Source organism: Peromyscus californicus, unplaced genomic scaffold (genome assembly GCF_007827085.1).
Source record: "Peromyscus californicus insignis strain IS unplaced genomic scaffold, ASM782708v3 Scaffold_8__1_contigs__length_139910024, whole genome shotgun sequence".
In the NCBI taxonomy this organism is placed as follows: Eukaryota; Metazoa; Chordata; class Mammalia; order Rodentia; family Cricetidae; genus Peromyscus; species Peromyscus californicus.
In genome coordinates, this window is record NW_026294606.1 from 10,176,593 (window position 1) to 10,320,771 (window position 144,179).

The 144,179-nt window shown below is 46.6% G+C and overlaps 1 protein-coding gene and 1 long non-coding RNA gene across 4 annotated transcripts; one reads left to right on the top strand and one right to left on the bottom strand.

Annotated features, from left to right (window-relative positions):
• The first annotated feature begins 6,828 nt into the window (after window positions 1-6,828).
• LOC128104480 (uncharacterized) lies at window positions 6,829-9,684 on the top strand. Its single transcript, XR_008216019.1, has 2 exons — window positions 6,829-7,355; window positions 9,157-9,684. It is a non-coding gene; the product is annotated as an uncharacterized LOC128104480 (long non-coding RNA).
• A 23,108-nt stretch (window positions 9,685-32,792) lies between these two features.
• Window positions 32,793-93,034, bottom strand: Hrh2 (histamine receptor H2). 3 transcript variants are annotated; one of them, XR_008215749.1, is made up of 4 exons: window positions 92,881-93,034; window positions 68,243-69,767; window positions 54,770-54,914; window positions 35,765-35,877 (listed from the first exon to the last, which is right to left on the bottom strand). XR_008215749.1 is itself a non-coding variant. In XM_052728217.1 (3 exons), the coding sequence occupies exons 2-3, from the start codon at window positions 69,313-69,315 to the stop codon at window positions 35,685-35,687; spliced, it is 1,266 nt and encodes a 421-aa protein (XP_052584177.1). In that variant the 5' UTR covers window positions 69,316-69,767; window positions 92,886-93,031; the 3' UTR covers window positions 32,793-35,684. The 3 variants fall into 3 exon arrangements, 2 of the variants coding, with proteins under 2 accessions (XP_052584177.1, XP_052584176.1); XM_052728217.1 differs by lacking the exon at window positions 54,770-54,914 and having other exon boundaries at window positions 32,793-35,877; window positions 92,886-93,031; XM_052728216.1 differs by lacking the exon at window positions 54,770-54,914 and having other exon boundaries at window positions 32,793-35,877; window positions 92,881-93,031.
• Window positions 93,035-144,179: the final 51,145 nt, after the last annotated feature.

Sequence of the window (144,179 nt, forward strand, 5' to 3'; positions counted from 1 at the left end):
ATTGACCCTTGCATTTAGGAAGGCATTTGCACCATTTAATCCATAAAGACCATGGCTAGGGATTCCCCAAAGAAAATCAGGGTTTGGCTATCAAATATGTTGAGGAACAGCAGCTGGGAACTAAGACAGCAGATGCTCCCCCGCCCCGCCCCCCGCCCCCAGCTCTCGAGGGTTCCTGTGTCTGAAATGCCACTTTCTCTATATAGAAACGCCCCACTCCATCTCTTGGTCCCACCTCTAGAATCACTCCATTTTACTGACCCCACATGACACCCCACAGTAAGTTCCTCCTTTCTCTGTGGCTCTACCCATCACACCAGACTCCGCTGAAGTTGCCTGTTGGGGCATTTGCCTTTGGAAGATGGTGATAAACTTGACTAACCTCCCCAGGTCCAGAGCTTATGCACTCAGCTTTCAGGGCTTTCTCCAAGTTCCACAGGGTCTAGAGCTGCCTCCTCTGGAGGATCAGTTCCTGTGTCTTGCTTGTTGCCTGGGGTGGTCTCCTGACTATGGGTGTGCTCACCGTGGAACCTCAGGGCTCACAGTGGGCTTTTTCACCATTAGGATCATCCCCATTGTCCTTCACCCATCTAGAGACCATCCGGGTCTTCTTATCGGACCCAGTCTTGGGGAAATGCTCATCTCTCTCCCTCTTTTGGCTCCCTCTCTTTGCAAAGCCCAGAATTGCCTGGCCTGTCTATACTCACCCACCCCCTTCTCCCCTAGTACTCCCCTCCTCCCGTCTGCTGGTAACTGTGGTGGGTGAATAATTTACAGGATAGCAACTCTAATTCATTCTCTCTCCCTCTCGCTAACTCTCCGTCTCCCTCTCCTTTCATCTCCTCCCCCCTCTCCATCTCCATCTCCTTTCCCTACCCCCTTCTCTCCTGAGTAAGGAACTACCAGGTCGTCCCTGGGTCTCCACTGCCTAAAACAGTTTGTGTCACCAAGTACACGCTCAGTGGATGCTAAATTCAAACACTAGCTTCAATAAAAGGCTGCATTACTAAAAAAAATTCGTCAAGAAATTTCTTTGGCTGTGCAGGCAGCACAGGGTGTGTGGGTGAGTGATGACTTCAGCAGAAATGCCACAGAACGCACGGGTTCTCCATTATTTATGGCACCGAGGAGCCTGTTCCTACAGCATGGTGATATATTCTGAGGGTGCCAGGGAAGAGCATGAGCAGCTTGGTTCCTTAGAGTCCCTGTTGACCCTTTCTGTGCATCTGGGAAGGGGGGTTTGTTTCTCTTTTTTTTGCAGCAATAAGACAACAACAACACAAACAAACAAACAAAAACAAACAAAAACTGGTTTGGAGCTCAGCTCTGCTCCTGCCTGTAAATGCCAGTGTGTTGGCAAAGGTGGGGGTGAAGTCTCCAGGCCTCTGGAGGTTCAGGAGTCTGGGTTAATGTTCTCCTTTGCTCTCTCTGTGTCTTCTCTGAGTACCATTTCTCCTCTGTTTGATGGATCCCAGCATTACTGCCCTCATAGGGACCAGGGGACATCCAAGAGGGTAGGACTCAACCCTGATATATACACAGTGACTGCCCTACACTCTGCTCTAGCTAAGCTGGGTGCAGTTGGCTCTACGTGATTTTGAGTTCTTTGTACTTCCAATCAAGAGCCAGGTTTCTGGATGGCACTGTCGTCGTGCCTTACAAAGGGTTTGTTTGTTTTCACTTGAACCAGTGGGTAGAGGCTGAATAATTATCTGCAAGGGTTTCCTTCTTTGTTTAGTAAGAAAGAGTGGGAGGGTTTTCAGGCAGCACTTGGGCTTGTTGCAAGAGCAGAGATGGTGTCAATCCTAAGTGCAAGAGCTGTGCTCATATTAGGTGAGAGGTGTGCTGGTCCTGGGGATGCCAGATGTGCTGGTCCTGGGGATGTCGGGTGTGCTGGTCCTGGGGATGTCAGGTGTGCTGGTCCTGGGGATGTCAGGTGTGCTGGTCCTGGGGATGTCAGGTGTGCTGGTCCTGGGGATGTCAGGTGTGCTGGTCCTGGGGATGTCAGGTGTGCTGGTCCTGGGGATGTCAGGTGTGCTGGTCCTGGGGATGTCAGGTGTGCTGGTCCTGGGGATGTCAGGTGTGCTGGTCCTGGGGATGTTGGGAGTGCTGGTCCTGGGGATGTTGGGAGTGCTGGTCCTGGGGATATCAGGTGTGCTGGTCCTGGGGATATCAGGTGTGCTGGTCCTGGGGATGTTGGGAGTGCTGGTCCTGGGGATATCATGTGTGCTGGTCCTGGGGATTTTGGGAGTGCTGGTCCTGGGGCTGCCAGGTGTGCTGGTCCTGGGGATGTTGGGAGTGCTGGTCCTGGGGCTGCCAGGTGTGCTGGTCCTGGGGATGTTGGGAGTGCTGGTCCTGGGGATGTTGGGTGTGCTGGTCCTGGGGATGTTGGGAGTGCTGGTTCTATGGGTGCAGCATGTGTTTGTCCAGAGTTGGGGCAGAGGCTGTCCATCACTCAAGGACAGAGAGAAGATGCACTTGTGCTGTACACAGAGGATATGTTATGGATCTTAGGTACAGAGGGTATGCTGACCTTTGAATCAGAAAGAATGGGTGGTTCTATGGGCAGAGAATATTTGGGCCCTGGAGACAGAAGTTTCCCTGAACTTATAGGCTATTTACAGACTCTACAGCCTTGTGTTCTCACCTTTGGTTTGGACACCCTAGAATAGTTGAGGATGGGATGGCCTTTTGTGTTTCTGCCTTTAGGTGCAGAATGATTTCTCATCTGACATGCCCCCCATGATGCTCTATGCTGATTATGGGGCCTTGTGGTCACAGATGCTTAACAAACAGTTGTGGAATTAATGATGTGATGAGAAAATGACCTCACATTTGGCATGAGTGGTGTGAACTGTGTGTGTGCTTGGCTAAGGGTCTATTCCCTCTGAACAACAATTTCCTCCCTAGTGTAACTGGGTGTCACACCCCTGCATGTGTGAATGTTTGAGGGTTAAACATAAACATCGTAGGAGGCATCTTGCACATAGGCCTCAACCCCCAGTGGCTGTTCCCTGCACAGAATCAACCCTCAAGCCAGAGTGGGTGCTACCTCTTGGGACCCAGCCACTTCAGAAGACTCCACCATCTTCTTCCTTATCCTCTGGAACAGTCTATCCATTATTTTCAGTTTCTTTAAAGATTTGTAACTTTTTTGTGGTAAGAGCACAATATGAAGCTTACCGCATGAACAGAATTTTAAGTGTGGACTACCATGTGGTTACCTGTGGTCTCCACGGGGCACAGCAGATCACTAGAACCTGTTCACCTGTTTAAAAAGTCATGGTGCTGGATATAGAAGGCCAGACCTCAAGCGCAGTAGACAAGCACTCTGTCACCGAGTTACCCCAGTTTCGTTCCTCTCGCTTTTATAGCTATTGATGAGTAGCTCAGTGTCTCCTCTCCCCCAGCCCCTGGTGGCCACCAGTCTCCTCTTTGCATTTGAGTTTGGCTGTTTTAACTTGAGTAAATAATTTTCTCCTTAAACACTGCCTTCTAGATAAGGAAAATGTTCTTATTTAATTTGACTGTTTTCCTGTTTGTTTAATTACTACCATTAAAATGCTAATAACTGTCTCCAAGTCTTTTGTGGCATGTGATAGTTTGGCTCCATTTTGGGTTCCTGTGTTTGTCAAGGCTGTAGCAAGTATCAGAGTTCCAGTTCAAGCTGGCCCAAGGCAAAGGGGACACTAACTTATTTCTCTAAGTGTTCTGCCGGGTTGCCTTGGGCAAAGCCGAGGTTGCTCCAGGGAATCAAAGGATGGCACAGGGCTTCCGATCCCCACCCCCACCTCTCTGCGCTGTCCTCACTCGGGGTCACAGCTGACTTTTGCTTCAGCCTCATCCTCTTCATAGTCCCACTAAAGAAGATGCCAAGAGTTTGGGATTTGGTCCCAAATCCCACAGAGGCAGAGTGTGGCATCCTCACCATCCCTCTGAGCTATGTACCTGGAGCTGGGGAGTGAGGAAGATCCCCGAGTGAATCAGCAGGAAGCTGTGCTATCCAAGGAAGAGGACCAGAAGAAGGACGTGAGATGTTTGTTGTACAGGTGACAAAACCACCTGTGTCCACTGCTTTTCAGTCAGCAGATCACACGACCCTTTCTCACAAGTGCTTCCTTTGGACAATGGAGCCCAGGTATCACATTGACCAAGAAGCCCTCTGGAACAAGGTATCTTGTGTTGACTTCTGGACCTGTCTAGATGCACATGAAGACTGGCATTAGCACTTGGGCCAGAATGGTGGGTTCTTCACCTGCAAGGCGAGGTAGGTAATTCCATGGACATGTTTGAAGAGTTTGATGGATGATGACCATGAAGAAAGTGCTTAGCAGATCCCTGTATGGTCTTGACAAAGTCTTGTCTGGTCTTTGGAACCTGGTATCTTGGTATGTAATGAGATACCGACTTTGCACCCATGGCGAGGCATGCAACGGGCACCCATAGTGGGACATTCAGGGACACTCAGTAAATGTAGTTAAAGAAGACAGACATTCTTATTTCACCAGGGCCTCTTCCCTTCTCACTTTTACCAAGTTCAGAGCTGTTTAGAAAAGTCAGGCACCCTGAGAAGCAAACTCGCTCCTCCATGACCACACCGCTAAGGGCAGAGACTGGCTCTGAGCTCACAAGCTCCCAGTGACAGTTGCTTTCAGGTACCATCCAGCTGCTTGCTGCACACCCTTTGTCCTTTAAGTTGTCTTAGTCTGTTTTATGTTACTGGCACAAAATATCTGAGACTGGGTGATCTGTAGAAGACAGAAGTTTATTTGGCGCAGTGTCCTGGATTCCAGGGTGTCCCTGAGCTTGTGGTCAGCATCTGGTGAGGGCCTTGTGCCGCCTCACGGCATGGTGGAGGTTTGGGGGTGGTGAGACAGTAAAGGTGCGCTAGGTAGCTCAGGTCTGCTCCCTCTGCTTAAAGAGATGCCAGTGCAGCCGGGCGGTGGTGGCACACGCCTTTAATCCCAGCACTCGGGAGGCAGAGGCAGGCGGATCTCTGAGTTTGAGGCCAGCCTGTTCTACAGAGAGTTCCAGGACAGCCAAGGCTAAGCAGAGAAACTCTGTCTCAAACAAAACAAAACAAAACAAAACAACAACAACAACATCATCATCATCATCATCATCAACAACAACAACAACAACAAAAAACACCAAACCAAACCAAACAAAAACAAAACAAAACAAAAAAAGCCGATAATGCTATCTTGGAGGCCCTACCTCTTGACCTTATTTCACCCTAATTATTTCCCAAATGCCCCATCTCCAAACACATTGACATTTGAATTTGGGGATAAGGTTTCCAACACTGAATTTTGGGGAGCACACATGCAAGCCACAGCAAAGCCCCATTTGTCCATCCCCAGTCTTCTAGATGGCCCTCAGCACCTGGAGTCACAGTTCTGTGTCAGTGCCTGCCTTCCCTCCCTGGCCTGGGACTTAGGCTGATGTGACTCCTTGTCCTTGGTCCTGATGTACTGGGAGTGAAGATGGTTCTCCCTGATGCTGTGTCCTGGAGCGATGAGGAGGCATTTGCTCTTACCAAGTTTTCACTCTGGACCTTGGACAGGGTCCTGAAGCTCCTTCACCTCAGTTTTGAATTCTGTGAAATGAGACTAGCAGTACCTTCTCCCATGTGTTGCTGGCGGGATTGCAGTCGGTTAATAACAACAGTGGAGCGTTATTTGACAAATGAGGGCTTACTCATCTGCAGCTATCCCTTAAGGCCAACACTAGAATCATCAGTTGATGCATATGGAACTGAGACTCCTGGTTGCCAGAAGTTATACTGCTGGGATCTACACCATGCACAGTGGGAACCTGTAAGCGGTGATCACAGTATCAACAGCTATGCGGAAGGGCCCCCTGGCCTCAGCACAGTCCTGGCTGCCAGTATAGCCCCTGTCCTTGTTTGGCAAACTCAGAAGAGCTGTGGCCCTGTAGGTTACTGAGACCTGAGTGTCCATGAGGGACTCTGGACACCCAGGCTAGGTGTGGCTTCTGGATCAGAGCAGGGTAGGAGCCTTGATCCACTGGTTCCAAGCAGCAGGCTCATAGAGTCTGGAGAAAGGAATGCACTCTGCCTTTCACCCCGAGTTTCCCTCTCAGGCCCCTCTTTGCAGCACCTCGTCTTTCCTGTGGAAGAGGCTGTGGTGACCAGGTCTGCCCGCTTCAGAAACGTGACAGTGCTTAGAAGAAAGGCCTGAGAGATGCAAAGCCCGGTGGCCTGGGCTGCGATCCCTGCTGTGGTGGTTAGACCCTGTCCAAGCCATCTTCCTTGGGAAAGGGCCTGGTACCCAGTAGGTGTTCAGAAGTTCATCTCCTTCTTTCTGTCACCCCTTTTAACCTCAGACATTTATGGAGGACCACTCTCCTTGCAGCCACTCATTAGAACCCACTGGAGACTGCAGGCCCTCAAAGGTCCCCTGTGGCCCTGGAGAACTGGAGAACTCAAAGCTGGAATAAGGACTGACACTGGCTCCAGTAGGCTGCCTGCTCCAGGGCCAGTGTTCTGGGCCAGCTATACCTGCCTGTCCCTATGGTGAGGACATAGCCTCCAACAGCCAGAGGTCCCAGCATAGGTGACCCAATGGGAGAGAGATGGACACCTGGCCTGACCACTGTGCCCACATGTACCTTACCTCCTGCCAGTCCCACCCACCCCCAGCAGGTCTGAAAGAGGCTCTCTGTTTCTTCCCTCTTTGGCCTTGACTGGGGGTCATGGTACTCAGTGAGAGCTCTGGAGGCCCTGGAATCCTGGCTTTGCCTTCAGAACACAGTGTGCCTGTTGAGGGCTCCTCAGAAAACAGCTGGTATACTCAGGGTTAAGGGCTCCATAGAAATGTAGGTGGGGGCAGTAGGTTGGGGACCCATGAATGTCCGGGAGGAGCAGTACCCAGCCAAGATTTCTGGGAGGATGGAGAAAAGGCAAGTTTATGTGGTAGACTGGGTCCCACCGTCATCAGGAGAGGGATCGGCCAGATGGGAGGTGCGCACCTTGTCTCTTGACATGAGTATGAGGCAGAGATGGTAAGGGATCAGGCACTGGGCCCCTCGAGGATGCTTCCTGACTGCCTGTGTCTGGGGACAAATCTCAGGGACCCAGCCTCTTCTCTGGGGGATGGCCATGACCTTGCAGAGATTTCAGAATGAGGAGCCCCGCCTGGCTTTTTGTGCCCTGTGAAGACTAGGTCGTGGTAACCTCTGGCAAGGGGCCAATGGCACTTCTCTTCTCCTGCTCAGACAGCAGCTGCTGGCCTTCCTGCAGTTTCAGATCTGGTTCTGACAGACTCATGGAAGGCCGTGTTCTCGCTGGAGATGAGCAATCAGAGAGAAGACCGACCACCGGGGTGACAGAGGTGAGAAAGGGTCCATGAGTCAAGGGCGCTGAAGGCAGTACCATAGAGGAGGTGGCTGTCTTAGGAGGTCTGGGTCCCTTAGGACAATTGGGATGCAATTGTCACCAGAAAAAGTGACGAGGATTCAGGACTAGATGCACAGCTGTCCTCAGCAGGGGCCAGGACCGGCTGCCAGACTCCATGCTGATGTTTTTCCTTCTGATTGAGAACTGAGGGCTCTCCTGTCCTTGAGTGTGGCCATCTGCACAGATGCCCCTGTTCCTGTCTGAGCGCCCTTGGTGCCTGTTGACAGAGTTGAAGAGTTTCAGGAGGCTGAATAACGACCCCTGGAGATGTTCATCTCCTTATCCCTGGGTCAATGAACATGCTGCCTTCCACTGTGAAGGGGAACGGCCAAGGTAAGTTAGGGGTTTGAAGAAGGGAGGTTACCCTGGCTTGTCTGTGTAAGCCAGGCATGTGCTGCACAATGGCCGTGTTTTGGTCAATGACTAGTCACAGGATAAAAGCAAGCTGAAAAGCCCATCACTTTGTGCCTCTTTAGCTGTCCTAACATCATGGCATAATGCTTCACTCATAGGGTGAGCCTGAGACAGATAAACCATTGCACTGCTGGTCATTGCCAAGTGCAGCATCTGTGACAATGGACAGGGCCGAGAACTTGATAGTAACAATCAATACCCAGGGGACCCAGTTTGTATATTTCCTATACTATAACATTGGTTATTATTTTAGGGTATACTCTGTGTACTTATGAGAAGGTAGAATTTACAACTCTACAGTATTCACACTGTAGTGCCATGACATCCTGGCACCGTTCTGAGAGGGTGTCCTTACTGCAAAGGTACCATGTAGATGTAAACCGGAGGGAAAAGATGTAGGGATAGAAGAGGGTGGAGGGATGCTGTTATTATGGCCGGAAGCAAGGATGTAGACAGCCTCCAGATGTTGAAAAGGCCAGGAGCCTCTCAAGGGGCACACCACTTGAGGAGGAGAGGAGAAGGCATATGCCTGTACAATAATTTAACTCTTTGGGTCCCCACCAGGCCTCCTGGCTGAAGTGGCATCTGTGTTGTTTTAAGTCCTTAAGTCTGTGGTCATTTGTTAAAGCAGCAGAAGAAATGGAAGAAACACCGTAGTAGCAGACATATCGCTTTGTGGATGCCTTGCTTCATAACGACCTCCCCCTTCATCAGCCAAAGATAGAACCATCTCCCAAGGGCTTTCCACTAATGGTCTCCTTCCTCACCATCAGCCCCACCCCACTGGGCAGGTTAGCTATGAGGTGACATCTGTGACTACCTGAGATTTACCTTTGACCATCTCCTCTGTGAAGACATTCCTCACATCTTATAGACCTCAGCATCAGGGCATCTCCTCTGAGAAGTCTGACACACACCCCTTTGATACTTTATCAGCTCCTTTTCTGCACATTTCCTACTGGCATGAATCACACTGGGGTGTAAGTCAGTGCTCCTTTGGTGTCTGTGGTGACTGGAAGCCAAATGCACAAGGATTGTGTCAATTTGGTATGAGACCAGCACAAAGCACACAGTAAGCAAACACTTGCCAGATGAATGCACGGATGACAACAGGTGGACCACTAGAAATGTGGGGGTCAGGCAGAAACTCCTAAAGATAGCTGTCGGGAATCCCTCTTGGCGGCTGTTTGTTTTTCTCTGAGTTCCTGCCTTCCTTGGCATTAATGTGGCTGCAGCTGTGTTCTGAGCTCTGCCCTGGTGGATGGAAGTGGTAGACATTGAGACATTGAAGCAAATCCCTCCTCATTTTCTCTTCCCCACAGCCAGAAGAAAGGGCCCTTTTCTTCAAGGGGAGCTGGCTGCTGTGATGGAAGCCTGACCAGGATCATCATGAAGAACCTCCATTTATCAGGACTACAGGGCCCAGGGACTTCCATGTGAAGAAGGAACCAAGTTCAGATGTTCTGAGCACTTTGGGTCCACTTATCTCAGCATCTTGCATTACTATAATTAATGCAAACAGCATCTGGGAGTGAGAATGTTGCCATAACAACAAACCTAAATCACGTGGGACTGGCCCAGGGGATGGGCAGTGGGAGGAGAGGGCATAGAGATCTCAGGTAGGGAAGCAGGGACTCACTGTGTGGTTGCAGAATATTTAACGATCTGTCTCTTCAAGTAATTTGGAAGATCAAGGGCTATGGCCCTGGGGAGGTGAGAAGCCTAAAATCTCCTGTGTACCTGTCCACCTGTGCTGTGCTGTCCATAGTGTACTATTCTAAAATCATCCTGAGGCCAGGGGAGAACTGTCCAGGATGTGAGCAGGAACGGAAGAACATCATCAAAAATGAGTCCTCTCTGGGCCATTTTTTTTTGGATGCTTATGTTTGCAAATCAGAGATTTCTATAGGGCTTGAATACCCATAAGTCCCTGGGTCTAATTTCACAACAGCTCTCTCTGTACTAACGTATGATTTTGGTAAATATCACCTTTGGATATAAATAGGATTCTGGACCCACACGTTGGCTGAGTCTCCAGTGGTAGGCATGGGCTGCACTGAGTCACATTCTCTCTAAATGTCTCATCCTGGAATCTACGGCCTGGGTCTGCAGGTGGAGAGCTGGGTCTGAGGGAAGCAGATGCCTATGAGCTTTAACATTTATGATTTGCCAGGACCACACAGCTATTGAATGAGGGAATCAGCTCCTGGGAAGTCAGCCCTCCTGGTTCTAGGAACTTGTCATTTAATGGCCAGTGGTGCATCGGACCCCTGTTTCACCAGAGCCTGGTGATTGAGAGAGAGGGCATGCACATGTGTGACTGTGCTCACGATTGCTGTATGGTAGTGTTATGATGACTGAGTCTATATCCCTGTTCTTTGTAAGGGAAGCACTGCTGGACAGGGGGCCAACTGAGGGCATGTGAGCTTGTCCAGCAATCTTTACTGGTGATACAGCTGGACTCAGATTAGCCAAGGACCTGCCAGTGTCCACACAGGAACAGCTGTCAAGCCATGTGTTTCCACACAAAGGGCTCTCTCTTCCACTCGGGCATTTGCTCACTCTACTTGGTTTTCCACAAGCCTTGCCTTTCAGTCAGCTCTGCACACGCCCAAGGAAGAACATTGCCTGTTTCTTCCCCATGCCCACCTTTCCATACTTTCTGATACAGAGTCTGACCTAGTGATCAAAGAGGGTGTGTGTGTGTGTGTGTGTGTGTGTGTGTGTGTGTGTGTGTGTGTGATGGGAGGCTTGATTTTCAACCCAGACTGGCTGTATTGGCTTGTGGCATGAAGCTTGCCTGGCCTTGAGCTACCCAGATCCCTTCCCCCACTCCCTGGGGGAACTTACCCTTTCTCCATTACATATGGCATTGTCCTGGGGTTGCTCATCAGGATGCCTTGTGTTCTTCAGGCTAGCCAGCAGGGGTTGGGTGTGACCTGTCACCAGGGATTTTGACTCCCAGCCTATCACAGATCATTCATCACAGAAGTGGTTACCCTGGCTAAGAGAAGAAGCCCCAGCCCCAGGCTGCCTCAGCACGTACTGAATTCAACCCTCCAGCCTCTGCTCATTTTTCTCAGCTTCTGGACATCTTTCTGATAGATGAACTTCACTCAAGTCAGCGTGTAGGGCTGTGTAGCAGCCCGTTTCCTGATGATGCAGAGGGAAGCTCAGGCAGATGGTAGGACAGTGTTTCACAAAGCCTTCCTCTAAGCACCACAGTGTGGGGACACACTTTCTGATCACTGACTGCGAGGGCCCCCATGGGGGGTCCTGGGGCTGCTGGGAGGCAGTGGAGAGACCTCCCCTCAGCCAGTCTGTGCTATGCTGTTCTTATGTGAGAAACTCCTAACTGCTAATTCACTTGGCATCCAGAAGGCTTTGCTCTAGTATCCTCTCATTTTCCTTTGCTATAAAATTGAGAAACGGCCCAGGCTGCCATTTCTGATTGAAGTTCAAGCCACTGTTAAGAGGCAATAAACCAGAGCTGTTCTTAACAGAATTTTGGGGTTGGCATTTTCAGCTCCCCTCTCCTCAGTTTAAGTTGGGTTAATGTGGCATCTTTTAGAAATGGAACAGCAAATTAGCCAGTTACAAACTTGTGTTTGGCAGATGAATGGCTGCTGAAAACTCTGAAGGGCACAAAAACAATCTTGCATGGAGAAGTCAGGACTTGAAGGGGAAAGAATTTACCTAAATTCCCACAGCGTGAATGGAAATGGTAGAGATGCCATGGTGGTAGATGCTGCATCTACCTGGCTCCTCTGCCTTGGTTTCCTTCCATTTAACCTAGTAGCTAAGATTCTGTAAGACTCACAGGGGATGGGTTTCTGCCTGGTTTAGGCGATGCAGGCACTTGCCAGGTGGGCACCATGGTCCAGCACTGCCCTCTGGTGGATGCTTATGCCCTGACACATAGAGTGCTGGCAGTTAAGCGGTATTTTCAGGATGGTTAGATGTAGGCATGTTGGAGACTATCCTGGTGGCATAGCCTCTGGGTTTGGAAGAAATGACTGTTTCAGCCTGCACTATAGCTGCTGCAGTTCTTGGTTACTCGTGGGACACATACTCATTATTAATTCATTTACTGTTGTCTACAGAGACACCTGCATTTTCCTGGCTGAAATGATGAAGAATGGACCTTGATCTAGCCTCATAGGAGGATTAGACCCACAGACAGATAGCCACTATGTAAAGAGATTGTACACCTTTAGCCAATCCATGCCCTTAGTTGGGGCATGATGGGAGCCCCAGATAGGATTGGAGCAGTGCTATAATTGGCATGTAGAATGTCCCCTAAAGATCCATGTGAAAAGGCATGGTCCCCAAGTCCATGGCACCATTGACCAATCAGTACTTATTCTGACACTAGGCATGCCCAGGCCTTTCCTTGGCCCTGGTGTCTGTAAGGTGACCAGGCTGGCAGGCCCAGGAGAGCTCCTTTAGAGGGGCAGGACCTCCTGAGAGTAGTTAGCAGGTGGAGCTGTCGTCAGGCAGGAAGTCCACTGACTCTAGGCCACCCTTAGCTAACTCTCATGTTCCCAGTTATTTATCAACACTGTCTCTGGGCTTCCTGTGAGCTGAGCTCACTCAGGGCGAGGCCAGGCTGGGTGTCTTAAACCAGGTGGGCCATGAGGTACCAGTCCTCAGGACAGTCGGGGAGTCCATACAGCATGGAGGGGCATTCTGAGACAGGGCCCCAGCAGTGACAGCACTCAGTGTTCAGAGGGAAGGTGTAGGGCAAGAGCTGGCCAAGTGTGGGTGTTGGGCCTGAAGAGCCTGCTGCTCATAATTCCTGGATCTCAGTGGCCCAGGAGTGGGCTAGTTGGTGCAAGGTTTGGACAGAAAGCCAAAGGGAGAGCCCCCCCCCCCCCCATGGCTGGGGTAGCCTTATGGGAATAGGAAGGAATCTGGCTTCACCTTATCAGTCTGGCCCTTGGGATACAGGCCAGGCTTCCATTCTCTCAGGAAGGGGTTTCCACCCGTCTCAGCCCCCAGGAGGCAGCAGGCCGGGTACTCAGAGGTGGGAGGGAGGAAACGCTTCTCTGGCCCAGCCTTGTAATTAGACCCTTCAATTGCAATTACTTTTGCAATTAGCCCAGCTGGTAATTGGAACTGGAGGTGGTAATTTCTGTCCTTCACAGAAGCTCCCTTTGAATTGGGCTTTACTTATCTGTCCAGGATGTTTGGTAGTGCTCTAGGGAGCACTCAATTCTTGGGAGCAGCTCTGAGAGCACAGCCTTGGGCTTGGCACAGTAGAAAGCACAAGGATTCTCCTGAGTCCCCAAAGCTAGGGCCTAGGTCATGGTGAGCAGGTGCTTTATGGGCTTCTCAGCAAAGGGTAAGTCTGTTCTTGAGCTTTGGAAAGGCAACATCCCAACTACCTCAATAACCGAAAGTCATGAACCAAGCCAATGCAGGTAGGCAGCCTCTAAGATAACCTATGCTTCCAGTATTTGTGTCCTGGTATCATCTTCTCTGAGTGTAGGGTGGTGCAGTGGCTTGCTTTGAATCACTAGAACATGACAAAGGTTGCTATGATATTTGTCTCTAGGGTTTATGTGTTAGAAGCTTAATGTTCAAGTTCATGTGTCAATGGTATTTGGAGGCAGGACATTTGGGAGGCAATAAAGGTTGAGTGAAGTAGGAGCCTGGGCAGGAGGGTGGGCCTCCATGTTCTTATTACAGCTTTCTAAGGAGAGGAGGGCTGAGCTAGGAGGTTCCCTTGGTCTTGCCATGTGATACGCTGTGATATCATGTTAGGATGCGGCCAAGGTCCTCACTGTTGACTAGTGTCTTGCTTCTTAGACTTCCCAGTCTTTTGTACATGACCAAACATACTTCTTCATGAATTGCCTATTTGTGCAGCAGTAAATGACTAAGTTAAAGGTTATAGAGGAGAAAAGAGCTCCCTGCCATTTTATTCCACTTTTAGAAACACTGAAAACTTCTGTGACTCTAGTTAATAGAAATGTGGGGATTTCCCTTTTCTGAGCAAGCAGTCCTGTTGTGGAATATTATTTTAAGGTGTGTTACATTTGCTTACACTATGGAACATTTGTTTAATGATGCAAAGATGTGCTGCATTCTTTTATGTTGCATTTGTTTAACTCTATGAAGCTGTGATACTGTGCCTGTTTAAAATACCTGATTGGTCTAATAAAGAGCTGAATGGCCAATAGCAAGGCAGGAGAAAGGATAGACAGAGCTGGCAGGTAGAGAGAATAAATAGGAGAAATTTGGGAAGAGATATGAAGGATTAGGAAAAGAAGGGGCCATCCACCCAGCAACACAGCCAGTCATGGAGTAAGAAGTAAAGAAAGGTATACAGAAATAGAGAAAGATAAAAATCCAGAGGCAAAAGGTAGTTGGGTTCATTTAAGTTAAGAAAAGCTGGCTAGAAACAAGCCAAGTGAAGGCTGGGCATTTACAAGAAAGAATAAGCCTCTATGTGATTTATTTGGGAGCTGGGTGGTGGGCCCCTAAAGAGCTAAGAGTCAAAAAACAACCAACTACACAGTCCTGTAGATTCTGCAGCAGGCACGAGTGCCTTTCATTCAGTACTGACACCTTTTTTGGAGGGAGCAGTAGCTACTGCAGACTGAGCTCTCAGCCCCAATACCGACCCCCCAACTTCAGACGCCAGCCTCGGGCACAGGCTGAAGCCTGAGCTCCTGACAGACTGGCTGCAGATTGGGTTTTCATGGTCACCTCCCTGCGTTTGATGACTTTGTTAATGGGGCTTACATAATTCAGGAAAACATGTTTACTAGCTTATTACCTGCTGATGAGCAGCAGATGGAGAGATGGGCAGGGCAAGGCCTGAGGAGAGGGACTCGGAGCTTCGGGTGTCCCCTCCATGGCATCTGCACAGACTCAGGGATCTGGAAACTCTACAAATATGCCTTTTTTGTTTTTGGAGAGTCCATCGCTCAGACATAATTGCATACATCATGAACCATCAGTGAAAAAACATAACCTTCAGTCTCTCCCTTCTCCAGAGGTTGGGGGAAGGGACTGAAAGTCATGCCCTGGTCTTTTTTTAGTGACTAGTACCCATCCTGAAGCCATGTCATGGCCTCTAGAGACCAGTAATTTATTAGAATACAAAAGATATCCTTATTAATCCCCAACTCCAAGGGTTTTAGGCGCTCTGTGTCAGGACACAGGTGAAAGTTGAATGCATACTTCGCCATGTCCTGGTATACCTCATGGTAGCTTACAGTCAGGGTTCTCTAGTGGAGCAGGACCTGTAGAATGAAAATGCAGTACAAAGGGGCTTAGTTGATTGGCTCACACAATATAATCCGGGCAGGTCAACAAAGGCTGTCTGTATACTGAAGAAGCTGAGAACATGAGAGGAGCTCACTCCACAAGGCTGGATACCTCAGCATTCCCAATCCAGTACCAAAGGCCTGGAGGATCCTGGAGAGCTATTGGTCTTTCAGTTTGTGTTGGAAGCCCAAAGAAGTGAACTTCTGATGTCATCAAAGATAGCAGCAGCAGCAGCAGCAGCAGCAGCAGCAGCAGCAGCAGCAGCAGCAGCACAGATGAACTCAACTAGCAAGACACCAAGACAGGCAGGCAAAGAACAACATTTTTTTTAAAACTCCAAAAAAAGTGGCTCTTCCCAGTTCAGTAATTTCAACAGACCTAGTCAAGTATCCCTCACAGGTGTGCCCAGAGGATTGAGCCATGGGTAATTCTAGACCTTGTCAAGTTGACAGTCAATAGTAACTATCACAGTCACAAAGTTTGTAGCTTTCATTTTTCTATCAATCCCTTCATGACCTCTTTGCTTTCCCCCTCTGATAAAGCAAGCTGCCATGTGGAGGGATCTTTTGCAAGGAAATGAGGATGGTCTCTGAGTGAGAAATACTGAGATGCAGAGGCCCTCAGTCATAGCCTTTGAGAAGGAGACCAACAACCACTGACTGAGCTTGACAGCCAACCAGCCCCTTCTCACCAAGCCGTGAGATGGGACTATAGCCCGAGCTGAGGTTGGCTATAGCCCCCCTGAGAGATCAGGGACACAAAAGCCACCTGAGCAGTTGCAAGACTCCTGACCACTGTGTTGTTTTAAGCTACTGTGTTTTAGTGACTAATCTGTTGATTAAACAGCATTGTATAACTGATACAAAATTATTGAATATGCTCTATTCTCTGACCTCACAAACATACAGTTGTCCTTCGACATCATGGAAGTTTAGTTTTATAATCTCCCTAAACAAAAATTCAAATTACTTGTATAAAATGGTGTCCTGTTTGCATATAGTCTCTTCAATCCTTCCATAGACTTTAGGGAGTCTCTATGTTATTTATAATCTGTTATACAATGTAGGTGCATGCAAATAGCTGTTACACTGTCTTGCTTAGGGAGCAGTGATGATAAAAATGTCTGTATGTTTTCAGTACAAATCATACTTTTTTTCAGATGTTTTTCAAATGGCTTTGATCATTGGTTGGTTGAATTCATGGATGTAGAATCTAAGGATATGGAGTCCCCTTTTTTGTACTGTCAAAACTAACCTGGAAATTCAGGTTTATATTTAATATCTTTGGACTTCTTGAGGTTCTGCACCAGAACATAGAAGATGAGGGAGCTGGACTCGGCATGAAGCTGTCTCCTGTCTCTTCCTAACTTGGATTCATTCAATAGACCTCATTACATGTCTAAGTCTTATACATGTCTAAGGGCTAAAATCCTTCCACCTGTCCCTTGGGTCTAATCATGTGTACACCATCAGTATGGCTCACCCTTGGGAGCTGGATCAGAGGGAAAGGCCTGGATAGCCCTAGAGTTGGGTTTTAGTACTGCTCTAGTTTGAATCTTGAATTCAAGGGCTCTGGTTTTGGAAGCTTGGTTCCCAGGTAATGTCACTGGGAAGCGATGACAACTTAGAGAGGTAGAGTTTAGTTAGAGGAAGTCAAGTCATTAGAAGCAACTGGTGAAGGAGAGATTGGGGCATTGACTGTTCCCTTTTGCTTCCTGGCCATGAGATGGTTGGTTTTGCTTAGTCATGAGCTTGGCACTGGGACCACCCAACTGTGAACTGGAATGTCCAAAATTGTGAGCCTAAACAGACCTTTTTCTTACTAAGTTGATTGTCTCAGATATTTTGTTATTAGATAGAATGATAACTAATAAATACCATTTGATTTAGCAAATCTTATGCCCCATTTCCTTCAAGTGTGGTTTAGAAAGGGGTAGAATGGATATATCATCTGAAGCCCAAGGACACTTGACCTATGAGGGGCAGCTGGAGGCCAGCTTGAAAAGCAAGGTCCTTCTTACCTGGGTCTGAGGATGGTCATGGAGGGCCCCTTGTTCTAACCATCTAAGGCAGAGATGAGGTACCCCCAGTGACACACCAGAACAAAAACCTCAGAGAGACTGTTGTTATTGCAACAGATACCTAAGAGACACGATCTTAAGGATAAAGGGTTAATTTTCACTCATGGTTTTTAGGCTAAAGTCAGCTAGGTCCATGGCTTTGGGCCAGGAGTCAGGGAAGTATCATGGAAGCGGGATGAGTAGGAAGATGCTGCTGACCTCATAGCATCCAGGGATCAGAGCCACAAGGAGGGGTCTGTGATGAAAGTGCCTTCCTTGTATGAGTTTTAAGGACACACGTCCTCCAATAGGCCCCACATCCCAATAATGCTACCATATTATGAATACCCAAAGGGTTAATCCATTGGTTAGTTCAGCATCCTCCTGACACAGTCATCTCTCAATGGTTGGATCCACCTACTGGGGACCAACACATAAACATTTGGGGAGGACACCCTAATATCTGAACCACATACTTTGTGACTTCTCCTGGAGTGACATGAACAGACATCTATTTACCCAAAGTTGAGCACAAATGACAGACAAAAGCAATGATTCTACCCAAGTCTAGCTTGTGTACTAGTGAATCTGTTGGGGTTACTGATAGAGGCATTAATGAGGAATTGCTTTCAAGGGCATGGGTAGCTCAAAGGCATCACTGGAAAGCCCACCTAGGCATGGGTGGCATCTCATTAAAACTACATTATTATTAAGCTTTCTGCTCATCTTGCAGGCAGCCACCACCAAAGAATCACCACCTTCCTAGCAGTTGTTTACTGCTTATATAAACCCTCCAGAGAAGTCCATGAACCTTTGAGCTTTCTGAACTTCCAGAGTTGGTGTGGAATAATCCTTTCACACATTGTGAAAATAGGTTGCTCTAATTGTTAATAAAAGCTAATTGGCTGATAGCTAGGTAGGATTTTCAGGGCAGAGGTAATGCTGGGAAGAAGGGCGGAGTCTGAGGAGCTGTGAGCTGTTACCTTATGTAATATGATTTATTATTTATTCTTTGATAATTTCATACATGCTTGCAATATATTTCAGTCATATTTACCTCTCACCCCCTCCAACTCCTTCTTGATCACCCTCATTCATATCTCTTCTCCCAACTTCTTGTGAGTCCCATTAGTGTCCACATAGCCCTGGGCATGGGGCCGTCCACTAGAGCAATCTACTAGGATTCACTCTCCTAAAGACAAGTGGCCCTCCTTATTCTAGTGGCCATAAACTGTTGACAGCTACTCAAGGGACTCTTGTGCTCCTCCACTGTCCATTCTGAAATGGTGACAGGTTTGAATTGTGCTGGCAACCCTAACTGCTGTTAAGTTAGTGAGTGCAACAGTCTTGTCATGTCCAGAAGACTGAAGGAAAAAGAAGAATAGTAGGGGGGATTAAGTATAGAGGGAAATGGAGGGTAGAGAAGAGGAAGAAGTGTGGAGAGGGATAACCAACACTAAAGATATTTAGAAAAATGATATGAAAGCATACTATTTTATATATTTCCATATATATATATATATATATATATGCATATATTTTACATGGAGGTTAACACTCCTCTCAGAAGCTTTGGGTTGCCAAATAAAAAGTTCAGTGTCTGGTGTGGGATACCTCCCCTCCAGTTTTTGGTTGATGGAGGAGGTCCCACAGACTCCCCAGATAATACAAGCTATTGCCATTTTCTGTAAGTTGCCCACCAGAACTTGGTGGTTAAGATCCTACTACTGAAGACACTACACCTGTAGTGGGTAGCCATTCCAGCTTTGATCTGGAAGTTCCAAGCCCCATTGAGGCTTCGGTAACTGTCACGCCTACAAGGCAGGGCCTAGAGAGGACCCTGAAGACCTGAGATCTGGATGCGCGGCTGCTCTTGGTTCCTGGACCCTGGACACTGGAGGTAGACAGAGCAGAGTTCTCCAGAGAACAACGCTGGACTGCGCTGCATCTTTCCCAGACACTGCAACCTATCTATCCCTTCGTTTGTAAGTTACCCCACAAAATAAACCTCCCTTTTAACTACATGGAGTGGCCTTAATAATTATACCAATATGCACCCTTTGGTCACAAGACTTGGAGAAATCAAGCTGGACATGACCTGGAAGCTTCCTCCCTGATGGATAACTTTCATAGTACTGAATGTGCTGTGCAGACTGCGAGAAAAGTCCAATGTCTTATCCAGATGTGAACTCTTCAAGCTGCCATAATGACTGGCCTGTCAAGATGCCCCCATGGGTGTAATAGTGGCATGAATGTTATGGGGCAACCAATTGTCTTCTGATGGTATGTAAGGACATCTCCATGGATGAAGTTCATGCCTGCTGTAAATCTGGCCCAGAACCCTGATTAGGGAGCTGATAAGCCCTAGGAGCAAACCTATTATTACTATTTATTGTTATTATTACAAATGGACATAGTGTCAAACTGCCTTCTAAATACATATCTCCGCACTTATAGATTAATGCAGCTCTCAGACCTCATCAGAGAGGCTTCTCTGTACAGTGTTAACACAGAGACTCCCAACTGGTCAAAGTACAGAGAACAATTGCCTGCGAAGGTCTGAAGGAGGACACATCTCAAAGGAGAGCCTGTCCTTCCCTCCAGCATGTTTCTTCCATTAGACGCCATCCAATACTTCATTTGCTAGGTGTGGGATTTCAGCAGAGAGGGAGCACTTAATACAGGGATTATTAAAAGTTCACAGAATTGTGGGCAGAGCTGTGGCTGCCCTTGGAGGTCCATACCTTGCACCAGAAAGAGCCATACTGCTCCTTAAGCCTCTACCTTCTGCATAGAGGAGGCTCAGTCATTCTGAGTTGCAGGTGGAGCAATGTTAAGTCACATGTCTGCAGCTCAGGTGTACAGGAGACCCGGAGGCCCATGTAGGTATTTGATATTTGTATCTGATTTGGGCAAGAGGGCTTTACAGGAGAGGATAGGGTTAAAATGTGAGACAGAGCTCACCAGTTGGGCAGTCCTGACTGGAAACTGGCTGCCAGGGCAGAAAAAGAACAGAACAATAACTAATACACCCTGCAGTCTCAACCCAACGTGAACATTGGCTTTTCCCCACTAACAACATGCCAATTTTGTTTTCTGACAATGCTGGTCTGGAGGAAGAAGGATGGATGGGTTGAATCTTGAGAGATCCAGGATTTTCAATTTCTCCCATGGGGGGAGGGGTTCACATTTTATTTAAATTGGGGTAAACATTTAGACAACCTTGAGAGTGATTGCTTTGACTTTGCAGTTTCTAATCTCCAGCTCAGCACTTCCTCCTGCTACTCACAGGGTTTTCGCCTTCCCCTCTGGGTTTTAATTTCAGTTTTTCAAGAAAGAACACAAAAAGTTGATACAGAATTTTTTTGAAAAAAGGCCACAAAATTGCAAAATCAAACTCAATCGATGTTTGTATTCAAACGTGCTCTGCAAGCACCAATATTTTACCAGCTGGTGATGTTCAACTGAATTCAAAACTGAGAAGGTCATTTCAGATGAGTTAGGAAACATTATCCTGTGTTGATAAGATAAAGCAAGCTCTCTCAAGCTAGGGAGTGCCTGAAGAAAGGATCCTTGCCAAATGTCCAGCCCCAGGATTCTTTAAACCTGGAAACATACTATGTTGGACGACATATGAAACTGTTATTGACTTTAACATGATGTGATTTTGAAAGTAAATATTTCCTAGCAAAGCTTTACCAGGTAGACTCTGGGTGCATTGCCTATTTTATTCTTTCTTTGATCTTGGTAATAATGGTCACTCCTGTTTTCTAGATGGGGAAACTGAGGTACATAGGAATAAGTAACAGGTCTCCAAGGCTCTCTTAGAACCTAGACTGGAGTCAGAACACATGTTTTGAGGTATAGAGAGGTGTGTGATTCTCTTTGGCCATGGTTCCAACCCTGGGGCTTGCGTATTTTATTTTGGGTCAACATGGAAATTGACTTTGTAGACCATACTGAGCCTGATAGAAGCTGGACCAGTCGGGAGGGTATTCTCAACTCCTACCCTGTAGCTCTGAAAGTGCTTTTGAGGTGGTTCTGGTCAAGGACAAGAAACTGGTTACACTTTCTTGTATTACATCTGCTTTCCATAACTGACCAAACTGGCAGTTCTAAATGATCAAAATAAAAGTTAGGATGTAAAGAAAAGTAGGAGTTTTGAGAAATCATGGCCTTGTGGATGTGGAGACAGGAAATTTCTCTCAGAACCTGTTTCTTGCTCCTTGGAATGACTACAGATACTGACTGGTGAAGGAATTTCTCAGGGCACAGCCAAAACCCCGCACAAATGAGGACCTTCAGCTCTTAAGCATTTCCTCTGTTAGGTCCTCAGAGCCTGTTGCCTCTATGATGGTAGAAGGGGGTCTATGGGCTGGGTGTCTGTCAGATGCCATGGCCCACAGCCATAGGAAAGGGGTCACGGGGGATGCCACAGATTGTGGTGGCATAGGGACTTGGGGGAGGGCAGGGAGTGCTCTCATTCCCATCCTTAAGATTTTAGGATATCAAGATGGGGTTGCTGGGGACCAGGGTTTGGCCGCATCTTAGAAATAGGGCTAGAGAATGGCCCTAAGTACATGACTACCTTTATGTCCATTTTATATCCCATAAAAATGGCTCATGGAACATGCCTTCCCCGCTGTCCTGAGAGATTCCTTATATCAGAAGTTGTGGCAGTGGGGGTAAGGTTCAGTATTAAACCTGTGTCTAGTATATGTGAGGTGCTGGGTTCAATCCACAGCCCCGTGAGAAAGAGAAACGGTGACTACTGAAAATATCTCGTATTAGAAAGAGTTCTAGGGGCTGGTGAGGTGGCTCAGCAGGTAAAGGCACCTGCCACCCTGGCTGGCAACATGAGTTCAGTTTCTGGGATCCACATGGTAGGAGAGAACCAACGGCCGCAAACTGTCTTCTGACCTCCACATGAGCTCTGTGGAATTCTCCCCTGTACATTTTAAAAGGTAAAAGTGATTTTTATGTAACTGAACTGAGCCATGTTTGACAAGTTATGTTTTGTAGATATTAAAATCCTGTACTTTGGAGAGTTTTAAAGAAGTATTTTTTGGTTTTTAGAATTTTTTTTTCATACTTTGGAAGCTCTGAAATATTCCCCTAGGCCCCAAAGTTTTGCAGACTTATGGTGTCTAATGAATAAATGGCCTGGCCACCAGGGGGCACCCCATCCACCAGCTGTTCCTAGAATCCAAGATTGCTGTCCAAGCTCTAACCTGCGACTCATACAAATGTGAAGTTCACACGTGACACTTTTAACTTGTTCTGCTGGGGACAGCAGGGAGCAGGCTGGTTCACAGTAGGCTAGCAGGCACAGACTCTCATGAAACGTTATTTAGAGATCCTGTTTGCTAAGTTAGATACAAACTTCCCAGCGTGGCATAGACAACAAACTATCACCTTGTGTGTTATCCTTCTCCCTGGATGATAACTGATCATCATCTTTCTTGCACCGGAGGGAAACTGCTTAGTTAGGATTTCTATTGCTGTGAAGAGACACGGTGACCATGGCAACTCTTATAAAGGAAAACGTTTCATTGAGAAAGCAGCTTATAGTTTCAGAGGTTCAGTCCATTATCATCATAGTGGGAAATGGTGGCACGCAGGCAGACATGGTGCTGGAGAGGTGGCTGAGAGTCCTACATCTTGCAGGTAACAAGAAATGATCTCTTTCACTGGGTGTGGCTTACACACAGGACACCTCTAGAGAGGCCATTGTGTGAAGCTGTGAAGGTGAAGCCTGGATTGCCTTGCAGAACTAAAGATGTTAGAGATGCCAGAGCCATGGGATACCTGCTGAGGAGAACTTCCAAGAGAGAATGAAACCAGCCCAAGAGAGAGGTGTGTTTCAGTCAACAAAGCTGAATGGAGTTGGAGATCTGAAGAGAATTTTGACATCAGACATGGAGATGCAGAGTTTGAAGTCTGCCCACCTGGTGTTTGGCCTTGCTTTGGTCCAGTATTTTCTCACTATGTTCTCTTCCCTACATTTTAGAATGGTAATGTATATCCTGTGCCATTATATGTTGAAAGTATGTGATCTGTTTTTTGATTTTGATTTTATAGGGGATTACAGTTAAGAGATTGCATGAATCTCAAAAGAGACTTTGAACTTTAGACTTAAATAAATTTGAGACTGTTATAGACTGTGGGGACTTTTGAATTTGGACTGAATGTGTTGTGATATGGTTACAAGCCTTTGGGGGCCAGAGAGTGGAATGCAGTGGTTTGAAGAAAAATGGCCCTCAAAGGGAGTGGCTTTATTAGGAGGTGTGGTCTTGTTGGAGTAGGTGTGGTCTTGTTGGAGGAAGTTTGTCACTGTGGGGGTGGACTTTGAGGTTTCCTATGCTCAAGCTACTTCCAGTGAGACAGACCACTTTCTGTTGCCTACAAGATGTAGGACTCTCAGCTACCTGTCCAGCACCATGTCTGCCTGCATGCTGCCATGTCCTGCCATAATAATGGACTGAACCTCTGAAAATGTAAGCCACTACACCAATTAAATGTTTTCCTTTATAAGAGTTGCTGTGGTAACTCTTCATAGATATGTGATGTCTCTTCATAGCAATAGAAACCCTAAGATGGAAACATTGTAACTTATCAGTGTTTTACACATTGACACTTAACTCCAAAGTCTGGGACTTTGTGAACAGCAAAGGGACAGTGCCCTTGAGAATTAGTTAACTGTCCTCACACATGCCAGCCATGGTCTCATACTCAAAGGACATGTCGCCTCCTTTGAATAGATCTTAGCAACAGAGAAGCAGGGAGAAAGGGGATTTCCTGGCTCAGTCTCTGGCTGGATCAGATCTGAATCCAAAAGCATTTGCGCTCTGGGCAGGTGAATGGTTTGATATTCAGCACATCTATGCCATTCAATCTTTGTATAAATTCACTTAAATTGCAGGGTCATGGAAAACTTGATATTTTTCTTAATAAAAACTATGCAGTTGGCTCTTAGTATTATCAGATTCTGTGTCTGTGTATTCCAAAATGCGTTTAAAATTGTGTTGTGTTGATCATGTAGAATTTTTTCCTCATCATCATTGCCTAAACAATATAGTGTGGTAATTGTTTTCTCAACTTAGGAGTTTGATTAGTATATGGAAGATGTACAGACAAGTTGAATAAAATACAATACCATCTCTGAAAGGGACTTGTGCATCTTCAGGGGATAGGTGTGGTGGTGGACCCAGAACCAGTCACCTGGGTACAGAGGACAACTGCACAGAGACAAAGTCACTTACTCATTTGTTTCCATGGTCACAGCGGAGTCAGCAGTCTAAAATACTGAGGAAAAGGTTTTCCCCTTTTGGTTGCTATTATTCACCTCTTAAGGTTTCCTTTGGGAAGTATTCAAATTAAATGACTTAGTGGGATGCACGGAAGAGAGTTTTAATTTTAGAGAACACTGTATTTTGTTGTTGTTGTTGTTAAGCATGGTGGTACAAATTACTGAGTCTCTCTCTCTCTCTCTCTCTCTCTCTCTCTCTCTCTCTCTCTCTTTTCTCCAATTGTCCAGAATGAGTAAAGGTATAGAGAATGGGAGTTATCAGGGGCTGGGACATGTGGCCACAAATGTGTATGGTGGTTCTTTGGAGGGTGATGAAAATATCTTTGAATTGGTGATGGGTACATGACTTTGTGAATATGTAGTATACACTGAACTGTATTCCTTAAAGGCTGAATTTCATTGTATATGAATTATATAACTACTTTAAAAGCTCTCCAGTGAAGGATTGGCCAAGAGATTTTTAAAATCCCTCAATAGGGCCCTCTGTGCTTTGTGTGCAAGGTGGGGATCCATGCCCTTCTCCACTCTGAGGAGAGTACAGGTATGGAGACTAAGTTGGCATATTCACAGCTTCTGTTCATGCTCTCCCAGGCTCCCTACTCTGCCTGGCTGGCTTCAGCCACTATTCAGCTTATGCTCAGCCTGTCTTTAGTGTCATGTTTCAGAAGTGACAGGCTTTAAGAATGGAGGGAATCTGTTTCATTTTCCTTCTCATACATAGTGTGAATCTAAAGGGTCACAACTCATCCTACATGCTTGCCACGATCCACCTGGGACTTTTGTACTTTATGTGACAGGAGACTTGATTTCTTCACATTGGTAACTTCTGTTGGTTGTTTCTCATGTTGGCAGGGAGTCCTTGCAGGATGTAGCCAAAGGAAGAGTTCGTATCACATTGTGATGAGCACTCCCGTTCCTTGAGTGTCCTGGGTGCAGCAGCAGATGTCTTCACTCTTCAGCTGCTTAGATGGCATCCTATTCTCATGTCCTGGCCTGAGCTCTGGGGACGGTAGTGGAGAGGGCTAGTCCCAAGTGCAGGATTGTGTTATTTATAAGACTTGGGACTGGGGAAGCAGGAATGTCCCACTCAGTGTGGGGTGTGTCTCCTGTGCCTGATTCTTAGCACATGTGGGAGCCTGGAGGATGACATGGGGCCATCAGAAAGGGGTGTGAATGCCAATCTAAGGAGCCTGCCTTGAGTCCACAGGTATTTAGACAGAAAAGCACTTAGTGAACCTAAGAGAGAAAATGTTTATTTAGGCTCATAGTTCTTGTCCACAATAACCATGGTTCTGTTGTTTGGGGCATGAGGTGGGGCAGAGCATCTGGATGGGAAGGGTGTAGTGGCAGAGATGTTTACTGTACAGTATATTCATTCCCTGATGGAGTTAGCATTCTCATGATCAAATAACTTCTCAAAAGTCCATTAGCTAGTGGCCAAATGCTGGTGGCTATATGAGCCCTTAGGGGACATTTTTAGATTCAAACCCTAACAAATACTACGTAGGCCCTTCTGTTGGGTTGTTGTTCTAAGCAGGCACAGTCTCATTTGAATTCTGAGGATTCTTTGACAGACTGTAACTATCCTTATCTTACACTGGAGGAACCTGATGTGCCAAGCTGTTGAGGATCTGGAGTTTGAGGCCAGCCAGGCACTTACGGCATCGAATTTGAGATGTTTTGGGAGACACAGTGAGGAGAAAATGGGGATTGGGAGCTAGTTAGTTAGGAGTCTATGGACGCCTTGGTGAGGTGGTCTAAATGGGATTGCCCCTCCCACAGAATCAGACATTTGAATACTTGGACCCAGTTGATGGTACTGTTTGGGTAAGTTTAAGAGGTGTGGCTTTGTTGGAGGAAGTATGCTACTGGGGTCGGTTTTGAAGTTTCAAAGTCTTGTGTCTTTTCCAGTTGGTTCTCTTTGATTTACGTTTGCAGTTCAAGATGTGAGCTCTCAGCTCTGGGCTTCCAGCCTTAGCCACAGGTCTGCACCTGCGGCCATGTTATCTCCACCTTACGGACCCACCCTCTGAAACTGTGGGCCCAAACAAACGCTTCTTCTATAAGTTGCCTTGGTCATGGTGTTTTATCACAGGAGTAGAAAAGTGGTTAAGACACATGACCAAGTCTAACCTAGGGCCCTGGCCGTAGAGGTTGGATGGTCTGGAGGCTCTGTGGCTTGCACTTGAACTCCAGAGAAAGCATTCTCAGGATGGAAGCATTCCCATTCTCTGTGTGCTCACGCTTTCTCCAGCGCACTGAGAGCGTACCAGGCAGCAGGCACACACACAGTGCAGAGAAGCATAGGGGGCTCCTCTTTGAACACCCACCCCCATTTCCTCCTAGAGGTGCTCCCGGTAGTGGATAGCAGGACAGTAGAGAATCTCAAGCCAAGAGTCAGGAAAAATCTGGCCAGATGTGGCTTGGGGAAGAGCTTAGTGTTGTTGTATAGTTTTATTTCCAAATTGCCAATTTCTGAGATCTCTCTCTTTCTCTCTCACTTGCCATCTGTCTCTCTTAGCCAGCCTTCATATACCCCTCCTCCACTCACTTTCCCTTCCCTTCTTCCTCCACCCAATTGTGCAGCATTTACTCTACAGTTGATATCATGCTGATAGCTTTACAAATATTAACTCTTTTAGCGCTGTTAATAAAAACCCAGATTTGTATATCCTCCTGAAAAAAATCAGGATCCACCATTCCACATAGGGGTCTTGCTCCACTATTCGGCAGTTTCTGCAGTATCTCCGGCAGCAGTGACAGTATTGCTAATGTATTTGTGGGGGCAGGGCAGGGGCACAGATGGATAACAGGGATATTGATCATAAATTGTTGATGTCATCCTTTTTCTCAGTCTTATGCCAGTGAACGTGGGTGGTCCCCATAGGCTTCTGAGTCTGCTAGGGGTGTGTCTGATATGTCCTTGTGAAGGAGCAATGCAGAAGGATGGGAAGTGATGAGCTATTTTGGTTTGATTGTTCATCACTCCATCTCAGTGCCACATGAAGAATGGATTTGTTTGCTCAGTCTGTGGACTGCCTGTGGACTTGCTTTTGTTATTAATGTATTTGCTCAGAACCTTGAGATGTGTACCTGCCTCTGGGGTTGTTTTTTGTGTCCTGCCATTTTCATATCAATATGTTTGGATGGACCCGAAGAGACTGAGAGACACATGGAGGGAAGTCAGACTACGCCTTTTCAGTTAGTCAAGCCTTCAGACTCAGGGACTAATTCAGTGTTTACTGTCATATGCTGCAAATTTGAGGATGCTTGTTACACAGCATTGCTGGGGCACCACTAGCTGCTATAACCTGTCATGGCTGTGTGCCTCTGGTGGGGCCAGCTTCCTTTCAAGAGATCTGGGAGGAAGGCAGGACTTAGAGGTCATGACAAGCCCAGGGTAAGTCCAAGGAGGCCTGTGAGAATTTCTTTTCTCTAAATTTCCTCTACTGTTCTGGTAATTGACTTGTTCTACCTTCTAGGGAATAAGGAAGGTGGAGGGCCTTCCCTTAAACACAGGTGCTCTGGGCAGCTGGGGCAGCTCAGGCCTCTCTGCTGGTGCTGGCACAACTGAGAAGGAACCACACCTCTTTGGCGGTACCGTGACAACATGTGACTGCCTACCCAGAATCCACATGTACGTACAGATACTCCAGAGTTTGAAAACAACTGAGGCCTGCTGCACTGAGTCCATCTCACTCAGAAATATCCTCCTCACCTGACCAGCCAGTGTGCTGCAGAGTGCTGCCTGCCCACCCTGGTGATCCAGTGTGCTGCAGAGTGCTGCCTGCCTGCTCTGGCGATCCAGTGTGCTGCAGAGTGCTGTCTGCCCGCCCTGGTGATCCGATGACTGAGTAGGAATTGCAGCCTGCTGCTGCCACCCAGTATCACCAGAAGGGATCCCATTGCATCTGTCTAACCTGGGAAAAGATGGCAGTTCCATCTACGCCATATGTGTCACCCTCACATCAACACAAAGAAAGAATCCTATGTGGAGCCATCGTAAGCCAGGGGCTGTCTGTGTCTTCTGGCGAAGGTGCATTGCAGCTGCAACAAGGAAACACTGACAGATTATCAGCATCCCACTGCTTAAACATAAAAAGCATTACCAGTGACTCAATGTCCGTGACTAGGGAGACAGACTCATAAACTAGGGGACAAGCTCCCGTGGCTAAAAATAATGAGGGAGCCCTTTGTGACACTGTTATGATTGAAACTTGAAGATGTAGTGTTGAATTCATGTCCTTACAGATGCTGCAACTTTAGTACTAAAAAAGAAAAAAATCAAATTTAATTAAACTCTGTGCAGCCATCTGAGACTATCACTTCATCAAAAATTATCAGGGAAAAAGGTGAGGTGGGGTGTGCCAAATGAACTCCATTTTTCTTTATAATACTATAATGTTTTAGTTTACATGTCCTTTTTATTTTTTAATGTTTGTAATTGAAATAGAATAACTTTACTTCCACCTCCCTTTCTTCCTTCCAACCTCAAGTCTCCCCCAACTCTCAAGTTAACAGCATCTTTTACTTTGATTACTATTATTACCTAATATATGAATATATGTATGTATGTGTATGCACATGTAGACATAAATACAGCCTGCTGAGTCTGTTTTTGGTGGTGGTGTGTCTATAGTTTTAACCAATAAGGGTGTTCATCCTTGGAAGAGGCTAATTCTTTTTTTCCCAGAAGCCATTAATTTCCTATAATTCTTTGTCTAGGAGTAGGACACTATGAAAGTTTGCTGTGAGTGGGACTCTGAGATGTTTCCCATCCCATGATGATATGTCCATTGATATTGCCATTTCCCCATCTTGTTTATATAGCCATTTCTGTTTTTAAAAGACTATCTCTGTAATTACTTATGACTTGAAAATAAATTCAAATTATAAATCAGAAAAGACATAGACTGCTGACAAGCAGGCCTGAGCTGTGACCTTAGCTGTGCCGTTCACTGGGGTTGTTCACTGGGTCATGTTTCCCTCTTCTGGCCCCATTTCGTGGGCGCTAACTGACTGATGTCTCATAGAGATTGCCACTGGAAGAATAAGCCTGGGTGTGGGAAAGGGCTTGAGGATGTCAGCTGAAAATGATGGATAGGTTCATCTGGAAGCCACAGAACCCAGAAGGCAAGTACTTTGGGGACACTGTTTCTTTGGGAGTCATGCCAGGTGTATGGTGCACATGAGAGTTTCAGCAAAGCCCCAGGGAGCGAGGCCCTGGTGTAGCCAGACCAGCTTCTGAGGACAGTAGCATGGCCGGATGTGAGAAGCTCACTGTGTCCCGTGACCTTGAACAGGGAGATTGAGGACATGGTGTTGACATCTGCAATGGCCTCTAAAATTGAATTACAAGTCCCTTAGGGCTGGCAATGGGGAGAAGGGAGCTCTTTCCAGCCACCCAGCAAGTGACCAGTGAGGGCTGATGAATTCTTACTGGAACCCTTGAAATGCTGGTAGGAGATGTGTGTCTATGGCGGTCATTTCCTGCTTGAATGACCTACGCAAACCACCCAAGCACATTAAGCTCCCGTTCTTCATCTGTGTGCTGATTAGCCGTCTCCAGTACTGGTCCTGAGGACCACAGCCAGCTGGGTGAGTGAAAATGGACTTCTGGGTACTCTGAAAGGTTTGCATTGCCTACCAGCTCAGTTGAGGTAGGATTCTAAACTGATTCCCTGGGTCTGGGCTCCTCAGTGGTTCCCTAACATCCATCGTGTACTTGAAATCCAGACTGGGCTTTGATAGTACCTGGTTCTGTTGGGCCAGGAGCATTACCCTTAAGAACGTCTCAGTGGCTGGGTTCACATCCTCCCACCTGCTGTATGCCTAGCACCTGCCTCCTGGTCTTGATGTGCCTGCTAGTCCCTACTCCTGCATGCCTTATTCCTTCCCTAATTCCTCTGTTTCCCTGGAGGGTGGCGAGTGCATGCCCAAATGCATTCTCATCTTTGTGTTCCAGCACATAGCTGGAGGTCAAAAGAGACTGGGCATTGTAAAGTGTTACAGTCAGCTGAGGTTGAGTCAGGGAGAGCTGGAGTTGAGGGTCAGCTTGGGCTACAAAGTGAGTTCTAGACCAGCCTGGGCTATATAGCAATACCTCATTTCTATTTAAAACAAAAACATGTTACTCTTCATCTTGATGGACTGTGGGATCCCCCGGTTCCCTGCCTCTGTGCCAAGGCCCCTGATCTGGTTTCCCAACTGAAATATCAATGCTCCGTTCCTAAGTCAGGCCTTAACTATTTCAGCCCTTTCTTGCTTAATAGTTTTCAAAGGCTTCTCATTAGGTATAGGGTGAGGTAGAGCCCTAAGGCAGCGAGGCAGAGGCTCAGCCCCAGCTGCCCATGAGGGCAGCTCAAGAGCCGATCCCCACATTGCTTCAGCAAGCCTGGGGGATTTGCTGCTTTCCTGTCTCCCACCTTGGTTTACTTGCCAGTCTTTGCTTGTCATCCAGTTCCTGCTGGTGGAATCCAAGCCCAAGCCTACAGACCATGACCCCGAAACAGGGGCTCCGGGGCTCCGGCCGTGGCTGGTTGTCTATCCAGTGCCCTGGTATTTACCACACTCATGGCTTTAATGGAGGAGAGAGCAACTCCCTCAAGAACTGACCAACACCAGCTACAGACTCACCTTCCTGCATTTGCCGTTCCAGGCCTTTAGCACGGCTTTGACCTTCTCTCCTGACATACCAAAGGTTGTTTCTGTAAGCTTTGAGTTACCAGCTTTTCTCTGGTTCTTCGGAAAGTTCATCAAGGTGTGTCTCCGTGGTTTCTTCTGGGGGGCCCAAAGTTCAGAATTCTACGACCTCCAGCTTCTTGCCTCCTATCCCAGGGCCCCTTCCCCAGCTGATGCTCAACTACCCAATCATGTCCTCCACTCCAACTCCCTCCCCTTCCTTCTTCCCTCCCTCCCTTCCTTCTCTGAAGCCTTCCATCGGGTCTTCTGGTATTGAGCTTTGCACAACATTTACAAATTTTCTCTTGCCCTTATCCCTTGCCTGCACTTACACTCACTGTGGGCCTCTCCCCTTGACTGACACACATTTCCACTCTGAAGATGTCTTCTTCTCCTGCATAATGAATCTCAGCCTCTGACAAGTTTGAAAATCTCCTTCACAAACACACTGGTCAAGCGCCTGCTGCACACTTGGACCACCAGGTGGGAAGGAAATGGTGACCTTCCACAAGTTAGCAACAAATGGAGATTGCAGATCATGGAGTGATTGGATGGTGTCTCCCCAGGCTTTTACCAGAATCTTAGCATGTAGCCTTAAAGCAGTTCCCTCATCCATGGTTTGGCTTTCCATGGCTTCTGACATATAGAGGAAGTACAGCTATTTGGAGAAATGTCCTTGTTTTTGTTTTGTTTTTACTCATTTAGTGTGTGTGTGTGTGTGTGTGTGTGTGTGTGTGTTGCGTGCATGTGCATGTGTGTGGGTCTGTGTCTTTGTGTGTGTGTGTGAGTGTGCAGGTATGTGTGTGTGCATGTGTGTGAGTGTATAGGTGTGTGTGTGTGTGTGTGTGTGTGTGTGTGTGTGTGTGTGTGTGAGTGTGCATGTGTGCATACTCATGCAGCCAGAGCAGGCTATCAGGTATCTTCCTTTATTGTTTTCAACTTATCTTAAGTCAGGGTTTTTCTTTTCTTTCTTCCTTTTTTTGAAATTGTTTATTTATTTTATGTGCATTGGCATTTTACCAGCTTGTATGTCTGTGTGAGGGTGTCGGATTCTTTGGAATTTGGAGTTACAGACAGTTATGGACTGCTCTGTGGGTGCTGGGAATTGAACCTGGGTCCTCTGGAAGAGCAGTCAGTGCTCTTAACTGCTGAGTCATCTCTCCAGCCCTGAGTCAGGCTTTTTCACTGAACCTGAAGCTCGTTTTTGGCTTAGGTGGTCAATGAGCCTTCAGGATCTTTCTGTCTCTTCCCTGTAATGCCGGAACTATAGGCATATTCAGCTGTGCCTATCCCTTTAAGATTGGTGCCAAAGACTTGAAATCAGACCCTCATATGTGGAGGGTAAGTGTTCTCCCATCTCCTCGGCCCCAACTCAACTTTTAAAGGCAATTTCCAATTTATCTTTTCCCCCAGTATTTTATCATGACTTTCCCCCTTCTAAATCAAGATATCACATGAGAAAGTCTGGGAGTATTTCCTTGTCAGGGAGGGAGGGAGGGTGCAATGGGTATTCAGTCCACCCATGCCCTAGGGGCTGGTACCCCAAGGCCATAGGTGGAACAAATAGAGGGGGGAGAAGGGAGAGGGGGAGAGGGAGAGAGGGTGGAGGGAGGGAGATATCAAGGCAGCTATTGCTTTGACAGCTTTATTGGAACATGGTAACACAGAGCATGGATTTGAAGTCCCACCGCAGCTGTTCCTCTCTAGGCATCACGCACCCCATTTCTGCTTCCCCCGAGAGGCTGCAGAAAGCTCCCATTTGCAGGAATCCTGTGAAGTGGCAGGCTGTCCCTGGGCACTGTGGTCTTGAGCCCTGATTGATTGCCTCTGTGATTGGGCAGGTCCATTTGCACCGGAGGTCTCACGTCTCCAGTTACTCAGGCTGTGACTTAAGAGACTCACCTGCCATAGACTCCTGAGAAGACATCTGGATGGGTTTCTTGGATTTTCAGAGGGAATTTGACAGAGACTCAGTGGTCATCTCTGGGGGTCATCGGGCCAAATGATGGCTTGAAGTTTATTGTCAGGCTAGCTCTTAAAAGAGCAGTGTGAACCATTCTTTGGACAGTCATCTGACAAGCTTTTCATTAAGCTTCTGGGTATGAACACTCTTCCAGGGGCCCAGCAGGAAAACATCAACAGAAGGAACTTATGTGTAGGGAGTAAGATGACATCTAAGAAACCACAGTCAACTGTTGCATTATAACCTCTACAGCCTCTAAACAAAGCACCACAGTGTGTGGCAAGGGCCTGGTGTAGGATGGGTCAGAAGGGACAAGGAAGAATCCCTCAAGGAAACGGTATTCTAGATGAGATCTCATGATGTTGACTTGTCCAGAAGGCAAAAGAGCATTTCGGGTCATGGAACTAGCACTCTGTGTGCCTTGGTTGCTAGAAATAGTAGATCTAAACAAAACGATAAAGCAAATGGGGGAGGAATTAAGAGAGGTGGAGGACGGTGCAGGGGGAGCTGGAGGGACGTGGAAGCTGACAAAGCCGGGCCAGTGGGCCAGCCTCAAGAAGGCTCTATCCTGTAGGTGACACGGTAGGGCATGCATTTGCACAGCCTGCCAAGGCTATTGTGTGGAGAGCTGACTGGGGGAAGGGTGGGGTGGTGGCAGAGAGTGCAGGAAAGAGATCTAAGCAGCTTGTCCAGCTGTCTTGTTGGAGACCAGCAGCTGGGGCAGGTGAACCAGGGAAGATGAAGATTACCAGTTGAATGGTGGATAAATGTTGGGTCAAGGAATGTCTACCATGAAAAGCAAGGCGAAAGGAGAGGCCGAGGCTGACCTTAGCTTTTGAAGCTCAGGATGTGTCCTTTGCCTGAGAAGCGGGACTTTAGAGAAGCAGGTGAGGGAGACATTGGAGAGTGTGGTTGTGGACGTGTTAAAGGTAAGGTACCTTTGAAGTATCCAGGTGGAGGTGAAGCATGGCCTGATGCCGTACCTACAGCTGTAAATCAGTAAATCCTTATGTCTTGTGACTAAATGTAGATGAGGTCCCAAAGGGAGGGCCAGAGTGAGAAGTCTCAGCACTGAGTCCTAGAGAGCAGCCACATCTGATGGTTGTGTGGAGGATAATGAGTCACAAAGAGGGATAAAAAGTTAAGGGTGGATTTGATGAGGTATAGGAGAGGGTCTTGGAAACCAAGGAAGCATGGGTATCAGGAGAGGTTGAGGTTAAGGAAGGGCAACACCACTGAGAAGCCCTAGGGGGAGAGAAGCCCACAGACATCCTCATCTCTCCGGAGCTCTCGCCAACTCCACCTCCTTGAGTCTCTTCAGTAGTTCTTGAACTACAGAAAGGGAGCTTGTCTATTTGCACAGAGGAGTAAAGAGCAGCCCGGAATGCCCAGGCCATGTAGCCAGCAGAAGGCAGCGCTGGGTCAGCCCACACATTTGCACCCTTTGCATTTTCCCAACTTTCACCTGTCCTTCCCTGGGGCCCAATAGACACACTTGTCCTGCAAGTCCACTGCACACCACTTCTTGTTTATAACAAGCACCATCAATGGCTGTATCTCAGCATGGAGGGCTTCCTGGAGTGCTATGATTTTCTAGAGGAGGGTTAGCTGAGTTGAGAAACTATCTTGACTTTTCTTCTGAGTGGCAGTGTAGTATAGTTTTAAGAACATGAACATAAGCCTGGATTTTCATCCATCCATCCATCCATCACTCATACATCATCGATCTGTCTACCCATCATCCATCATCTATCCATCCATTCATCTATCCATCCATCCATCCATCACTCACACATCATCCATCCATCTACCCATCATCCATCATCCATCCATTCATCCATCCATCCATCCATCCATCACTCACACATCATCCATCCATCTACCCATCATCCATCATCCATCCATCCATCCATCTATCCATCCATTTTTTCACACATCCACTCACTCACCAAGTACTTTCTGAGTACCTCTATCCCAGGCACGTTTTCTAGCTGAGTGGCCTTAGGTACACTTCACACTTCTCTGACTCTCAGTTTCTATCTCTGTAACGTCTGGACAGTAATGCTTATCCTAAGCACATATGTATAAATTATGAGAGCCCGTGTAGGCAAAGTACTTAGCACCTACTTAGGTGTTCATGGAGGTCAATTTCTTTCCTCTTCCTTCCCCCCCCATTCCGTTCTCTTCTTTTCTGCTCATAATGAGATCCCATAAGGGAGTGATACCAGTGATTTATAGTAACATCCTTTGCCCTGCTCAGCAGATGTACATGTTTTCTACAGAAGCACATCCATACATGCATGTGTGTACACCTATGTCCGCTGCCTCTGCTCATGACTCCTAGGGCCAGCACCAATGTGAGCTTTGAAACCAAGGAATTCAGCATAAATAAGCCAAAGCACCTGTCTGGAGTCTGCTCACAGGGAAGCTGGTTGTGTGTTCGGTGAGCCCCCAGGCTCAGGCTGAACTTTGTCCTCAGTGGTCTGGGGGCTTGGTCCACAGTGGCTCCAGAAAGGAGTTCCAGGTAATATGGGCAGGATCTTGGTGTTCTGGGCAGGATCTAGACAGCCTCACAGGGCAATGCCCTCATTCCTTCCTGTGATGGTGTCCTTTCTGTCTTCTCAGACAGTGGCTCTCCTGATTGCTCCTCCGAGGGGCCTTCTGGGTGTTGCTGGAGAAAATGAAGCCCCCATAGGCTCTTACAGCAGCTTAGAAGGTTACTGGAGCATGTGGTGTAGGACAGCGCTGGTTTCCTGCAGAGACACAAGCACAGGTTAGAGCTGGCTGGGGTGGTGTCATGGCTAATCTTGGTTGTCAACTTGACACACATGGGAAGGGGAACCCTCAGTTGAGGAAATGCCTCCATCAGATTGGCCTGTGAGCATGTCAGTGGGGATTTTCCTTGATTGCTGTTTGCTGTAAGAGGATGCAGCCCACCGTGGGTGGTACCATCCCTAGGCAGGAGGGCATGGGCTTTGTTAGAAAGCTAGCTGAGCAAGCCAGAGTGAGCAAGCCACTTAGCAGCTGTCTTCCGTTGGTTTCTGCTTCAAGCTCCTGTCTTGAGTTCCTGCCTTGGCTTCCACCATGATGGACTGTCACCTGTAAGATAAAATGAACCATTTTCTCCCCAAGTTGCTTTTGGTTATAGATACCCGCCCCCCAGCAACAGAAAGCAGGCTAGTAGAGCAGGTAGTCAATGAGACAAGCCCGTGGGGCCAAGGATGAGCCTCTCTGCTGTACTTCCACTAAGCTTGGACCTGGAATAAGTGGTGTGGGATGGCAGAGATTCTCTTCCTTCCTAGAGCAGTTCACAGGCAGCAGCAAGGAGGATCATTTAGGAGCCTTGCTATCAAATCCTAGCTCTGCTTCTGCATGCTGCATTGACACGGTCAGTTCTGATCCTCTGAATCTCATATGGAGCTACTCATAGCTACATTCCCCAACTCTGGTAAGAACTCGTTGTTATAAAACACACCTGAACAAATGCCTTATGCAGGAGGGGCCCAGGTAAGGTGTGCTATGTTTGTATCTTTTCAAAAGTCTTGCAGTGCTGGGGATGGAGCCCAGAGATGTCCCATGCCTCTTTTGCATGAGCTGGGGAAGTCTGGGAAAACACCAAAGTTTTGCTGCCATCCAGTGGGGTAATCAGGCTCACTGCTCCTCCTTCCAAACAGAGGGGAGGGAAGAACACTGTACTTCCTGCACACTTCCGCCTGTCACAGGGTGGCTGGGGCTATGGATGCCTGACTTTGCAAGGCCCTGTGAACAAAGACACAGCTGGTTCCCAGCCTCCTCCTAAGTGTGGCACTCTGGCCGAGCTCCTGCTGGGAACCCCCAGGTGGCCCTGTCTCTCTCTCCTAGCACACTGCACCTCTAACTGGACAGCAAGGTCATGCCTGTGGCATTTTGGAGGTTATTGTTACCACGTGAGCAATGTACATATTTGGTCAAGCTAGCAGGGAGGTATCTGCCCTTGGAAGAACATTCCAGGCGTTCTGAGAAAGCACTTCTTGCTGAAATTACTAGAGAAGCTACCTCGAGCTGAGGGTAACTAGCTTTTGTCCTCTATGGAGCCTTGTAATTAATTACCCAAGAAATGCTGCTTGGGAAACATTACATGTTCACAGTAAAATGCCAAAACATAGAGGACAAAAAGACACAAATAAACAACTCAAATAAACCCCTCCTCCAGCAAGTCTTTCTGTTACACAGTTCAGTTAGATATTTTTGAATGAAATACATCAATCATCCAAACAGATTCTATTTAAAGTGCCTATACCTGATTTAAAGAATGTTTAAATTAAGAACTCTAACTTCACCAGCACCTGATTCACTTCAGCAAATATTTCTATTTTCCTCTGCCTACATTTTTTTATGTAGATGTATTATGTTTTATGGTTGTTTTTCTCTGTGGCTGACATTTTTGCTCTTGGCTCGTTACCCTGAGACAGGTCTCTCACAGAACTTGAAGTGCAACCTTTTGGGTAGGCTGGCTGGCTCGCAAGCTCTGGAGGCCCACTTGTCTCCACCTCTCCATGTTGGGGTTATAAGCACATGTGACCATGCCTGGCTTTTTAATGAGGGTTCTGAGGATTTGAACTGAGGTACAGCAAGAGGTCGTACCCACTGAGCAAATCTCTTAGCTCCTGTTTTCCTTAATTTTAATAGCCACACTTATCTATTTCCCCTTCTGGGTTTGTTTATGAAATCCTTGACATCTCAAGGTCATCAAAGTATTCCATATCTGGAATTGGCTTTTGTGTGTCACATGACATCCAATATTATTTTCCCATTTTCCTTCCTGACCCCTCCCATTCCCATTTTTAAAGCAAATAATTTTCTTATCTATCTGTGTGGGTTTCTTCACTTGGTCCTCGTTTCCCTTCTGGTGGACATGGAATTGATTCCAATGTTACTATCGTTCTTAATTTCAGCAAAATCTGTGAAAATGTCCTTCTCCATTTTTCAGCCATTGACTTGTTTTGATAAGTTTTGCCTGAATTCTCCCAAAGAACTACTTTTGGGTTTGCTGTTCTTCTTTTGATTAAGGCTTTGTCTTTTGTTTTACCCATGTCTACTCTGTTGTTATTTGCTTTATTGTGTTGATCTTCTTAACTTTCTAAATTGGACATTTAGTTTCTAAACTCAAACTCATGTTTTAGGCTCTAAGCGTTTACATCTGCATCTCCCTTTGAGGGCTCCCCTCAGGAACACCGTATGCTTTGTCATGTTTTCACTGTTGGACAGCTTAAAGGTTTTTTTTCTCTTCATCCCACAATCTACTAAGGAATGTGCTTGCAGGCTGGTAAAGTTTTCTTTTGCTGTTATTTCATTTTGTCATAGTTAGAGGAATGCTCTATGAGCTGGAGCCCTGGCTAGCCTGGATCTTGCTATACAGCACTGGCTGGCCTTGAACTCACAGAGATCTACCTGCCTCTGCCTCTGGGACTAAGGGTGTGTGCCACCACACCCAGCTCTAGTCAATGATTAGTGTTCCTCATATGTTTGAGAGGAATATGTTCTGTCTTGGTTGGGAAGAAGCATTTATTAGTTTATTATACTTTCTATTGTGTTTATAAAATATTACATGCTGACTTTCAAATGTGGATAATACATTATACATTTTATATTCTATTTTAATTATTTGTTCATTTCTTTGTATTTCTCACAACCTTACATGTTTTTAAAGAGAGGCCCTTTAGTACATCTAAGTTTAAAATTATCTTTCTGGGAGATAAACTCTCATCAAAATATGATGGTCATATTTATCTTTAATAATATCTTCCACTCAGTTTATTTATATGATATTAATAAAGCTAGCTAGATTTCTTTTTGTTAGTATTAGCATATGGTATCTGAAATATATGTTCTTCCTTATACTATCAATATTTTTGTTTCATATATGTTAAATCTGTTTATTATAAAAATATTTGTTTTAAAAAATCAAATTTGATGATCTTCTTACCTTTTTTTTTTTTTTTTTTTTTTTGGTTTTTCAAGACAGGGTTTCTCTGTGTAGCTTTGGAGCCTATCCTGGAACTCACTCTGTAGACCAGGCTGGTCTTGAACTCATAGAGATTCACCTGGCTCTGTCTCCCGAGTGCTGGGATTAAAGGTGTGTGCCATCACCGCCTGGCTTCCTTCCTTCTTTTAAAAAGTTATTATTATTATTATTATTATTATTATTATTGTATGTGTGTGTGATGTGTGGTGTGTACAAATGCCATGGCATGCTTGTAGCAGTCAGAGGACAACTTCATGAAGTCAGTTCCCTCCTTCCACCTTTACATGGTGTCTTAGTTAGGGTTTCTGTTGCTGTGAAGAGACACCATGACCATGGCAACTCTTATAAAGGAAAACATTTAATTGGGTGGCTTACAGTTTCAGAGCTTTAGTCCATTATCATCACAGCTGGGAGCATGATGGTGTGCAGGCAGACATGGTGCTGCCTACATCTTGATCAGAAGGCATCAAGAAATGGACTGTCTCACTGGATGTGGCTTGAGCATAGGGGACCTCAAAGCTCACTCTCACAGTGACACACTTCCTCCAACAAGGCCACACCTCCTAGTAGTGCCACTCCCTTTGGGGGCATTTTCCTTCACACCCCCACACGTGGCTTCTGGGGATTGTACAGCAGCCTCAGTTGAGCCATCTCACATGCACTTCTGCTGAGACAGTGTCTTACCACATAGCCCAGGCAGGCATCGAATCCACACTCCCCTGTCTCAAGCTCCCCAGCGCTGGGGCTGTAGGTGTGTGAGGCCATGCCTGGCTCTTCATATTTTTTAATGGTTAATTTACCCTATTGGCCAACGAGAAACATTTTCTGTTTCTCTCATCTTGCTTCATATTTTACATTTGTTCTGCCCTGTTTATATGTCCCCCATCTTTTCCTGCTTTGTTTTAAATTGCCCTTTTTCTTCATTCCCTTACCATGTGTCATGTGGATTTCTACCTTCTATTTTAAAATAAGGCTTTCCAAGCATTTTGACAAGCATATGTAACTGAGAAGTCCAGCGGCCTGGGCCATCATCCACACCAAGCCATGCTGGGATTCTCACAGCATGTGCAGACGAGATCCTCCGTTTGCAGACACTAGCAGGCTTTGCATTCTCAACCCCTTTCACAGCCCCATGGCCCATCTCTGCTTTGAGCCCCAACACTTGGAGCAAAAGGATGTTAATGGGCTCCAGGAGAGAACAGCGAGGGAGGGTGTCATCGTGACACCTGCCTTCCACCTTCTCGTTGTCTCCTCCGGAAAGGGCACTTCAGCTCTTCCTGGAGGTCCCCACTGCTGCCTGTGTGGAAGAGGTGGAGCTGATCTCTCCCCTTTGCTCTGGCTTCTTCCCTGCGTTCATGACAATTGGTTTCAAGGCAGCAGAACCAAGACCCAGTTCAGTCAGTGAAACGTACGTAATCCTGAACTTTTCGCTGGAGCAGTCGGGGGGTGGTGAGGGGGTGGGGGGAGCCCCTTTTCTATTGGGCCCGAAAAGACAGTAAGACAGGAGCTCGGGCGTGCTGCAGGTCACGTGGGGAGAGGGTGAGAATGAAACCAGTTGACAGCGGGAAGCTGAGCTGAGAACTGATGAAAAACCAGCTCCTGATGACCTTCAACAGTGGTTCGAGCCATGCTCAAGCTACCCTTGACCTCACAGTTCTGTGAGTCAGTTACCACCCCAAATCCACCCCTTTTCACTGAATTTCTGCTACCAGTGCTTACCAGTGTCCAGACTAAGAATATTCCCAAATAAATGTTATTTGAATCAGCATCTTTCAATTGAAGGCGTTAGAATATATTCAGCACCAGCGGTCAGAACCCAGCATCAACCTCCCTCGTGAGATGCCTCCCTCACTTCCTCTCCAGGCCCCAGATTTCCCTCTGTGATAATACTAATAGCAACATCCCAGGACACCAGCATAGGGTCCTCTTCCACCGCCCTCTGCTGCCTGCAGGACAGATGGCCAGGCAGACCCACTGACCACTCATCCTGTGTCTGTAACTCTGCGTATGTTTTCCCTAACACTTGACATGCCCTTCTCTCTTTTCCACCTCCGTGGTGATGGGGCTGGAAGCAGGGCCGCTGAGCACTGTTCCTGGCCCATCATTTCCTCTTTGATGACGGTTTCTATTCCTGTTTCAAGGCTGTCCAGCTGTCACCTCCTTGCTGTCTCTGAGTTCTCCTGGAGTTATTGACTCCCTCATGCTTCTGCATTTGTTTCCCTGAGCTAGGCAATGGATTGCTTCCCGATCTCCCAGACTAAGCTGAGAATGGCATAATAACCCATGCCGGATTTTCCTTTCTTTTTACATTTGAAAAATGATGTGTATTTATTTATCTGCGTGTGTGTGTGTGTGTGTGTGTGTGTGTGTGTGTGTGTGTGTGTGTGTGTGTTGCGTGTGCCACACTGCCAATGTGGAAGTCGGGGACAGCGGTATCAGTTGGTTTGCTCCTTCTACGATGTGGGACCCAGGGATCAAACTCAGATTGTCAGCTTGGCAGCAAGCACCTTGTTTCTCCGAGCCATCTCCCCTGGCCTGTTATTTCATCTTCTATTCCTTGTCTGTCGTCAGAGTGGGTGCTCATGTGTGTGAACCGACGAATGAATGTTTCAGTCAATCTCACATAGACAGTGACCCACCTGTCTTCTGACCTGCCCAGTTTAGACAGGCAGGTGTTGTAACGCCCCATCTGGTTGACTCTGGAGTCCTCACCTGCTCGCTGCCTACGTCACCTCTCACAGCTTGTCTACAAGAGCCTCGTGAGCAGAAACCCCAGCTGACAGTGGCAGGCGAGGCTTATGTATGCACGAGTGTGCTCTTGTGTGTGTGTGTTCGTGTGCACGGGTGGGTATATGTGTTTGTGGGGTGTGGAGTGGTGCTGCTGCTGCCATTTCAGCAGATATCTGAGCAATAGCTCTGTCCTTGGGTGGAAATGGAAGAACCGGAAGTAGGGTTCCAGGGTTCTCTTTGATCAGTGCTTGAGTTTGATCCCTGGGACTCACATGGTAGAAGGAGAGAACTGACTCCCACAGGCTGTTCTCTGACCTCCACATGTGTGCCATGGTACACACACACACAGACACATAGACACACACACAGAGACACACACACACACACAGACATACACAGAGACACACACAGATACAGACACACACACAGACACAGACATACACACACACAGACACACATACACAAACACACAGACACAGACACATACACAGACACACATACACATACACAGACACACACACACAGACACATAGACACACACACAGACATACACACACACAGACACACACACACAGACACACACACACAGACACATAGACAGATACACACAGATACACACACAGACACACACAGACACACACACAGAGACAGACACAGACATACACACACAGAGACACACACAGAGACACAGACATACACACACAGACACACATACACAGACACACAGACACACATACACAGACACACAGACACACACACACACACACAAACACACACACACACACACACAAAGTTAATGTGATTTTAAAAACTCACAGAAAATGATTGACAAGAAACAGCGCTGTCTGAGTCTGTCGCTGGCTGTTGCACCCTTTTCTATATCACTACCACAGTGGCAGACACTACAAGGCAAGGGTCGAGTTTTCACAGACCATGAAACTGAGGCTCTGGGTAGGTGGAGATGCCCCAAGTATTCTCATCAGAGGTCAGTTTGAGCCCATGCCGTCTGACTCCAAACATACCTCTTTTCTGTGAGGACATGTTGCTCCCTGGGAGGCAGACTACACGCATGTGATAGAATGGTACGCAGAGACAGCCCCAGAGACAACAAGATGGTTTGGGCTGGGTAACCAACCTCCAGTTATGGTGATATTTTATTTGTATTAAAATGTTATTTGTATGTTAATAAATAAAGTTGCCCGGGGGTCAGAGCTATTAGCAAGCCATAGGAAAGCAGGGCAGTGGTAGCGTATGCTTGTAATTCCAGCACTTAGTAGGCAGAGCTGGGTAAGTCTCTGTGTGTTCAGGGATACAGCCATTATTGGATACACATGCCTTTAATCTTAATACCAATCATGGAAAACCTGGAGGCCTATACAGACAGGCTGTGAGGAGGCGGTCATGTGGTTGGGTTTACAACCAATGAGAAGGCAGGACAGGAACTCTATATAAAGACTTTAACACAGGGGTAGCTCTGGTTCGGAGAGGTAGGACCACTGCAGGAGGAAGGGTAAGGTTTTGGCTCTTGGCTCTGACCTCTTGGCTTTCTTCTTTGCATTGGTTCTGTGTTTATTGTTTGATGGGAAGGTTGGATACATCTACATTTGGCGCCCAACGTGACAAGAATTCATTAAAAACCGATTGGCTTGGCTTGGCAGCAGGTCCGGTTTCCAGCCTGGGCGGCCCGGCTGCCTAGCTTGGGCCCAGGCCTGACTGACCCACAGCTGGAACTGCTACAAACAACTCAGACCTGCCCTGCTGAACAGGGCCCCTGCCTGTAAAGCCAAGGCTTGACTCGGCTCAAGCGGCTACACTTTCTCTCTCTCTCTCTCTCTCTCTCTCTCTCTCTCTCTCTCTCTCTCTGTCTCTCTCTCTCTCTCTCTCGCTGGATTCACACCTCGAACACCAGGTGGCTGTGAAATTCCCTGGGATTCTACTGTTCTACCCAGACTTGGTAAGTCAATTAACATATCTATTTAAAAGAGAATTTTTTTCTACATTAAAAAAAAAATGGGCTTTATGTGTACATTGGAAGAAAATTGGGCTTTGTTTGAAATTTTAGGCACTCTGACAATGGAACAACTATATGAAAAGATTAATATTGATCGAATTATTCAGTTTATTACTTTTCTTATCCTCATTTTACTATTTAAAAAGATCGTCAACTTAAGTGCCAGGATAACAGTCTTAGAAAAACTTGTTAAACCGGTAAAAATGAATTATAGAGAAATTCAAATTCAGACAGAAGAAATAAATAGTGAAGTTGTTTCAAAATTGGATCGTAAGGTTACAGAAAGAAAGCCAGTTTTCACACAATCACCCTTAATTTATCCAGTAGCCGTACAGCAGCTACCTGATGAAGAGAATGAACAAAATACTTGGGTTCCAGTTGAAATGTTAGACTTACGAAGATTTAAGGAGGCAATAGCATCTTATGGCATGCACTCCCCATATGTAAAGCAAATGTTAAACACCTGGTCAACTTGTAATAGGATTCTACCAAAGGACTGGCGGGAATTGGCACAGGCTGTTCTTGAACCTGGACAAAATCTCCAGTGGAAAATGTGGTTCAGTAATGAGGCTAAAAATATAGAAAGACAATGGAGGGATAGCGGAATACAAGTCTGCCAGGATCAGCTTATTGGCGAAGGCCAATATGCTTCAGTACAAACACAATGTTCATATGATGTCCAAACCCTACTTCTATGTAAAACGGCAGCTTTGAATGCATGGGACAGAGTTGAAGAACCAGGAAAAAAAACTGAGTCATTTACAAAGGTTATACAGGGCCCCAAAGAATCTTTCACAGACTTCTTACAAAGACTGACTTCAGCAGTACAAAAAATGGTCCCGAATTCAGAGGCTAGTCAGATAATAATTGAATCTTTGGCCTTTGAGAATGCAAATGCAGCGTGCAAAAGAATAATTAGGCCGTTAAAGGCAAGATCTGCACCTTTGGAAGATTGGATTAGAGATACAGTTAATGTAGAGGCTTATGATCATGATGATATGTGGGTAGGAAAAGCAATTTCAAAAGGTTTGAGCAATGTTAGATGTTTTGGATGTGGAAAGCAAGGACATTTGAAAAGGGATTGTAAACAGGTCATTCCTAGAAATAATGTTTATTCAAGGAACACTGGCAACAGAATGCCCCTTCCTTCTGGAGTATGCAGAAGGTGTGGTAAGGGAAAACACTGGACTAACGAATGTAGATCAACAAGGGACAGACAGGGTAACCCTCTGCCTCGACCTTCGGGAAACTCCCAGAGGGGCCTCAGGCAGGCCCCCACAGTAAATCCAGTTCAAACCTTTCCTGCAGTTGTAGAGGAAACCCCTACTCAAAGCAACTAAATAACCAAATGTCTATTGGAATAAATCATGTTAGTCGAGATGATGAAACAGAGAAAATAGGAAATACAGGAAAAACATAAAGAAAATTTTTTGGCAAACTTCTATTAATGAACAAAGACCAAAACTAACAATAAAAATAAATGGTGTTTTGTTGTCTGGTCTGGTAGACACAGGTGCTGACATTACCATAATTGCACCAGAATTTTGGCATCCAACTTGGCCTCTTCAGGAGGTAAACATTCAACTCTTAGGAATTGGGACATTATCTAGAGTGAAACAAAGTGTAAGATGGCTTGAATGTATAGGTCCAGAAGGACAGAAAGGAAAATTAAAACCATATATGGCTAACATAGCTATGAACCTGTGGGGTCGAGACTTGTTACAACAGTGGAATACTCAGATTAATATCCCTCCAATCTCAGAAACAAATCATAAATTAGTACATGTTTCTGAGAGAAATATTAAAAGATATTATTCTAATGAGTGCTCACCAGCCATCCATGTCATACAAGAACAGGGCACAACAACTGATAATCTTCCAAAAACATTAACAGCTCTACCTTTAAAATGGTCAACAAACAAGCCTGTATGGGTTCAGCAATGGCCTTTAACAACAGAGAAACTCCAGGCTTTACAAGAGCTGGTGGAAGAACAGTTAAATGCTCATCATATTGAAGAATCAACCAGCCCTTGGAATTCTCCTGTATTTGTTATTAAAAAAAAATCTGGTAAATGGAGAATGGTAACAGACCTTAGAGCAATTAACAAAGTAATTCAGCCAATGGGCTCTTTACAATCTGGAATTCCTTTACCTACTCTGTTACCAAAAGGCTGGCCTCTCATAGTTATTGATTTAAAAGACTGTTTCTTTTCAATACCCTTACAAGAAAAAGACAGAGAAAGATTTGCTTTCACAGTGCCTACTTATAATAATTCTCAACCGGTTAAAAGATTTCAATGGAGGGTTCTCCCACAGGGAATGTTGAATAGCCCAACTTTGTGCCAATATTTTGTAAAACAGCCATTAGAAGTGGTACGTAAAAAATTTCCTAAATCTATAATTTATCATTATATGGATGACATTTTATTAGCTGATTCAAATGCAGATACTTTAGAAAGAATGTTTGAAAAAGTAAAGAAAATTTTGCCTTGCTGGGGATTACAAATTGCTTTAGAAAAGGTACAAAGAGGAGATTCTATTAATTATTTAGGATATAAAATAGAACTTCAAAAAATTAGACCTCAAAAAGTGCAAATTAGGAGAGATCGACTACAGACTCTTAATGACTTTCAAAGATTATTTGGAGACATTTCTCATCTAAGAACTATTGTTGGGGTAAAAAATGATGAACTGAATAATTTGTTTAAAACCTTAGAAGGTGATAAGGACTTAAATAGTCCAAGAGAATTATCACCTGAAGCTGAGAAAGAATTGGCCTTGGTAGAAAAGAAAGTACATGAAGGGCACGTAGATCGTATTGATCCAAAGCTGGATTGCATTTTGGTTATTTTACCTTCTAGGCATTCCCCAACAGGAATATTAATGCAAAGGGAAGATATTATATTGGAATGGATATTTTTACCAAATAAACCAAATAAAAAATTAAAAACTTATGTGGAAAAAATCTCTGACTTGATTTGGAAAGGAAAATTGAGACTTCGTCAATTAGCAGGAATAGACCCAGCAGAAATTGTCGTACCTTTAACTAAGGAGGACATTGAAAAATTATGGATAGAAAATGAAGCTTGGCAAAAAGCTTGTAGTAATTTTTTGGGAGAAATTAACAGCAAATATCCCAAAAGCAATAGAATTGATCTTATAAAGAGAGCTGATTGGATCTTGCCTCAAATTGTGAGGAAAAAACCCATATCTGGAGTTCGTACATTTTATACAGATGCCAACAAACAAGGAAAGGCAGGTTACAAATCAGAAAATTTAAGTAAAGTGGTTCAAAGTCCTTATAATTCAGTTCAAAAATCAGAATTGTATGCTATTCTGTTGGTATTAATGGATTTTTCAGAACCTCTCAATATAGTAACTGACTCTCAGTATGCTGAAAGAGTAGTATTACATATTGAGACTGCAGAATTTATCCACGATGCTTCAGAATTAACTTCATTATTTATTCAATTACAAGATACAATCAGAAAACGGAGTCATCCTTTATATATAACTCACATCCGATCCCATACTGGTCTGCCAGGCCCTCTAGCACAAGGCAATGATGAGATTGATAAATTATTGATAGGAAATGTGCTGGAGGCCTCAGAATTTCATAAAAAACATCATGTAAATAGTAAAGGTTTAAAAAAGGATTTTTCCATAACCTGGCAACAAGCCAAAGAAATAGTAAAGAAATGTCCTACTTGTTCCTTCTACAATCAAACACCATTACCAGCAGGATGTAACCCAAAGGGTACTCAGAGGAATGAAATCTGGCAGATGGACGTGTTTCACTTTGCAGAATTTGGAAAACTGAAATATGTACACCACACTATCGATACTTATTCAGGATTTCAATGGGCAACTGCTTTGAGTTCTGAAAAAGCTGATTCTGTAATCACTCATTTGCTAGAAGTTATGGCCATTATGGGTATACCTGCACAAATCAAAACTGATAATGCTCCATCATATGTCTCTGTTAAAATGAAACAGTTTTTTGCTTATTATAATATAAACCATGTTACAGGTATACCACATAATCCTACAGGTCAAGCAGTTATAGAAAGATCAAACAGAACTCTAAAGGATATGCTAAATAAACAAAAAGGAGTAACAAAACCCCCCAGAAATAGACTACATAATGCTCTATTAACTTTGAATTTTCTCAATGCCAATGAGAAAGGAACAACAGCTGCAGAGAGACATTGGATAATAGAAAAAACTACAGAATTAAATCAACCTATATACTTTAAGGATGTGCTGACCTCAGAATGGAAACCAGGGTATGTGTTACGTTGGGGACGAGGTTTTGCTTTTATTTCTACAGGAGAAGATAAGCTGTGGGTACCATCAAAATTGATAAAGGTTCGATTTGAACAAGAGAGACCTCTTAATTAGAGGAGGTGATAGTTCATCAACTATCGTAAACATCCAATTTAAACTAACTTACACCAGTAACACATGCCTTTTCATTTAATCAGATAACTTGTCAAAAAGGAACATCCCCAAAAAACCTTGGGGAAAGGTTTTTGTTTTTGTCTTTTAGGAGAATGAAGGTTAACGAATTTGAAGAACACTGGACAAATGAGACAACTGAAGAAAAGGAACAAATCATCTATCCTAAGAAACAGAGTGAAATGGCGTATGGGTATGTTATCTAAAAAAATTTTATGTCTTCCTAAATGTTTGTTTCTGCTTTTCTTTAAAGATTTAACACTATTTAACTTCTAATAGTCCCAGTTCAATTAAAATTTAAAGCTGACTTTGGAGTTGGAGAATGGCTCTCTCCTTCTTTAAACTCAAGCATGTTGTTAAAAGGAAAATGCAAACTCCCTGTATCATGCCAGAGGAAAAGAGCCATCTTCTGCTATGGGACAGGAGAAAAGCCAAATCAATTAAGGGACTATTCTATTACGAATCTCAACTCTTTGATTCTATTCTGATTCTTTAAACTTTTCTTAAAGTATGAATTTTATATCAAAATTTACAAGATCAATATATATAGATATATATACATTTTAAACTTTGTTAAGATATAAATGGTCATATAGAGTACTAACTAATTCTAAAAAGTCGCATATATAGTCTTTGTGTTCGAGTCTCTTATCAGTTTTTTGCAGGAAATCACGGTTAGGCCTAACATCAACTGAAGTCTCCAGGAAGAAGATGGGGCCCCACAACAACAACAATTCCACGTGGACAATAATAACATCACTAAGCTGACAAACATCATCTACAGATCAGCTTTGAACTACAAAGTGCTCAGAGCAATTTTGAGAAGAGCTAGCTGAGATGATCCAGTCTCAAAGACTACTTGAATAAGGATTTGAGATAAACCCTGAATTTTGGCATTATACACAGACTGGATAACGAAGGATATATTTACCTTTCCTAGAATTTGACAATTAACCTAAAATTTTTCTTTCAGGATAAAGATACCTTCGCCCATACCCAGCAGGAAGCAATTTCAAGAATACGACGCCCACATTCCCAAAGAGGTGGTGTGGGGCGGTTGGTTTTTTTGGTCTTTTAATGGGTTTTGGGTCTGGGATAATTTTCATTGATTAGGGGGGTTGGTTACAAGTTGTTGTCAAGGGTTAGGAAAAAGGCTAAGCAAAGGAGATTAGATTTAAGGTTCTTATTAAAAAAAAAAAGAAAGAAAGAAAAGAAAAATGTAAATACTTTACATTGGATTGGATTGTTTTATATTGTATATAAATTATATATATTGAAATTGATATTGTTAGAAAATGTTATATATATTTTTCTAATTGTACCGTTCATCTAACAATGTAATGCAATTTTCTGATCCTTGAATGTTATTACCAACTATTAGGATATAAAGAAATGAAAGTTAGTAGTTAGATATTATAATAGAACTTGTAGTTATATTAGGTATGTTTTCAAGATTGAGTAGATATATTTTAGATAGACAGGTTATCTTCAAACCCTTCAGAGATCTACAGAATATGGCATTTAAAATGTTTTAATAACTTAGAAAATTTTTCTTTTTTGTTATGACTATGAGACATGTCGACTCCTGGCAGTACCAATCTACTTCAGAGAAAATATGGGCATTGAAGAAACTGCATATGGAGTTAACTTTCATTGTGGCAAAAGTTAGCCACTGGACAACAAAGTATCCTCGAATCAACAGGACAAAATGGACAAACAGGACATAAAACAAAGGATTACTGATTCTTGCCAAAACAAGTGTGGTTATGGCTTTATCAAAAGGCATCTTCAGAGGCCAGGACAATATGGCACCATCCCTGAAGTGGCCTTCGCAATTCGAAAAAGGTACAGTGCCCTTTTCTTCGAAGGCAGCTGAACAGGCAGTGGGCCGATGGCCTCTGATGTGCAATGGAACAGCAGCTGAAACAGTTATTCTTGAAGAGTAACTAAGCTCACGCCTCTCAATAGTAGACTGGCATTTGATGGAGGGATATGGAGAAGAATGGGATGCTGAGATGAAGCCATATATACACAGCCAGGAAGAATGGACAGCTGAGTTGGAAAACCATCAGCAATTTCCAGAATTTGAAATCCTGAATCATGACATGACACTGGTGGAATTCAGGTGTTTCTGGTACATGGACTACTCTCACTCAATGTGAGGTTGAACTGTTGACCTTGTGTACATCCTGCTTCACAAATGAGTCTGTCGGATATGCTGGGCCTATAGGCTGAAGATGATGCCCCAGCACTTCGGAGAAACCTCAGGTGACTGTCCAGACAGCTGTCTGTTTCTGTCAACTCACAAATTTTTTGGAGGTTGCTTATGTGCACTTCCTGTTTTTATTTTTGTTAGCTAATATTATTTCCTTCTTGGGTCTCTGAGGGAGTTGAAGATTAGTTAGTTATAGTTGAAGGTTAGTTAGTTATAGTTGAAGATTAATTAGGATACATTTTGAACTTACCAAAATAGGATAGATAATGAAATTATTTTCTCTGAATTTGTCAAATACAAATGGACTAGACATTGTTTAGGTATTTATTACTTGTATATATTGTATATAGTTATTATCCTTTTGTATATAGTTTTTCTTATATTAGTTATAAGCTTTTTCTTTTTTTTCCTTTTTATTAAAATAGAAAAGGGGAAATATGGTGATATTTTATTTGTATTAAAATGTTATTTGTATGTTAATAAATAAAGTTGCCCGGGGGTCAGAGCTATTAGCAAGCCATAGGAAAGCAGGGCAGTGGTAGCGTATGCTTGTAATTCCAGCACTTAGTAGGCAGAGCTGGGTAAGTCTCTGTGTGTTCAGGGATACAGCCATTATTGGATACACATGCCTTTAATCTTAATACCAATCATGGAAAACCTGGAGGCCTATACAGACAGGCTGTGAGGAGGCGGTCATGTGGTTGGGTTTACAACCAATGAGAAGGCAGGACAGGAACTCTATATAAAGACTTTAACACAGGGGTAGCTCTGGTTCGGAGAGGTAGGACCACTGCAGGAGGAAGGGTAAGGTTTTGGCTCTTGGCTCTGACCTCTTGGCTTTCTTCTTTGCATTGGTTCTGTGTTTATTGTTTGATGGGAAGGTTGGATACATCTACATCCAGTAACTCATGAGTGACAGCATACACAGATTGACAGCTGTGTATAGAGCGAGAACAACATGCGGACCTTCGAGTGAGCAGAAAGCAAGAGGGCATGAGCTTAGGCGTGTGCATTCCTGTGTGGTTGGGTATGCACATACACATGTGCATGTCCAGAGCCTGGGGGTGTGTGCCTGTGAGTGAGAAGCAGGTCTGTCATAGCCATTTCTTTCTCTGAAGTGTGAGGAGAGAGTGGCATTGGGTTTTGCCTGGTACAATAGATGGGAATGCAGCAGCACCCCCAAATGTTTGGGGGTGTGGGGCTGAGGGAACAGCATGAGCTGGGGCTTGTGCTTTGAGGACTGGAGAGGGGGAAAATCTGCTGGAGAAGAAGCGGGAAGATGCAGAGGAGACAAAGAACCAGGAAGATGCAGAGGATACAATGGCATCCTTTGCCACAGTGGGATGGTCCTGACTGAGGTATGATCTACAGGCACTGGGAGCTGCTAAGGCATTGGAGCAGAGGGGTTAGTTAATTGTTTAACATTCCTGGGGTGCTCACTGGCCATATTACCCAGGCAAGTTCCCTGTGGCCTAGTCTGGCCTTCCCCCAGGACTCCGTGTGGGGGCTGTGAGTGTCTCAGAGGATGGGGGGAGGGAACTTGCCCCTCTGTTGTCTGCGTTTTGACTGTCCCCCAAATGTCCATGGCTCGATGGTCAGCCAGGTATACTAGTGGGGTATATGTATCAGGGTGGGGTGGGGTGGGGAGTGAGCCTTTGAAAGGAAGGGCTTAGTGGAGGGAAGTTTGGCCATTGGTAGCAAACTCTTGAAAAGGAAATTTAGCCCAGCTACCTCCTCTCTCTCTCTGCCTCGCAGCCATGATGAGGTGAGCTGTTTGCTCTCCAACCTTCTCTGATAGACTGGCTACCTCAGCCAGCTTACCTCACATTGAGGCATGTGAACCCAAGAAGAACCTCTCTTCTGAAGTTGCTATCTCAGCTACTGTCAGTGAAAGAAGGCTGACTAATATTCCCCCTGTCAAGAGATAGTCCCCCACCACTGGAAGGATGCAGGGAAGAGGGTCTAGACAGCTTTCATAGCTGTCCTCTCTAAAGGTGAAGTGTATGATCCCACACTCACATTGAGTCTGTGCTGGGTGTCTGGGCCGGGACTTTCTCAGCAGCCTGTTGGGTGAGTGCCTGCATGGGTATCTAGAGATGGAGGTCTAGCCAAGGACATGGAGCTGCTGAGTACAGAGATGGAGGTGCAACACACCTCTAGATCCAAACTCTGGGCACTGAGCAGACGGGAACCACTTACTGAGCCGTTACACACCCCAGTCCTTGCTCTGGGCACTTTGTGTACTCGCTCAGTCACTTCTCACACTAATGCTGGAGATGGATTACTGTGGTTTTCTTACAGAGGTGCTACAAAGGTCCAGACAAGTCGGGACACTTGCCTAAGGTGTCGCAGTCAGCAGGTTGGTGCTGGGTACGCTATAATAGCACATGAGACAGTGCTTGAAGGACAGACGCAGGTATGGAGAGCCCCGCTCCACTTTCGCCCTTCCCGTCTCTTTGTCGCCCTGGTGTTGGACTGCTGAGCAAAAGCCTGTGAGAATCTCCAAGACCTTCCTTCACTTTTCAACTTCCAGGTGGGGAAGAGGACATGTTGATCACATTATTTGGAAGATGAGGGCCTGGAACCCAAGGACTCAAAGCAAATAAAGGATGCAGCCCCGGGGAGCCCAGCCGTGCCACACTCCATGCCAGGCTCTCCTCAGGATGCATGAAGCAGAGCTGGGGGCCAGGAGCTACACGGTTTCATTCTCTCTGGAATGTGGGTCTCACTCAGGCCTCTCTAGTCCTAGCCTTTTGTTCTCCTTGTCTAGTTGTTCAAACTAATCTTCTCCTGAAATTGGATTTTAAAAAATTAGTGTGTGTGTGCTTGTATGTGTGTGCATGAGAGAGCATGCACATGTGTATGCCATGGTGCACATGTGGAGACCAGAGGACAACTTGCAAGAGTCAGCTGTCTGTACCATGTGGATCCTGGGGGTTAAATCAGGTCATCTGCCTTGGTGGGATATGGCTTTACTCACTGAGCCATGCCACCAGCCCCAGGATTGCTTATCTAAGATAAAGGAGATCTGGAACGCCCCCCCCCCCCTTATGAAAAAGACCCGAGTATCTGATGTAGTTCTGGAAGTTCACGTACTTGGATCGTCTTACCCTGAGGAGGCAGGAAAGCGGCATACTGCTGTGGGATGTTCTGTATGTCAAATGTGTTGCTCTGATTGGTTAATAAATAAAACACTGATTGGCCAGTAGCCAGGCAGGAAGTATAGGCAGGACAAGGAGAGAGGAGAATTCTGGGAAGTGGAAGGCTGAGTCAGAGAGACACTGCCAGCTGCCACCATGGAAAGTGATATATAAGGTACCAGTAAGCCACAAGCCACGTGGCAACTTATAGATTAATAGAAATGGATTAATTTAAGATATAAGAACTAGATAACAAGCCTGCTGTGGCCATACAGTTTGTAAGCAATAAAAGTCTCTGAGTTTACTTGGTTGGGTCTGAGTGGCTGTGGGACGGGCGGGGTGACAGAGATTTGTCCTGACCGTGGGCCAGGCAGGACCAGGAAAACTCCAGCTACAGCATGCCTGCTCCATCAATGGGGAACTAAAGCTTGGTGAAGTCCTCCATGTGACTCAGCTCTGGGGCTGTGAAGCCTGGGCCCAGCTTTGTTCTGAGACCCCAATTTGCTCTTTAGTGTCTCAATGGCGTCAGCCTTAAAGTTAGGACAGAGGTTTTCCTTTACATGGCTCCTCCTCAGCTCCCTCAGAGAATTCTTTCTCCTTCCCCTGTTCCCATCTTTATAGGCCAGTGGTCTTTGTTCTTGTTTGGTCTTTACACTCTGCTCTGGTCAGCTGACCACACAGTCACAGGACATTTCCAGGATCCTGCTGCAGATGTGGCTTTGAGGAAGTGACACCCTCAGATGTGGCTAGTGTCAGGGAGGCCCACATCGCCTGTCCCGAAGACAAGGAAAGTGGAACAAAGTGCCTGAAATATCCCTTCCTTCCGGCCCAGAACTCTGTTTCTAGAAACTCAGTTTCTAGGAAAAGTCTGAAAGGAATCTGGGTGTTCTCTGTTTGAGGATATTCGTCACGGAGTTGCTTACAACATCAAACAGACACCAGGGCCTGTGGATAGGACTGATTCTTGACATGTCCAGAAGAGCTTAGCAGCTGGCCAGCTGTGACCCAGGCTAGACATTCCACTTGTACCTGCTTAGAGGTGTCACAGGACAGGTCTAGAAGGGCCCAGACAGCATGGGGAACTTACCCCAGAGGCTGGAGGTGGGGTGAGTCCTGTAGTGACTGCCTTCATCGTCCAGAGTCACTGGGGTCACAGATGGACGTGACAGAGTTGTCTGACACTGGACACTTAAGGTTTTCCTTCATCTGTGAAATCGTGGTCTGTCTGCTCCCTGTGCAGAAGGAGAGGAAGACTCTTATCCCAGGGACTACCCAGGCATGTGCTGACACCCAGTGGGAGGTGCTGACATGGTCAGCCCACTTTTCAGATGGAGGCAGTTGTAGAGAAAGTAAGTGATGCCCAGGTCAGCTGACCGCCCCCTGAGAGGCAGCTTCTGCAAGATGCTGGGCCTCGGATGGCCAGCTTCATAGATAGGGATTGGGAGTGAGCTTGCCAAAGTGAGAATCAGAGCAAGCATCATCAGCCATGAGAGAGGGGATGGGGGAAGAGAGAGAGAGAGAGAGAGAGAGAGAGAGAGAGAGAGAGAGAGAGAGAGAGAGCGAGAGAGCTGCTTGAGGCTAATCCTCACAGGGCAGTGCAAAAAGACTCATCTTCCCCCTGTGATTTTGGGACCACACCTGGACATGGAGAGGAAGGCTGTGCCGGGTTGCCACTTCCGGAGTCCATGGCACTAAGAATGAGGGTTCTCTGACTTTCAGCTGTAGATTCTATTTGGACAAAAATGAACATTCCCTCCGAGAGGGGAAGGGTGGCTCAGAAGGTCATAAAACTTGCAAGGAGCTTTTCCCCTGAGCTTATGCAACAGTGAGCAATCCCTTTGGAGAAGGAGGTCCTTGGGTTGCAGCCACTTGCAAGTTGTACCAGGAGCTGCAATGGATTAGAGTCTGAGTGCTCTCACTCAAGCTGGGATATGCTTTTCAGGGATGCAGCTGTCTGAATTGCACATGCTCCTGTGACCCCAAGAAATTCATCAGCCTGCCTGGCAGGACCTGGGTGGACTTGTCTCTGGCCTGTTTTTGCCCTTCATCTGGGACAAATTGGAACTAATATAGTCAGGGACTTCCCTGCCACCTATCTGGAATGCCAGCCAGTGGGTGAAGATGGCGAGTGGATGGCCCTCCAACACAGGACTGCATCTTATGTGGGCTGTAATGTGGTTTGCTTTGTGCCCTGCGGCTTTGGCGTGGGTCACATTAGGACAAGAAGACCTACTGGTGGTTATGTGGCAATATTTGCTACTCCAGTGCTCTCTACAGGCCCCCATTCACTCCTTATCTCTAGGCAGGGAGGACACCCCCCACCCCCGCCAGTGAGGGGATTCTCAGATGTAGACACCCTGCAATGTTATCCTGTCCTGGCTCCCAACTCTGCTATAAACAGCTTCTGTGTTACATAAATACCAGTGTCACCCCAAGGCCAAGACCCCTGGGGCTCCCTGCTTTTCTGCAGGGGCAGAACCAGCTCTTTCACAGGTGAGGAAATTGAGCCTTAGAGAAGGAAGTGACCTTCTCAGGGTCACAGTCAGCAGACACTCCTACAGAGAAGGCAGAGGCACCAGGAAGCCAGGCAGTCTGTTCCTAAGGCTGGGGATCTTGCTGCAGAGCCACCTCGTGCCTAGCCGATGCCCTCACCTGGCCCTGCTCTGGCACTTGTAGCTAATCATGACAAGAACAAATTTTGCTGCACTCCCTCTACACGCTAAGTGATTCATTAGTATGAAAACCGTACTCTTCATTGTCGCTGCCAGAGATTCTTGACACATCACAGTTGGGGTTGTGGGCATAATTTCACTCCCTGGTTAAGCATTTATATGTCGTTATTGTTGGAAGAGTCCCCTGTGACTAATCCAAGTTCCCAGCTTTCAGATGAAGAAGGGACGTGAGGCTCAGGCTCAGGAGCCCACTTGAGTAACTCATCAGTGGCCCAAACTTTTCAGCTTCTCTTAGGTGCAAAAAGGCCCCAGGGGAATCAAACCTACTGCCTCCAGGTGCCAGCACAGTGTGCCAGGCACTGTGTGTGAACTGGTGACAACTCTCATCCCAACCACTTTAGGAAGATGATTTTAATTCCCATTTTTCAGATGGGCAAACTGGGGCTCCGAGAGGGCAAAGCACGTGCCTAAAGTCACAGAGTGTGTAGCTGGGAGTTAGTATTCACGTCTTACCCCTATACCAGCATTGGTAAATTATAGTCCATGGGTCCAATCTCACCTACTGCTTGTTCTAATAAAAAAGGCTATAAAAATGTAAAGTAGCACTTCATGACCCATGAAAATGTTATGCAACTGACATTTTAGTGTTCATAAACAACACTTTACTGGGACACTGCCTCCTTCATGCATTTATTTGTTGTTCATGGCTGCCTTTGAGCTATGACGGCAGACCGAGCACAGCCGTGTGTTATTTAGCAATTGACACAATCTGAGAAACTCATCGTTAGGAGATAGACCACTGTGCAGACGTCACATTGTGTACTCTTCTACTCTGAGCTGCCCTGGCCTTGCATATGCCTCATCTGTATGACATAGCCTATCATTCCTAGGCTAAGAAGCTGTGCAGGGCGACTCTGTGCTGAGTGGGGAGGAAATTCCAGCATAGTGCTAAGTATTTGTGCATCTTCACATTGACACAGTGCTGCAAAGGCACAGGGAACAGGATCTTTTCCTTCTCTGTTCTAATTTTAGATATGGAGCCTGACACTCTGAAGAAAAGCTTTCCCCATCTGCTTCCTGCTGGGATGTCTTCTGTGGGGCTGGGAAGGCGTGCAACTTCTAGACAGGACACACTGGCTGGTTTAGCCCAGATCATCAGGTCCCAGGGGTAGGGGACTTCCTCTGTGCCGCCAAGCTTCATGCTGCCCTGGAGCTGGGTCCCACAGGGAAAGGGCCTTTGGGTTTTTTTCCTTGCCTGCTCAGCTGAGTAAAGTCTTTTGTCTTAAATGTGAAAAGGTAACAATGTAGTGGTCCTTTCCTCTCCTCCCAGTCCCTAGAAAGGCAGTGCCTGCTGACCTGCCTTGGAGAGAAACCAGGGGAGAGGCCTAGTCTCAGGAAGAAGGTGAAGCAGGTTCAACCTCCATCTGGCTTCAAAGGCACCATGCCCAGATGCACTGTTTCCAGTGAGTAACTCTTCTGGGGCCATGATCGATCCTCTGGACTTTTGAGGCTGTGACAGGGATCCCCACTCCTCTTTCTGTTCTCCTTCCTCTGACTTCCTTTGAGGTTAGGAGGGGCTTCCACACTCTCTCCAGAGAAAGAAGGTGAAGCCGTGGCTGTCTGCTCACAGAGCAACTTTGCAGCACCTAGGCATTTGAGGCTGCCTGGGACGTGAGAAGAAGAGGGTAGGATCTGGGTCAGTTAGGTCCCAGACACGGCCTTATACTGGGTCTTCAGCCAAGCCCATGGAGGACTGTCTGTGTCCAAAGGCCCACAGAGCCTCTCTGAGCCCATCATACTGTCACCTTTCCTCGTGAAAGGGAACAGGGCTAGGAAGGAAGGAAGGAAGGAAGGAAGGAAGGAAGGAAGGAAGGAAGGAAGGAAGGAAGGAAGGAAGAAGGAAAACAAAGACAAAAAGAATGGTTAGAGGAAGACCAGTCACAGGGAAAATCGATTTTTGAAGGCATCATGGTAAATGAAAGAAGCAAGGCATAAAATGTCCAGGATCAGAAAATCTACAGAGACAGGGGACTTCCCTTGAGTTAGAGGATTCAGAAATGAGCTGCAGGAATTGGGAGGTGTTAACAAAAGGGAACAGGGTTCCCTTGTGGGGAAGATAAGTGCTCCAAAATTGGCTAGGACAGTGGCCACCCCCTTCCATGGAGAGAGTCTAGAAGGAACCACTAGTGTGTGCCCTTTCAGTGGGTGGGTTGATAGTATCTGAACTGACGTGGAAAAAATGGGAAAGAAGATGAAATACAGACAGAAAAGAGGAAGGGATGGATGACAAGGTAAAGAAACACCTTTGTTCACAAGCCTGCCATATGCCAAGGATGCTAAGGGCCTGCATCTTTACTCTCAAAGACAGAGTTGTCACTACTTTATAGACTGGAAAGTGGACCTCAGACTGTCAAGTGTCACCAACCAGCAAGTTAGAGGCACCATAACACACACTGAGTCTGCCCAGCCTCCAGACAGCTGACATCAGGGCAGAGAGGGAGGCCTGTCCTATACAAGGCAGCCAATAGGACTCCAGAGACAGGGCAGCCACTGTCCTTTACTATGTGGAGAAGAGCAGTTAAGAAATGATGAATTGAGAGGTGAGCAACTGTTCTCCCAGCTAAACTGCCCCAATCTCTAGCCCATGCCCGCCCCCTCTCAGCAGCGGACCAGCAGGAAAGAGACCTGCAGGCAGGTCGCTCCACCACCACCGCCACCCATTTGACTTGGTAACTTACAAGACCCACTCTGCCGCCCAAACCCACCAAACCCATTATCCTCCGCCTGTCCAACCATCCCCGCAACATCAGCAGCCCTAGAGGCACGAGCACTACCTGCACCAATTGACAGGAAACAATCTAACTGAGGGCTGAAATCAATAAAATAGAAACAAAGAGAACAATACAAAGAATCAATGAAACAAAGAGTTGGTTCTTTGAGAAAATCAACGAGATAGACAAACCCTTATCCAAACTAACCAAAAGGCAGAGGGAGAATATCCAAATTAACAACATCAGAAATGAAAAGGGGGACATAACAACAGACACTAAGGAAATCCAGAGAATCATTAGGTCATACTTTAAAAACTTGTACTCTAAAAAATTGGAAAATCTAAAAGAAATGGATATTTTCTGGACAGGTAACATGTACTAAAGTTAAATCATGACCAATGACCCCTAAGGAAATAGAAGCAGTCATTAAAAGTCCCTCAACCAAAAAAAAAAAAAAAGAAAAAAAAAAAAAGAGAAAAAAAAAAAAAGAAAAAAAAGCCCAGGGCCAGATGGTTTCAGTGCAGAATTCTACCAGAATTTCAAAGAAGAGCCCATACCAATACTCCTCAAATTGTTCCACACAATAGAAACAGAAGGAACATTGCCAAACTCTTTTATGAGGCTACAGTTACCCTGATACTCAGATCACACAAAGATGCAACCAAGAAAGAGAATTACAGACCAATCTCCCTCATGAACATTGATGCAAAAATACTCAATAAAATACTGGCAAACCAAATCCAAGAACACAGCAAAAAAAAAAAAAAAAATCATCCACCATGATCAACTAGGCTTTTTCCCAGAGATGCAGGAAGGGTTCAACATACAAAAATCTGTCAATGTAATCCACCATATAAACAAACTGAAAGAAAAAAAACCCACATGATCATCTCATTAGATGCTGAAAAAGCCTTTGACAAAATCCAATACTCCTTCATGATAAAGGTATTGGAAAGCTCAGGGATACAAGGAACATACCTAAATATAATAAAAGCAATATACAGTAAGCCAACAGCCAACATCAAATTAAATGGGGAGAAATTCAGCGATTCCACTAAAATCAGGAACAAGACAAGGCTATCCACTCTCTCCATATCTATTCAATATAGTACTTGAAGTTCTAGATAAAACAGTAAGACAACTAAAGGAGGTCAAGGGGATACAAATTGGAAAGGAAGAAGTCAAACTTTTGCTATTTGCAGATGATATGGTAGTATACATAAGTGACACCAAAAATTCTACCAGGGAACTCCTACAGATGACAAACACCTCCAGTAATGTGGTGAGATATGAGATTAACTAAAAAAAAAATCAGTAGCCCTCCTATATACAAATAATAAATGGGCTGAGAAAGAAATCAGAGAAACAATACCCTTTACAATAGCCACAAATAATATAAAATATCTTGAGGTAACTCTAACCAAACAAGTGAAAGACCTGTTTGGCAAAGACTTTAAGTCTTTGAAGAAAGAAATTGAAGAAGATATCAGAAGATTGAAAGATCTCCCATGTTCTTGGATAGGTAGGATTAACATAGTAAAAATGGCAATCTTAATAAAAGCAATCAATAGATTAAATGCAATCCCCATCAAAATCCCAACATAATTCTTCAGAGACCTCAAAAAAAAAAATACTCATCTTCATATGGAAAAACAAAAAACCCAGGATAGCAAAAACAATCCTGTACAGTTAAAGAACTTATGGAGGTATCACCATTCCTGACCTCAAGCTCTACTATAGAGCTATATAATAATAAAAAACAGTTTGGTATTAACATAAAAACCAAAATGTGGACCAATGGAATCGAATTGAAGACCCTGACATAAATCCACATACCTATGAACACTTCATTTTTGACAAAGAAGCCAAAAATATACAATGGAAAAAAGAAAACATCTTCAACAAATGGTGCTGGCATAACTGGACGGCAGCACATAGAAGAATACAAATAGATCCATATCTATCACCCTGCACAAAACTCAGGTCCAGGTGGATCCAAAACCTCAACATAAATCCAGTTACACTGAACCTGATAGAAGAGAAAGTGGGAAGTAGCCTAGAAAGCATTGGCACAGGAGACAACACCCTGAATATAACACCAGTAGCACAGACACTGAGATTGACAATTAATAAATGGGGACCTTCTGAAACTGAAAAGCTTCTGTAAAGCAAAGAACATGGTCAATAAGACAAAATGGCAGCCTACAGAATGGGAAAAGATCTTTACCAACCCCACATCTGACAGAGGGCTGATTTCTAAAATATATTACAAACTCAAGGAGCTACACATCAAAATACCAAATAATCCAATTTAAAAATGAGGTACAAACTTAAAGAGAGAATTCTAACAGAATAATCTCAAATGGCCGAGATACACTTAAAAAACTGTTCAACATTCTTAGCTATCAGGGAAGTGCAAATCAAAATGACTCTGACATACCACCTTACACCTGTCAGAATGGCCAAGATCAAAAACACTAATGATAGTCTATGTTGGAGAGGATGTGGAATAAGGGGAACACTCCTTCACTATTGGTGGGAGTGCAAATTTTTATAGCCACTTTGGAAATCAGTGGTGGTTTCTTAGAAAATTGGGAATCAATCTACTTCAAGACCTGGTGATACCACTCCTGGGCATATACCCAAAGGATGCTCAATCATACCATAAGGACACTTGCTCAGTTCTGTTCATAGCAGCATTATTCATAATAGCCAGAACCTGGAAACAACATAGATGCCCTTCAACCAAAGAATGGATAAAGAAAATGTGTTACATTTACACAATGGTGTATAACTCAGCAGTAAAAAACAATGGCATCATGAAATTTTCAGTTAAATAGATGGAACTAGAAAAAAAAATCATCCTGAGTGAGGTAACCCAGACTCAGAAAGAAAAACACGTTATGTATTCACTCATAAGTGGATAGTAGATGTAAAGCAAAGGATAACCAGGCTACAATCCACAGACCCAGAGAAGCTAGGTAACAAAGAGGACCCTAAGAGGGACACATGGATCATCCTGGGAAGGGGAAATAGATGAGATCTCCTAGGTAAACTAGGGGTGGGGGCAGGTAGAGGGGAGGGGATGAGGGATCAGGATGGTGGAGTTGGGGGAGGGATGGAGAGGGAGAGCAGTGAAAGAGATGTCTTGAGGAGGCCATTATGGGGTTAGGGACAAACCTGGTGCCAGGGAAATTCCCAGGAATCCACAAGGACGGCCTCAGCTAAGACTCCTAGCAATAGTGGAGAGGATGCCTGAACTGGCCTTCTCCTGTAAACATATTGATGACGACCCTAATTGTCATCATAGAACCTTCATCTAGTAACTAATGGAAGCAGATGCAGAGATCCACAGCCAAGCACTGGGCCAAGTTCCAGGAGTCCAGCTGAAGAGAGGGAGGAGGGATTATATGAGCAAGAGGGGTGGTCAAGATCATGATGGGGAAACCCACAAAGACAGCTAACCTGAGATAATGCAAGCTCACAGTCTCCAGGGAGCCTGCATGGGACCGACCTAGGCCCTCTGCATGTGGGTGACAGTTGTGTAGCTTGGTCTGTTTGTGGGACCCCTAGCAGTGGGACCAGGGCCTATCTGTAGGAACAAGGGGCTGGCTAAAGAAACCCACCCTGACCCTGGAGCTAGGGAAAGATGACTCAGATCAGGGCAGAAAGAAAGAAACACAGTTTGGCTCAGTCAGATCAGAGCTATCTCTGCCCCTGACCAACTGACTTGTGAAACCAACCAATCACAGAGCAGGATAGTAGAACCCTGGGCCCGGGGTTGATTCCACCCCCAAGACTTCCTGTGTAAACCACCCTGCCTAGTCAGTTTAAAAAAAAAAAAAGGCTGTTTTCTCCAACCTGGTAGAGGCAGCTACTCTCCTGGACTCCTTCTTCCCAAATAAATCTCTTCCTCAAAAGAGTTTTTTGGGTGTGAAGATCTTCATTCACTGGCATAGAGAAGATCCTTGCTGAGACATCCCCCAGTGGACAAAAAAGAGAGAGCTGAAAGAGCAGGGCTCGGAGGAGCTGAACAGAAGATCTTTGCTGAGACGTCCCCCAGTGGACAGAGAGAACCATAAATAACACTTTTCTCCGGAGCTGGAGGAGATTGCTGTATTTCTGCAGGGGTTTCCCCTTTCGCAGAGTGAAGCAAAAGAAGCAACATCTTAGGCCGGAGAAGCAAAGCTCTGCTAGGAAGCCCCCTTAAGTGGGGGCTGAGCAAAGCTCAGCTGTAGAGACTCTCCAGGAGAGGAGCAGGATTGCTATATCCTGCAGGGAGACCATGCCCCATCATACCAGGTATACCCTGACTTTCCTGAAGAGTCAGGATACCCTTTCCTGCTGAAGCAGTTCCAGGCCTGACTCTCCTGAGAAGTCAGAAAAATTTCCCTTCCAGAGTTGAGGTGCTTCTTTGCAGTTCCAGCTGTCAGAGCTGTGCTAAACAGCTCTCCGCGTCCAGGACACCTTCAGGGCAGAGCTGTTGTTCTGAGCAGCTCGAGGTGTCTGGGACACCTCACCCTCCAGGGTTGAACTGTCTCCTTGCAGTTCAGCTATCAGAGCTGTCCTAAGCAGGTAGTCAGCACACCTTTCCCCAGAGTTGCAAAACTCACCTTTTGCAACCAATTTACCTACATTTTTGGTGCCGAAACCCGGGACACCAAACTCACAGAGTTGCAAAATGTGCAGTGTACCTACACTATCCCTAGCACATGAGCTAGCTTTTTGGAACCTATTCCCGATGGTGGGATGCCCTGCTTAGTCTTGATACAGGGTGGAAGAGCTTGATGGTGCTTCAACTTGATATGCCATGCTTTGTTGATTCCCGTGGGAGGCCTTACCCTTTCTAATTGGAGAAGGAGGAGGAGTAGATGGGGGAAGGGGGTAGAAGGGAGGTGGGGGGAGGGAACAGGAAGATAGGAGGGAGGGGAAATTGTGGTTGGTATATATGATAAATTAGAAAATCGTCTCCAGAGAATGAACTTACAGGAAGCAAATCACGTCCTCTGCCCCCTGCTCCCACCCCTGTCCCCCTACATAGTAAGGTCATGCTGTGGTGAAGGGTCTGTGGATGGCTATCCTGCCTGGAGACACTTTTTCAGCCCTTGCCATGTGCCTTCACTCTTCCAGGCCCATCTATGGTAACTGGTGGAGGTGGGTGGGGCCGTAAAGGCTTCCCATCTGAGGCTTTGTGACTCAGAGACAGCCCTGTATGCTTCTGTGAGATCCGCCCCTGGTATCAAGGCTTGGAAGAGGGCCCGCTGTGGCTTGATGTAAAGAAAAGGGAACAAGCTCTCTCTGAGCTTTTCTAGGCTCCCAAACTTCCCTCTTTGAGGCTTGGTTTCCTGCTGTCTACAGTGGAGTGACGTTAATTATTTCTCAGAGTTTGCAGAGACCCAGGACAAGAATTTATCTGGACATTCTCCAGCAAGCCAGGCACAGGGATCCAGTAGTGAACGACACGGGCAGGGCCTGGCCTCCGGGAGCTCATGGTGGAGGGGAGCAAATGTGTCACCAGTTGAGGCTGGGGCAGCGTCTCGTAGTCTGGGAGTGCCAACTGCGTGCACGAGAGAAGATGAGTGTGACTGTAGGCGACAAGCAGTGCAGAGCCTTGGTGGCTGCGTTTGGCTTCCATGCCAAAAGTAGCGGAAGGGTTGGACCATAATCAAGTCACTTTTAGAAAGGTCTTGTGTGGCCCTAGAGGGGAGGAAGGCAGACTCAGGGACTGGAGGCTCCTTGGCAAGACGAGGGTTGGAAGGTGAAGGAGAAGGTAGCTGGCTGGAACTCCAGCCCTTGAGGTGCCTGGTCGTTGTCAAGCCAGGGATAGAAACACAGGGGCTCCGCTGGAATGAGGAAGTGCACGCTCAGAGGTGTGATAGGCTGGGTGCCCATGAATCTTATCTCCCCAGAGATTGTGGGAGCAAGTGAGTCAGAGAATAAGACCCAAAGGGTCTAGCCTCTCTGCCTGCTCTGCACTAAGATGGGTCAAAGCCTTCCAATGCCTCGGCTTCCCCTTCTGGTATCTACAGGACAGCATCTGAGGCAAAAGCAGAGCCAAGTTCAAGTCCATGTGTTTGTTGGTGGTCAGAGGACAGGCTTGGAGGACAGACAGGCGTGGATGGGAATCTTAGTTCTACCACCTCTGAAATAGTGGTGGCCGGACGCCAGCCGGTTCGTCTCTAGGCAGCTGCTGGTGATTCAGGGCTGCCCTGTAAGAAGCACAGCTCATCTGAGCGGGGGTGGTGGGGTGGGGAATGGTGCTCTGCTCACTGCTGTGTACTCACAGGCATCCAACAAAGGCTTTGGTAAACACTTGGTAAAGGCTCACTTCTAGAGATGGAGTCAGGCAGGTGAGGTGCTCCCACAGTAGGGCTGAGGAAGGGGCAGGCAGAGCCTCAAGCTAGGAGCTGGCTGCCCGGGCACAGAGAAGGTAGGAACAGCCGGCTTGGCTAACCTCTCTCCTGGGGTCTCCACCCTCTCCACTCAGGAGAGTCTAGGTCAGTCCCCTTCAGGATTCTTGGCAGAGTTAAAGGCTCTGGGTAAGTTCTCTTCTTGCCCTCAGATACAGAGCAGGAAGGACAAACTGTCAGTCAGCAGGAAAGACATGCAGAAGGTCACAACTGCCCAGGCCACTCGGAGAAAACTAACCACTGACTATTCTTAGTCTCCTGCAGTTCTAAAGTGTGCGGGTTCCTCTGACCCCCCCGCCTGCTCCACCAAGCCCATCTGCCCACTGTTCCCAGAGGCTGAAGACAGACCACAGTTGAGCTCTTTAGGATCTGAGCTCTGGCCCCAATCTGCCGCCGCTATGAGTGAGCCAGGCAAGCACCGCCTCTTAGCTGTCCTTGGCTTGCCCCAGCTGGTATCCAGAGTGACTCTGGGGACAGAAGAAAATGTGGACCTCCAGACCCTGCCAGGTGCCCAGCACCCAGAGAGTACACAGAAGTGGAGCTGCTTGGAACCCCCCAGCTGGTGTTACCTGGGGGAGTCTACTGGACTCCGAGCCTTGGTTGCCTGGAGATTAGGAGCTAGAGAGCCACTTAGTGTACAAAAACCCAGTTTGATTCCCAGCATCCGAGTCAGATGGCTCACAACTGCCTATAACTAGTTCCAGGGGATCCGATGCCCTCTTTTGGCCTCTGCAGATGGCAAATGGAGGGAGCCTGGTGTAACCTAGTCATTTCTGCCAAGCATGTACTGAGTGAATGTTTAAGGACTGGGGTCAATAGGTGCTTATGAGCAGGGATGATCGACACAGTGATACACTAGCCAAGCAGTGCCTACTTCCTTCTGTCTAGTCTATAACTGAATATCTTTGTTTTTCCTCCACTATGAACTAAATCAGCTTTGTGGCCTCCTGAGTGAAAGGTGGAATGATGTGATTGAGCGGAGCATTTGACCTATCAGGCTGGGACAGGGACGTCTCCAGGTGCAGGGATGCCCTGGGCTGGCTTGGAGGATGGACTTGAGAGGGGGAGCCCAGAGGCTCAGATGGTAGGGTTGACACTGTAGCAAGAGTTCAGGAGCAGGAGCAATGAGGTTTTCAATGGTGGGGAGAGGGGAAAGGAACAGGTGTGACATTTACGGGAGGACTCTCCACACCTAGGAGAGAGTGGCATCTGTGAGGACAGAAGGGATGAAGGCCAGGACATCTAATAAGGCAGTTCTGCCCTCACAGCTGCCCCCTCAGAACTCAGAGCCTATCACAAGGGCTTGCGAATGAATGAATGAACAAATGAATGAATGAATGAACAAATAATGAATGAATGGGTCCGTCCCACAAACCAGCACTGCAGAGGCAAAGGCATGGTCTGTGGGAAGAGAAAGAAAAGCCACATTAAGTGAGCAACTCGTCTGTTAGGTGTTTTTCAAGCCTCTGCTCATGACTCAAGCAGGAGCTGGCTTTGCGTACAGTGAGCATCCTCAGTGCATCCCAGGGGACGGTACCACAGGGCTCTGCACACAGAGAGCTTGCTCAGTATGTCCCAGGACGGTACCACGGGGCTCTGCACACAGAGAGCTTGCTCAGTTATGTCCCAGGACGGTACCACGGGGCTCTGCACACAGAGAGCTTCCTCAGTTATGTCCCAGGACGGTACCACGGGGCTCTGCACACAGAGAGCTTCCTCAGTTATGTCCCAGGACGGTACCACAGGGCTCTGCACACAGAGAGCTTGCTCAGTTATGTCCCAGGACGGTACCACAGGGCTCTGCACACAGAGAGCTTGCTCAGTTATGTCCCAGGATGGTACCACAGGGCTCTGCACACAGAGAGCTTGCTCAGTTACGTCCCAGGACGGTGCCATGGGCTCCCTGAACACCCTGCAGTGACTTTGTCCTCAGCGAGTTTATTGAAATCTCATTTTGATTCTGTTTCTCTTCCCGGCTTGGACACCTCTCCAAGGTGGAATCTTGTCCCCGTGCCCGTCCCCACTGTTACTTGCACCCGGCATACCCAGTGTTCTGCAGGCTTTTTGTTTTTTTTAAGTAGCCTACAAGATTTTGCTGTTCTTTCTCTCCTTCTTACACATCCACAGACTCACTCTCCTGGCCCACATGGAAGGGGCCATGGCAGCCTTCTGTCGAAGGTCCAGATCTGCTAACTACGCCCTTCTTTCCAAAGCCTGCCCCTAGCTCCTGTGTCTGGCTTTCCCAAGCTCCACACACAAGGCCCCTACTTTTGTTTCCACTGAGGCCCCAGCGTCTGGCCTCTGCCATTTTCATCCCTACTAACTCGAACACTCCCCTAAAAAAGAGCCGATTTGCACATGGCTTTTGAGTGCTCCTCTGAGGGTGTAACTGACCACTCACCACTCCTGAGCAGCAGAGTTGGGCCTTATACTTAGGCCACCCGAGTGGAGAGGCAATTTAGTTAGAAAGAAGGGCATCTGTGCTCTTGAGTGAGTAGCATTTTATCCAGGTCCCAGCTCAGTGGCCCTGGATAAGATCTCTGTTACCTTTAATGTGGCCTTTTAAAAATGAAGGTCAATGTCCTACCCAAGAGAGCCATTTGAAGATGAGAGATGATTTCTGTGAAATGCTCATGAAATGGTCTCAGCACCACCCACACAGAGAGTGGGATGTCTCCCGGCACCTCCAACCCACACAAATGTTTACCTGTCTGGGGTTCCTCGGGGGTGTGTGATTTCTGTCCCACTCCACACTTGGAGCTTCAGGGGCTTCTCCTCCTGCCATCTGCCTTCTCGGCTTTGGCTCCTGGACAGCAGAGAATTGTTCAGCCTCAGGGAAGTTTTGTGGGAGTTGTGGCTGCCAAGTTTGCAGCGGAAGAGCTGTTGGTAAGCCATGCGGAAGTCTCTGTTGAAGGCAGCGTACAGGATAGGGTTCAGGGCTGAATTGGCATAGCCTAGCCACAGAACGATGCCTTCAACCACCTCATTGATGGCATCATCCCCTCTCAGCCCACGATAAACGAACGTGGTGAAGTAGGGAAACCAGCAGATGATGAAAGCCCCCATGACCGCCGCCAGTGTCACTGTGGCCTTGTGCTCTCTGATGGTGGCTGCCTTCCAGGAGCTGATGTGATTGATCCTTTTGGCCTGCTCCCTGGCGATCTTAAAGATTCTGTAGTAGGTGACACACATGATGAGAAGAGGCAGGTAGAAGGTGACCAGCCCATCCACCAGCCCGTACACCTCATTGACCTGCACTTTGCACTTGAAGGTGTCGTTGCCCCCTCTGGTCTCGTTTCTGCTGTTCCACCCCAGGTGAATGGACAGGAAGGACAGGGTGATGGAAATGACCCAAATGAAGATCAAAGAAATGGCAACGCGAACTGGGGTGACCAGCACAGGGTACCTCAATGGGTCCGTGACAGCGCAGTAGCGGTCCAAGCTGATCATGAAGAGGTTGAGGATGGAGGCTGTGCACAGCATCACATCCAGGCTGGTGTAGATGTTGCAGAAGACCTGGCCAAAGCTCCACTTGAAAGAGAGCTGGTAAATGGCAGAGAAGGGCAGCACCAGGAGGCCGAGAAGCAGGTCAGTAGCTGCCAAGGACACAATGAAGCAGTTGGTGAGGCTGCGGAGCTGACGGTTCAAGCTGACAGCCAGGCAGACGACCACATTGCCAGCAATGGTGATGAGGACGAGGGTGGTGAGGACCAAACTGATGGTGACTTTCAATACAGTAGAGTCTAAGCAACAGGAATGAACGGTGCCATTGGGCTCCATTCTGGGGCCCTGTAGCTTCTACACTCACCCTTGGCCTTGGCCACTTCTCTTCCAGCTTCAATCACTGGGCTTTAGGTTCCCAACCAGGCCAAAGGAGGGCTGGGGAGGGTCTAGTGACTGGCCTAGTGCTGTTGTAGGATAGAGCAAGCTGATCCTTGTGAAGCGCAGGACATAAACAAGAATAACGTAAGACAGGGCCTTCAAGGCTCAAACCCCAGTCCTCAGCTGGTCTTTCAAGTCACATTCCTTCCAGGTCTGTAGTATGTATGTATCTACCCTCTGGGTTCCTCATGGAGACTGAGGCACTGGTGGCTGTGTCTTGAGGTGGTTTTGGTTTTAAGTGCCAGGGATCATACACATAGGCTGTCATGTCCTTCTCCATGGCTGGTGCCTGCTTCCATTCATGGCATAAGGTTGAGGACTGTTAGCTGCCCTCTCTGGAGTCACAGGAGCTGAAAATGCAAAGATTGAGTGTTTAGCACTTCATAATTAGACCAACAGCATGACCTGTTCCAAGGTGAGTCTTTCTAGACTTCCATCACCTGGCAAGAAGCTAGGGGGCCTAGGGACTCTTCTAGGTACCCTTCCTTAGGAAAGATCAAGATGGTCAGGGCACATGATGGGATGGTGAAGGGTACCATGATGTAAGGGCTAGAATACTATGATGAAAAAAAAATAAATGAAAGGGTGGGTCTAGGAGAAGATTGCTTTCACTGCTCCCAGCTGGCTGCTGGTGCCTGACCCCACCAGTAGGCATTTATTATCTGTTGGTTAAATGATACATTGAACGAGTGGATAAAGAAATGCATTCAATTTACTCTTATTAAGTATGGGAACACCTACACTGGGGACTGGAAACTTTTTCAGAGAAAGAACCAGGCAGCCTGTGTTCTTTTCTTTGCAGCCCGCAGGGTGTCTGCTGAACTAACATCTCTGCCATTGTAGCATAAAAGCAGTCACATAGGACCGTGTACAGAAGAACACATGGGCTGTGCTCCAGTCAAGCTTTGTGATGGACAAGGAGCTGTGGATTTCATATTGCTTTCCTAATACTACTCAATCAATAGCTGTACACACAATGCTCGGATACCAGATCACCTTCACAAGTGCCTTCCAGTGGTGACAGCCTACGTTTCCAGTTGATGAGAAACAAGGTCAGTCCTTGTTTCATGGCTGGCCCCTTTTACACAAGCCCCTCCTGGTTTTTCTGAGAGCAGCCAGCATGCTTTCCTGAGGACGGAGACTGTGGAAATCTAAATGACAGCGGAACCCTCTTGGAAGCAAGCAGATTGCCGAGGGACATAAATTCCGCCTCTTCTGTGCTCTTGCCTGGAGCTGCTCTGCAATCTGAATACAGATGCACCCTCTGATTATAATGACTGTGCTGGAGCAGGGATCAGGGTTCCCAGCACCCTCTGCTACTCCAGCTGCCTCAACCTCTCAGCCCTGTGAGCTGAGCCTCTGGGTATTATTTCTGGAGGAGCTTTTTATTACATGAAGAGCCCAAACAGCGCGGGTCTTACCACCACACTTAATTAACTTTGGAGGGGTAGCAATAAGGACAGACATTTTTTTTGAGACTCCCTATTTCTGATGATAATTTTCTCTGCATTTCCTTGACAGCTGGCTGTAGGCATTTTGGCATTGGGCTGGTATTCAAGTTAATGTTTGGGAGAGTCTTCAAATCCGAGCGAATCAGCTCTCAATATAATTAGAAATCCCCCTCCCTCCCTCCGTCCCTCCGTCCCTCCCTCCCTCTCTCCCTCCCTCTCCTCCTGTTTTCTTCAACAGTCACTCCTCTGGGGACTTTGGGTGTGCTGGAATGTTCCAGGTGCCAGGAATGCACAGGTGACCAGCTATGATTCTTCCTTTGTGAGTTTTCCCAGGATTCACTTCGCTGTCTTCCTGGTCAGTGTGAGGCTTCCTAGAGTTTTCAGTGAGCATTTTAAAGGCAGGGGAGTTTGTGTGGTGTTAATTCCTTCCCACCCTATGTCCTGTGAGTGGAATGATCCACTGGAAAGGACCATATCATCTACTTGTGGGCCAACACCCAGGGAGTCCTTTGTCCATAGAATCCCCATTGTCACCCCAGCTGCTGATGTAAAAGACACTCCCCTAAACCTTCAAACTGCCAAAGTGCTCGTAACTGCAGTTAAGCCAGCACCCCAGGTGCATCCAGGAGGCATCAACTCTCTGAGCTGCCATACAGCCTAGCCCGCACCCAGGAAGTAAATGCTGTGACATTTGGTTTGAGGGGACCCTTCCACAGTTCCGCTGTCCCTCTGTGTGCATAGAGGCAGGACACAGCTACACACACACACACACACACACACACACACACACACGCACGCACGCACGCACACACACACACACACACACACACACACACACACACACTCGAGGCAACGTAACTGCAGATGCATGGACAATGGTATCTGTGTTGGCAGGCTTGTGAGTGACAAAAATATGGGGACAACATGAGCTGCCACAATGAAGAGGTCGATAGGTCAGTGAACTACGGTCAGCCTGCACTGTGTAACAGGCCTGACCTGTGTGATTTGCTCATAGCAGATAAAACACCATCGAATCCTCAGACCAGCCCTAGCGATGAGAGATCGTCTCCATTTAACTTTGAGGAGTGTGTGGACAAAGAACCAAGCGATGTCACTCTTCTGATAATTGGCAGGGCCTTGATTCAAACTCAGTGCTACAGTTGGGATAAGTGGCCTCCAAAGGCCCGAATGTCAAAGGCCTGGCCACCAGCCTGTGGTGTTATTAGAGGTGGTGGAAGTTTTAGAACGTGGGAAGTCAGGTCATTAGGATAAGCTAATGAAGCCTTGATGGGGCTATTGGGGCTTTGATCCCTTCCTGTCTCCATTTTTGCTTCCTGACTGCCATGAGGTGAGCAGATCTTTCTGCCATGCACTCCCTGCCATGATGTGCAACGCCATGGGGTCAAGAGACCATGGACTTAAACATTGGGAGTTATGAGCCCCAATAAACCTTAGTTCCTTGTTTACCTCGAGTGTGTTGTCAGAGTGTGGGAAGCTGGCTAGTGTACACAGTTCAAGCTCCTTGGGCTTCCCCTTAATGTTCATTCTTTGATTAGATTTCAACTTATCTTGCCAATTGGATCTTACCATCCAGCCATCCTTCCATCCTTCCATCCCTCCATCCCTCCATCCCTCCATCCATTCATCCATCCATCCATCCATCCACCCATCCATCCTTTCCAGTTGCTCATATAAAGGGAGAAGTGTGTACCGAGTGGAGTGTTTACACATTGTTTCCCACCTTAATGTTCATCTTTGGGGCTCACTGGGCTCTGTAACTGTCTGAATGAACAGGTGAGAATGTGTTTATTTTATATTGAGTATTTCCAGGCAGTTGTGTAAGGTTAAAAAATAATATGCATGACATCTTGCTTATCTTTGATACAGATAGAGTTTGACTCTATCTGTACGTGTGAGAAAGATTTGCTATTCACTCGGCCATTTCCTTTACCATCTCACAGGTTGCCCACAAATATTTCAGTTGTGTTTTTACATATTTCCTTTCAATAGCTCCTCCCAATTTCTTTAACACATTTGAAAGAGGTGCTTCCTGAATTAACCCTTGCAGAGTTCGCTCCCAACACACACACACAGGTGTCCCCAGCCACTGCCACCTTGTTAACAAACTCATTGTGTGCCTCTCATCCCAGGTGGTCCCCATAAGCAGCATTCAGAAGCACCATAGACTGGGGCCTCAGTGCATCTCTTGGGTACCTGTTACACCCACTCAGCCTTGGTGGGCTCCGTGTGAGGAGGTCTGCTCTGGTCGGCTCCCGTGACCTGTCTTGGTTATGTCTTAGTAGAGCTCTTGGCTGGGCACTCAAGACTCTTTGTGATCTGACCCATCTCCTGCCTTCAATGTCAGCTCCTGCCCGCTGAATGCCAGTTGTGCCTCCTAGCATTCTGAGGAACACAGTCGTGGCAGGATTCACTTTTTCCTGCTTCTAAAAAGTGCCAGGACCATTCTGACCCCATGCCTCTGCATGTGCTGTTCCCACTGCCTGGCATGCCCTCCAGCTCTTTCTTGTCCAATATGTTCTTAGTCTTCTTCCAAGCCCTGGCCTCCTGTCACCTCCTGGTCCTTGGAGGTAGTTTTTCCATCCTCCAAACCCCTCATTTTACTTATCTGCTTTTAGCTAATGCTCTCTGTTCAGAGTTCTGAGTTTTCGGGACCTTGTGAGAACTTTCCTCCTGGGGCAGTCTGGGGTAATTCACTGTCTGAACTGTCTCCTCAGGAATTGAATTGAGGTGATGTCTGGAACATCATTTCATTATGTCTGGAGACTGGGAGGGTGGGGGGCAAATCTAGGTTGGTCTGATGCCCAACTTCTACCCCACTGCTTCTAACCCAAGAAAAAATGCCAGCGGGGACATTGACGAGGAAAGCTGGTGGGATGGGGACAGGCAGGACCAGTCCCACGGGATGAAGCTGGGCTCAGCGCTTTGTCTTCAGGGGTAAGTGAGGTTTCCCTTCTGTGAAACATGTGTTTTCACCGCCAACATGACCATGTGGGGAGTCAGGCTTGGTGTACAGACAGCTATAGACTTGGGGGAGGGGTCAGTTAAAGCTCAGTGTGCATGTTTGCAGCACCAACTTACAGTAGGAAAAGAACATGAGGTTCACTGGGCATCCTTCCTGTGATGTAAGTGGTCTGACTCTCATTCTAGAAAAGCACTCCGGGAAACAGAGGCATGCAGAGTGACAAAGGTGTCCCAGAGTGACAGTACTTCCTTCTTCACTTGGTGGTTGTGAGAATGATAAGCATAAAGGAACTGAAGCCCTCTGAGTCCACACACCAAATTTTGATTAGGGCCCGACAGCCACACATGCTATGCCATACATTTCCAGAGAGCCTCCCAGGTGCAGCTCCTGTGCTGTGGTCTTGGGACAGGGCAACAGGCACAGCAGACATGGAGTCCAGGGCATGGGCTAGGGATGAAATGGAGAAGCTGTGGTACACTTGCTTATTTAATTGCGGTTGTACCAAGTTCTCCTTCAGGGGAAGTGGAGAGAGCCACGGAAGACGGAAATTAGGTAACAGGGAGCAAGCAGATCTCACATGGAGAGCAGACCCTCCCAAAGATCTTGAGGTGGGAGACAGCGTTCTTTAACCCAGGATGTATGGGAAACTTCTAGCAGGGGACAGGGTTAGTGACAGAGGATGCTACAATTGGGAAGGCAGGAGCAGGACTCCTGGGCCTTGTTTTCCTGCTGCCCATTAGGGGACCCTGATGGGTCTGGATGAAGAGGCACTGAGGAATGTCCCTAGCTATCAGCATAGGTGGTCGGACACTGATGTCACTGGGTCTCCAGAGGGCAGCCCATTTACTTCAGTGTTCCGTGTACCTGGGGTGGAGAGGGTTAGGAGCACCCCAAAACGCATGCCTAAGAAGCAGCCCGGAGTGGACTCAGCAGGCAGGAGCTACTGAAACACCATGGCTTTCATTTTATATGGAAGAACAGAGCCTCCCAGGCCTCAGAGCAGCCACCTCATATGGTGACTGGCAAGGTGACTTGGGGCTTGGAGGGTCGTGGCTGAAATGATTCCACCTTCTCAGGGGTGCTCTCTGCCCTCTTGGGGCTGTTGGGGAATGCTGGCATGAGGTCTATCTTGAGCTGGGACTTGGGACTTAGCTTCATGTGCAGAAGACTGAGAGAAGGGTCAGGAACACAAATGGAAATGACATGGCAGGTCCCAGTTTTCCAGGAACTCAGCACAGACGAGAGGTGGGCAGTAAGATGAGAGAGGGAAGGAGACTCAGAGAAACTGGCCCCGGAGTGGGGGCAGCTCCGAGTGTGTTTGTGTATATGTGAAAGTGTGTGTGAGCATGTATGTTAGTGTGCGTATCAGAGTATGTGTATGTGTGTGAGAGTGTATGTATGTGTGAGTCTGCATCAGAATGAGAATGTATATGTGAGACTTTATATATGTGAGAGCATGTATGTGTGTAAGTATATGTGTGTGTGTTGAGGGTGTATGTGAATTAGTGTGAGTGTCTGTGTATTAGAGTGTGTATATGAGGGTATGAGTAAGTATATAGATAAATGTGTGATTTTCAAGCATGCACGCAGAAGACACAATTTGAGAAAGGCAGCATTTTCTTGGGTCTAGAAACACCCATCATCATCACCACCATAATTATTAATTATTTACTCATTTATTTTGAGATGGGACTCTCCTTCCATTGTCCAGGCTATCTCTGAACTGATGGTGCAGGCTATCCTCTGGCTAGAGCGGCTGAGTGGCTGGGATCACCAGTGAGAGCCACATTAAAACCCTCCCACTGCTGGCCCAGCAGCTGTGCTTCTGCAGGTTGGTTCTGGGGTTTCCCCAACACTGCGTGTGCTAGCAGAGTCTAGAAAGAGCATAAAAGTGTGCACAAGAAGCCGGGTGTGGTGGTGGCACATGCCTTTGATCCCAGCACTCAGGAGGCAGAGGCAGGTGGAGCTCTGTGGGTTTGAGGTCAGTCTGGTCTACAGAGTGAGTTCCAGGAATGCCAGGGCTGTTGTTACACAGAGACAGAGACACCCTGTCTCTACACACACACACACACACACACACACACACACACACACACACACACACACACACACACACACATGAGGAGACTGTGGAGGAGCCATCAATCAATAAGACTAGCTTAGAGCCCCTGGGCCAATGCGGGGAGCCTCCAGGTCACAGAGAAGGGTACCCATGCCTCCATGGAGGGGATGGGTAGACACATCAGGGGTGGGAGATTCCCTTTCACCACCCTTTTGAGGACCTTCCCAGACTTCTCATCCTGCATGTCGTCTACTCAAAACCTAGTAGACACATGATTTGTCATGATGAAAAGGGAAGGGGCGGGGCATGCCAGGTAGAAGGGACAACATGTCAGAACGGAAGTAGGTGACCAGGTCGCATCAAGGAAGGGAGGCAGAGTTGGAAAGGGCTCTAGGTTAGGGAGAGGGCTACTTTGTAAGAAGTCCGCTGCCTCCAAGCTCCTAAGCCCCGAGGCCACCATCTTTCCCTCCATGAGGTTCACAGGCTCAGAGGTCATGTGTGTGATTGTGCCATGCTCCCCAAAGGTTCCTCTTTCGTTCGAGTAGAAACAACACTGCCTGCCTTGCTTTCGGGATTCAGCTCCTGTCAGTCTTCCCAGCTGATTGTCAGGAGGAAAATGCAGCTGAGGATGGAGCGCTCAGATGTTTAGACCTCTGACAGCAACATGGCGCCTTTGACAGTTCACTGAATAAGTTCAAGGTCATCCAGGGAACGGATAACACACAGAATGCCAGGTCTCCCTGAGCAGTCAGTGAGGCTTGTCCTCTGGGAACTATTTTAGACCAGAGTGTTTACCTCATGCCTGGCCTGGGGCTACGCACTGTTATATTTAATCTTTGCACAATTTTGTCGGGTGAGAGATTTTTGTTCTCCTCACTTTACAAAGGCAGAAAGCAGAGCTCAGGAGTTGTGGCACTTGCCCAGAGTCTCAAAACCGGGAAGAGGAGAAGTCAGGATTTGAGCCCAGATCTGTCTGCCTCCACAGCCCCTATTCTTAGCTACTCTGCATTTAGCTTTTCAGCAGACAAAGGCCGCTTGGCCCGACTGCCTCTGTTTGCATCTCAGGCTTCTTCCTTCCTGAAAATCATGGCCACAGGAGTCTTTCATGTCTTTGGTGGTGAGATCGGCAGCGGCTTCCTCATAGGTAGTGGGTGGGACATTTGGTCATAGCCTTCGCTGCAGGAAGACATCTGCTGGGGGTTGTTACTTAGTGGGAAGGCCTCGCCTTACGGGAGCTTTCTCTCCCCTTCTGTTTCTTCTGGCCACAAGAGCCTAAAACCAGAGCGTACTTTTGCTTGTTCTCATGCCACCTTGCTCTAAACATTGTGCCCACCTCCCCAAACCGGCTGAAAGGTGAGCGTATCTGAATGTCACCTGGAATCTGGGGCAAAGGTCTGCAGTTCTGCTCTTGGCCCAGGTAGGTAAGAGCCTTGCTGCCTCTCAGCTAGGTTCCCATCAACCCAGAGCAGGGTGCTGGGGTCACAGAGGCCTCTCTAGTATGATGGATGGATCAGAGAGAGAGAAGGTGATTTGGAGTCAAAGTCTAGACGGTGACCATTCCCCTGTGCCATTTGGCTGCCACAGGCCAGACACATACAGGTGGTCACACATCTACAGTTGGTATGAATGTTAGTGCCACCTGATGGGTAGTGACACTGAGGCTCAGAGAGAGCAAATCACTTGTCTAAAGGCACACAGCTGGTGAGGCGACTGGCAGAGCTTTGAACAAGGTTTAGGTCAGAGTCTGAGCCTCCATGGCCTCCCAAGCGCATCCGTGGGCAGCTCAGTCGCCACGTCTCCTTTTCACTGACATCTGCTTAGCATCTGACAGTAGTGCATGGAGGTGGCCAAGCCATACCTGGGGACAAGTTCCCTTAGTTTTTGTTTGTCTGAGAAAGCTACTATTTCTGCTTCGCTTTTTTTTTTCCTCACTTGGACTGAAATTTGCATAAGTCACTGTTTCAGAGCCCAGCCCAGCAGCTTTCAGGACCTTTATCATATTGTACAACTTTCTCCTTGACTGGCTTCCTGTAAGGAGACCCTAGCCTTGGTGGTCCCCTCCTCGGCCCCTAGTGACCACTGGCCTAGTTTCTGTCGATAGACTTGTCTGCTCTGTGTATGGCCAAGTGGGTCCCCGAGTGTTTGTTCCACTCTGCTCTTGCCCAGCCTTCAAACACCTCACTGTTCAGAGAACTGCTCGGGGAAGTGCTTTAATGTTACCCTTAATTCCGCACCCTTCCTTCATCACCAGCACCCAATACTGCCCTTATGTCTTGCCTCCAACATCCATACCCTTCTTCTCTTCTCTCTCTGCCTTTACCACTGCCACCAACTCCGCATTACTCTGCAGGTACAGACGCCTGAAGAGGGGCCACCCGACCCTCCACCGCTGTCACGACCACCCCACCTAGCCTTTTGCACAGCACATTTTTCATTCCTTAAATTTTTTTTTGAGACACAATCTCATGGCCAAGCTGACCTTGAACTCACTGTGTAGGGGAGAATGACCTTGAATTCTTGATTCTCCTGCCTCAGCCTCCAGCCTATTCCCCTCCTTGTTGCCACTCCCTGTTGGAGTGTGAGCTCTGACTAGTGTAAGATCTAAGAGCCCCTTTATCTTGCTCCCTGACAGGCAATAGGAGATCAAGGACTGTTAGCTGGAGTGGCCAAATATAATCCGAATGACCATCATCACACAGTAATACTCCATTATCGGGCACTTTGAAGTGCTAGGCAACATTCTAGCTCCTTTTACACATGCCGTCTCATTTAATCTCCTTGGCAGCTCCATAGCTCCTGTTCATATCTATTTTATAAACTAGGCACTGCAGCATCTTGGTCAAAGTATACCAAGAGCATAGGTTGGCATGCAGGTGTGGGGAAGGCCCAATGAAAGAATGTATCAACAGGGCTAGATGGAGCCAAGGCAAACTTCTGCCTTGGTTCCCAAGGAAGTAAAGCTGTGGACTCCCTGCTTTGGCAGAGAAGCCCAAACCCCCCCCCCCCCACACCCTGGGGACAAAAGCTTCAGGGCAGGAGCTGGGGTGAGGAGGGTAAGCTAGTACAAATTTGGATTCCCAGGCTAAGTCCTGGTGTGACTCTGATTTTCTGGGTTATATCCAACAGAAAAATGAGTAGACAGGCTTAGCACAACTTGAGTTTCTCCATACTCTATATGGAAGAGAAGGAAGGAAGGAAGGAAGGAAGGAAGGAAGGAAGGAAGGAAGGAAGGGAGAGAGGGGAGGGAGGGAGGGAGGGAGGGACAGAGGGAGGGAGGGAGGGAGGGAGGGAGGGAGGAATTATGTGTCTTCCAAATAACAAGCTAGGAGAGATCTGGGTAGAATCCAAACACAGCCATCCCCTAGCATCCAGGAAGGCCCTTTTACACCAGCCCCGAGAGCCAGCTATCTTGGTCTCCTTACATACCTCCACTGACGAGAGCTTTCTTACAAAACGTCTTCCAGTAAGTCATTTAGTGACATGGTCAGGACCTTACACACTTCCTGTTGAAAACTATATTCCCAGGGGACGGGGAGGAAGCATTGCACTTCATGCACATCCCACAGAAAGGATGATGTGGATATGTCCAGATGGCTGATGTCTGGTTATAAGCTGTCACTTGCAGTTTGTGGTTTCCTCTCTTGTATTTTTGATCTGGATCTTCGTGTGCATGAATGTGAGTTTGTAAACGTCTTTTGTAGGTCTGTGAAAGGCTCCAAGCCCTCCTTTATAGGCAACTCTACAGAGCTCTGTCTTTCAGGTCTTTACATCTCTCTTCCAAACAGCTTTCAGGTCTGCCCCATGGATGTATCACTCTCAGCCCCTCCATCATCTCGATCATCTCAGTCATCACCACCACCCTAACCATTACCACGGTCGCCTCTACCACCGTGGACCCAGGGACCACGTCTCTCCTGCTCTGTTCTCTGCCCCAAGCTCATTCCTTGAAGGTTTTGCCCTTCCAGCAGGGTACAGATTAGTGGTATAGGAAAAATCCTTGTAGTCAGCTGGGTCATTTTAGAGGTATCAGAAGCAAACAGCTAACCCTTGCCAAGAACATTCACCCTGCTGGTTATCTTAGCCTTCCCCCCAGCCTCTCCACACCCATTACCTCAACCTGTAGGGGAACCGTGGACTGTGGACAGGGATACCAGTGTCACCCCCACTTTGCAGTGTGACACAGAGAAACCGGATGGAGGCCATACAGATGGTTATAGCTATCAAGAGCCCGCCTTCTTGGAATTCAACTCCTTAGATTTCACCCGTCTCCTCTCCATTTCCCAAGCCTCACTCACCTGTGGTGGTATTGTGTTCCCCAAAATATTGTGTACCTTAATAAACTTATCTGGGGTCAGAGAACAGAAAAGCCACAAGATACTTAGGCTAGAAAATGTTAGCACACGCCTTTAATCCTAACATTCCAGAGACAGAAATCCTTTTGGATCTCTGTGAGTTCAAGGCCTCATTGGAAACAGCCAGACATGGTGACTCATGCCTTTAATCCCAGAAAGCAGTCCCAGGGAGTGGTGGTAGAAAGCAGAAAGGTTTATAAGGCGTGAGGACCAGAAACTAGAAGCATTTGCCTGGTTAAGCATTTGCCTGGTTAAGCTTTCAGGCTTTGGAGCAGCACAGTTCAGTTGAGATTCATTCTGATGAGGACTCAGAGGCCTCCAGTCTGAGGAAACAGGACCAGCTGAGGAACTGGCAAGGTGAGATAGCTGTGGCTTGTTCTGTCTCTCTGAACTGCCAGCATTGACCCCAATAACTGGCCTTGGGGTTGATTTTATTAATAAGAACTTTTAAGATTCATGCTATACTCACCCCATTATAATCTTTGCAAAATTTACAAAATATCACGTTTATATTTTTTAATCTGCCATTTCCCCTTGAATGGGTTGAATTTTTACAAAAGAAATTTTCTGATCATTATCTACATGGATAGGCTCACTCTCCCACATGTAGGTCACCCTAACAATAAATGCAAAGCACAGCTGATGTTGTTGAAGCCTCAGAGGCCAGTCCAGAGGGTAACTGGTCTGCCTTTGAAAGGCAGTGGAGAGTAGGGATGGTAGCATGTGACAGGCGTTCTCTCCATGTTCAGAGGAAGGTTTACAAGACATCTGGGCATTTGTTGTACATATGTCACTGATGACCCGAATCTATCTTGGGTGAGCCCCCAGGGCTGCTGGCTCTGCACCAGAGGAATTATCTTGCTCTCCCCAGAGAGCCAACACTACGTAGTGGGAAGGCCTGACCTGTGTCAGATATTGGCTTAGCAATGTCTCCATCGTGTTGCTGGGGAAATTGTTGACCTCTCTGAGGCTGTGTTTCCATCTGTAAGTAGTGTATCACAGCTCACTGCTGAGGGAAGAATATGGAAGCCAGGCTGTGTAAGGAACACTGAGGCTCCCCTACAGATGGCATGCCTCATGGTTACTGCCCGGTTCTCTCCTACAGAAGCTTCTTTGAAGTCCCACCTTGTCTGAGAGTGAAGGCAGCCAAGGTCACCAGATGGAGAGAGGCAGAGCGCGACTAAAACAAATCCATCTAAAACAGCCTGTGGACTGGGAACCGGGCCAGGGCAGGCTGGATGGGCCCATACTTGGATTGGGGTGGTAGAGAATGGCTGTGAAGGGGAGAGATCAGACAGGAAGGGGAGCCCGTGCTGGAAGGGGTCACTTTGGTACTCAGTTCATTTAGTGTCAGCCCCCTAATGGTGACATTAACAGTGAGGGAGAGGGGTAAGGCCAAGTGGGAGGGGGGGACCATTGCAGAGCAAGAAATCCATCCTGGAGGCAAGGTATAGTCAAATTCTGAATGCATAATACATGGAGGAAAGTTTCTGAGACACCAGGCCAAGGGAGATTTGTAAGATTCCACTCTACTGGGGAGATCAAACCCACAGAGGGCTCATAAGCCTGATAAGCCCTTGGTGGTTCTTCTGAAAATGATTCCACATTCTCAGAGGCCTCTGGTCACACCAACTTTCAGACACAGATGAGATCAGAAACATTGTGATAGGCCTGTGCCTGGACAGGGTTTGGCAAAGCAAGCCTGGACAAGACTTGTGGCAGGTCTTTGGCCAGTGGCACACTGGGAACTGACCTCCTTTGTGAACAGTGTAGACTCTCAAAGAGTCCCTGTGGTCTCAGGCAAGTCATGGGGTGAGGGAGAAGAAGTTGCCAGAGATAAGGGCAAGGCTCATGGGATCTATGCATCATCGAATTCCAGATGGAGGACAGGAAATAGCCCAGTATCACTGAGTGTGCAGGAATCCATATGCACAGACAGACTATCTTTCCTTGATTACCTCCAAAGACAGTGCTATTGCCCCAAGCCCCTTCAGTGACATGATTTCCCTCAATTTACTAATGTTTGTGTGCAAAAAGTAAGCTAGCGGCTACACAGATTTTAGTCTACTCAAGACTGTTATTGGGCTTAAACAATATTATAATTTTTTAAATGCCCACTTTTATAATCAGGAGATATAATGGAGAATCTAGATTTCTAGTTAGAGTTAGTTTCTGACTTGCTGTGGCTTGGCTTTGTAATTTTTTTTAGTTTGCAAGGACTGAAAACACACACTTTTAGAACAGACCTCAAGAAATCTCATGAGGTGGGCCTCACTTGCTAAGACAGGCTTTGTGCTGGATGCTGTCTGCCCAGCTGGAAGATGAGGGAAGCGTCCTGAGCATGTCCACGGGAGGCTGGGCTCTTCTGCGATATTCCCTAGGTTAGAAGTGCTAACTGCATTTCCAGTTGTCAGAGAGGAAGGATGGCTGGTGCCTCTGGAAAACATTCCAGGGCCACATCCCTACTGGCCAGCTTTGGGTCTGTCCTCATGCTGTGGTCACTTGGAGCAGATCTACCAGGCAGGGATGTCAGCTGCCTGGTCTCTGAGAGGCTGGAGTTTGCCATTTTGAGGTAACAGCTCCCTTAGTTTGTGAAAATGAGGCTGCTTAGAAAGTCTCCACCCAATTAGATAATCATGACATCTTCAAGGTTCTGCAGCTCTGGCCAAGAGCAGAAGAGACCGATTCCCCTGGTGGGGTCCTAATGCTTTTTGGAAATGTTAAGAGGGTTCTGTTAGGGATGCTTGGGTCTTGTTTGAACACAGTCATGGCCCTGAAGCAGAGGAGTCAGTCAGTCTGGAAAACTTGGAGGTAGATTGGTTATTCTAACAAGAAATTAAGTTCCTTCTGTAATTCTATTGGCTGTAGCTCATGGAATAGAAATAAAGCCCAAATTCATTAGTAGGAAATCATTCTGATAAAGTGGTGCCAGGGATGGAACATAAGCCCTCAGGAATACTTGACAAGAACTCTTCTTTGAACTTCTCTACACTGGCCCCTGATTTGTTTTATTTTAAAATACTCACATGAGCAAATGAGGCTCGTGACTTGGATGCCACGAGGATGGCAGACGTTGAGGAAGCGAACACTGCAGCATCTGAGAAGGGGTGACAGGCTCTCTGTGCCTCCCTGCGTGTGTGTCTCTCAAATGTGTGCAATAAGAAGGCGGGCATGGTGCAGCCTCCCTGGGGAAGGCTATACAGACAGCCCGGGGGCGAGTCCAGCCTCAGTTTCCCTCACTGGAGAAAGCTCATCTCCTCTGCTTCCCCATTCCCCTGTAGATGGCTCTGCCCACAGCCTTGTTGCTTCCTTCCTAGCCCATCCGGGACACACTGCATATGTACTCCGCTTCAGTAGCCTCAGCTTTAACCGGCTGGACCACACCTTCTTCCCACTCTCTCTCATTCTCAGTGAGCCTCAGGCCCCAGATGCAGATAATATCTTTCTGGCAGTTGCTGGAGGCTCCAGTCACAGAGCTAGGAGTGCCCAGGAAGTCAGGTGTCTAGGACAGAATCATGCTCTCTGGGCCTCTTGGGCAGGATCTGGGTAGACCAGGTGTGGGCAACTTGGGGGGCAGTGGCTTTGTTTCTGCTTCCATTTCCCCTCCTGAAAAGTGATGAGGTCATCCTGACCTCAGAAGGTGTTAGGAGGTTTCTTGGTTAAGGGTTAAGAGCAAGACTTCCCTGCACCTGCACCTTCTCTCTGGCCTCTCAGCTCTCCCTACCTCACACCTGTCACCCAGAAGAATAGAAGTTGTCCGTGTGCGACATCATCTGTCCTAGTCAGTGTTCTATTGCTGTGAGGAGACATCATCACTACGTCAATTCTTATAAGAGAAAGCATTTAACTGGGGCTTGCTTACAGTTTCAGAGGTTTACTTCATTATCATCATGGTGGGGAGCACGGTGGGAACATGGTGGGGAGCACGCTGGGGAGCACGGTGGGAACATGGTGGGGAGCATGGTGGGAACATGGTGGGGAGCACAGTGGGAACATGGTGGGGAGCATGGTGGGAACATGGTGGGGAGCATGGTGGGAACATGGTGGGGAGCACGGTGGGAACATGGTGGGGAGCACGGTGGGAACATGGTGGGGAGCATGGTGGGAACATGGTGGGGAGCACGGTGGGAACATGGTGGGGAGCATGGTGGGAACATGGTGGGGAGCACGGTGGGAACATGGTGGGGAGCATGGTGGGAACATGGTGGGGAGCATAGTGGGAACATGGTGGGGAGCACAGTGGGAACATGGTGGGGAGCACAGCACAGACCATGGCAGTATGTAGACAGACATTGTGCTGGAGAAGTAGCTGCACATTCTACATTTGGATCTGCAGGCAGCAGGAAGAGAAAACTACTGGGCCTGGCTTGGGCTTTAGAAACCTCAAAACCTGCCTCCAGTGACACACTTCCTCCAACAAGGCCACACCTACTCTAGCATGACCACACCTCCTAATCCTTATCAAATAGTGCCATTCTCTGATGACTAAGCATTCAAATAGATGAGCCTATGGGGGCCATTCTTATTCAAACCACCACATCATCTGACTTGTGAGGGGTCAGGGGGCAACTGTATCTCAAGCCCCAGTATCTCCGAGCTCACACCAGTGCGCCAATGCTATGGGTTGCTGACATACAAGCCCAATTGCTGGCCCAGATGAGTGCCTGTCTTTCTCTAACTTCCTGCCTGTATGTTTTGTTGTTGCTTCTCCTCTGGGATCTCATCCTGTCCTCTCACTTAGCAGCTCTTATCCCTCCCACTCCTGGTCTCCCCAGTTCCTGGCCCAGAGGGCTAGAAAGCATGCTTCTGGCTTTGATGCCTGACTTTCTGGACATGCCCACACAGTTATAGAGTGTTCTGTGTGCTTGACAAATGGCTTGAATGTTGAAAGAGACTTTTGATGCTAAGAACTTGAAGAGCAGTTGAGTCAATCATGGTGCATCAGAAATGCTATACCTACTACTGTCACATATTGGAAACTATAAATAACAAGGGGGAAATGCTTGTAGTTAGATTTTAAAAAACTTATCAGGATTCAAACAATGGGTAAGGATTCTATGAACTTCTATCCTATCAATGTGAAGCAGGGGAGAACACCACCAAATACTAATGCTTAGAAAGATAAGACTGTGATAACTTTTTTTTTGGGGGGGGTTATTGATTCCAATTATTACCTTCTTTCTCCATTGAGAGTTAATGCTAGCAAATAAAAACAAATGCGTGTAATATAGGATACCATATACATGTTCCCCTTTGGGATAAAAATATAAATATATATATAATATAATGAAAATTTAAATAAAATACAGTGAATCCTTTTATCTGTAGTGTTTTCTCCTCTGTGATCATCCACAGCCTGGAAATATTAAAGAGAAATCCAAGAAGTAAACAATTCTTAGGTTTTTGGTTGCCGTCATTTCAGGGATGGTGGTGTATGTACACCTATAATCCCAGGATTTGGAGGCCGTGGGCAGGAGAATTGCAAGTTTGAGGCCATGCTGGATTAGCTAGCTTGTCTCAAAACCAAACAACAGAAAAATGACATGATGTTCTGAGTTTTATGATGAAACCTCATCAGTCCTGCTCAGGAGCAATTCTAATCCTTTTGTAGAGTCCACAGAGGCTGTGTGTGGGCCCTGTACCTTAACATCTGCTGTGTGGGCTGGAACAGGTAGCATCATGTCCAGCGGGGTGGCCACTAAACAGCTGTGGGTCACTCTGGTCCCGGAGCCACTTCATCACATTTTTCAAAAGAAGCTAGAATGCTGGATGTGAATTCAAATCTTTCGGCTTTAAAACAAGATGCCTTGATTTCCAGTGAATTCTCCTTTAAAAATGTTGGCTCACACGCCTCGACTGCAGGACACAGAGAAATCAGGCTGGAATTACTCTGGAAGCTTCCTCCCCGCTGTGCTAGCCCTCAGTGTTGGAAGGGACAGTGCAGGCCACAGAGGGAGGGTTGTCATCAACATCCTTTCAGCTCTGGACCCTTCGCACAACAACATAACCAGCCAGGCGAGCTGAGTGTTCGCTGGTGCAGTCAAGGCAGGACTGTTACGAGGGTAACTAACAGGCTCTTGATTAGACTAGATGCCTACCCTGCTGGAGGCAATTCACTTCTGTTACTATAAACCCTGTGGCTGGGCAAGGCAGAGGCCCCAATGAAGAAGCAATTGCTTTATCTTGCTAAATGGACATGATGTGCCCATCCAAATGCCTCTGCACGGCCGTGTTCATGCCCATATGACAAGTACTGCTGTCAGCTGTGGTCAGAGAAGTTTCTTTTTGCAGTGATTGACAGTGACTGCAGGGACTCATAACATCAAAATACTGAGGATAAACAACTGATAAATGTCCAACCGTCGAGGAGACGTTTATACCCAAGGCTCAGGGTACCTCTAGGAAGAAAGGGCCAAAAGGATGCAAAAGCCCAAGGAAGGGGGCGGGAAGAGTGGGAGGGGTGTGGGGCACTGAGCCAGGCATGGTCATTGTACTCTTGAACTCACAGCAGATGTGCTAATCAATACAAGACAGATACAAGACTATGCCCATCGACAGTCTGTCAGGGAAGGGGCTCACAGGGCTCCATATCTCCAGAATCCACACACAGTTAATGTCACTCGGTAGGAAGGAACAGTTTCTTCAGTGGTATAGCCACTGCTAAGCTTCCCACGTAAACAAACCCTTACCCATACTCCCATAAATAACCCCAGTGAAAACCACTGGGACAAGTATATATATGCACGCACAAGCACGCACATGCACGTGCACACACACCAAAACACGAATGTGAAAGCAGAAGGCCCAGTCAGAAAGAGGGAAGGGATTAGCGAGAGTGGGAAAGGAACCAGAGAGGGGGAAATGGGTGTGTGACTGTAATTGAAATACAGCGTGCACATGCATGGAAAAGTCATAATAAAACCCATTGTTATGCATAATTAATATCTGCTAGTAGAACATGAAACATTTGGCTCATTCAAACAAACAAACATCTTGTGGGCTGTGTGAAAGTCCCCTGGACAGACATGTGGTCTCTGCACGTCCTCCTGTGTCCTGCAGAGTCTGGAAGGCTCCCTGGCTGACATGTCCCTTTTCTAAATGCCCTTTCAGAGGTCATGATTGCTCGAGAGTTTCGCTTTGGATTGGGACCAGATTCATTGGCAGTAGTTTGGGGCAGACTGACGTTTTCCTCTACTAGAGTAGCAAGATAGCATATGTTTCTCTCTGGGCGTGGGAGCTGAGGCGAGAGATGCCTGACTCCAGCCATGGGCTTTCTCCTGGGTAATGAGTATTTTTGCTTCTGGAAACAACCCATAGTAGCTCTGCAGCTGAGCCTCCTGCTCTTGGCTGTGATGAGGCCTCAGTTTCCCCCGCACCTTCCCACCACACTGTCTGTTCTTCAGGTTCCCGGAAGGCTTCAATCATCCTTTGTTCTCTGCATTCTCCTTCCTGTTTCTCTGTCATCCAGATGCCTGGGTCTGAAGTACCCTGTCTGGCTTCCTTCATGCTCCATCTCCAAAACTCTGGAATGTTGTGTTCAGATGCCAGCTCCCATCAGTCTAGGCCTCCTCCTCAGCAGCAGAGACCCCGGGAGCCTGGCCTGTTCCCGCTGCTGCTGCTGTTGCTCTCCATTCCCATTCCTTCCTTTCCTTTTACCCATCCCCCCATGGTGATTTCACCTCCTGAGTAGCTTCTGAATTCCCTTCTCTGGCTGTGGTGTCTGGCCCTCATCACTGCTCAAGGTAAAGGTCGAGGGCCAGGGCATCCTCAGTGGGTACCAGGCCTGTGCCCTCCCAGTTCACCTTCTTCTTTGCTGCCTGGAGGAATGGCATTTTGGAAAATGCTAACCTGATTACGTCTGTGGGAACCTAGACTCCCATGTGGCTCCCACAGCCTACTCGGCAGTGAGGGGTCTAAGCCCTATGGACTTCTGTTCAACCCTTCCCACTCCACCCCCTGTGGACATCAAATGAAGCCTAGCTGTTCTAACTGCCCTAAGAATGCCCAGAAGCTCTGTAGCCCTGTGTCCCTGGACCTCCTCTGTTTCCACCTGGAATACCCAGCATTCTTTGCACTCCCATCACCTCAAGGCAGTTTTGGAAGTCTTTGGAGATGACTTCGTCTGAAGAGTGGGTGTTTGAGTCTCCAAGGGTGAGTGCCGCACATGGCCGAAGGGCTGCACTGTCCCCTGGCATCACCTGCTAAACAGGCATCCTTGGGCAGGTGCCACACTCACCATCTCTGTCTTCTGTGAAGTGCGCAGGGTCGGACACACGACAACCTTGGAGAGTTTCCTGAATGCCTCAATGAAAGAATGGCTAGCGCTGATGCTCAGAGGGGGGTTGGATGTTTGGAGGCCATTCTATCAGGAAGAGTGGGCAATTTTAGGGTTACCAGTGACCATGGCATTCAATTTTTTCTGGAGCTAGAAGTCCATATGATCACCCCTGCTGCTTTTTTTGAGGCTGGAAACCAGGCCAAAGTTCCCAAAATATGCTCCAGGAGAATGCTTCCATGAGTCTGGTAACAATTTGCCTTTCTGCTTGCTCCAATCCATGACCAACGTGGGCCTAGCTGGCCTTCCCTCCTTGTGGCCAGGCCCACACCTTCTTCACTACACTGTCAAATAAGGGTTGAGTTGGAAAACCCCTCTGAGATCAGCAGTGACAGGCCCCTGTGGGGTTTTTTTTTTTTTCAGATTAGTCACGTGAGACCCAGAGAGGAAAATCTACTTGCCCGGGATCACAGAGAGGGAGGAAATGAGTGTTCACACCTGAAGCAGTCCGTCAAGATTTTATCAGGTAGGAAAGAATGATCAGAGGAAAGTTTGAGATGTGCTAGGGAGTCTGGGCTAGCCTGGAGGTTGAGGTGCCAGGGATGGCCTCTACGGGGCTAGCCCTGGAGCAACATGGTTAGAGGAACATGGACAAAGGGCAAAGCAGAAAGAGGAAACATGAAAAGATTGGAGGGTGAGCTTGTTTTGAGGCTGGCAGAGAGAGGGGAGATACAGGCAAGGTCACGGGCTGCCTGGTGGACAGACATCTGTGGAGTTTGCAGTGTGGTCTAAGAAAAAGTGATGTGAGAAGGTTTATCTGAATGTTTAGACCGATACTGAATGGCAGGCACAAACGGATTCAGGGAAACTCAAATCAATGCACACTTTTGCTCCCACATACACACCCCACAGAAAGTATGTGTTTTTCCAAAAGGACCGTACCCAAGTGCTCACAGCAACACTATTCAAAACAGCCTTACAGTGGAAGCAACCCAACTTCCCATCAACTGGTAAAATAGAAGGTGGCACCCATACAATGGAATATTAGTCAGCTCTAAAAAGGCAGGCAGTACTGATGCATGTTCCAACAGGATGGACCACGAGAACATTTCACAAGGTAGAAGAAGCCAGTCACAAAAGGTCACATGGTGTGAGAGTATTTATCTGAGATGTCCAGAACAGAAAGGTCTATATATAGAGAGAAAGTAGATTAGTGGCTGGATCTGGGTGGGGAGTGGGTGAAGAGTGGAGGGGATAGTGACTGCTGAGGTGTACAGGTGTATTTTAGTGATGATGAAAGTGTTTTTAAAATTTGATAACTGTGGGACATACCAACACTAGTAATCTATATGATAGGTATGGGTGGGGTTTAGAGTACTTGCTTTCGAAACTCAGTGGGTATATTAAGTCTTTGACTTGTACTGTTTAAATGGGTAGATTTTATAGTATAAAATTTTAGAATTAAAAAAAAAAAGACCATCCTGGTTTCTGGAGGCATGGAGTGGAAGCGTGGGAGCCAGGCAGACACTGGATGGGAGAGGCCAGCACGCAAGGGGCACTTAGTGTCTATCTGCAGACATCTTGCACAGGCTGATCCTTGTTTAGGAGAGATCGCTTCCACCCCGGGGTTTGTGAACCCCAGCACCATCCACATTTGGGGCAGGGTCATTCTTTGCTGAAGGGCTGGGGGTGCACTGTGGATTATTCAGCAGTGTCCCTGGTCTCTACAGCTAGATGCCAGAGCATCCCTTCTGACATAGTGATATTCAAAAACTTGCAGTTGCTGAAAAGGTCCCCTGGAGTGCAAAATTGTCCTCAGTCAAGCACTACCTTCCTTGCTGGTGACTCTTGCAAAATCATTTGAGTATCTCACCCTGAGGTCTCCAGTTTCCCAAGTTTCCCAGCCTAGGCTCCCAGGATACTGTTCTCATTCTGTCTGTGCATTCCCTGTAGAGAAGGTGCCTTATGCTGGGTCTCTGGAATCCAGCACAGAGCTTATTACTTGTGGTCACTCAGGAGCCATTTTATAACCTGTGTGGGCCAGGGCATCGCTTCTCACAGGGCTATGGGATGGTTACTTAGTTATTGGAGAGCACACAGAGTATCAAGTGCTGTTGGCATTAGTAATTACAGTTCCTTCTGTCACTGGCAAGAAACATCCCTACTAGCTTTGTGCAGAGACTGGCGAGAAAAGGCAGGGTAGGTAGGTTCCATAGTCTCCATCTTCAGGGGTCCCTGGGGAGGTGCACACCCATAAGTATGAAGCACAGAAGAACCACACAGGCCAGTCTAAGGACTTTGGACCTACTTTTGAGCAGGGAGGTGACATTCTCAGATCTGTATTATCTAACTCACAGTGAGATAGAGGGTATATGAGTGCCCGTCCCTCAGATCTGTATTATCTAACTCACAGTGAGATAGAGGGTATATGAGTGCCCGTCCCTCAGATCTGTATTATCTAACTCACAGTGAGATAGAGGGTATATGAGAGCTGGGGATGGGTGGGGGTCAGACAGAAGATAGGAAACAAAAAGATGGCGACAACTCAATCAGGCAAACTCTGCTTTAGGGACACTGTCTACAGAGAACCGGGGAGCCACAGAGGTCTGTGTGCTGATTCCTGAAGTGGGTGCTCCTTGCACACAATCAGAAAAGCCCAAGGAACACCCCACCCCACCCCTGCCACCCCGGGCAAACATTCTTAACTGTCTTTTGATTCCCTCGCCCTCTTCCCCTAAGCTTTTGTCCAAATCTGGGGCCATGCCATACCTGTATCTGCAATGGCTCTTTTCATCCATTCGAAACTCTCTGTTTTTAGTAAATCATGTCAGCTCCTATTGTCAGACACTTAGACACTCTGATTTTTGATGATTATCTTGAGGATTGATAGAATCTTTGTTCTCATCCCCATCACTGCATGTGGATGTACTCTTGTTTTAAAACATTTCCGGCAAGGAACCTTTTTGGCCTGCCAAGACCCTTACCCCATTAGTAGAGATTTCCCCCCTCCCCCAAAGGATGAGCTAAATCCTTCAAATTGCAGCTTAATCCTGCTTCTACTTCCTTGGGGCGTTGGTGGACCACAGCTGGGTTTGCTTTCCCCATGGACATGACAGCTGGGAGGGGCTCCGGATCTTCTGGAGATGGTGTCTCTAAAAGGAGTGTTTGCCAGATTGAATCTGTCACCAGATTTCTGCCTTCTGTCTTGTCCCTCCAATTCTGATGTATCCTTCATTTCATGTCAGCTGGATAATACAGATCTGAGTTAACTCAGTTAGTGCAAATTAGTCCAGGACAGAGGGACTGTGCCTGCTTCAGAACCCAGGGGAGCCATCTAGGCTGACACTAAAGGGGAGGAGGTTGACTGGAACAGGGTGATACAGCGTGGAAAGGAGCGGGCTGCACAGGCCAGTCAGCCTGGTTTCAGCTTTCTGTGGGACTCTGAGTACTGACCTTTCTTCCTTCCTGACCCCTAAAGGCAATGCTTGGTAAGGGACTCTCACAGTCATCAGTCACCTCCAGCAAGTGTGTGTGGAACTACCCTTCCCACTACACACGGAACAAGCAGGGAACCATAGCTGATCAGGAGGGCACATGCTGGATGCCAGGCCCCGTGCCATGCATTTCATGGTCATATTTTACAGTCAGGGCCAGCATAGTACCAGCAGCATCACCCTGTAGGCAGAACGAGTGTTGCTCAGGAGGCCAAGGCCAGAGTCGAGGTCACTTCCCCTACCAGACAACAGCTACCAGATGTCCTGGATGGAGGAGTCCCTCCCAGTCTAGAGCAGGGGAGGCGCCTCGGTACCTTTTATAGGGCAGCACCCAGGAGGATGTAGGTAAGGAGGCCTGTTCTTGGGATACTAAAGAGCCTCCTTCTCGTTGGCTCCAGACTCTCCACTGGTGCTCAGTGATCCGAAAGTCTCTCCAAGCTCCCACACATACATCAGGGGAGCAACGCAACCGCCCAGACCGAGGGACAAAGCAAGCCTTTAGGTGCTAGTAGACTTTCAAATCCACCCTAGAGGGTAGGGGGTGTGTGAGGTTGCCCCGACACCCTTTGCTCCGCAGGATAGGACGGCAAACGGAGCTCTTAATGCCCCTTTGTGGTGGGTATGACCCTTGAGGGTTACCGGGAGAAAACTGAGGTAGAGGCGCCAGCTCAAGGTCAAGTGCTGTTTGCAGCGCAGCCTGAAGTCGAACTGGGCACGGGGTCACAATGCACCCCGAGAATTCTGGAGCAGGCAGCCAAAGCGGCCACGCCACAGCCTGGTCATCGCACCACCCACCCGCGTCCCCATCCCGAGAAGACGTCTCCCGGGAGGCGGCGGAAACCTTACCTTACCTGGTGCTGCTGCTGTGCGCTGCCAGCACCGGGTGGCTCAGGTCCGCGCGCCTGCACTGGCTGGGGCAGGATGGAGCTGGTGGCGTGCGCCTAACACCCACTTCCTCGTCCCCGCCCCCAGCTCGCTCCTCCTTATTCTGAAAGCCGCTCCTTCCCTCAGCATTTTCTCCCACGTTCATCCCCCTCCTCTCCCCTCTTTTTCCTCCCCTCTCCCTCCTCCCTCTCTCCCTCTTTTGCTCTCTCCCCCCTCCCCCTCTCTCTCCCTCCTTCCCTTTCTCTCTCTCTCTCTGCCCCCTTTCCGTCTCTGGACACTTTCTCCCTTGTCTCTGTCCTTCTTTTCACAGTGTCACCTATCAGTCCCCCCCCCCACCCCGCCTCCCGTTCCGCAACACACACACACAAACACACAATGGCTTCCTCCAGCCCATCTCTGTGCACCCTGATGGTGTGAGAGGGGATGGCCAGCTATGGCCACTCTGGCTTGAGAACTCTAAGGCAGAAATCAGACTAATCCTTCACCTGAGTTCCCAGGACCTGCCCACTCCAAGCTTGCAAAGTGTGAGAGAAGAGGCAATTTCGGGAGAAAATCCTGGAGGATCCTGGGACCTGGAAAGGCAGAGGCCTGAGAACTGAAATGGATAGAGCTCAGTCAGCCCAGGGTTCTGGGGGAATGGGTAGGGAGGGAGTGGAGCTTCCGGGGTGGGCAAATAAAGCCTGTCCAGACCGGAAGTCCCATCTCCTAGATGTGGAGCCAGTGCAGCCTAAGGTGGACTTCTGGCAGTAGAACGCGTCTGAAATCGTGCAGACCCGAACCTCTTACTTCCCTTTGCAAAACTTCTTCAGAAAACTCCCTTACACCGCAGATCCCCAAACATCCAGGGGCGGCTCAGCTGACCCCTGCCCTCCTCTGCTAGGCTGCTGCCCCTGGGCCTAGTACAGCCATCCTGCCGGCCTGCATCCCTCTACTGAGGTCCCGTGGTAAGCACTGGGCAAGTGTCTCCATTTGTAAGCCCACTTCCTTCTCTGTGACCCTAACGGGTCCCACTCACCTCAGAGAGGCGTGGGCAGCAAAGGAGAAAGCCTTGGCCAGGGCAGTGGAAATGAAGCAGGGTATGTTTTGTAGATCTTCTGCTCACTAGGGGTATATTTCCAAGTCCTCTTGTGCCAAACAATCTATCTCCAAAGTGGTGTTCTGGATGCTTCTCTTGTTGGCTTGTCCAGTTCATCTGTAAAAAGTGCAAGTTGGATCACGTGTCTCTACTGCTGGGCTTCCAACCTGCCCACACTTCCCTCTGTAGTCACGTTCAAATCCAGGCTTCTCCTGTTCCCAGTGATCTTCAGACTCGCCTCTCCATGATGAGTGAGGCCACTGTCCACACACATTTAGACTCCCTCTCAGCAAGACTGTGATGGCCTGTAACTTGTATGGGCACTAATGTGTTGGTGGAAATGGCTTTGGCTAGAACCTGCCCCGTCTCTTTTCTGTCTTCTGTAGGATGCCATTAGAGGAGTGTTCTAAAGAGGCTGTTTCCTTATCTGAGTGCCCAGGGAACAAGCACTATTAACAAGAGCTCAGCCTGTTGAAAGCCCTTATAATTTCTGAGGTCATCTGACTTCTTTTTTTTTAAAGTTGTTAATTTTTATTTTTATATGTATGAATGTTCTACCTGGATGTATGTCTTTATATCATGTGTGTACCTGATGTCCATGGAGACCAGAAGAGGGTATTAGATAGCCTGGAACCGGAGTTACAGATGGTTGTGAGCCACTGTGTGGGTGGTAGGACTCAAACTCAGGTCTTCAGGAAGAACAGCCAGTGCTCTTAACCGCTGAGTCAATTCTTTAGACCCAGGACATCTGATCTTGTTGGATGGTCATAGTCCCTTCAGTACTTACAGAGTCATAGGCACAGTCAGGCTGGCTCTAGCACCTGGTGGCTAGGAAGAATGGAAGTTTCAAAATGACCATGACAGTTTGGGCCAGGCTCCTGTGCAATGGGGGGTGTGGGGGGGGGGGGCTGGAGCATCCACCCTGCTCTAGGAATCTGGATCAAGGAGCTTTGCAGTCTGAGTTCTTCCTCCACAACCCCTGTGGTGCTCCAGCCACGGCACTGTGCAGATGTGTGTGACAACAGAGTCGGGGGGAGAGCGGTGCTCCAGCCACGGCACTGTGCAGATGTGTGGATGACAGAGTCGGGGGGAGAGCGGTGCTCCAGCCACAGCACTGCGCAGATGTGTGGACGACAGAGTTGGGGGGGAGAGCGGTGCTCCAGCCACAGCACTGCACAGATGTGTGTATGACAGAGTGAGGGAGAGCGGTGCTCCAGCCACGGCACTGCACAGATGTGTGTATGACAGAGTGAGGGAGAGCGGTGCTCCAGCCACAGCACTGCGCAGATGTGTGGACGACAGAGTTGGGGGGGAGAGCGGTGCTCCAGCCACAGCACTGCACAGATGTGTGTATGACAGAGTGAGGGAGAGCGGTGCTCCAGCCACGGCACTGTGCAGATGTGTGCCAGACAGAGTGGGGGGAGAGCGGTGCTCCAGCCATGGCACTGTGCAGATGTGTGCCAGACAGAGTGGGGGGAGAGCGGTGCTCCAGCCATGGCACTGCGCAGATGTGTGGACGACAGAGTTGGGGGAGAGCGTTGCTCCAGCCACGGCACTGTGCAGATGTGTGCCAGACAGAGTCGGGGGAGAGTGGTGCTCCAGCCACGGCACTATGCAGATGTGTGCCAGACAGAGTGGGGGGGAGAGCGGTGCTCCAGCCATGGCACTGTGCAGATATGTGCCAGACAGATTGGGGGAGAGCGGTGCTCCAGCCACGGCACTGTGCAGATGTGTGTGTGACAACAGAGTGGGGGGAGAGCGGTGCTCCAGCCACGGCACTGTGCAGATGTGTGCCAGACAGAGTGGGGGGGGAGAGCGGTGCTCCAGCCATGGCACTGTGCAGATGTGTGGATGACAGAGTGAGGGAGAGTGGTGCTCAGCTGGCCTAGAACTGTCAGGTGAAGGCAGAGCAAGCCCACGCAAGAGTGTCATAAGAACCACACCAACCAAAGAAAGAACAGTTCCTTGTTTTGGGCAAGTGTGCAGTGCTGTGCTTTGTCACACAGCAAGGAGTGACCGGCAGCCGGAGGGGACCAGTTCCTGTCTCTGAGGCCCTTTGCGAGCCTGTAAAAGCGGCACCATTGTCTGCTGCAAAGAGCTTGGGTGAGGCCCAGCTTAAGAGAAGAAAGGGAAGAGAAAATCAGGTGTGGTGTACAGACCTGTGATCCCAGCACTTGGGAGGCTGGGAGAGCAGGAGTTCAAGGTTGTCCTTGGCTCCAGAGAGAGTTCAAGGCCAGCCTGAATGACATGAAACCCTGTATCAAAAATAAATAAATAAATGAATAAATAAATAAGTAAATGGAGTATTAAATTCATTTATTTACTCAACACATGTCTACTGATGCCTGTTGGGCACTAATTCTGTGCCAGGATACAGCATTGCACGAGACAGACAAGGGTCTACTACACCACACAGAGACGGACATACCAGGTAGTTCCACTAAAGGGAATTTAAACAGGAAACAGGACTGAGAATATCTGGGACAACTGTGTTTACCATGCTTGGCATGTTTGGCATTGGAACTTAGCTGAGCACAGTAAGAGACGGTAGAACAGCGTCTACATGGGAAGAGCAGCAAGTACCTTGAGGTAGGAAGTGTGGCCTTGTTAAGGGATGGGAAGAAGACTGGCATGGCTGACCGTGTGCGGGACAGGGGTGCTGGTCAGAAATGGAGTTAATAAGTTGGGTGAACAGAGTTACCCTGCACGGGAGCAGGGTCACTGGAGGGTGGCAGGAGGGTGAAACTGCCTGTGCTGGGAAGCTGGTTACAATCTTCAGCTAGCCTCCCAACTGCATCTCCTTCCACTTCTGAAGCTCCTCAGCTCCATCCCGTATGGGGAGACCTTTGGAAGAGGCTAAACCTGTCAGTATAGGCCTCCTCGCTAACAAGAACCTCGTTCCCACTTTACAGGGGCTGTGGAGGCTGCCGTTGTCGCCAAGTCCCCCTTGATCTGAGGGTATAAACACCATCTTCTTCCGGCAAAGGGCACCGGAAGAAGCCTTTCATTCTGAGGAAACCCAAACCACTGTTGACAAAAATAGAAAGGAAAAAAAAGGTTTTTTCTTTGGAATACATAATCTCTGCTGAGTCTGACTGCTAGAAATTGAGAGAGAGACAGAGAGAGAGAAAGAGAGAGAGAGAGAGAAGGGGAGGGAGAAAAACAAACAAACAAACACAACAATTAAAATATTGAATAACACAGTATGGCTGATAACACTTAATGGAGCAGCCTGTGGAAAATTCCACTGAGAACCAGCTGGGTTTTGCCACTGGTTATTTCCTGTGGTGGCTTGGGGTTTGTGCAGGACTAAGAGTGCGGTTGGGAGTGGGCAGGACTTGCTGGTCATTATGCACTGCGAGTTTTGAGACATTGTGAGGATCTCAGCTCTGGGTGTCCTGGAGGAGTAGAGCCAATTCCTAACCCTGCAAGCTGCTGTGGGGTCCAGACCTGGCCATTTCCCAGCATCTCTACATTTTCACAGTGCTCAGTTCTGGCCCACAAGAAAGGAAGGAGCGCCATGTGTAAAGGGTTTGCATACTATGCTGGGTTCTTTGCACATATCATCTTGATTGATTCTCGTCGGAGCCCTGTAAGGTAAGTATTATTATTCCCTCCAAGCGGCAGACGAGAAAATGGAAGCTACAAATGTCTCCCCACTTCTCATTTCTTTAACTAGAGATGCATCCAGACATATCCCTACTGTTAGGTCAGAGGCTGTCCTAGCCCACTGTCTCTCTTGGTGAATCAGACTGTTCTGTGAAAAGTCAGGGTCGAGAGTGATTCAGTCTGGAGTGGAGAGGAAGCCCGGAGGTGACTTTTTAGAGCAGGTCAGCTCATGGATTGGGTGGGAGGGCTACTCCAAGAAATAGCTCAAAGTGCTATGGTTTCAGTGTTGTTTTTCTTCCCAATTGTGTGATGTGGGAGGTGGTGGGACCTTTAAGAGCTAAGACCTAGTGAGAGGTCCTTAGACTAGTTGGGAGTGGCCCTCTGAAGGGATTCTGGGATCTGAGTCTCATCCTACTTCCTGTTGGTAATGGCGATCTCTATTTCTGGCCCATGCTCCTGCCTAGTCTGCCTTGAGGTCTTTCCCAAAGCCAGGCACAGGGAGAACTGCCAACCAAGTCTCTTGTTTCTAAAAGCCCTATGGTGGAGCAGAGAGCCCTGAGTTCAAACCCTAGCATGCAAGCACGTGTGTGTGTGTGTGTGTGTGTGTGTGTGTGTGTGTGTGTTAGAGAGAGAGAGCACATGCTACATATACGTACAGGGAGAGGGAAGAGGGAAGGAGAGAGAGGGAGGGAAGAGGGAGGGAGAGAGAGAAGGGGAAGAGGGAGGGAGAGAGGAGGAGGGAGGGAGAGAGAGGGAGGGAGGGAGGGAGGAGTTTGGCTAGAACACGGATGTAGAATGCAGAAACAGTGGGATTGCTGAGGGGGGCTGAGAAGGTGCATTGTCTAAGATCCAAAAAGTGCTTGAAAATTATGTGGAGAGCTTGCACTTTGTCCTGGTGGCCGAAGAGAAGACACCTCTGAGAGATGGCAAGTAGGAGAAGGAAGAGACTAAGGCATCTTCTGATCATAAGGAACAAAAATGCTTCGAACTGGTTCAAGAATGTAGGCTGAGCGTGACAAGTGAGGGGATGAGAAGAAACCGCCTGGGCCTGGTACCACAGGAACCACAGAGTCATGATCTTTGGGCAACTTCTGAACCTCATTTCTGCATCTCCCAGCTGCCATCTTTTCCTCCTTCAGAAGACACATTCCTCTGGTTCCTGGTCCTCCAGAATTTTCACTTTCATGGTGTCTCTGCTTGGGCTTTGATGCTACATGACGTTAATTCTAGTCTCTTAATTATTCAAACCCGAGGACAAAACAATCTGAGGAAAGTGGCTTTGAAGCCCCAAGACCAAGGGAAGGAAGTGGCACTGCCAACAGCTGCCAGGGAGGCACCTGCAATATGTCGTAGCCACGCGAAGCAAGGGCTGCCATGGGGAGGGCGTGACCAGGCCAGGTTCAGAATACAGAATGGGCAGAATGTGCAGATTGGCTGCAGACCAAGGCATTTGTGTGAACATTCCTTTGGATGTTTCTGTGAGGGTTTTTGGGGTGAGATCTGAATGAAATCATTTGAGGAAAGCAGGTTGCCTTCCACATTGTGGGTGTATCTAGCTAATCAGTTGAAAACCTGAGTGAATTGAGAAGGGCTGATCTCTAAGCAAGAAGGAATTCTACCAACCAAAGATGGAGTCAAACTGGAGCACAAGCCTACCTGGGGCCTCAGCCCAGGGTCCTGGGTGTCAGAGTTGTCAGCCTCCAGACTTCTGTGCACTGATTTCTTCAAATCAACCTCTGGGGGCTGAAGAGATGGCCCAGTGGTTAGGAGCACTTGCTGATTTTCCAGAGGACTTGAGTTTGATTCCCAGCACCCCACATCAGGTTGCTCACAACTATGTAATTCCAGTCCAGTGCCAGGGATCTGATGCCTTCTTCTGGTCACTGTAGGTACCCCTGAACAAATAGAATACACCTACACAGACAAATACAAACACATAAATGAATGTTAAATGAGAATAATGATGATGATATCAGAAATCTCTGTCTATACCTACTATACACACATATACACATACAAATACAGATACACACACAGAGACATACAACGCAGACATACACACACATACAGACACACATAATGAGAGACACACATGCACATACTCACATACACACAAATAAAAGTTAAATGATAATGATGAGAAATCTGTCTCTACCTACTATACACACACAGACACACATATTTGCACAGATACACACACATAGACACACACACAGATACATAGACACACACACAGACACACATGCAGAGACACACTTACAGAGACACACCCACACACCTACATCCCCTCTTGGCTCCATTTCTCTGGAGAACATAGACTCACAGCAGAAGGGAGCAATTCACCATCTCCTAAGCCAAGCACGGGCCGAGAACATTTAGTGTTGGGCAGAGGAGGGGCAACTCCCACTGTCTGGCCAGGCCTGCAGACTCATGAGCTCAGAATATGGCAGAGCAGGTATGGGAATTATCCTGGGCTGAGCCTCTGGGAGCCTGACTGGGTTATTAATTAAGTCCAGTGAGGCAAAGAGTCTGGGATGAGGTCAGGAGATGGGAACAAGGCCCAGCCAAAGGACACTTGGAGCTTGTGTCTGGTCCAGGAAGGTGCTGAGAGCAACGGCGTGTACCACACGGACTTCCAACCCTCCTTACTTTGTCCTCCATTCATCTTAATTCCTGAAAAATCTGGTAATAGCTTCCCCAGCCTACACTGCAGCTGTCAATTGTCATGTGACCCCACTCTGGTTAATGAGACAAAGGGTGGGGAACTCCTTCTCAGTGTAGGAAAATCAGACAGAAGGAATACCTTCTTCCTTCACCTTGGCTGCCTGTCCCATCATCTCCTTCGAAACCACCATGGAGGCAGCCGGGTTTGACTCAGAGGGAAAGACCCTAAGAACTGAGGAGAAATGGACACAGAACCCAGATGTCGTAGGGCTCAAAAACAAGCCTTGGTGTTCTACTGGAGTCTTTCCTCCTGTGCGACACAATCATCTGCCATCAGGCAGTTGTGTGGTTCTCTGCAGGACACCTTAGTCAGTGGTCATAGCAATAAAGCAAGCAGAATGTAGGGTGGGTCTATGTGACCGTAATGGTGTTGTTAACTTTCCTTCATAGCAGAAGTGGGGACAGATTGCCCCAGGACACAGCAGTCCCGATTCCCCTCAGCCTTAGCTGAGCAAGTCTAGTGTATAGAGGGGTGGAGAGCTGACCTCAGCAGGGACTCTTCAGTGGTTCAACACCAAGGTAAGCTAAGCCAGGAACTTCCTGGTGGGGTAGCTGCTTCTTAACCAGCCATGTTTCTGTAAGTAACTCAGTAAACTCACTGGTTACCAAACTGGACCTGAACGTTGACTCTTTTTATTTATTCTTTAATTGGTCTGCTTCCCAATCTGGGATTTTTTTGTATCTTCCCAAGAAAAGTCAGCACCACTTGGGAGTAGCTACTTTGCAACATTTTGCATGTGGGCTGATGAAATGACTCCTGGTTAAGGCATTGTGAGTCTGCTTCTGTTACTTACAAGTGAACATATCCCAACTCCAGAATACATGACTATGTGGAAAGTGTGGCTCCACCTCAAGTCAATGCCTAGTCTAAAGTATGGTGACTCGGTTCTCCTGTTAAGATTCTCTTCGGTTCCATCTTCTGCCTGATCTCCTACCAGTCTTAAATAGTGCCTTGCTTGAATGTCAAGGTCAGGGTTGCAGGCCAGATCACATGCCCTCCTCTGAGCTCCCCTAGCTGTGGACATTTGTTTTTAAAGCGCATGTCCCATGGTTTTGTCAGGGCAACTTGCCCACACGATGCGTGTTCTGAGCGGTCAAGAAGAAAGGAGGAGGCAGCGAGTCAGTCTCTCTCAGTATACTTCCACCTGTGTGTCAGGGCCCAGGCCTAACACAAGGCTATGCCTAGCTTGAAGGAAGGCTGGCAAAGGGACAAGTCACCTTGCCAGCCTCTGTGAGGAGGATAGAGAGAAGAAAGCCAGGGATGGGAGTGTTCCTTTTGACACAAAGGTTGGAATATTTTATTGAGTTATTTGATTAAAAAGTTCTCTCTCTCTCTCTCTCTCTCTCTCTCTCTCTCTCTCTCTCTCTCTCTCTCTCTCTGTGTGTGTGTGTGTGTATGTGTGTGTGTGTGTACACATAGGTGGAGGTCAGAGGACAACTTTCAGAAATCAATTATCTTCTTCTACCATGTGGGTCCCAGGGACTGGACTAGGTCATAGGCTTAGTGACAAATGCCTTTATTTCCTGATCCTGAATTCTTAGATTAAAAAAATAGTTATTCACTTGCCCATTGTGTGTCTGTGTGAGTGTGCACATATGTCAGTGTGAGTGTATGCACATGATGTACACACTGTACTTGTGCTCGGGGGACTGAAGAGGGGTCAAGTGCTCTCTTCTGTCACTCATACTTCTTTGAGGCAGGGTCTCTCCCTGAACCTGGAAGTCAGAGAGCCCGGCAATGCACTTACCTCTGCTCTCCTCAGAGCTGGGCTCACAGATGTGCGTGGATGTCTGGCTTCTTACATGTGTGCTGGGATCTGAACTAGTCCACATGGCTGCCCAGCAAGGCTTTTTAACCACTGAGCCATCTTTCTGGCCCCAAACCTTTTGACATTTTATTTATTAAAGCTATAGTATTACTTTTTAAGTAGAAGTACTTACTTTTTAAAGGCAATAAGCTTGTAAACAATTAAAACATAGGTATTACAAAATGAATCTCTTGAACTCTTCAGAGGTCTTATGAACTGTTGAACAAATTCCGGAATTTCATCTTATACATTAAACATTTTAGTCATTTATTTATAAAAATGGAGTCATATCACATATTCTACATTCTGCTTTAAGGTAAGAATGACATTTTCTTGTATTTTATACAAATAGATACAACTTTGCTTTTTAAGGTAATAGAATGGTTTTTGTATCAGTTAACTATTGCTGTGTAACAAATTGCCACAATTAGTGGCCTTTTATTATCTCACAATTTCTGTGGGTCAGGAATCTGCTCATGACCTAGTTGGGGGTCTTCATTTCTGGTCCTCTTATTCAGCTGTAACGAAAGTGTCTGGCAGGATTGGATCCTCTTCTGAGAGCTTCACAGGGCCAGATCTTCCTGTCTTACTTACATAGCTATTGATAAAATCCAGTTATGTTTGGATTACTGCGCTGAGACGGGTGTAGCACGAATCTTAAAAGGTCTTATTAATAAAAACAAACTCAGGGCCAGGTATTGGCGTGAGTGCTGGATCAGAGGAGCAGAACAAGCCACAGCCACCTCACCTTGGCAATTCCTCAGCTGATCCTGTTTCCTCAGAGTGGAAGCCTCTGGGTCCTCATCTAAATGGGTCTCAGCTGAACTGCTGCTAAAAGCCTAAAAGCTTAACCAGGCTCTAGTTCCTTGTCCTCATGCCTAAAATACCTTTCTGCTTCCTGCCATCACTTCCTAGGATTAAAGGCTCTTGTTACCATGCCTGGCTGTTTCCAGTGTGGCTTTGAACTCACAGAGGTCTAGATGGATCTCTGCCTCCGGAATGCTAGGATTAAAGGTGTGTGTGCCACCATTTTCTGGCCTCTGTATCTAGTGGCTGTTCTGTTCTCTGACCCCAGATAAGTTTATTAGGGTGCACAAGATTTGGGGGAACACAATATCACCACAGACGGGCAGAGGAACTGGCCTCAGATCTTTTTCATGTAGCCTTTCTCAATATGGCAGCTTGCTTCACCCAAGCCAGCAAAGCAGAGAATCTGTTAGCAAGATAGAAGTTACAGTTTGTCGTCAACTCACACAAGTGATGTTCACTTATGTTGAGACATCCTATGGGTTAGAAGCAAGTTATGGGTCCTGCCCACATTCAAAGTAATGGTTTGACAGGAAGTCTAATCACTAGGAACTAGGGACCATGGGGTGTTGTTGCTTTTTTTTTTTAACTCTTTATTCTTTTACTCTTTGGTCTTTTGGGGGCCAACCACCCAGCTCCCAAATAAATCACACATGAAGGCTTATTCTTTCTTATGAATGCCTGGCCTTAGCTTGGCTTGTTTCTTGCCAGCTTTTCTTCAATTATCCCATCTACCTTTTTCCTCTGGGCTTTTACCTTTCTCTATTTCTCTATTTCTTTTCTTTCCTTCTTATTCCATGTCTGGCTGAGTGTCTGACCCCTTCTTTTCTCTATCCTTGATCTCTCCTCCCAGATTTCTCCTTCCATTTATTCTCTCTGCCTGCCAGCCCCGCCTATCCTTTCCTGCCTCAGTATTAGCTGTTCAGCTCTTTGTTAGACTATCAGGTGTTTTAGACAGGCAAAGTATCACAGCTTCACAGAGTTAAACAAATGCAACATAAAAGAATGCAACACATCTTTGCATCATTAAACAAATGTTCCACAGCATAAACAAATGTAACACATCTTAAAATAATATTCTGCAACAAAGGGACCACCGTCTGCCGTAGTGTCTGTCACGGTGTCCCACTTGTTCATTCTTTTGCAGATGAACACCCAGGCTGTTGATAGTTTTCACATCAGTGTAAATGTCATCATCCTGGCAATTGTACCTTCCGGAATGGGCTCAAGATTTTCTTGGGAAAATACCTGAAAGTTGAATTTCTCATTCTAAGGCAAACTGATTCACTACCAAGCATTATATCAAAGGTATAACAGATGTATGAGCTCAACAGCACTGTGAATATGGACTCCCTACTACACACTAATACTGAGCGTTTAATCATCTGACCAATACTTTTTCAGTGTGATAGGTGATAGCTGGTGTCTCTGTGTTTTAGTCTTCAACTGTGTTTCAGTAAGATTGAATACATTGTTTTGCTTTATCAGCTGCTTATCTGTGTTAGGACATAAGCATAAGAATCCATTTGAACCAGCCTAAGTATTAAAATGAAAACCATTGCTTTTCCAGAGAAGACAGAGCAGCTTCCTGAACCAGTAGTTGCTTTTCCTTGTGTCTATCTCAGCATCTGGAAGTCACCCCATTCATTGTCCACACTCTGGGGACCCAGGAAACCTCACTTCTTCCCCTCAGCTCTTCTGCTCTGTTTGCTTTCTTTATTGACTGTCCTTACTCAGAGTAAGGATCCTCAGAACTTCCATGTGGACGCTAATATAGAATGTATCTATCACAAAAACAGGTGTGTATGAAGTCAAATGTCATGATGCAATCTCTTCCCTTGGCCCCTTCTTTCAGATAACTGACAATTAAACTTTTGATATGTATCTTCTAAGTTTTTTTAAAAAAACCCTTTCCCTACGTGTCGTGATGATGATGAGATGAAAGAAGATGGTGATAAGGAGGACAGTGCTTCAGCTGACGGTAGTAACGGTGTCCGTGATGGTGGCATCCACATAATGAGCATGTGCTGAACTGCTGCAGTGTTTTAATAGTATAGCATGTTTTCATACTACTTAGAATCTTGGTTAGGAAAGGACTTTTTGTTTATCATGACTGAGCCTCTGAATATGCTGAGAAAAGTTGTTCTCAATCCAAATTATAAAACTTTTTACTGGAGATGGCTCAGTGGCTGGTAGCATTCACCACTCTTGAGGAAGACTCAGGTTCAGTCACCAGTTCCAGAAGATGTGATGCCCTCTTCTGGCCTCTATAAGCACTGCACACATGGAGCACATACATTCATGCAGACAAATATGCACATAAAATCAATAAAATCTTAAAAAAACCTTTAACTTTTTATTTCCCCCTACTACCTTTATGGTGACCCTGAAGTTGGACACACTTGGCCCCTTCCCCTCCACTTTCTAGCCACATCATGTTTGTGGGTTCATGTCTAATTTGTAGAGGGGAACTGTCAGGGTTTGGAGTCTGGAGTGCTGGGGAGTGCAAGGTGTTACACATGCAAACCACTTCAATGCTTTGGGCTGCTGTCTCCTGAGAAGCATTTTTCCCTGTCTTCTTCGCCCTGGAAGCACACCATTTAAACCCTCCCATCTGCAGCACATTGCAGAAGAGGGGAGCTTAAATAGCCATTGAAAGAATGAATGGGGAATGTGAGCTCCCTTTCTATGTTTCTTTCTTGGACATTTTCCTGGTTACTTTTGTACATTTTTTTTCACCCAACTTAATTTTAATTGCTGTGTCAAGATCTTCTTCCAAGTGCTAATGTTCTTTATTGGCATTGCAACAAATTAATGGGACAATTTCAGGAGAACTGGCCACCAAGAATACGATCATTTGCTCTGTACATCTTTTGTGAGGAAGCTGCATTAAGTTCGTGTCTGCTGTTTCTCTTGCTCTTTAGGAACAAGCCTCATCTCCATCACAAAGACAAGACTCTAAAGGATCTCAGCCAGGTTCTCTCTGGTACTGGCAGTTAGGAGCACTTGGCTCTGGAACCCAGCAGACCCTGGCATGAATCCACTTAATCTGGGTGTGACCTTGAGAAATCGCCTTGTCACTCTGAGTCTCAGTCTCTGGTGTCTGTGTGTTGTACAGCCTTCCTAACTGTGACGTTAGAGGTAATGCTTTTCCGGGACTGACCGCCCGGCCCGGTACTGCCTGGTATGGTAGAATTAGACAGCAATGCTTTCCATTAGGGTTATTTCCTGATATTACAGACATAAATACTTTATAACTGTAAGCAGTGCACTACCGTGCTAGGTCTTTTATCATCACTACTACAAAAATACCCCTGACTCTCCACCCTCCACCTCCGTTCTTTGGTGATTAGGAGACTGGAGCATCTGCTGTACACCTGTTGCTGTGTCCCCAGGTTAACAACCGTTACTTAAAGGTGATGTTGATACTGAGGGTGGAGATGTGGGAAAGAATAATAAATTCTGTCCTGCCGAAGATCGGATGGAGGCAGGGTGAGAGGGCAGGGCCTCTTGGAAGGGATGAACTATGGGTAAAGGGAAGAAGGGCTTTTAGAAGGAAAGCGGAGAAAGGTATTGATGTGGAAGGGAAGAGGTCCCCAAATGTGAGGAACATTTGGAAGGGAAATCCCCACCCCTCCCAAACCCCTGACTCTACCCTGGGGAGGGAGACTGCCAGCCGCCATCAGGACAAGGAAGATGTAAAGTACCGGTAAGCCACAAGCCACGTGGCAAGGTATAGATTAATAGAAATGGATTAATTTAAGCTGTAAGAACAGTTAGCAAGAAGCCTGCCACGGCCATACAGTTTGTAACCAATATAAGTCTCTGTGTTTACTTGGTCGGGTCTGAGCGGTTGTGGGACTGGCGGGTGAGAGAGATTTGTCCTGACTGTGGGCCAGGCAGGAAAACTCTAGCAACACTACCCTATTCTCTCTCTTCTACAAGCAGGGAGATTCTGAGACCCTCCACATTCCTAAATCCAGAAAGCCTTTGATCTCAAGACAGGGCAGCTGGCCTGGTCACTTAGCAGCTGCCGCCTGTGCTTCAGTCAACCAAGGATGCTGCAGATCCCTTGCAGGGTCCCAGATTCCCAGGTCGCCCAGGGGCCACAGCCTGCTGAGCAACCATGTCCCTGCCTACCATTCTTGGGGCAGTGAGAGTGGAAACTGTTCCCTCAGTGTTATGCCTGGTCTGGTTCCAGGGAACCTTCCACAGGGAGCTGAGAACAGCCGTAAGGAGTGTGGAAAGAGGCCAGATCTTGGCTTTCGGCCCTGCCCCTGCTCCCTGATGGCTTCTCTGGAAGCATTAGTTTTTCCCTGATGACAGGGGGCTTCCTCAGGCCAGAAGGGCTGGGTGACCTTTCTGAAACAGAGCCAGTTACTAGTTTGACGCTTGCTCTCCCCACCACTGCTGCTCATGAAGGTATTGTCTCACCGCACCCAGCCCCCCAGGGGCATGGCATACATTAGGAAGTGTTCCTGCAGGAAAGAGCTGGCACACTTCAATCAGCTGGCTTGAAGAGTGTAGGTGGGGGGCTTTTCACAAAAGGACGATTGGGATTGGGGGTGCTATGAAAGCCAATGCTGTAGCCTTAGCCACAGCTGAGCATTGGTCTCTGGGACTGACAGGGGAGGGGATAGAGTGAGTTCCAGACAGAGGGTGGACAACGGCTGTCCCTTTCTGTAGAGGAGGCAGCATTTTCCAGTAACTACAGTGTAAAAGGCAAGGTGGAATCAACCCACCCTCCTGCTCCCCTGTCTTGACAGAGCTCCCCATGGCAGAGCACAGTGGGAAGGGAGGAGATAAAGGAGACTTCCAGGATAGAGGGCCTTGGGGTGGAGAGAGGGTCTGGAGGTCCTTGGTCACCACAGGGAAGCCACACCCCAGTGTCCAGAAGAGTAATGGTGCACATTGCCCTGACCGTGAACCCAGGACTGTTGTGTGGACTCTGCATTAACTTTCGATCCTCCTCATAACTCTCTGAGGTAGATGATGCCATCAGTAGCATCCCTATGGCACCAGAGAGGTCAGATACTTGATTGTCTTGGGTGCCTCACTGTTGGGACCTGGCCCCAGACTGCCTCTCACAGAGTTTCAGGGCAGAAGTACTGAACACCATCTGCTCCTGTGTTTCTGGTTGTTCCTCTTCACCTAGAGTTCTGCACTGTGAAATGTGCTGAGGTTGGCATGTTTTAAGGTGTCAATATGGCCCCTAGCAGGACAGGATTGCACCTAAGCACAGGGTCAATCCAGAGCACATCAAAGGAACTGCCAGGTCTCTTGTGTCACCTAATGGACAAGGGGCCACTATGACATTGAAACCAGTCTACCTAAACTGGTGACACCAGGGTCCTTGCCTAGATCTTGTGAATTAGAGGGAGGCAGATAGGCAATAGACTCCATGAGTGTCAACCTCAGCTCCATCACTTTGCCCTGTGTGATCTCAAATGGTTATCTCATAGTTCCTACTTGTGAACAAGGACACATGTTACATAACCTGAGGGTAAATCTGACCACACCCCGATTCAACATTTCAACTCCAATTCCATGTGGCACATGGCCCTAGAAGAAAATGGAGCTGGAAAAGTCTTATGCCCAATGGCACTGCAGCCTTCCTAAGATCTTAGAGCGTCCTGTACTCCATGTTTGTGTGCTGCTGATGCCAACAGTCCTCTGTGCTGCCAAGGGTACAGAAGCATAACTTTAAGGTCACAGGCAGGACATGACATTGATCATGAGAATTCACCATGGTTGTCTTTTCTTTCTTTTTCTTCCTGAGACAGGGTTTCTCTGTGTAGCCCTGGCTGTCTTGGAACTCTCTCTGTAGACCAGGCTGGCCTTGAACTCAGAGATCTGCCTGCCTCTGCCTCCCGAGTGCTGGGGTTAAAGCATGGGCCACCATGCCTGGTTTACCACTGTTGTCTTAAATGGCTTTTCTATTGCTCTGATAAAGACTATGTCCAAAAACAAGTTGGGGAGGAAAGAGTTTATTTTATCTTGCTCTTCTATATCACAAGGGAGGTCAGGGCAGGAACCTGAAGGCAGGAATTGAAGCAGAGGCCATGGGAGGGTATTGTTTACTGCCTTGCTCCCCTTGGCTTGCTCAGCTTACTTCCTTATAGCACTCTGGCCACCTGTCTAGGGGAGGTGCTGCCCATAGTGAGCTGGGCCCTCTCACATCAATCGTTAATTAAGAAAATGCACCACAGACTTGCATATAGGCAAGTCTGACGGAGACATTTTTCTCAATTGAAGTTCCTTCTTCCTATATGACTCTGGCTTTGTATTCAATTGACTAAAAATCCTACTAGTACAACTGTGTTAGTGATCTGAACATTTACAGGGCTATAATTTATTATCACTGAGAACACACCTCTACTGATTAATTTGCTGTCAAGCATTCTGCTGTGTTTTGCTTGCCCCATGCTTATTTTTATTGATGACCTCTAGAGGCCGTGTAATAACTGACCACTGAGGCTTTGGGAGTATAACACAAAATAGCATCATGATGTGTGTTGCAGGGCACATCCCTACCCTTAAGTGGCTCAGATGTGTAATTTGAACTGTTCTTGATACACTGTAAACTACTGTTTCTGTATCAGCTGGAGATGTAAACCTCCAGGCCAGGGCTATCTCTGGGGGTAGGGTGGGGTAGTGGGGTGGGGGTAGTGGGGGTGGGGTGGACATTAGAAGCCACTGGAGATGTTTCTAATCACAGCTCCCGGCAGAGAACTCATTCATATTGTAGGAGTTGGGTGGGAGTCCAGCTGTGGTTAGAGGTGATTTCAGCTTCCAGGATCTTAACTTTGGCTAGAGGGAGGAAGAGCCAGAGTGCTGATTGGTTCTTTGAAGGTGAGTGTTGAAACCAAGGGCACATTTCTTGAGGGAAGGGGAGTGAATTGGGGAATGTCAGAGGACTCTTTTTGCATGTCAGAAAGGAAGTCCACACACATTCCAGGGACAGGAAGCCCGAGGCAGGAGCCTGTCTGACTGCAGCCTCAGATAGGACCCGCCACATGACATGCCTTCGTAAATATTAGCTTAGGAGAGTGAGTTAATGGGCAAGTGCCCTTTAAATGGCTGAACTTATAACTTGAAATTTCTGTGTATTCTATATGTATCATTTTCCCGTGTAACAAAATAGCACACAAATCATGGTTAACACTACAGGAATCCACAGTTCTGGAGGCTGGAAGTCTGAGATCAAGGTACCTGGGAATCAGACCCTCTGTTCTGTGCCCCTCCCCAGCCCTCAGATGCTACGGGTGTTCCTTGGCCCATGGCTAGTGTTCTTTTCCTGTATCTACCGTCTTCCCTCCAGTCCTGTCTTTGTGAGCCCACTATTTCCTGCTTATCAGGACTTTCCATGATCAGGCCTCTCCCAGATGATCTCATCTTCACTGTCTGCCAAGACTCTGCTATGGTTTAGACACAGTTTGAATGCATCTCTTCAAAGGTCATATGCTGAGAGGTGGTGAGGCCTACATGGAAGGTGGTTAGGTCACTGGGCATGGCCCTCAGAAGTGATCAGTGAGGAGTGAGCTCTCCTGAGTGCCAGTTAGCACGCGCTTGACCTCTTCTGCACATGCCTGTTTCTTCTCCTTATTTGCCATGTTATGATGAAGTGAGAGGAGCCTTGGCTAGGGATGCCACTACAACGTTCAAATCAGCTGCTCTTTACAGATTACTCAGGCTCAGGTATTTTGCTTACAGAAACATAAAACGGACTAAGGCAAGCTTCTTCCCAAATGACTTAAGTACTAGCGTTGACTTCAGTGTCTTTAGGGTGACACAATTGGTATAACCTTGCTGACTTGAGAGTTTAGGCATTAAATCCCTCCTGATGTACCTCTGTTGCATATGTAATGCTTACTGTGTCCTAGATGTTGCAGATCAGAACAGTAATGAGCAATGACTTTGAAAACTGGTACCCTGGGGCCATTGAGCTCAACCCCCAGAACAGCAAGCCCATAAATGGTCATAGGAAGGCAGTGGAGGCAAGAGGGAACGGGAGTGGTGGTGGGGAAGGCTGCTGAGAACATTCCAGAGCAGCGGTTCTCAACCCTCCCAATGCTGTGACCCGACCCTTTAATACAGCTCCTCATGTTGTGGTGACCCCCAACCATAAATTATTTTCATTGCTACTTCTGTTAATATTCTGATCCTGCCCCTTGGGGCTGACAGCATCCTGAAGTAGAAGCCTCTTCTTAAGGAAAAACTCTTTCCCCCCCCCACTCCCATGAGGTGTGCACCCCTCAAGCCCCCCTCTCTCTTTCCCTCTCTCTTTTCTTCATCCCTCTATTATAATGAACCATTTCTGCGTGGACGTAGGGTCTGGGTTGTGAATGTAAACCCGCAGCCCCATCGCCATGCCTGCATCGAGTGGGTCACTCGCCAGCCGGCTGCTGCATCTGCCCCCCAGCCCACCCCCATCTCCATGTAACAACTTCATATCTGTATTTTGCCACTGTTATGAATCTTAATGTAAATATCTGTGTTTTCCCTTAGGCAACCCCAGTGAAAGGGCCATTTGACCCCCAAAGGGGTCGTGACCCACAGGTTGAGAACTTCTGCTCTAGGCTCTTCTGCTTCCTGTATCAAAAGTCCTCAGTGAATCTATTTTCATTTATATCCAAGTTCACTGGATCCTGTTTCCCAGGAATTTGGAGGGTGGTTCCTTTCTTCAGTGTAAGAAAAATAATAGGCTTCCAAATTCATGCCAAGCTGATCCTTCTGATTAAATTTTTGCAACAACTTTCTCAGAATCTGAACCTTGGAACCTGGTTGTTAACTCTTATATGAGCCAGAGAAAAACCAGTTCTACCGTTTTGGTCAAATTAAAGCAAACTGTTTATTAAAATGTTAAATACTGACCAAGATGAAATTTGGTCAGGTCTACCATCTGTGTTTTCAGGGCTTTTATGGACAAAACCCACAGGCCACCATACTTTCCCATGAAGCCTTGTTATTTTCAAGAACTACAACTCCCAGAATCCCAGGAGGTTACCTGGTCCTTGGGCAGATGGGGCTTACAGGTTAATTTAGAGTCTAATACTGGTGTCTTAAAAACTTTTGCCCTGAACTCCGATTCTGCCTCATGACTGGCCAGGGCAAAAGCACAGTCTCCCCCAGGCTGGTTCCACAGTGACCCAGGTCCAAATGGCCAAAACATCTTCCAGTTTGAGGAACAGCTTAACCCAGAGGCTTGGAGACTCCAGCCCCCTGGGGACTAGTCCACACTAAGGTCTGGGTGATGGCCTTGAGTTCTGTTTCCCAGCAGGGTCCCAGGGGCAGAGAGCTTCTGTGGCTTCTGGATTATGGCACAATTGAGCTGGACGGGTCTCTACTCTCTGCCTGCCTGAGCCCAGCTTACTCCATCTCGGAACTGCTGGCATGTGTGGAGGGAGTATTTGGCCCCAGGGTTGAGTTGCTACTGGGCCAGGTGGATTGCTGACCTCCAACGTTGCTGGCCAACACTTTATGGGAGCTCTTCATAATCCCTGAGGTCCTGACTTGCAGGAGACTTGCCAGCTTCGCCTTGCTCACTCCCATGACCTCCTGTCCCAGCCCTGTTATTGACTTTTCCAAGCACCAGTCTACAGTTTTACTCCTGTGTTCCTGAAGAGTTTCTTTCTGGTCCTCATCTGGTTTGGTTCACCATTCATTAAAGGCAGCCCATGATAGCCTTTGTGTGTGTGTGTTGAGGAGGGAGGAACCCTGAATGATGATCACTGGAGAAGACAAAAACAAAAAGATAGTTAAAATAAAACAATAGTTTCAATAAATGTAGTAAAGTAAAACAGAATGATGTTGAGATATTGTACTAAAGGAATGTATGACTGGAAATACTGGGAAAAAGAGGCTGGGGATGTGTTGGGAGGAATAAGGTAGATGCTGTCATCCAAACAATGCATTGCTAAGCAACCACTGAGGAGAGCCTGATACCTCTGATGGTCACATGGAAAGATGCTTGTGACCAGCTACTGTTGAGAGCTGCCATTAGAAAATCCGAAGGAGCACTCTGGAGTAGACCGGAGGCTCATGTCATTTGCTGCAGACCACAGGATGGGCCAGTAAGGGGGGATGCATTGGAAGAGTTTCTTAAAAGCCTTGGTGGATCCTAAGGTGGGACTAAGAAAGCAGGTTCTGCAGTGGGTGCTGTCAAAGAGCTGGGAAGTTCAGTAGAGGGCATCAACGTGATCCCTAAAAAAGCAGCTGTTTGAAACACAGATGCAGTGATGCTGGGCTCAGTTCATATGCTGCACACATCGAGCTGTGTTTATGCACAGATGGGAACACCATGGCCTGCCTGCTGATGAGACTGGCTTTTTCTTTCCTGTCGTTAATAGAGAATGGAATTTTATTCCAAATTTTGGGAAAGGTATACACAAACAAGTACATATATGCACACATACATATATGAGTATGACTATATATGACAGCAATTAAATGATTTAGTAATACTGTTTTCTCTTAATTGACAGGTATTTTTGAGCCCTGAAAATTTCACACAAAAGTAAGTATTTCTGATGTGTAATCTGTGGGAATACTTGCCCATGTTGGCATATATATATATATAAAACCTAAATATAATAGAGCTTTCTAGGAATTGGGGTTTTAGAACTCTGGATTCATGCCTTTTGGTGTTTGAACTTAGAAAATTTCATTAGTATGCTCATGGGCTGGGACTGGTAGTGACCATCAAGAAGGATCTATCAGTAAGAAAAAGAGTCCAAATTCAGGGATGAGTTGCATCCATGTAGCTAAAAGTCCCATGGAATTAGCCACTGTTCTTTGTGGTACCTTGAGAAAGAAGAGATGGATATAGAAGTGTGCCCCCTGAGTGAGCAGCTGGTGACCAGCTGGGAATACTGAGGCCCCAGTGGTAGAGTGGGGGGCTAGGGGTCTGACTAGTCAGGATGCCCACACTAGCCAGATGTCCACAGGGTTGTGCAAGACTGGTGTTCAACAGTGACCCCTTGTGGCCATAACAGAAGCAGTCGTACTTGGGTTGCCTGGGAGCCTGTGAAGATTTAGGTGGGTGATGACACCTTCCCATTGCTTTCTCCCCAGGTGCTTAGTATTAAGGTTTCATTTCCTTTCTGACCTCAGGGTGTTTGGGCCACTCGGGGCAAGCTGGTATTCATATCTAGAGGAAAAACAGAAGTGAGCTGGGTCTAAGGTGAAAGAAGAAGACCAGGCATTACAGTAGGAAAGAGTGGCAGGGACAGCCCCAGAAAGTGTTCTGCATGGAGCCAGGGCTTCAGGCGGTACAGCCCTCTCCTGTCCTAGCAGGGGGAGAACCATCCAGGTCACGTGTGTCACGTTCCCAGTTCTTATCTCTTTCCTGTGGACAAAGTTGTTCACGGGCTGCACCTCCCACCTCCCCTGCCCACCCCACCCCCACTGTCTCTCTAACTTTGTTTCACAACGTTTGGCTTCTTCTCTCTGCTGCAGCCACCCTGCTCTTCTCTTTGCTTGTCCCTGTCTCAGGCACTGCTGCTCCTCCTCGACCTGAAGACTCCTTTACATAGCAGGGCTCTTCTTATGCAGGCCAGCCCCTGACTGTCCTCTCTAATGAGCGGTCCCTCTGCTCTCATAGTCTTTCCCACAATCTGGCGGATTGCCTTTATGTTCATGTTGGTTCTTTTGTTTACCTGTTTGCTGTTCAGCCCTTTTCATTGGAATTCAAACTCCAAGTCTTTGTCTTTCTTTGCCAAATTCCCCAGGACATAAAAATGATGTCTGCCACACAATAGGAGCCCAGTGACTCTTGGGTAGACAGTGAGTCCTTCATCCCAGTCACTGAAGGCCAATTCACAGCAACCTTTGACCTTGATTGGCCCTCACTTTGATGGGATTAAGAGATGTGACAGCCAGATTGTATCTGGGAGAGACCTGAACTTTGAGTTTACCCCCCCCCCACCCAGTGGTATGTGTGTGTGTGTGTGTGTGTGTGTGTGTGTGTGTGTGTGTGTGTGTGTGTGCGTGCGCGCCTGCCTATGTCTGTCTGAGACACCCTTGGGAGACTCAGTTTCCCCTTTGAAAACATGAATCAGTTAAGCATACAGGATGTTGACCCACCCTTACAGGGAGGGTAAATTCCATGCCAGCAGCTTTCAGAACCAAAGGGGAGAAAAAACAAATGAGCACATTTTTTTAAAATTTCCACGAGCAAGGAATCAAGAGGTTGTGACTTGGCCCCACCTTCCTGGAACAGTGGGTCAGAGCCTGTGCCAGTGAACATCTCAAGGGATATCTGGACGACCCATAAAAGGAGCAGAGTTGAAAGGCATACGGGAGAATTTGAGAGTGGACATGGGGACAGGAGGGTCCGGCAACAGGAAAAGGGCGACTGAATGTCTGGGTCAGAAACCCTGGGGGACTCGAGTGAGGCCATGGGTACTCACAAGCCTGAGCTGGCCTCTGCTGGTCCTAAATGCCAGATCTTCTGCTCTCCCTGTTCAGCTTAACTCTCTGAGGCAGGATCAGCTCCGGTTCCAGCTTGTGTTGCTCAAACATTAGTTCTCTTCACCATTAGTGCTCCCCACCACTGGTGCTCCCTACCGCTGGTGCTCCCTACCACCAGTGCTCCCCACCACCGATGCTCCCCACCACTGATGCTCCCCACCACTGATGCTCCCCACCACTGGTGCTCCCCACCACCTATGTTCCCCACCACCGGTGCTCCCCATCATTGCCTGGGTTTCATTTTTCACATTTGGTTCCTTCAAGACCCTGAATTATTGGAACATAGCTGTGTTGACCTTTCCAGTTAGGTCCCCAGCAGAAAGACCCCTTCTCTAGTGTTCCCAATGACATGGACCATGTGCTGGTGACAGCCATCGTATGGTGACTAGAACCATTTGTCTGTGAGCCCAGAAGGCAGGATCAGCAGAGAGTGGATATCTGGTAATACTGAGGCAGTAAAGGACAAGGTTGCCCCCTGGGATTCTTGTGCCCCCGACACACTGTGGCGACAGTTACTGCTGTGCCCCTCTGTGGCCCTCTATTGAAATGATGGGCAGCTACTATTCAAAAGAACTTATTTCCATCTGGGTGTGCTGGGTAGTTGTGAGGCTGGAGCAGGCTTTAGTTCAGGAGTTCGAGCCAGCCTGTTTAACACAGTGAAATCCCATCTCAAAGCAAAATACCTTTTCTCCTGGCAGCAGGAGCCGCCATGTGCCCCACTGGCTCCATGGTCCTCCGAGGTTTTCCTCTGATGGAGAGAGTGCAGCAGGATAGAATGGCTGAGGACCAAGTCCAGAAAAACTCAGAGTCAGACCCACAGGCTACCCAAGGGGTGGTAACCCTTTGTTCCCCACACCCAGGGCTCTGACAAAGGGTGCAGCTTTCAAAGGCCTCTGGTCCTCAGGTAATTATCGTGCCAGGACCCACGTTAGCAGGCAATGGGTCTCCTTGCGGCATCCTCTGGCAGCAGGAGGGTGCCAGTTAAGAGAGGTACTCTGGGGATCCTGTATGGCCAGAAAGAAGCCTGAGTCTGCCCTTGAACAAATCCTCTCCATCACTTCCAGGTGGCAAACTCCCACCCCACCCCAAGCCCTTGATCTTGTAGCCTGCAAGTGCAGCTTTTGGGGACCTTCTTAAAAGTCAAGTGAATCTCCCTGTCCCTTCCCACTGCTGCTGCAGGTCTTTCAGGCCCAGGGTTGGACCCTTTCCTAGAACTTGTCTCCATCTATCAGGGGCAGAGACTTTCGGCATGGTGTGGGTAGAGACCTGATTATTCTGAATATTCAAACAGCCTGGGGTCTTTCTTCAGGACTCTGAGGCTTGCAATTCTGGTTCCCTTGTTTCCTGTGTCCCAGGGCTCCTTGCAGAGAGCAGCAGGGACTTTGAGTTGGCTGGTCTTTCCTGGCAGCTGAGAGGTATGGGCCAGCCATTCCCTGGGCTCCCTGGACCTCCACTTCCTCATCTGTCCCGTGGGGCATTGGCAACCACATTGCAGGATCACGGGGAGAAGGGAATGAGAGGCTGGGAAATTCCCAGGACAGATGCGGAGGCACAGGCTCTAGGTCTGCCTTTGTGCCTCCCACTAACACAGCCCGTCTGTATTGATGTCCTGTCCATTCACAAGTACCACTGGTGTTCTGGGTCTGGTTTTGTGTCCAGCTCTATTCCAGGCTCTCATGCAGCTTGCATTCCCATTGGGAAATAAATAAAAGATGTGAAAACAAGGTGGCTCGCGTGGTGTGAACTGCTCTGAGAAATCTACTGTCACAGTAGGGTGTGGTGGATGGCGTGGAGCTGAGCTGGCTGCTTGGTGCTTGGTGAGGGGTGGGGTGAGTGAAGAATGGTCTGGAATGGAGTGAGGGCTACAGGGGAGCTAATTAATCTCGGGTCAGGGGGGGTCTCAGAAAGGAGGCAGGAGCTGGGAAAAACCTCAGCGAGGCCAGTCCTAGGGCAGTCTGCCTACATCTGCCTGGCCCCTCACTGGGGCTCTGGGGGGTCACCATACAGATCCTCCTGCTGCCTCCCAGCTCACAGGTGTAGGCTGGGAATCTGCACCAGTGCTCTGGCTTGAATGGCGAACCCCTGCTGGGACAGGCTGTTATTTATGAGCATGTTTGAGTTCAAATGCTCCTGGGGGACAAGGATTGAGCTATTTTTTCTTTCTGTCTTGAAACCTGGAGACAGCTTGGCACAGTCAGTTCTCAAGGCCAGGAGAAGGAATGATTTAATCAGCTCCCCACAGTGAGGGGCAGTCATGGCGACACACAAGACCCGTGTCAGGATCATGAGCATCTCCAGGTCTCATGGAAGTACTGTGACAGCTGACCAGAGTAGTAGGTAGCATGCAGCTTGTGGGGACACTCCTGATATAAACTTCTGGCAGATGATAAACATTGTAGTGGCCTGTCCATCTGTCCATCTGTTTCGCTGACACAGATGGTGACATACATTGTCCCAGGAAATGAAGTCTGGTTAGTCTGACAGATCCCAGGCTCTAGCTAGCTGCCACTGAGGAACAAATTGCCTCAGAACTTAGTGGCTCATAGTCAGAAGCAGCAAGCACTGGGAAGAGACCAGGGAACTCTTAGCCTGCGATGTCCCGGAGAGCAAAGAGAAGGGGGCCTTCAAGCAGAGGGCAGCCTGGGGCAGCACCTGGAGAAGGGTGAAGGTCGCTAGCCCTTCTGGTCCTGTAGCACCTCCTGGCAGAGGAAGGTGAATCTGAGGCCAACTGGTCTACAGAGCTTCTTCCAGGACAACCAGGGCTGCACAGAGAAACCCTGTCCTGAAATACCAAAAAAAAAAAAAAAAAAAAAAAAAGGTGGGAAATGCATTCAGGTATATGCTAATTGCACAGCCCATGCCCAGAATAGAAAAGAGGCAGAGGGTGCAGAATCATCCTTTCTGCAGCAGCTTCTTGCAGTGAGAGCTAACAGTCGACAACTTCAGTGGAAGGTCCAGCCCCTGGTACTTTATGCTTTTCTTGGAACAGTCACATGCTTCAGAAACACAGAGCTAGGGTTCAAGACCCGAGGTCAGTTGTTTGGGGCTGTGTGACTCTGGGCAAACCATTTCTCAGATTTAGCTTCTGAAACCTAAACCAGAGGCGCAGACCTAACTTCCAGTTGCCTGCCTCTTTCAGGACCAAGCACAGGAGCTGTGCTGCATCCTTGGCCATGTAGCATCCCACAGCTGGTCGGTAACCGGCCTGGCTCCCTGGCCCCAAGATTGAGACCACTTTAATCCATCTTCCACCCAGTAGCTTAAAAACCCTTCAAACATGCACAGTAAATAAGTGAAAAGGCGCCATCTTCCCTTCTCACACTCAAGCAGCTTCCTGTTCACTTCTTAGAAAAAGGCTGCCCCAGGCTTGAATCCTCATGACTGGAGCTTCCCAGCCACACCCATAGAGCCCATCTCCCCGTGACCACACAGTGCAAGGTGATGATATCATCTCTTCTTTGGCTCTGGGGGCTCTGGCATTTCCAGGTCTTGTTAGAATCCTGGCTGGGCTCTGAGGCCCTGGGCAAGCATGCCACTACCTTTCAACGCCATTTTCTTCATCATTAAAACAGAGATGGCAGCTCCCACCCCTCAGAATTATGATGAGGGTGACATTAAATGAGATAATTATATGCAAAGTGGCAGATGCACAGCAAGCTCTCGTGAACAGGGACTATTTTTACCGCTGTAAATGCATCTTCAGACAGAGCTAGGCTTTTCTGAAGCTCACCCACTGAGAACTGCCACTGGCTTTGAATGCCTGGGTTCATCAGCTCACTTCCTTTCCCCAACACCTCATTTCCAATACTTGACTTCATTTGGAAGATCGGGAAACTGAGGTTTAGATGGGGTAAATGGAGGAAGAGGGACTCTGACCCACTATGCCAAATTTGGGGGTTGCTTTTTAAAATATATTCTTTTACAAATTTTTTTCCATTAGCACGTGGATGTGTGTATGCTTGTCACTCTGTGGGTGTGAGGGTGGAGGTGGAGGCAGGGGAGTCAGGGGATTAGAAGATAGTTCTCTTCACCTACCATGTGGGTCCTGGGCATGCTTAAAGCACTATACCATTGAGCTACCCCTGTGGCTTTGCCTTCTACATAGATGGGTTCTCCACTAGGGGGAAGCACTAGGCATAGGTGAGGACTTTCTGAAGGACTCCAGCAGGACAGGACACGATTCCAATAACTGACAAATAGGACTGCAGGAAATTAAAAAGCTGCTGTGAAACCAAGGAACAACCAAAAGAGTCAAGAGACTATCTGAAGGACAGAAGAAAAATCTTTACCAGCTATGAAGCCAGCAGGGGGCTAATCTCTAGAATCTATAAGACTCCAAAATGCATCCTAACACAGGCTAATAGACGATACAGACTGCTCTCAAAGGAAGAAATACAAACAGTCAATAACTACTTGAAACTGCTCAACATCTTTAGCTAACAAGGATATGAACATTAAAACTACATTGCAATTCCATCTTCTCTGGTCAGAACGACTTTCATGAATAAAATAGATGTTCACTTATAATCCTAGCATTGGGGATGTTAACGTAGGGGTGTAACCATGATTCTAAGGCAGGGCTAGAATACAAAATGAGTTCTAGGCCAGCCTAGGTGATACACCATGGGACAAGGGGCTGGGGGTGTAACTCAATTAATAGAGTACTTGCCTAGCGTGCATGTAGCCCTGAGTTACACCCCCAGCACCACATTAACTGAGCATAGGTTCATCTGTAATCCAAACACTAAAAAGGTGATGAGGATCTGAAGTTCAAGGTCATCTTCAGCTAATAGTAAAAGGCAAATTGAGGATACATGAGATTGTAGCTGAAGTTTTCCTGTGTCACGCCCGGTCAACAGCATCTCAGACCCAAGTAAACACACAGAGGCTTTTATTAATTGAAACTGCTTGGCCATTAGCTCAGGCCTGCCAGTGACTAGCTCTTACACTTAAACTCAGCCCATTTCTGTTAATCTATATGTTGCCACTTGTTTCGTGGCTTTACCTGTGTGTCATTACATGCTGCTCCCTGGACAGCAGGCTGGTGTCTCTTCACTCAGCCTTCCTCTTCCCAAAATTCTCCTTGTTTGCTTATCCCGCCTATACTTCCTACCTGGCTACTGGCCAATTGGTGTTTTATTAAACCAGTGTACACAAGCATTATCCCACAGCATGAGACTCTACATCAAACAGAAAAGGAGCCACCAAAAAAGAAAGAAAACAAACAACAGCAAATGCTGGTGAGTATGTGGAGAGAAAGGAATGCTTGTACACTGCCGAAGGGAATGCAGATTAGACCAGACATGATATAAATCAGTATGGAGATTCCTTATGTGTTGTTCGCCAGGTATTATAATAAAAAACCCAGAGCCTGATATCGGGGTGAAAGCTGAAAGATCAAAGAAACAGAGCAAGCCACAGCCACCACTTTTGACCTCACCAACTCCTCAGCCTGAAAGAGCCTCAGCCGAAAGAGCTTCTAGCTGAAAGGGACGTTTCTGCCGAAATGCTTTAGTTCCTGTCTCACTTACTCCTTATATACCTTTCTCTGTCCACCATATCACTTCTTTCTTAGTGCTGGGATTAAAGACATGTGACTTTCCAAGCAAAGACATGAGATCTCAAGTGCTGAGATTAAAGGCATGTGGCTCCCAAGTACTGGGATTAAAGGTGTGTGCCACCACTGTCTGGCTCTGTTTCTCTCCTAGACTGAGTCAATCTCATGTAGTCCAGGGTGGCTTTGAACTCATAGAGATCCAGATGGATCTCTGCCTCCCGAGTGCTAGAATTAAAGGTGTGTGCCACCACTGCCTGGCTTCTATGTTTAATCTAGTAGCTTGTCTATCCTCTGATCTTCAGGCAAGCTTTATTTGATACACAATATATCACCACACTTGTGTATTACCACAGTCCCCAGCTACACCACACCTGTGTGTGTGCATGAAGGACTCTAAGGCAGCATACCACAGAGACACTTGAGGACGAGTGTTTATTGCTTCCCTCTTCACAGTAGCCAAGATATGGAACCAGCCTAGATGCCCATCAACAGGCAAATGGAAAAAGAAAATGTGGTGCATACATACAGCGGAGGTTCATTCATCTGTAAAGACTAATGGAGTGTAACACTGGTAGAAAAGTGGATGGAACTGGAGAGCCTTGTGTTAAGCTGAATAAGCTAGACTAAAAGAGACATCACATATTTTCTCCCATATACAGAATCCAGAGTAAAATTTACGGGCTGGAGAGATGGCTCAACAGATAAGAACATTGCCTCCCTTTGTAGAGGACCTGGGTTTGGTTCTCAGCACCCTTATGGAGTCTCACAGTTATCTGTAACTCCAGTCCCATGGGATCTGATGCCCTGTTATTCTGACCTCCATGGGCCTATGCATACATGTGGTGTGTATACATACACTCAGGCACACACACATAAAACATGGAAAATAAACATTTTTTTAAAAAAATGCATGTGCACATGTGTGTGTTGTGAGAGAGGGTATAAAAGTAGAAAGGGGAATGTGAGGAGGGAAGGAGAGATCTAAAGGTGGGAGACAAGAGAATAATGGGGTGTGCATATCATAAAAAGCAGGAGGGGTTATCTGATAGGAGGAAGGTGACCAGCAAGGGTGCAGGGTGGGGACTGGGGAGAGCAGAAGGAGGCAACTGAAAACAAAGTGTAGTGTGATGTGTCTGAAAATGCCACAGTGGAAGTCATCACTTGGTATGCTATCCAGAAACAAAACATAAACCATTTAAAAAGCTAAACACTTTTAACATTCGATTCCTCAGCAGGCTGACAATTGTAGCACGTCTTAAGGGTTTATTAACTGCAGTTCCTGCAAAGGATATTTTGAGGCCCTTTCATCTAAAACACAAAGGCTGTAATGAGCAGATGGGCAGTGGTCGCCTTTGAGAAGTGGTTCTGTCATTACAGACGTGAAGTCCACATGGTTCACAAGCTGCTGCAACATAAGGGGTAAAACATGACCCAAGACCAGGGCTTTCTGCTTTCCTTCCATCAGCAAGTACTTACTAAACATCCAGTGTGTGGGCTGGGTTTTCTCACAGTCGTTGGTCTTACAACAGGACCCCAGCTTTCACCTGCCATATGCAGAAGAGAATCTACTGAGTAAACCCCTGAGAGATGGACAGTCCAAAAGTATCAAGAAATGTTCAGGGGAAGGAGGTGAATTACTACTTTACCAGCCGTATACATCTAAACTTGGAAGGGACTAGAACTGGAGGCTGTAAAGTTGCCCCAGAATTTATCTAAAATGGATTGCGTGCAGCAGGGTTTAGCTGAACACATGCTTCTAATGCTAATGAAGGGCAGAGGCAGGATGTGTAGGGATCCAGGTGAGGCTAGGAATACACACATGTGTCTTCTTCCCTGAACTGGAGTCTCTAGAGTCTAGTAGGTGCCCCAGACAAACTCTGATAAATGGTAAATATGTCTTCTTCCTTGGGCCAGCATCTCTAGAGTCTAGTGAGTGCTCAAAAGCAGCTCTGGTAAATAGGGTCAAACTTGACCATCCATGGGACTAGGCCTTTGTAACTTAGAATCAGAGAAGACATTCTTTGCAGGGAGGTGACTTTTTGTCTTGACCTATGTGGGTGGAGTAAAGGCCATAAGAAGAGAACAGAACTATTACCAGTCAAATGTTTTTGTATCATGGATCTTACTTTCTATAACTCTCAGTCTTCTTTTTCAGACCCTAAACATTAATTTTGCTTTATATATAATAGAAATGTACTAGATTAGGAAAGATCTCCCAGTGATTCTCCAGTCTGTTCAGTTCTTCATTTATTCACTGTGCTTTCAGTGTTTGCCTCTATGATGTTTTAGAAGTAAGGACACTTGAGGGTCAGGTGTTTAGTAGATAGACAGTCTAAGCATGCTGTCCCACCCCTGGCACCTTGCTTCTGTTGTGGGATATTTATACACTGTGTGGAAATGTATTGCTGTGATTGGTGTAATAAAAAGCTGAATGGTCAATAGCTAGGCAGGAGGTATAGGCAGGACTTCTTGACCGAGAGGACTTGGGGAAGAAGAGAGGAGATGCCAATGAGACATGGAGTGAGAATCGAACATACAGAATGAAAGAAAGGTAAAAAGTGACAAGGCAAAACATAGATTAATATAATCAGGTTAATTTAAGTTATTAGAGATAGTGGGACAAGCCTAAGCTAAGGCCGAGCTTTCATAATAAGAAGTCTCTGGGTCATTATTTGGGAACTGGCTGGTGGGACAGAAAAAGAATCCTTACATATGGTGCCCAGCCCAACCTCCAGGCACTCATTTCCACATAGGGCCTAAGAAATCTTGAAAAAAAAAAAACCAAAACACAAAAACTGGACACGGTTTCCTAGTAATCCAGTGCTTGTGACATGCAGAGTATAGCTAGAGTTTTCCTGCCTGGCCCATAGTCAGGACAAATCTCTATCACCTGCCAGTCCCACAACTGCTCAGACCCAACCAAGTAAACACAGAGACTTATATTGGTTACAAACTGTATGGCTGTGGCAGGCTTTTTGCTAACTGTTCTTACAGCTTAAATTAATCCATTTCCATTAATCTATACCTTACCACATGGCTCGTGGCTTACTGGCATCTTCACATGCTGTTTGTGATCATGGTGGCTGGCAGTGTCTCCGACTCAGCCTTCCACTTCCCAGAATTCTTCTCCTCCTTGTCCCGCCTATACTTCCTGCCTGGCCACTGGCCAATCAGTGATTTATTTATTGACCAATCAGAGCAACACATTTGCCATACAGAACATCCCACAGCACAGAGGCATGGCTGCTGTACAGTGAATGCTTGAGCAACTGCAGTGCTAAGTAGGAACAGCACAGGCTCAGCAAACTCCCAAAGCTAGGGCAGGTAAATGCTGCTCCCGGTTGGTGCCTCAGGTGTAAGACTCGACTGTCACAGACCTGAGCTGGATGGAGCCAGCTGCCAGTGCACAGCCATGCAGCAGGTTTAAGGCTCATCTCACTTGGTCAGAGAACACTGCAGTTGCTTAGTAAAGCCAGGTTCAGACACAGAAAACGTCTAAAAAGGTATAGTATGTTAAAAAATGTGCTTAGATGCTAAAGAAAGAAAACAGGTGTAGACAGTCATAGAAAAAATAGTTTTAAAATAATAAAATAAAGTCTTTAAAGAAAAAAAAACTAATATAAAAAGAACAAGCCTTGTAAAGATGGGAAATACACAGGGTATCTGGATCCTGTATGATGCATTGTTGACTTTTTAAAATGCTAATGAACAAAAACAATAGCTGCTGAGAGACATTGGATTATGGAAACTGATAAGTTAAACCAACTTATATATATTTTTAAGAATATCTTAACTTCAGAATGGAAGTCAGAAAATAGGATACATTGGGGAGAGGTTTTGCTTTTGTTTCCACAGGAAACAAAAAGTTATGGTTCTCTTCAAAATTAATAAAGATTAGATTTGATGGAGGGAGACCTCCTGAAAATCTTGGCTACAAACATGAAAAAAGAAACCAAAAAAGACTACAGGACAGGTGATGTATGTATGTATATGCCCATCCCTCTACTATGAGAACAGCTCTGAGACTGGATGAGATATGATAAATCTTGCTGGCTACAGAGTCCTCATGGCTTATTATTATATGCCATCCTTTCATATAGATGGACAGAGATTTATATTACAGTTTGGTTATGCAGTCAAAATGGATTCATAAAGTTAACAGATGCCTTTTACCTGCTCAAACATAGAAGAAAAAAATCTTTAGATGACTTGTGCAAACCACACATCCCATACTTGTGTTAATGCAGATATACATATTACTTTAAAAAGTTTATATGCTTTCAGAAAAAAAGGACCAGATGCTGTAGAATAATTGTCCTGTACACTGTGAATATGTATTACTCCAATTGGTTAATAAAGAACTGACTGGCTGATAGCCAGGCAGGAAGTATAGGTAGGACAACCAAACTAAGGGTGTTGGGATGAAAAGGTCAAGGTCAGAGGAGATGCCATCAGACTCAGGGGAAACAGAATACATAGAAAACAAGCCATGAGCCATGTGGCAGAGGGTAGATAAGAAATATGGGTTAAAGTGTAAGAGTTAGCTAGTAGTAGCCTGAGCTATTAGCCAAGCATTTATAATTAATATTTAGCCTCTGTGTTGGTTATTTGGGAAATGGTGGGCAGGAAAGAAAAGTCTACCTACAATCAGACACCAATAAAGACAAGTAGCCAAGGTGATCCATCCTTTCAGAATGCCTCTGTTGCAATTTCCTCAGAATTCTGCATCCAGAACAGCTTCAAGGCTGCTGTCTGAAATGGTTCAGCCTCACAAACTATTCTAGCCAGGACTATAGATAAGCCTTGCATTTTCCCATTACACACAGACTGGAAAACCAATGTTACAGCTAGTTTTTCCAGGACTTGACCATTATCTCAATTTTCTCAGTGTCCCCTAGAGATGCCATTGTCCCCAGACAACAGGAAACAGTCTAGAGAACATGACACCTACATTCCCAAGAGGTGGGGTGGATGGCTTGGTAATTTGTGGGTTATGGATGTTTGCCATCATTTAGGGAGATTGGTTACAAGTTGTTATTGGTCATGGTGAGGAAAAAAGCTGAACAAAGGAGATTAGATTCAAGGATCTCTTTCTAAAGGGAAAAAGGAGGTATAGTATAGAAATGATGGAATAAAAGGGTGGATTATTGAGTCCATTTTTGAACAACCACTAGTCTCAAATATTTTACATTGGTATGGAGTTTTGTATATTGATACAAATTTGAGGTTATTTTTATTATACTGCATATATGTTTCTACTCTTGTTTAAGGTATTGTACCTATGCAGCTTATTTAAAAATATAGTATAAAGTTTTAGTCCTTGAAAGCTATTTAGGATAATTAAGAAATACAGGTTAGTAGTTACACATCTATAATAATCAACTTATAGTCATGCTAGATATGTTTTCAAAGCTAAGCAGAGATGTATTTTAGATAGTTATGTGGTCTTCAAACACTTCAAAAACCTACAGAATAGGACATTCAAAATGTTTTAATAACGTAAGGCTTTTCTAACAGTGAGACACATTTGCTCCTGGCAGCACCAATTTACTTCAAAAATGGATGATGGGCATCAAAGAACCTCCATATGGCATTTGCTTTCAATGTGGCAAAGCTAGCCATTTGGGTAAGAAACTGCCCTCGCCTTGACTACTGACAGGATGCTGTCCAAACTGGACAAGTGGGACACCAAAGAAGGCAACTGCAGAACTTTATCAGAACAAGGCAGGACAGTCCTTCAAAATTCCTGCTTCACAGAAAAATCTCTCAGATATTCTAGGCCTGTGGGTTGAAGATGGATGCCCCAACATTGCAGAGGAACCTTGGGTGGCCGTCCAGGCAGCCAGCTGTTTCTGTCATTTCTACAGTTTTGGAAGTTGCTTTTACTGCACTTCCTGTTTACTCAGGTAATACTATATCCTTCTTGGGTCTTTGATGGGGTTGAAGACGAGAGAGACATAGTTAAAGTTTTCCTTGTTACCAAATTCAGAAAAGAAATTCACAAAAGAGGTGTAAAATGTATAGGGTTGGGAGAAATAAAAGCTTAAGTCATTTAAGAAATTATTTTGAGGTCTGAAAACATAGTTTTGAGTTGGTAATACAAGTAAGGATAAAAAGTAAATTAGGTACAAAACTGTGGACTCACTAAGATAGGATAGATAATACAGTACTTTCTCTGAATTTGCCAAATGCTTATGGACTAAACATTATAAATGTAATTCTTACTTAATAATTGTTCTTACTATATACAGTTTTACTGCTAGAGTTTTTTTACTTTACTTTTCATTTAGACAAAAAGGGGGGAATGTGGAATATTTGTACATTGTGTGAAAAATATATTGTTGTGATTGGTGTAATAAAAAGCTGAATGGCCAATACCTAGGCAGGAGGTATAGGCAGCACTTCCTGACAGAGAGGACTTGGGCATGAAGAGAGGAGATGCCAATGAGACATGGGGAGAACTGGACATACAGAATGAAAGAAAGGTAAAAAGTGACAAGGCAAAATATAGATTAATATAATCAGGTTAATTTAAGTTATAAAAACTATTGGAGCAAGCCTAAGCTGAGGTCCAAGCTTTCATAATTAATAAGAAGTCTCTGTGTTGTTATTTGGGAACTGGCTGATAGGACTGAAAAAGACTCAATACATGATTCCTCATGTGTGATGTGCCTTTACAGGCCTGCTGAGAGAATTCATTGAGACATGAAGAAGGCACTTAAGGGAACACCAGACCACACTAGCTCTACCTGAATTTCCCTCTACTGTGTAGAAGTAGGATTCTCATCTGGACTCTTTCATCTCCAGAAGTTCAGTTATTAGAAAGACTATGATACTTTTGGCATTTGAAGAAGGGAGACAAAGACCCTGGGTCCTGCCATGGCTGACTCAAGTTAACATATCCCACCAGGCTGGGCAGCAGAAACATGAATAGAAAATGCTTAAAATGTTTTAGATGGTGTGTGCAATGTTAGTAACTTAGTAGAAGGTTCATACGGAGTGAGACTTAAATGGAAGGGAGACTCTGTCTGCAGATGACTGGCCAGCATGGCTGGCTCTCATTACAGACCACAGTGCTCCCACCTCCTCTGCAGATGAAATGTTTCCAGCTATCTGTTCAGTACCACAAGTAAAGCCACCCATGTCTGTAGCTGATAAAATTTTATTTCTAAAAAGAAGCTGAGAACCAAATTGTATTAAATTAGTGTAGATAGAAAATGTACACATCTCACTGAATGACATTGTCAAAGATTTTAAAGGCATTTGAAATGATTGGTTCAATATGATATATCACAAGAAAGCAAGATTCTGAAAGGTGGACATTAAAATGATTTGTTTCAGCCTTGACTATTACTTTCTGGGTTTTGTACCAGGTGTGGAGGTGTCCATTAGCTCCTGTAGAATAACTGTTACTGTAAGGATTTTGTCCTTAATTACGTCATCAGCCTTCGATGGTGTCCCAGCCTAAAAAGCAGGTGGGCCCTCTGTGAGCCCTCTCTCCCTCTCCTTTCTGTTCCTTCCTCCCATTGGCCCCCCTCTCTCTCCCTCCCTCCCTCCCTCTCTCTCTCTCTCTCTCTCTCTCCCCCTCCCAATAAAGCTCTAAAAAGGTAACTATGGCTTGTGACTCTCCTCCAGCACTCTCCTTCACTGGCATGGAGCAGCCATGAGGAGCAGTGCCACAGCATAACCAACATTGGTGCTGTTCAAACTCAGATACACCACCAAGCACCGAGGACCTGCTGTGACAGCTGCTGCCTCTTCCCCCATCCAGTGAGACCACGAGACCGCCAGTGCGCGCATGTCCCTCGCCACCTCTGCTGGATCCCCACACTGCTACCGCCTTGATTCTTCACCACAGTAAGTCCGCTGTTCTCGTGGCTGTAGTCCGAGCTATATTCTTTGTGACGGACACCCCGGGGGTTGTCCTTGGGCTGTACTGGCAAAGGCAGGCACATTTTCATTCCTGACGAGGAAGTAAATGCTGTCTCGGGTCTACCGGGTGGACCAACTGCAGTACAGTCGCAGCCCTCATGATCCCTTGACAAAGAGGACTTGTGACTTGAGCTGATTCATGGATCTCTCTCCACTCTTTGGGGATGCCCAAGACTGTAGTCTGATCCTGATTTGTTATTTTAATTTTTTATTTTTCTCTCGGCTACAGCCATGAGACAAAGGGACAGATACACTGGTGGATAGGGGTGGGCACCGGTAAACCTGGCTACATCACAGCATAAACCTGGCCTCATAACAGCGTAAACCTGGCCGCGTAACAGAGTTGTGGGAACTTCTGCCAGAGAACGGGCAAATAAGAGTTACTTTATCTCCAAGCTTTCTGCTAAAGTTCTAAACCCTTCTCCCTCCTCACTTCTGTGTCTGCCACGTGCAACCTTTTCTGTCTGACTTCCGCCGGCAGTGGGCAGGCTCAAATGGGCGGGCTTGGGCGGTTTCTACAACTTGCCCTAACTCACCTTAACTCCACCTACTCATTCTCAAACTGCCTTGAGAAGCACAGATGAGTCTGGAAGTGGCTAAGATCCATATAAATAAGTTTACAGTAGTCAGGATGGCTCTTAAGCCAAAAATCAGCTTATAGCCTCAGACAAGTCTTCCAAAGTATCGGTTTATAGTCTGCCTACTGGCAGATCTTCCAAAAGCTGTCCTTAAGCCATCAATCATCAGGAAAAAAAATTCAGGACGTGGAGTAAAATCCGTCTCTTTTTCCCCAGACCTCCCCGACTAAAACTTAAGCATCTGGAGAGCAAGGCTCCTGACCTCACAGGCAAAAGAGTCATCTGTGGCATTTAAGGTGTGCCAGGGAAGAGATAAAAACCTGAAAACAAAATTGCCAAGTGCTGGCACTTGCTGACTCTAAAAGCTGTTGGGTCCCTATTTTAAGTGAGGAAAAGGCCATGGGCTAGCGAATGCCCTGCCAGGCCATTAACAGCCTTGTTAAAAGTGCCGCCTACAAAGACAAAGAGTCAGCTGACTGCCCCCAAACACCAAGATGCATGGGTACATCAAGCTAAGACCTCCAACAGACCTAGGCTTGGATACAGACATGGCAGGGAACCCAGAATGCAGCAGGGAAGCAATCTGTTTCTTTCCTTCTGGACACCAGAGCCACTGACTCAGTCCTGGGAGTTTTGGGATGCCACCTCTCCTTTATTGTCAGGTACAGAAGACAGCCTTACCACCTCACCAGATTTAATTGCACTTTCAGAGTTACTTAATGAAAAAAGATTTCCACCTAAAATAAGAGCTCATTGCTTCACTCCAGATCCACTGCCTGTGTTTCTCACATGCATACAGACAGGGCCCTGATCTTTGCCTTGCCCCTAATTCCAAAAAATAAATTCTCATGCACCACAAGCTTTTCTCTTCCCAGTTCCCTGTTCTAATTCACTGTTCAGTCAATGATACAGAACTAACACAGAACCGGAGTCCAGAAATCATCAAGTAAGAAACTGTAACAGCTAAAGGTATTTACACCCCCAGACCCAAAAGCATCTGGGCACTATAAAAAGACTTTAATATAAACATCTATTACTGTGAGGTGCTTTTAACAAGTTCCCAGGCACAGCCAAAAGGAATACATGTCTCCAGAGCAAACAGATGACAAACAGCATCCCATAATGCCTGTCTACCTCGGAAAACTCCTCCAAGAGCCAACCGACATCCAATTGTCAGCTGGAAGCAGTTTTTGAGAGAAACGACGCCCCTATTCCCATCTACCTGCTTTTTTATAATAAGTGAAAGTCTGGGATGTAAGGATTTTGTCCTTAATTATGTCATCAGCCTTCGACGGCGTCCCAGCCTAAAAAGCGGGTGGGCCCTCTGTGCGTCCTCTCTCCCTCCCCTATCCGCTCCTTCCTCCCATCGGCCCCCCTCTCTCCCTCTCCCCCTCCCCCTCCCTCTCTCTCTGTCTCTCTCTCTCCCCCCCCAATAAAGCTCTAAAAAGGTAACTATGGCTCGTGACTCTCCTCCAGCAGTCTCCTCTGCTGGCATGGCCGCCGCCTGCTGCGGCCAGCCATGAGGAGCAGCTCCACAGTGTAACCAACAGTTACTCTCTTCATTTCTATCTCACACCCTACATCCTCTTTGTAAGGGAACAGATGCCCAGGGCTTCAAGACAAAACACATCATGCCTCAGCATATCTAAAATTTCAAATCGGGACATGGGTTTCCTGAGAGCATTCCTCACAACCTGTCCTTGTTGCCACTCCTCAGTTTCTGTTTGTCTTGGCATGTCAGCTGGACTCTGCTGAAGGCTGTTCCTTCTCCTCGTCACATATGAACAAATCTGGTCTTAAACACTAGCTCTCAGTCTTGCTCTCTCTTCTTCTGTCCCTTCATTTCCTTGTGTTTCTTTCTTTTCTTTTAGAGACAGGCTCTTGCTGCATAGGCTTGAATGACTTGAACTTGCTGCATTGGCCAGGATGGGCTAGAGTGTGCAGCAATTCTCCCTCCTAAGTGCTGGAATTATGAGTGGGCACTACTGTGCCTGGTTGGTTGTTGTGGAATAATCTTTTTGTACACTGTGAAGGAGTGTAACTCTGATTGGCTTAATAAAAAGCTGAATGGCCAGTAGCAAGGCAGGATTTCCAGGCACAGAGGACACTGGGAAGAAGAAGGGCAGAGACACAAGGAGACATGGAAGAAGCAGGATGCACAGTATGTGAATGAGGTAAACAAGCCTCAGGACAGCACATAGGTTAAGAGAAATGGGTTAAGTTATAAGAGCTAGTTAGAAACAAGCCTAGGCTATCAGCTGAGCTTTCATAATTAATAATAAGTCTCCATGTCATGATTTGGAAGTTGGTTGGAGAAAGATTTGCAACAGTTGGTGTTCTCTCTCTCTCTCTCTCTCTCTCTCTCTCTCTCTCTCTCTCTCTTCTTCCCTTCATCCTTCTCTCTCCCCACTGCATGTGTGTGTGTGTGTGTGTGTGTGTGTGTGTGTGTTTGACAGAGTCTTGTGTAGTCCACTTGATACGTAGCTAAGAATGATCATAAATTGCCCATCCTCCTGCCTCTCCCTCTTAAATATTAAAATTACAGGCATGTGCCACCATGCATGACTTCTTCCTAGTTCTTATGTCTCATATATCACATCTGTATGCTTTGTACCTCTTTAATCCACATGTTTACGCTTGGATAGAAACTGTCAGCTCAGCTTAAGTACATCCTCTAACATAGCCATGACTAAGCACATAAGTGGAAATATGCATTAGTTAATTGTGTTCATTTATTTTGTATTATTATATTGAACTGTATGGGACTGGGTTACTTACAAACAAAAGAGGATGACTTAGCTCATGGTGATAGAGACTGATGATCCAAATGTCATGGTGCAGGCTGTGGTGAGGGCCCTCTGGGCTGCTGCATACCATGATGGATTGTTGGGAACCATGTGGCCTAGTTTTGGAGCAGCAGATGAATGCTTGTCCAATGGGTCTCTGCAAGGCAAGGCCCATGGAGATGGTCTCTCACTTGGCAAGATCCAGTGGACCGTAGGACAAGGCAGAATACTGTTGGGACCACACAGCCTCTGCTCTCTCCTCTCTTTCATAATGTTGATGATTCTCTTGACAGTTTTTAATTTCACTTTGATAGTCATGCATGGGAAAATTGCAATAATTTCCAGAAAATCAATTTTTTTCTTAAATATTTGAATGGTATTTCCATCATGGAGTCAGTTGTACTAAGGTCTGAGGGGCCTGTTGCTGAGGCTAGGTGTTATTTCCCTGATTTCTTTCTCAGTCCATTTGTTATTTGTATATAGTAAGGCTACTGATTTTTGTGAGTTAATTTTGTATTCAGCTTTGTTAAAAGTGTAGGAGCTTCCCAGTGGAATTTTTAGGGTTATTTATATATACTATCATATGGCCTGCAAATAAAGATACTTTGACTTCTTCTTTTTCAATTTGTATCCCCTGGATCTCCTTCAGTTGTCTTATTGCTCTAGATAGAACTTCAAGTAGTATATTGAATAGATACGGAGAGAGTGAACAGCCTTGTCTTGTTCCTAATTTCAGTGGAATTGCTTTGAGTTTTTCTCCATTTAAGTTGACATTGTCTATGGGCTTGCTACAAACTGCCTTTATTATGTTGCTGTACATCCCTTGTATCCCTAATCTCTCCAGGACTTTTATCATGAAGGGGTGTTGGATTTTGTCAAAGGCCTTTTCTGCATATAATGAGATGGTCATGTGGGTTTTGTCTTTAGTTTGCTTATATGGTGAATTACATTTATTGATTTATATATGTTGAACCACCCCTGCATCCTTAGGACAAAGCCTACTTGATCATGGTGGATGATCTTTTTGATGTGTTTTTAGATTCAGTTTGCAATTATTTTATTGAGAATTTTTGCATCTATGTTCATAAGGGAAACTAGTCTGTAATTCTTTATTGTATCTTTTTGTGGTTTGGATAACCACGGCCTTGTAAAATGCTTTGGGCAATGTTCCTTCTGTTTCTATTGTGTGGAATAATTTGAGGAATATTGACATTAATTATTTGAAAGTTTGTAGAATTCTGTGCTAAAACCATATGGCCCCAGGCTTTTTTTGGTTGGGAGACTTTTAATGACTGCTTCTATTAAGGGCTTATAGGTCTGTTTAAATTGCTTATCTGATCTTAATTTAACTTTGGTAAGTAGTATATATTAAAAAACCATTCATTTCATTTAGATTTTCTAATTTGGTGGAGTACAGATTTCTTTAAGGGATTTATTAATATCTTCTTTAAGGATCACTATTATATCAATAAAGGCTGTTTTAAGGTCTCTGTCTTATGCTTCAGCTATGTTTCAATTCTCAGGGTCTAGTGTGGTAGTGTTGCTGGGCTCTAGTGGAGACACATTGTCCTAGGTGTTATTGTGTTTTTATGCTGATGTTTAGGCATCTGGGTTTGGGAAGATTGTAATCCTAGGTACTAATATCTGTTCTTATCTTTGTTGGTGGGTATTTTCTTCCTTGGTTTCTGTTGCCCACCCTACTTAAGAGGATGTGGTGGCTGTGTGTTGCTGGGTCAGAAATTCTTCTGGGATCCTGCTAGGGGTTTCCACTAAAATGTGTTTCTAGATATTGGGGACTGACACTCAGGAATGGGGATGGGCTTAGGGTGGGACCTGAGAGGGTCCACAGGTAGGAAGAAAGCAGGGTGTTTCACCAGGATCCACTTAGTCCCCAGGGGATGGGGGCAGAAAGTGAGGAGAAGGTACAATCGGTAGTCTGCTTCAGACGGGCATGAAACTGGGGGGGTTAGTTATGGGGGAGGAGGGAAAATGAAGATCTGAGGCTCACCTACCTGCTTCTGTGGCCCACATGTTTCTCTAGCAGGCTTGACTGACAGGTTCCCAGGGAATGTCTCCTGGATTTGGGGCTGGGAGAATGGGATAAGTAGAAGGTGAAGGAAGTTCGGAGGGAAAGATGTGTGTAATCCCCTGGAGATGGGGACGGGGAAGAGAGGCTGCAGCAGGTTGTTTTCTATAGAGCTGGGGTAACACTGGAGTTTGGGATTTGGAGGAAAGGAGAGAGAATGAAGATCTGCAGTTAGCCTGCATGCTTCCCTGGCTGGAGTGGCCTGTGAGTTCCCAGGACGTCTTACACTTTTTAAGTAAAAAGAATCATATTGTACATGCCATCTTGTAATATTCCTTTTACTTCATAGTAAGTCATGAAACCATCCCTTAATGGTGCACTTCACTACATCTTCTTTTGTAACCACCACACGCTGTGTACACTGTGGAGGGTCAGAAAACAGCGCCCTTAGGCTCTGGTGGCTGAGAGGCTTTAGAAAATACACAATGGTCTAGGTTACTCTGAACTTTTGATGTTTTTCCTTTTACCCCAAGGTACTGGAGTTCCAGATGGCTGTGGGCTGCTATGTGAGTGCTGGCGACTGAATCTGGGTAAGACGCTTTAGTGGTTAAGAGGAACCAAGTTTGTTCCCAGCACCCACATGGTGGCTCCCAATAGCCTGTAGCTCCAGTCCCAGGGGATCTGATGCCACCTTCTGGGCGTTGCATGCATATAGTATGCAGACACACAAGCAGCCAAGACACACACATATGTGTATACATGTGAAAATAAGAGTTTGGAGAGGGTAATTTTGGACTGTTTTCTCTCCCTCTTCCTTTAAAAAAGTATTTATCTAAAATGTAAGCATTAACTGTGGAATTTGGGACAGAAAAAAAACTGATTAAGCAAGGACTTTATCTCAGTCAGACCTAACCAAAATGTTAACTACTTCAAATGTTCATTTTGCGCTCACAGTGAACTGATTTGTGTCTGGTCCTTTAAATGTTAACTGGTGGAATGGTTCGGGTTTGTACATTCAGATGATAATTTGGAGAACTGAGGCTAAACATGCGGGCAGGAGGCTTGCAGAATTTACAAGAGGAAAATGGTTTGCAATACGATTTGAAGTGAGAGAAGGTGTCTATGCAAGAATGCAGCTCTTACCTCAAAGGGGAGAAGAGAAAGTTCATTGAGAAGCCAAACATGAGTGACCATAGTCCTAGAACACAGCTTTAGTCTCATGCTCCAATGTATCAGTTTGAAGAAGTTTTCTTGATAACAGAACAAGGAAAGTTATGAACCAGGGCAGTTTTTAAACACATTGGTGTGAACATTAAGTAGGCAGGTACAGCCAAGCCGGAACTCTCAGCTGTAGACCTCAGGTGTTGTCTCGTGACTCTTAGGCCTTTGGTTGGTGGAAACTAGGGCTTTATTACTACATTTCAAGAGGTTTCATCTGTTAATCACAGAATGTTAGGTCTGACACAGAGGTGGGCAGGCAAAGGCTAATTGAGGGGGCTAAAGGCAGTTCAAGATAAACTTTGGACCTGTAACATTCTGGCCCACTCAAGGGTTCTCAGAGTTAGGTCCTATTATGGTTGGAATGTGAGATGTCCCATCTAGGTTCCTCATGTTTTTGAATATGTGGGCTCCAGCTGGTGATGGTGTTTGGAAGGTTGCCGAACTTTTGTGATATGGGGTCTCTAGGGAGGAAGCGGGTCACTGATTGTGGACATTATGGGGTATTCTCTGACCCTGGTTCTGGCTGAGTTTGTTTCTTGGTCAACCTCTGAAACAGGAACAAGCTGCCTCATGTTGCTGCTGGTCAAGAACAGCTCCACCACCTTCAATGCTACCACATCTTCCCTGCTGTGAAGCTGTGAGCCAAAGCAAGTCCTTCCTCCTCAGAGTTGCTGCTTGTTAGGTATGTGGTGATTGATGAGAAAAAATCACTAATGTGGACCCCCAAGCTGGACCCAGCAACTCCACCTAAGAACATGTTAGAAAAGCCATATCTTGGTTGCATCCCAGACCCACTAGCTCAAAGAGGAAGAGACAATACTCAGAATTATTTTTTGACAACTCCCCAGCTGATCTTGCTGCCAATTTGAGGCCCTTAGCTACTGGCTTAGACAAGCTCCAACCTTGACAGCTGAGCATCCAGGGCCCTGGGCATCTGGGACCCAACCTGCCTTAGGGGCAGTGGCATCTCCACTCTGCACTTTAAGCAGACTCGGGGAAGACTTCTGACTTGGAGCTCATTCTATGTCTTACACACACACACACACACACACACACACACACACACACACACACATATACATGCAAGCATACACACACACCAAAATGCTTGCTTCTGTTTTTGCCTTTACCCTCAGGTTGTTGGGATTTGAAATGAGATGGTCCTCCTGGTGCCTGACATTGAACAAGTCAACAATAGTGATGGTGATTTTTTTTTTAAGTAACTACTCTGTGGTAGGCACTGTTGCAGGCATTTGAGAAAAATCTATTAAAAAAAGAAACAACAGTCTTGGCCCTCATGGAGCTCAGAGTGGAACATAGTGCAGTTATCTCCAGCCCATGATGGTTTGACTTAGGAATTCTAGACTACTGCAGCACAGAAGAAACACACATGCTGTAGGATCTATGGATTGAATTTGGATCTTTTCCCTGGCTAGTTATGCAGGGTATGATCCTCCCTTGAGATGCTGGGTGATTTAGCCAGGATTGCTAGAAGATTACAGATGACATTGCTCTGTCATCCTAGAAAGGAATGTCTGCCTTGGGCAAACAACTTTGGGGAGGTGAGGCTGCAGGAGAGGAGCATAGGCTACATGATGCAACAACTTCCTCATTCCTAAGTGTCCTACTCCATTCCTAAAGGGTCAAAGCCAGCTTTTGTCCCTGCAGGCTCCTAAGTTTCTCTCAGGAGAGAGGCTGTCCCTCTGTATGTGCTAAGAAGTGCAGTTCTGTCTGTGGGAGGACAGACAGACTCTTGTCTCTTTCTGCCTTCTGTCGCTTTGCACTACCTAACACTGGGCAGCAGTGGGAAGCCACAGCTCACACTTAGCTGCAAGACCACATGGAGAGACAGTGGATGCAGAGGGCTAAGTAGCTTCAGCGGTACAGGGGGCAGCTTCACTGTGGTGGCACAGCCCGAGGGAAACAGCTTAAGAAAGATCTATTTTGTCTTGTGGTCTCACAGGGGCCAGTCCACTGAGGCAGGAAGAGTATGGCAGAGTACAACAGCTTACCTCATGATGTCAGGAAGCAGGGAGTAAGCACCTAGTACTCTTGGATTTCTTCTTTTCCTTCTTATTCCATGATGTCTGCAGAGTAAGGGATGGTGCTGCCTACATTGAATGAGAACGGGGACCAGTTATTTATTTCATCTCAGGTTCCCTTTTTTGAAATGACTTTTTAGTACAGGCAGATTATTTCTGATACTTCCTTAGTGGTTTGTATAGAAACAACAATTTTTTTAAAGATATACAATAACCTCTGTTTTGCATAGAACAAGTTGAGTGACCTATCATACTATAGAACTATTTCAGCTAATGAATCTACCTGTTGATAGAGCTTGGTCTATTTGGCGTTAACCAACAGGCACTATAGGCAGCTAGTTTGTCCCCTATGCTAGGGAGTTTCCTTTTGATCTAAAATTCCAGCCTGTTGTAGGAAAAGGGGAACATACTCTCTTTTGTAACTAATTCCTACTGAAACTATGATGTTGTTGTCAGGGCCTGGGAATGCTGGAATGCTAGTCAAAGGCAAGGAGGGAATTCAGGTAATGGGGCATTCATCAGAAGCATCTAGTTAGCTGACCCAGCTGAAGAGACAGGGAGCAATTACATCGGTAGGACTGGTTCACATTAGCTTTCAGCAAGTCCAGAGCTCACAGTCATTTGGAGCACATTGTAGTTAGCAGCTGATGCTTGGATGGTATCTGTCAGTCAAGTGGAAATATGCTGAGAAAGATATAGACTAGGAACAGAAGTTAAAATTTAGGAACTTAAAGGAAAATAATACATTTGGAACTTTCAGGCCCATTATCCCAGTAGTTCATGGAGGGGAGGATCCTGAAGAGCAGGAGAGAGAGAGAGAGAGAGAGAGAGAGAGAGAGAGAGAGAGAGAGAGAGAGAGAGAGAGATAGATCCCATTCTCAGGAATAGACAGGTGGGGAAAGTTAGGTTGTACTTATCTGGAATTCTTTTGACCTATGAGAGCTAGATCCAAGTCTTAAGACTCCCTAGATTCTCCAAAGCTTACATGATTTTTTAGTTCACAAAAATATATTTTTATATGTTTTATATTAGCATTACCAATCAGTACTGAAATCCATATTGTAGAAAAGCAGGTAACAGATGTCGGTAAAACAGCTGAAGTAGACTCACACCTTTGAGTCCTCGCAAAGGCTACAAATTTAGTTAAAAAGCATGAACATTTTTCCTCTGACCAGAGAGCCAGATATAGATTGGACAGAGATGAGAACAATCAGTGCAAATCATGTTCCTTTAGTGGAAAGCTACATCCCAAACCTCTTTATCTTTTAATATGAAGCATGTTAGCAAGGCAAACCTGTTTACTTTTTCTCAACAGGATACCTTGTAGCTCTAGAAAAAGCAAGACCTAATTTTTACATATGAAATAAGCTAACAAAGTAGCTACAGCCTTGGTGAAGAACCTGGTTGCCTGCTGCTGCTAAACTGACAAAGCTATAGTTAGCCTAGCTATCAATACCATCAGAGATCTGAGAAGGATAAATTATAGCAAGACATATAATCCAAATTCTCTCTGTATCAATTAAAATGCCAGAGTCTAGTCCATGGTCCAATACCTAGATGGTCATCTGAGGCTCCTGTGATCTCTATGGCCTTGGGAGCAGAGGTACCAGGACAGCATTAGTCTTCAGCCACCAGCCCCAGAAGGTGAGAGGCTTTCCTGTGGATGAGGAACATGGGGGAACTGACCTTGTTTTGTCTTGATAAAGTGGGGCAATCAACTTTCTAGTGTCCTGTTTGTCCACAGTTTGGGCTGTGTCCTGGTAGGAGGTGTGGTATTGAGGCAGTCTTGCCCAGTGGTTAGCATTGCCACAATCCAGGTGGAGTAGTCATGGTACTTCATCTTTGGAGACCTCAGGGTCACTGCTAGGAAATGGGGATCTCTGTCATAGTAAGCTTTTTATACTAAACATTTTACATGCCATATTTATCAGATTTCTAACAAGTTTGAGGGCCATTAGCTATTAAGCATATCTGAGCTAAACAAACCTAGGCTTAACCTTTAAAACACATACAAGCTAAATGAAACTTTTCCCTATAATTAATCACATTAATTCTTAGAATGATTACAAGTCTTAAAGTTATGAACACTTTAAAGAATTTGATCATTTATAAGGTGACTGATCATTAACTTGTATATCTTAATTATCCTTAACAGTTTATAATAAGTTGTTAGCTTTCATAAGACAAAAGGTACAGCTTGTGAGCAGGGACTGAGGGAGCCTAGAGGCTAGCATTGCCCTTGACAAGTTAATAGGCTACACAGTCATATGCTAATGGAAAGGTCACAAGTTCCTTTTGCCAGAGATAAGGAGAATGATTGCCCTTTTAGCCAACAAGAACTTTCTTCAAACCCCCTGAAGGAATGGGGACTTTTGTCTAAATGCCTGACTTTGGGGAAAGGACTTTAGAGTTTTATCTCTGTTAAGTTTAAGCCTTAAAAAAGTAATAATTTCTCAATTCAAGCTCTTTTTAGTATCAAAATAAATCTTTTAACTCACAAACACACTCCACAGGGAGACTGGGAAGTTTCCTGATCTTCCCATTATAGTACACCATTATAGAATATAACAGTTTCTTATATGACTCAGTTTATCAAAATAGCTTAAGCTCAACAAGGTTAGCAAAGATAAAGAGGCTAGACATACATCCTCAAGCATGAATAGACCTTAGGTAAGAGACATTCTCTAAGCCAGTGGTTCCCAACCTTCCTAATGCTGTGACCCTTCAACACAGTTCTCTATGTTGTGGTGAGTCCTCCATCATAAAATCATTCTCAATGCTATTTCACAACTGCAATTTTGCCACTGTTATGAATCTCACTGTAAACATCTGACATGCAGGTGGTCCTATGCTACCCCTGTAAAAAGGTCTTTCAATCCCCAATGGGTCAAGACTCACAGGCTGAGAAGCTGCCCCAAGCCCTTTACCAGACTGCTTAGGTCATTGTCTTGCTGAATTATAAGATAGGAACATCCCAGTTTCTGGTGTCTAGTATTTAGTGCTCATAGCTGTGGCTCTAGTTTTTAACCTTTTATTTATTTTTAAGTTAAATATTAATAATATAAAACATTTATAAATGTAAAATGTCTCATAGCCTTATAAATTGAGATATTTTAAAAGCTACTCCTTAAAAAAATCATTATTTTATTTAAATTCTGTAAAACACAAAAATTTCCTCTTATGAAATTTAAAATTTCTCAACTGTATACTCCTACAATACCAAAAAATAAAGTACCTTTTTTTTTTTTTTTACTTCAAGAGGGAAGATACAGGGCACAACCACAATCTGAATAAAGCAAAAACCAAGCTCCAACAATGCAAACAATTCACAGCTCAATATCTGGGATTCATTTGTTGTGCCCAGATCACGACCCCCAAAGAGACCACCAAGGATGAGCAAGCCAGAATGCAAAAGCAAGGTTTAATTTCGGGATATCCAAATGCAATACAAGCCTAGGCAGGGACTTCGTCCAACAGATCCAACACAGTGGAGGCTGGAGGAAGTGCCCACCTATCTGCAAGCCCAGTTTTTAAAGGGAAAAACCACAAGGTTACATCATTTAGGGGTGCTAGTATGGGTACAATTCTGATTGGCTTGTGTCTGGGAATTCCAGAAATCACAATTCAATTTTCCTTCTAAGGAGGTAGTTGCCTGCCACCATTTCTCATTGTCTGCCCCCAGATGGGGGCATCTGGTGATTACACAGTCACTATGGAAACTAGGGTTGGGACATTCTATGGTCAAGCAGTTGCCTAGGGGGCCAGGGAGAGGACATTCCATAGTCCAGCAGCCATTACCTCCTGACTACCTTGTGACTCTGTACTTTTACACTTCCTGGTTTCTGGAATCTGAACTGACTGATTTCAGTAACTTATGGCCTGTTCCAGTAATTTATGGCCTGTAGCTAAAAAGGAGCAGTCTTAGGCCTTTAGTTTTGGGGTGAAAGCATTTTGGTCTTATTTTGGTTCCACAATTCACAATCCTCTGGGTTTTCCTGAGGGGTTTGGATCAGCTCTTTGACCCACCCTCAGCAGCATGTGCACAGCCTGCCTTCTAGATCTCAGCCTGTTCCACTTCATTGTGGCTGGTGCTTCTGATGACTATCATGTAGTACCAGCATTTCCAAAACTGCTAAGGTCCACCACTGAAACTGGGCTTGTTATTATCCTGCTCTCACTCTTATGGGTGTAACGTCCTATGTCATCAGGGTGTTGCGGGCCGCTGTGAACCACTGCATGAACATGTAATCTCAGCCTTAAAAAGCTGCACATGGACCCCCCCCCTTTCCGTTTCCTCTCTGCTATCTGCTCTGCCCCGCTTCCCTCCCTCCTTCCACTAGGCCTTGCTTCTCCTGCTATCCCCTCTTCTCTCTAAAAAAGCCCATTCTAACTCTGGTAACCATGGCTCGTGACTCTTCCACCAGTGCCGTTTATCCTTCCAGGGCTCTCCTTAGGAACTCTAGCCCTGCCACACATTTGCAAACCTCAGCTGTTCCCTGTGACTACTTCATATCTTAAAACCACTACCATCTGGGTGACTCCCATGTTTCAAAGTTTGGCTGCCAAAGCAAGGCACATTCTTGCATGTGAATGCATGAAGGTGCAGCTTTAATACCTTATTAAACAAGTATTGTTTTTAAATCCTATCTTTTATAAACCTTGTTTTCAGGATAGGACAGGAATTACCATTTTAAAAAAAGGTCAATCCTAATGCAAAATATCTTGGAAATCTGTTGTTGCCTCTTTGGTAGGCCCACTCCATGTAGTCACCTTTAATCAAGATGGTGGTGAAGTCACATGGCATCCATCTTCTTCAGCTCTAGTAAAGATGGCTGTCAGCCATGTGGCTGCCCAAACATGGTGAAGTCACATGACATCTGCCCTCTCTAACCCTAGCAAAGATGGCTGTCAGCCATGTGGCTGCCCAAACATGGTGAAGTCACATGGACATCCGCCCTCTCCAACCCTAGCAAAGATGGCTGCCAGATATGCGGCTGCCTAAAGATGGTGACAGTCCATGTGTTGCTTATATCCCAAAATGGAATCATGCCACATGGCTCCTTTAAGATTACCTATGCATAGATTTTCAACTGTTAATCCCCAGTGCTACTGGTTTTAAGTTCATTTTTTTCACAGATTTTACAGATTTTTTAACCATATCCAATAAAATAAACTTATAAATCTTGAGGTACAGAATGTTCATATAAGCCAAGTCTAATTTTTTTGTCTACTTTGCTTTCTTTTCCCTGTCACAGTGCCAGGCAGCTCAGACTGAAAAAGGACATAAGGGAAACTTAAATATACTTGAGTCTAGAGAAGGGAAATCCATAACCCAACTCTAGAGCCAGCTTTCCAATAAAATAGAACATCAGAAAACAACTTTAATGTTATCCTCACCAAAAAGACATCTGAACTCCTACTAACCCAAATCCAGCAACCAGAGACCTCAGAGATGAATTCTGAGCCCCAGCCCATAAAAGCAGCCATGGCAGCACTGGTGACTGGCAGCTGGCACACAGAGACAGCAAAAATATCTGACTCATTTCTGTCCCAGCTCCATGTCTAAATAATACTTAAAGACACACTAGAGAACACAGGTAGACAACACTTTCCAACAAGGCAAACAAAACTTTCCATGGAAACAGACAAAACTTTCTAACCAGAACCATGACCAGGTGGGCAGACAATGTCCCTCTATATATATGCCCTGGACAGGAGAATATTGGAGTCTTGTAGAACTCCCTCAATTTCCCAGATAGGGATCCCACAAAACAGAACCAGACAACAACTCACCAGGAGGCCTCTGTAGATGCTGGCTGCTTTTCTCAGCATGGTGGTTCACTCTGATATTCTGTGAACTGAAGGCAGCTTCAGAGCCTTGGAACGTCTCAAGGAATGTGCCTCCTGAAGTGGCCCCTCAGCCCCTGAGTTCTGGAGTGAAAGTCTAGCTTTAGAATTTGGATGAGTGGTCTGAATTTTGCTGGGGACTCCAGAAAATGTTAATCCATCTGGTTGAGAATAAGACCACTACCACAATTTAAAGACAAATTTGAAGCAAGTTTTAATTAAATACTGGCCAAGTGGATGGGATCTGGCCAGGTCCATCTCTGGTTCACCAGAAAAACAGCTCCAAATCACAGTTTGCAGCAGCTTAAATGTTTCCCATTTGGTCCAATCAGGGGTAAGCATACATCCTGATGTATTTCCTGCTTACGTACCTCTCACCTACATCCAATCAGTGGCAAGCATACATCCTGATGTTTTTCCTGCCTGTGAACCTCCCACCCATGTGTGATCAAGCACATCCGGTGCAGATAGGTCAAACGAACTTCTTTAGGAGAGTGAAAACATGTGGCTCATTATCTCCCATAAACAATATCCTCCAGCATTTCAGGATCTGTCCTTGGGTGAGGGGCTTGCAGATCAGAGGCATCTGTTTTTTTGTTTCATGGATCTAGAGGCACAGTAATTAAATCTTAAAATGTAACTTTGGCTCTCATACTAACTGCTCCTTGATCCAGTCAAGTTGAAAGTCAAGATTTACCCCCACAGGGACCTGGAGAGATGCCTCCATCATATTGCTTGTCTTGCATTCTATTTGGATGCATACATTTGAGTTTAGAT

Excerpts from the sequence above, each read along its gene's own strand:
- Hrh2 (XM_052728217.1), bottom strand. The coding sequence starts at position 69,315 with ATGGAGCCCAATGGCACCGTTCATTCCTGTTGCTTAGACTCTACTGTA. Across the intron at positions 35,878-68,242 it reads CCCCGAGGAACCCCAGACAG|GAAACCAGCGCTGTCCTACA; the intron begins GTAAACATTTGT and ends GTGTCTCTGCAG.